The sequence below is a fragment of the Nuphar pumila genome, chromosome 3, assembly GCF_984573655.1.
Source record: "Nuphar pumila chromosome 3, dmNupPumi1.hap1.1, whole genome shotgun sequence".
Classification (NCBI taxonomy): Eukaryota; Viridiplantae; Streptophyta; class Magnoliopsida; order Nymphaeales; family Nymphaeaceae; genus Nuphar; species Nuphar pumila.
Genome location: NC_143251.1, coordinates 141,223,595 through 141,354,031, shown reverse-complemented (window position 1 = coordinate 141,354,031; position 130,437 = coordinate 141,223,595). Strand labels below are relative to the sequence as shown.

Sequence of the window (130,437 nt, the reverse complement as noted above, 5' to 3'; positions counted from 1 at the left end):
TTGATTTTAAAGTGTGTGAAATAAAAAAATAGCATTTTTTTGCTTTTGTGTTCAAGGCTATCCTAGTAGGAAGTGCAAGTGTATCTCCATTTTTATGTACCTCTAAGTGATACCAACTACAGTAAGTAATTAATTATTTTTACTAACAGGAAGGTACATTAGATTGCGACGTCGGCCACAACAAAGGATGAAAAGGCTTATGTCAGTCATATCCTTGGAATGGGCGTGGAGAGGAGGAAGCATGCCGTCGCAGATGTGGTGTTTGTGCCTGTCAACTCTACATCTGGTTGGCTGTAGGTTGAAGAAGTGATCTTGGATTGCTGGTTAGACATTCTTATGAATATCAAGCTTCAGGGGTATATGCAAATACCTCATGTTAGTCTCAATGGAATCTGAAAACTTTGAAGCATGCATTAGAACTAAGTTATATTCTTCTTTCAATTATTTCAAAAAAAAAATTTATTGCGTGAAAAAACCTGACTCGAAATCTTAAATCTAATCATGCTATCTTTAGCTTGTGTACCTACTGAAAGCTACTTTATCATAAAATGCAATAACAAGACTTTTCGATTGGTCACTCATCCCAATACTAATATCACCCAAGGACTCCAGATCCGGTGCATTAGTACTGATATGATTACACCCATTTGTGAAAGTCCTGATACAGTCTCCAAAAAGCCTCCTGTTTTGCCTTACGAAAGTGAACATCTCCACCAGCATTCAAACTTGGGGTGCAGGACGACCTCCCTATGCAAGAGCCCCAGAATGCATCTTCCCTTGATGTCTTTCGATTATTTCTTACCTGGTGGAATCTTATGTGGGATTCACAGATCTTGTTTAGCTAAAATATGGTGAGTTATGTTTCTTTCGTTGCATTAAATGTGTCACTTAGCCAAGTGCATGTATACAGTATGTTACGTGTCTCTATGCAGAGGGAAGATCAGGCGCTGTGATTGCACACTTTTGGCGTGCTCTCATCCACATCTACTGTTAGGCCCCACATCTGAGGTTGTATCCTAAAGATAGAAAGGTGATCAGGTGTCCTAGTGGGGGTGGTGAGCGCAGGGTAGGTGAGGGTGCCGAAGAAGGGGGTAATGGAGAGTTAATGACGTTGTTCGCATCCTTCAGGGGCCCAGATGGCCAGGGGTTTTCTGTGGTTGGCTAGGGCCATCCAGTGTCAAACATCCAGCGACCATTCGTCTCTCCCTCTGTTTCCGGCTCCATCCACAAATGTTCTTTTTGTTAAAGCCAAGAACTAAGATCCAAAAGTAGGATCCTGTGCACCAATGCAGTTGGCTACATAGAAAGGTCACTAGACTTTTTAGGGGCGTTTGTGGCACCTTTTTTCCCTAGACCCTACTTGCAAAACATTAATGGAACCTCTTTCCTCACCAAGGTGAGGAGGTCAGACTCCGTTTCTGCAAAAAGAGACTCCGCCGTGCAACCACTCCCTACGCATGACAAATGCATAAGGTTGCATTTCTTCGAGTGATTTCTTTCATACTAAGGTTGGCATGAGAAACTCATTCTCTAAGGGTGCATTGGAATGCCTCGGATATCAGATCCAAGGATTTGAAGTCTGACCTCACCCCCATCGGATTTCATTTCCATGGCACTAGATCTCCACCTTATGTCACAAAAGTGAGGATCTCAAATTCGAAGGTAGCCTCAGATTTGAGATCCAGCATTTGTAAAATCCAGGATTTTAGTGCAACACCAGCACCACATCAGCATGCCTGTACCATATCAGATCCTCTCGTCTGAGAACCGAGGCATTCAAACACACAGAGAAGAACTCTCGTAGAAAAAGAAAGTTTTGCCTATGAGAGTTTTTGATATGAGAAGTTTTTCAAAAAAAATAGTTTTTTGCTTGTTTGTTTGTGTAGCATGAGAAAAACAGAGTGAAAAAATGTGAAAAAATGAGAGAGAGGAGGAAGGTGGCGGTGAGATGGATGGTAGGTGGTTGGCGGTGGTGATGGTGGTGGGGAAATGGGTGGTGGAGAGTGTAAAAATTTTTTTTTTGATAGGAAACATTTTCTATCAAAAAGTATACTTTTTTAGAAAAAAACTTGTTTGAAAGAGTCAGAAAATTAATCTGTAGGAATTTTTATTTTGCATCATTTTTCTTTCATCTTTCTTGCTTCCAAACACATCCTAAGGATTGATAATCTTGATTAAGGTGTGGTTCGCTTGTCTGGCACGAGCCGTTAGTGCACATCACCTTGTGATGAGATTTTGCAGGGGTCTGCCTAACCTCAGCTTTCTCTCTAAGAAAAAGGATCGATGATCTTGACTATATATACCGCTATTTTGGCTTTCTAAGAGTTCTAAGCTGCATGTTTGGAAGCAAGAAAGATGTACGAAAAGTGATGCAAAATGAAACTAAAGAGACTTTTTATTTGAGAGAGCCTTTCATGGGGAGGTAGAGGAATGTTTCCTACTAAGAGAATTTATTTTAAAACTCCCCGCCACCCCATCTCACCATCACCACTACCACCCACCACACCTTCAGCAAATTTTTTAATATTTTTTCACTTTGTTTTTCTCATGCTACACAAACAAGCAAAACAATTTTTTTTGAAAAACTTCTTATTATAGGCAAAACTTTCTTTTTCTATAAAAGTTTTTCTGGCTTCCAAATGTGCCCTAAGGGGCATTTGATTCAGCCTCTTCTGAAAGAGGCCCTCTTTCTCAGAAAAGGTGAAGCCTCATAAGAGGTCGTGGAGTCCAGTCATTATACACTCTACACACAGGAAAGCACTTTCCCACTAAGGGGACATCTACATGGAAAGTGCTTTCCTATTGGGAGGGCAGTGGGAAAGGTGTCACGCTTTTCTGACAGTGTCATGCCCTAAGGGCAACCCTATGCTGCTGGGGAGCCTGCCCCCTTTGAAAAAAGATCAGGTGCAGTGCAATAAGGTGCAATGTGATTGCACACTTTTAGTGTGCCGCTGAACCTGATCACCCTTCATCTTGGATATAGGGTTTGTCAGTTGTGGGCTTAAGAAACGATGAAAGGCGATAGGGTCTGTCAGTTGTGGGGGGCTAAGAAATGATGAAGGGCTATCAGCGACAGCGGCACACTAAAAGTATGCAATCACATTGCACGTGATCCTCCCTCGACCCCTCCCGCGTCCAAATGCATGACACGGGGTATGCCGCCTCAATTCACATGATTGTATGATGAACTTGGAAATTTTCATTAACGCAGAGCTCAAGCATCAAGATTCGTAAGCAGTGCTTTTCCAACATTGAGTATAGATCATGATGGGAACAAGCAAAAGAATAGCAACAGCAGAAAACCAATTTGTGCTTGTGCTTATGATTTCAAAGGCAATTATAGGACTACCCCCTTCATCTCAGCAGCAGCAATGTTGACCAACTAACAGAAAATTTTTAGTGGACAGCCACAGATGCCCCTAATTATAGATCCAGGGTTTTCTCGATCACATCACAGAGAAAACTAAATAATACAAGAAATATCATCATATTATCTACCTGGTACAATATGTTATGCGTCTCTGCAAATGGGCTGTGTGATTGTTAATATACACTTACATGTTGCAAATATTTCCTAATTGTCCCCATCTAGTCCCTATGACCCTAACATGCACGTAGCATCCTGTCTACATACAACACATCGATTTTTTTCTTCAGTAATAGATAAAAAATTAGCCTTTACCTGTTAAATATTTGCCACTGCTCTGGCAAATATAACAACGACAAAACGATCTTAATTCTGCCGATTCCAATAAGAACTCAAGTCATGGATTGTTGGTTCCGAGTGAATGGTCCATGCTTGGAACTTCCACCATCTTATAGCATATGAGAGTAAACTAAAATTGACAGTAAGTTACCCAGTAATTTTGTTCATTTTTGGATAATCTCTCTCTCAAGGCTGGTAAATGAGCCAAACAAGGGGTTGTTCAGACTCAGCTTGATTACAGCCTCATGCTCGTCTGGCTCTGGCAAGCTGAGCCAAGCCTGAGCTAGCTCGTCTAAATAATTTTTTTTATAAGGTTCATATTGGGAATGAAACCCTTAAGCTATTGGATACAAGCATGTCATCCAACCAGTTGATCTAAAAGGTCATTTTAGAGGATGTATAAATATTAGTTATGCACATCTGAACAAGCCTAGACCAGTCAAGCCAAACCAAGCACAGCCAAACAGTCACTCTTCGTGCCTTCTAGCTCACTCGATGAGCTCAAATGTGCTCTAAGCAATCTAGACACGAGAAACACAGTCCTCTCTCTCTCTCTCTCCGTCTTTCTTTTTTTTGGAAAATGACCATACTGTCCTTTTGAAATGACGCTTTTTTGGAAATTCCTCAAAATTTGGCGAAATCCTCATGTCCAAAATTCTGATTCCAGACTTTTTTAGAATATTTTTATCCTTTGCGAACCTCCTTTGACATTCGTATATATATAGACTAATGTATTCCTTAGGCCCCCTTTTCAGTTAGGTCCCATCAAAAATCATAGTTTTAAGTATTTTTTATCACATCTAACACCGTAGATGTGATGTATAGGTTTTGTTTAGTGAGAACCTGTTTTTAGATCACTGAAATCTGACCTGTATACAGGTTTTTTCGGTGATCCAAAATCAATGGCTATGAAGGTACTTGTTTTTTTATAAAGTCAATTTTCACTGAATCAATTATGCTAAACACATCTAATGGTTCAGATCTATCATAAAACACTTAAAGCCTCTAGGGCAAAACGGGGCAGAATGAGAAATGGGGCCTAATACACACACACACACATATATATATGTGTGTGTGTGTGTGTGTGTGTGAGAGAGAGAGAGAGAGAGAGAGTAATGTGTTCTTTAGGGCCCATTTTTCTTTATGTCTCATTAGGACCCTTCAAAAATCATAGTTTTAAGTATTTTTTTTCTCACGTCTAACACCGTAGATGTGATCTATATAGGTTTTGTTTAGTAGGAACTGGCTTTTGGATCACGGAAATCTGACCTGTAGACAGGTTTTTTTGATGATCCAAAATCAATGGATATGAATAGGTACTAGGTTTTTATGTTTTTTCGTTGAAAAAAATGATCCAACAGTTGATTCCCATCAAATCTATCATGCTAAACATATCTACCGGTTCAGATCTATCATAAAACACTTAAAACCTATAGGGCAGACCGAGAAATGGGGCCTAATACGTTTAGTTCACACACACACACCTAATACGTTTAGTTCACACACACACACACACACACACACACACACATATATATATATATATATATATATATATGAGAGTAATGTGTTCCTTAGGACCCATTTTTTCATTAGGTCTCATTAGGCCCCTTTAAAAATCATAGTTTTAAGTATTTTTTCTCATATCTAACATAGTAGATGTGATATATAGGTTTTGTTTAGTGGGAACCGGCTTTTGGATCACCGGAATCTAACTTGTAGACAAGTTTTTTCAATGATCCAAAATCAATGGCAATAAGGTACTAGGTTTTTTCAGCTCAGAAAAATATGTTTTTTGGTCAAAAAAACATGATCCAAGAGTCGATTCCCACTAAATCGAGCATGCTAAATACATCTAACAGCTCAGATCTATCATAAAACACTTAAAACCTATGAGAGAGAATGGAAAATGGGGCCTAATATGTTCAATTCTATCTCTCTCTTTATATATATATATATATATAGGGAAATGAAAACCTACCCAATATAGAAACCTTTCAAACCTACCCAATAAGAAACATTTATCAGATTTTCGGTGGTTTTTTTTTTAATTCTGACCTTAAGGATGTGTTCAACATGATTGACTTACTAGAAACCGATACTTGGACCATGCATTTTGGATGAAAAATAGAATTTTGAGCCTCAAAAATTTATGAAATTGTAGGCAGTTGATTTTTGAAACCTTGTAAAAACATATCCATGCATCAGAATCAAATGCTCCGAGAACTGATTCTTATAAAAACAAGCACATAGATCACATCTGTAAGGTCAGAATTTTGAAAAAACACTGAAAATATGACAAATACTTCTTATTGAGTAGGTTTGGGAGGTTTTCTATTGGGTATATATATATATGAACATCCTAATATTTACATCCAAACTTCTTGACATTAGCATGCAAACCTCCAAAACTTTCTTAGAATGCTTAATGGTTAAGGAAATACATCTTAGCAGATTATCCAGCCGATTTGAATAGGACAGGGTAACATTTAACGGGTCATGGGAAGATTGAGATCTTGAATCACACACAGACCCGTGTGTACTGATTCCATGTACCTATATCCTGGTATCAAAGATGCAACCATGAAGGGGCTAATGTACCTGTTTAGATTGTGCCCAATTCCTAGATGTCGTTGTTCAATTTCATGCTATTTGGCCCTCTTGTTTTATTAAAGTTTTCTGTTGGAATTGTTAAACAGCTGCAGCATTGGTGAATAGGCAACATCAACATCTAATTATTTAAGCCAAGCACATCATCTAGGTCTTTATTTGCTTTTACATATGGTACCTTTCTTAATGAAAAGTGTGTTTTAATATTTTTTGGGGGGGTTTGTTTGATTTTTTGCAGGATTGGTTAGAGCAGTCAACCAAACGTTGCTCGTGATTTTGAAATTTAGACGCATCACAATGGGATAATTCGTCAAGATCCCTCATCCCATGGCATTTCTATCAGTTTTCAAGGTTAGTGCTAGAGTGTTTGCTTTACTTGCCTTCTAAGTTTTATCTACCACTAATGAATGTCTCCCCTGTATGCGTCTTCTCTACTTTGTATACTTGATGCTTGATGGATGGTTCATTGTTTGTGTATAGATGGGTGTTTTTTTTGGTACGTTGAAAATAGTTGTGTAAACATGATGAGTAAAGGGATTTTCTGTAATTGTTTAAATTTTTTATTGATTGCTGGGTGCTTGGTGGATCATTCATCCTTTCAATTTTAGAGCATGACAAAATCACCATAGAAAAATCCAACAGTGACAAAGGTGAATATTTTCCCAAATTATCAGATTTGGGTAAGAAAACACAAGTACCACACATTTCGTTGTATTACGTTGTACTCGATGGGAGGGCTATACGCATCTACGACTCTTGGGAGACAAGCTAACCACAAGTGTACAGATCATTTACCAGCTTTAAAGAAGTTGATAGTTGATTGCAAGAGTAGATGGCGAAGAGAAGGTAGGTGCAATAGAAAATGCAACAAGGAGACGTGCACCAAGGGGCGACTACACAATGTTCGAGGGAATGCTGCATTTTTTTGCTATTTTACTTTTTTTGGTTTTTTGCTTTTTTTCTAGCATTTTGATGTACTTGCATGCTAAATGTATGAGCAGATTCATTTTTTAATCTATAGAATGAATGATTTTATAAGCATGTTCTGTTTTTGAACTAATGAAATGAATAATTGCATGAGAAGGTTCATTTTCGAATAAATAGAATGAATGATTGTACAAACATATTTATTTTTTAATGACTAAAATAAATAAATATACTCTTTGAATCAACCGCACATCACCAAATGAGAAGCCTACCACACAACTCCATCTGCTTGAATATCCGTATAGTGATAATGCTTAATCACAGGGTATACATGTCTTGATTAGTTTCTCATACGAAGCTTCACACACTATTTTTCTTCTTTTTAGTATATACATGCCTTTACATTTTGTGCCTTGAAATTCTGCATGCACATGGCAACATGGTCTGAAGCTCAATGTCAGTTGACTTTTCTATGCTTGTTTTCTAAAGTATCTCATGCAGATAGTGAAATTCTTTCAGCATCTCATTTAGCCTCTGCAAATGTGTATGTGGTCAATGTCCAAGACTTTTTTCTATTTGTATTTTTGGTTACATAGTTGAGCTTAAAGTGGTTCACTTTTTCAGGTCTTGATTTTGTTAAACACCTTTTTCTGGATTCTGTCATTCTCTTTTCTTTGTGCACCTTCCTTTCTTTTTTGGGACCCCTGATGCCGGAGGAAGGAAGTTGGAGGGGTTCCTTAGTTTAAGGCCTAGGTTGTTGTTGAGAGTGGAGGAAAAAATATTGAGATTTCTGTGATGACAAGAGATAAGGGGGCTGCGACAACGGCAAGCAGAAAGGGCAGCTGCCAAGAAGGCACCTCTTGATTTTTTTCCCTTGTCTGGCCTACTGACATCTTTTAGAAATCATTTGAGCAAAGTGAGGTATTATAGATCCATGTACCATGTTTTACACATTCATCTGACATTTCTTCAACATTGCTATCGTGGAAAAATTTGCAACCATGAGAAGAAGCCACTCTTGCATGAGGGTGTATGTGGGCAAGCATTTATGACAGATGACCACATGTATTGCACAACCATTTACTATTGACACCTTCATTGGTGTTTTCATATTGACTGGAGAGCGAGCAGAAAAAAGTTGGGGTTGGTGGCCATCTGTGTCATTCAAAAAGCGTGGCTGACCTCTCATTTGGGGATGTGTGGTTGAGACAGAAGTCAAGCAGATGACTTGAGCAGGATCATATAACCATGTTAGGACCCACTGGTCGATCAGACTCTATCCGACCTTACCACTTCTACTCAAGGGCCTACTCTTGCCACTTTAACAACTTGAACAAATTCTTAAGGTGCACAAAAAGCAAAACCAATTAACAACTTATCAAAGAGACAAGCAATGAGCTCACAGAATAAAGGAAAAATTGGACGATTGCTACTAGACAATAAATTTAAGATGAACTAATGCTAAATAAGGAAATCACAGTCGGTTAAAGTGGGGATGCATAGATACATTCAGCAAAACAATAAGAAGCCATTTCATCGATGATGTCAGGAAAAATGCCCATCTTAAATCAAACAATAAGAAGCCATTTCATCGATGGATTGGATTTTAGCTGAAATTCATTCAAGTCCAGCCATTTCATTCAACTAACATAATGTTAGCATCCATGATCCAGGCCTTCCCGAGGTTCACGTTAGCATCCATTATAAGGTTCATCAATGGGTTTGATCTTCTGTCTCTTTCGGAGGTTTAGTAATTTTACAGGGACTATACCTGAAGAAAGAAAAAATGCACCTTATCATTCCTTTGAAGAGAAGAAAGTATCATAAAGACTGCAGAAGATGAAAATCAGAAAATACCGATTCTGCAAATAACACAAGAAAAACCAAATTTCACCATGACCACAATGACTTCAGAAAATCCATCTCCCGCACCAAACAGAGAAACCAACAAAACAAAATAAAAAATTTCCAAAGACCCAGAAACTCACACGTAGATCCATCATCAAAAAAAAAAAAAAATCAAACCACATGTACATCCATCCCCTCAGTTTGTGAGCCACGAGCAGGGTTTGGTTCCCTGCTCTAACCGCCCCTGCAGAAAATCAAATCCCCAACCCCCCACACCCCTAAAAAAAAACAGGCGAGGCTGAGGCTGGGTGCAACACCATCAGCCGGTAGTAGCCAAACCCTGGCTCGAGCCTGAGGTTGGTTCAAGCAAGGGTTCCCCTTAGGCTGCGAGCCATGAGCAGGGTTTGGTTCCCTGCTCTAACTGCCCCTGCAGAAAATCACCCCCCCCCCCGCCCCCCAAAGGAAAAAACCCAGGCAAGGCTGTGTACCACCATCGGCCGGTAGAAACCCTGCTCATGGCTCGAGCCTGAGGCTGGCTCAAGCAAGGGTTCACAGGCCTCACCTGGAGAGAGAGAGAGAGAGACTGGTGGACAGCGGGAGTGGGAGGAGATGTGGATGTGGTGCTCGACGTCTCAGGGGAGGCACCTCCGACGGTGCTCGACGAGAGTGACAAATAGGACGGGATCAAGGCGACGGAGTGGTGCTCGACAGAGCAGGAGAGGGTGGTTGTCTCCAGTGGTGCTTTTCGTCTGCTCAAGCTCGGGAAGGAGAGGGAAGGCGAGAAGGAGAATGAGAGAGAGAGAGAGAGAGAGGAGCAGCGAAAATGGGCAAAATTTCCTAACGACCGATATCTTTAGTAGGGCTATTGCTAGCAGTTGGGTCTTAATAAGATTCAACGGCTAGCAATCTTGCACTCTCATTGCGCTGCTAAGAGTTGCACAGCTATGCATTTCTCATATATATATATATATATATATATATATATATATATATATATATATATATATATATATATATATATATATATGTCAAGAGGTTTGCAAAGGGTAAAAATGTCGGGAACCAGAATTTTGGACATGGGGAGAATTTTGGCAAATTGTGAGGCATTTCCAAAAACATGGCATTTTACAATGACAGTATGGTCATTTTCTGTTCTTTTTTTCCATTTGTCAATGATAAAACTTATTTAACAGTAAATAAATTCACTAACCATTAGGCAACCTTTTTTGCACGTCCATGAGAAGCAGGGGCATCATCTTTCTTTGAATTGGAACTTTCAGGTTTCCGTGCCCAATCAGGTGCTCTGTCAGGTTCATAACGGTAATCATAGAACAACTCCTCGCCAACATCAATATGTTCCTTTGCAAAGATACCAACTCTATGATCTCCAGCAACCATCATCACCTGCACAAGCAAACATGAACTCAAAGCGGCAAGAAGATGCATGTGAACCATCAGAAATCAGCACACCTTTGCATAGCAATTTGGATTTGATGAATGATTGGCAAACTTTAGCTTGTCACCTTTACGATATGCATCAAGGACAAACTGCAGAAAAAACTCTGTTATGAGATCATGAGTTCATGCATGGGGAAATAAATATAGATGGATCTACATGGTAAGACAGAAAAAAGACAAGCCAAAAAGGAAGCAAATAATTTTAAGAGTTCAAAAAATAAAACTCCCAAAAAGATGCTGAAAGACCTTAAAAGGTGGTGCAAAACATGAAAGAAACTAGGAAGTAGCAAGACCCTACTAAAGAGAAGGCAACTCCCACATCCACCCACCCAAGAATCTAGAAAATTAAGTATAAACACTGAAAAGGGAAACTTAGAGAAAATGGATTAATTTGAACCATATTAATCTTACACATATGTGCGTGTGACAGAGGAATGGAAAGTCTAATATGGTCATGAACCACAGTAGCATATGGGTTGCACACTTTTTTTCTTGACTAGCCCTAGCCAATTAGTTGTAAGTGAAAAGAAGTCGTTATTGGGTCCTGGACCCAACTTGTGTATGTACAGGACTCGACCCGATCCATGTACTGAACCGGGTCAAGATCCAGTTATTATGTAATGTAATTTAAGATATTGCTAGAGGGTATTTTCGTACCCTAAAATTATGTACTCAATATATTATTAATACATTGATAGACGCAGACTGAGGCTCTGACGTCTTTTCTTCCTGCAGCCCCTTCTTCCGTTATTTTGTTCCTTCTTTTCCTACACAGCTGAAAAGAAGATGCCTAATGAGTGGAGGAAGAGTACTTTGGTGCCTTTATATAAGAATAAGGGTGATATACAAGATTGCACAAACTATCGTGGTATAAAACTCATGAGTCATACTATGAAACTTTGGGAGAGGGTGATTGAGTCTAGGTTGAGGAAGGTTGTCATGATATCGGAGAATCAATTTGGTTTTATGCCTGGAAGATCAACTATGGAAGCTATACATCTTCTTAGACAACTTATTGAAAGATATAGAGAGAGGAACAAAGATTTGCATATGGTTTTTATTGATTTAGAGAAGGCATACGATAGAGTACCTAGGGACGTTCTCTGGTGGACAATGATGAAGAAAGGTGTTTCTCTCAAGTACATTAGTATAATTAAAGATATGTTTGAAGGAGTAGTAACCAATGTCCGCACTTGTGGAGGGGTGACAACCAATTTCCCGATAACGGTTGGGTTACATCAAGGATCTGCTTTAAGCCCTTTCCTATTTGCAATAGTGATGGATGAGCTTACGAGATCAATTCAAGAAAATGTACCGTGGTGTATGTTGTTTGCTGATGATATTGTTTTGATTGATGAGTCTAGAGCTGGGGTTAATGCTAAGTTAGAATTATGGAGACAGACATTGGAAGCTAGAGGTTTTAAGTTGAGTAAGAGTAAGACTGAATATATGGAATGTCGGTTTAGTAAGTAACGAAGTAGTGATGGGAGTGTAGTGAAGCTTGGTGAGCAAGATATACCGGTGAATGATTATTTCAAATATTTGGGATCCATCATTCAAAAGTATGGAGAAATTGATGGAGATGTAAATCATAGGATAAAGGTTGGGTGGATGAAATGGAAAAGTGCTACTGGAGTGCTGTGCGATCGTAGAATGCCATTGCGGTTGAAGGGAAAGTTTTATAGGACGACTATTAGACCCGCTTTACTATATGGTACGGAATGTTGGGCTGCCAAGAGACATCATATTCAAAAAATGAGTGTAGCTGAGATGCGGATGCTTAGATGGATGTGTGGAAATACAATAAAAGATAAGATTCGGAACGAAGAGATACGTAAGAAGGTAGGTGTTGCACCCATTGAAAATAAGATGCGAGAGAATCGTTTACGGTGGTTTGGACATATTCGGCGAAGGCCTAATGATGCTCCAGTTAGAAGGTTGGAGAAATGGGAAAATATATTAGTTAAAAGAGGTCGGGGTAGGCCTAGGAAGACTTGGATGGAGATGATAGGAAAGGATATGAATGCTTTGAACCTCACCGAGGACATGGCGTTGGATAGAAATGATTGGAGGAAAAGGATTCATGTGGAAGACCCAAAATGAATTTCTTTTTTGGTTCATATCGCTGACCCCAATTGTTTTGGGATGAAGGCGTAGTTGTTGTTGTTGTTGTTGTTTGTTTTCCTACACAGCTGAACGTGAAGACTTCTTTTCTAATATGGTATCAGAGCAGCGTGACTTCTGGGTGTGAAGAGCTGTCTCGGCTTCACTCTATCAACGTGAAAAGTCGATTTTCTCTCCTCGTCGACAGGTTATTCTCGTTTCTCTTTTTCTGTCAAGTTATTCTTCATCTTCTCTATCTTCCATCGCAGATCTGAATCATATTCAGTCTGCTGTTACCTAGTGGATTCTGTTTCCAACTATCTTCCTTCCCTTTTTTTTGCAAAATCCAAAGTCGAGTCCTATCCTCTCATGCGATTTGCCTAATCACGTGAACCTGGCCCTTCTTCCCTTGTTTTACTTTCTAACTCTTCACGTGATTTGCTTAGGCATGTGAATCTGATTCCCTTTCTCCTGTATCTCGCAAAAGCCGAGCTTCCCTTTCTATTCCTTTTATTCCTTATACCTGCTGGTTATCTGTCCTTTCTCGTTTCTTCTGTCCACACGAGTTCTTCATTATTTGCCTCACATAACTGAATATTATTTCAGATCTACTGTGTGTCTTACACAGTTCTGAAATAGTATATACGATCATCTATTTATTTTTCTATCTGAATATTATCTCATTCTCTGTCAAACTTTTATTCTCTGTCATAACTTTCTTTCATATCTCTGTGCCGATTTCTGTCATAATTTACTTTCCTCTCAAATGGATTCCCCTCTTCCGCAGTCAGGTCTCTCCTCTAACTTTCTCGGTCAACTAGTCTCTGAAAAACTGAATAATTTCAACTTCTTAACCTGGAAAAGACAGATTGTTCCGTTCATAAGGAGTCAGGACCTCTCTGGTCATCTGGATAGATCGGTCCCACCTCCTCCAGAGTTCATTTCGCAGGAAAAGACGGACAATAAAGGGGCGCAATCTATTGTTCTTCTCAAGAATCTAGAATATGTTACTTGGTTGAAAAGGGATCAATCGTTAGTGGCATACATCACTTCAACTCTCTCACAAGAGGTTCTTGTAGCCATTCCTGATGATTGTTTGGCCAAAGAGCTGTGGGACAAGCTAGTTCAGACATATTCGCAGATCTCTGAGGCGAGAATCATGTTTCTCAAGCGAGAATTTCAAATGTTGAAGAAAGATTCCATGTCTATTATGGAATACCTGAACAAAATGAAAGGCATCACGGATCAACTGGCTATTGTGGGGTGCCTCGTCAGTGAAAAGGATAAGGTACAACAAACTTTGAGTGGGTTGGGGCCAGATTATCATGTTATGACGACGACTTATTATGTTTACTAGAACTTCCAAAATTTGAAGACCTTCGTGCCAAACTATTGCAATATGAAATGACTCTGAACGGATCTTCTGAAGACATTCATGGACATTCAAGAACCCAAGATGTGCTGGCCACTGGAATGACTTATGGTAGAGGTAGAGGAAATTTCTTTCGAGGAAAGGGAGGCCAAGGGAGAAATACTTTTGGAGGTCATGGTATACTTCCAACGCCCAATATACAAGGACAAAGGCCCATTCCCACATGTTTTTTATGTAATAAGAAAGGGCATATTAAAGCAAATTGTTGGTTCAACCCTCAAAACAAGGGAAAAGTTCCACAAGCAGAGGCTAGGAGGGATGGAGAAGTAAAAGAGTTGTTGTTGGCAGCCTTGGCAGACTTGAATATGAAGCAAAATGATAAAGGCACTTGGTACGTCGACTCCGGAGCAGCGACTCATGTCACGGGTGATGCGGGTAAACTCTTGAATCTCTCTCCTTATGTTGGTAAGAATAGCATAGTCACGGGAGACGGTTCTCATCAATCTATCTCACACATTGGAAATGCCATTATACCCATGTCTAAGTCCTCTCTTAATCTTCCAAATGTTATTCATGCTCCTAATATTCAGAAGAACAATCTTTCTGTTTCAAAACTTGTTGATGATGTTAATGCTTCAATTGAATTTACTCCCTCTTCTGTTTATGTTAAGGATCTTCGCACGAGGAAGACATTCGCTGAGGGAAAAAGATGGGGCAACACGTACATCTTTCAAGAAGATCCTTCCTCTGTTCATTCTGATTATTCATCCTTGAAGCCTCACCAACATCAATTTCTCGCTCCTGAGTTTGTGTTTGCCATTTCTGAATGTAATAAGCCAAGACTTTGGCATAGTCGTCTGGGTCATTGTAGTCGTCGTTTTATTGAAAAACTTGTCTCGAATAATCTCATTCCTAAGTCCAGTCTGAGTTCAGAAGTCATTGATATAAAGTGTTCTAGTTGTCATCTATGACACATGGGTGCGGGGATTCAGCACTTCCAAAAAACCCGGGTGCGAGGGTGCGGCAGGGGCAAAAATGTAATATATATAAGGGGGTCGGGGGGTTCCCCCGATGCGGGTTTTTTCAAATTTCATTTTATATACAGCTACACGCACCCATCTCGTCAGGAGAACAGTGAATACTAATAGCCAGCAATGCTACCACCATCATTATCATTTATTATGGAGAGAGGAAATCCTTTACGAAAAAGAAGGATTAGGAGCAGCAGCTGCTGTCAGCAGCTGTCTATCATTTATTATGGAGAGAGAAAATCCTTTACGAAAAAAAGGATTAGGATAAGCAATTGTCAGCATACTAAAAAGAAGGATTAGGAGCAGCAGCTGCTGTCAGCAGATTTTTTTTTAAAAAAAAATTTGCAACCCATTTCATAGGGCAAATTTTAAAAAAAAAAAATCCAAAAAAATGGACTTAAATGATCCTGGGTGCGGTCAACACACCCAGGATCGGGTTGACCGCACCCGGTGCCGCACCCGCGTCGAGTCGCGTCGACGCGGGTGCGGCACCCTGCTAGCCGAATCCCTGTGACATAGGTTATCATTTATGTAAGAGTCGTGTTTTGCCATTCAATTCCATTAATAAGAGAGCTTCAAGGCCCTTTGAGGTCATATGTTCTGATGTCTGGGGTCCTGCCCCAATTGCTTCTCTTTCTGACAGTAAATATTATCTCATTTTCGTTGATAGTTATTCACGTTATACTTGGATATTTTTCATGAAGCACAAATCAGAAGTTTTTGGATTGTTTCAGAAATTTCATTCCTTTGTTCAAAACCATTTCTCTACCAACATTCTCAATTTCCAATGTGATGGAAAAGGTGAATTCGCCTCTAGTGACTTTGTTAGTTTTCTTTAACATAATGGGATAAAGAGAAGAGTGTCTTGCCCACATACACCTCAACAAAATGGGATTGCTGAGAGGAAGCATCGACATATTGTTGAGGGTGCAATGAGCATGATGCACGGGAGCAATCTTCCTGTAGCACTATGAATTGAAGCCTTTCATTCCACAGTTCATGTGATAAATCGACTGCCCATGACCATTTTAGAAAATAAGTCACCATATTTTTCTCTATTTGGCATACAACCCGATTATCATGAATTACGTGTGTTTGGGTCTATTTGCTATGTTCACATTGACAGCTCATTGAGACATAAGTTTCAAGACAAAGCCTTAAAATGCAGGTTTATGGGATATGCTGAAGACTACAAAGGGTATAGGTGTTATGATCCATTGAGTAAGCGCGTCAAAATATCGAGAAATGTAGTTTTTGATGAAATGAATTTTGATGATAAGCCGCCTAATTCAAGTCTTCATGTTGTTAACTCAAGTCCCAGTGTTGAGGTATACTACCCATGGTTAAATTCAAAACTCTTCTCCAGTGCTAAGGAAGATTGCCCAGCAGACTGCAGTCAAAAGGAGATATATGAAGAATCAGCAAATACAACTCAAACAGAAGAGATTGTCACACAAAACTTGGAGCCAACAAGGTATAAGGGTGTTGTATACACCCGGCGAGAGAAAGAGCCCTCATCCATTCCTTGTACAGATACAGATCCTTCTGATCCTGCTCCACAGATGATGGATATCAGAAGATCCTCACGGATTCGACATCCGCTTGACAGGTGGGTAAGCTATAAAAAAATTTCATTGGATTTTCAACTATTCTTGACGTCCATAAATAAAGAGGATGAGCCTCTCATGTTCTATCAAGCTGCAAGTTCTAGAAGATGGGTCGAAGCAATGAATGAAGAAATGGAAGCCTTACATGAATGTGGGACATGGGAGATTGTGCCTAGACCACTAAATAGAAATGTCGTTTGGTCAAAATGGGTATACAAGATAAAGTATAAACCAGATGAAAGCATCGAAAGGTATAAAGCTAGACTTGTAGCCAAGAGATTCACACAAGAACAAGGACAAGACTTCGATGAAACTTTCAGTCCTGTGGTTAAGATGGGAACCATTCGTATTGTGTTGAGTCTATCCATTGAACATGGATGGACATTGAGCCAATTAGATGTAAAAAATGCATTTTTACACGAGGATTTAAAAGAGGAAGTCTACATGGAACAACCCACTGGGTATGCAGAACGAGACGCCAAGCAGTATGTATGCAAACTAAAGAGGGCACTCTATGGATTGAAACAAGCTTCTCGTTCCTGGTTCAAGAGTTTTTCACTAGAGATACAAAGGCATGGCTTTTCTCGGTCCTTTCTGGATCACTCGTTATTCATTCACAATGAATGAGATGTCACTACTCTTCTATTGATATATGTTGATGATATCATCATCACAGGGAATTGCAAAAGTCACATTGAGGAGGTAAAGAAGTTATTAAATCAGAGATTCAAAATGAAAGATTTAGGAGAGCTGCGGTATTTTCTTGGGGTGGAAGTTGATAAAAGATGTGATACACTCACACTTACTCAACACAAATACACGTTGGACATTCTCAGCAGGGCAGACATGACAGATTGTAAGCCATTAGCAACTCCAAGTGCCATTCATCAGAAATTGAATTCTAAAGAAGGGGATATATATGGAGATCCCACTAAGTATCGTAGCATAGTTGGCATGCTACAATACCTGACTTTTACTAGACCTGATATAGTGTATTCGGTTAATCGGGTGTCTCAGTTTATGCATGAACCTCATACGTCGCATATGGAGGCAGTCAAACGAATACTTCGTCATCTGAAGGGTACAATTGGTGATGGGCTGGTATACAAGAAAAGTGAATTAGATCCAGGCGGCGGCCATGAGATCATTATTTATGCTGATGCTGATAGGGCGGGTGATCCAGATGAACGACGATTAGTATCTGGTTATTGCAGCTTCATTGGATCGAACATGGTATCTTGGAGCAATAGAAAACAGAAGGCGGTTGCTAGGTCAAGTACTGAGGCTGAATACAGGTCGATGGCAGCTGGCACTGCTGAAGCCACATGGATAAGGCATCTCTTAACGGAAATGGGAGAACCAATTGCTCGATCACTGCTACTGTGTGACAATCAAAGTGCCATCGATATGTCTTTCAATCCCATTCATCATAGTCGAACAAAGCATATTGAGATAGATCAACATTTTGTTAGGAAAAAGGTTGAAAAAAAGGAGATTTAGCCCATGTTTGTGCGAACTGAAAAACAAGTTGCTGATATTTTCACCAAAGGGCTGACAAAGGATAGATTTTGGTTTCTGAAAGGCAAGTTGTTCATGGTCCAGGACCATGCACAACTTGAGGGAGGCTGAAAAGAAGTCGTTATTGGGTCCTGGACCCAACTTGTGTATGTACAGGAGCCGACCCGATCCATGTACTGAACCGGGTCAAGATCCAGTTATTATGTAATGTAATTTAAGATATTGCTAGAGGGTATTTTCGTACCCTAAAATTATGTACTCAATATATTATTAATACATTGATAGACGCAGACTGAGGCTCTAGCGTCTTTTCTTCCTGCAGCCCCTTCTTCCGTTATTTCGTTCCTTCTTTTCCTACACAGCTGAACGTGAAGACTCCTTTTCTAATAGTAAGATCCATTTTTTGAGGAGAGCAAACAATGGCATGCATTTCATGAAGATTTGTGTGGCTTAAGGATAGCCCGAATGATGGCGCTGGAGTCGGTTTTAGCATATCAAATACTAAATAGATCATGCCAACCGTCATCCAAAGGTTAGTTCTGCCTTCTGGTGATTTAACATGGAAAACAAGAGTGAAGCAACATGCCGCATAACAAGGCATCATGGTTTAGTACACAACTGGTAGAGTTTGATCTATTTGATTGTTTCAGGGCCAAATCTATGTTTTACATCTCATTATCCACTGCATCACAGCCTCAGAACCGTAACCCCAGTATCAGTATTATACACTAACTACTACGCTAGAGATACTATCAAGTATGTATCTCTATCCTTTCTTTATTCTTCCTTTTGGTAGTAGTTTACTTTTCACATACGTCTTTGTCAAAGAAACCTTTAGATAGATATTCCACTACAAGTCTCATATATTTCTTGGTGATTCAATGGTTTCATAACTCAATGTAGGTAGCACAATCAGCAACATGTAGACTACTAATTAAGGCTAAAACCTAGCTGTCTTAACATCAGAAATACATTGGCTACGATGTGTAGGTGATAGTGAGTGTAATTCAATCAGCTAATGTTTGGAGGTTCATTGGTGACAAAAGTACATACAAATTGAGTATATGGCTGGTCTGATTTCATCTTTCTCCTAGACGAATATGCAGTTGCTAAACCATTTTACCCGGTCTCATTCTTCTTCACATCCAAACTTTTGCTGTCCAAACCATGGTCTTACACAATGCATGTAGGCTTCAAGAGGGAGCACCAAATTACCTATTATTGTCAATGGACTAAAAAATACCGAAATATGTTTTGCACAGTACTCTCATATTTGTGTCATCCCCATGAACAACATTTTAAAATATGCAGTGAAGATAATTCTACATCATCATTAAGCCTTATCCCAACTAACATGGGGCCGGCTTTACGAGTCCTATGTTTCCATTCCGATCTATCTAGAGCTAAAACTTCGGTCACTTTACAACCTTTCATGTCACTTATAATTGCTTCCTTCCAAGTCTTCAGAAGTCTTCTTATTTTCCTAGCTCTTTCTACTTGTACCATGTCAACCTTTCTCATAGGTGTTGTGAGAGGTCTTCATGCATTCACATATTTTATCTTTTATTGGTCTAACTCTCAAGCACATTCTAATATATTCATTTCTAATTTTATCTTTTCTTGTAAACCCAGACATCCATCTTAGCATACATGTCTCTGCAACGTGCACTCTATCTTCTTGTCGCTTTTTAGTCGCCCAACATTCAGCTCTATATAATAATGCTGGTCTTATAGCAGCCTTGTAAAAATGTCTTTTCAGTCATAGAGGTACTTTTCTATCACATAACACATCACTAGTCTATCCTCACTTAACCCGATCGGCATTGATCATATTAGTAATATCTTCTTCAAATCCCCCATTTTGTTGTAATATAGACCCTAAATACTGAAACTTATGGCATTGTTGAATAGGCATATCTTGTATTCTTATGTCATTTATGTCGAAATAGTGAAGATAATTCATGCATGTAAATTTAGGACAGCAGCAATGTTGACCAAGAGGCAGAAAGGTTAGCCTTAAGTGCACAATCAAGCTTCCTACTCAACATGGCTAGGATGACTAAGATGCTTAGGAGAAAGTACCTAAAATGCTCAGGTTAGGAGTTAGGACCCCATGACTCTGAACTGATGAATCATGGCCAGGGCCTCTTGATTATGTGGTCTAATGACTCCACCTTGTCTATAGTATCTAAGAAAATGAGGGAATTTGCTAGCATTACCTAGTTGCCATCCTAAAAGACCTGAATAAAAGAACACACTTGATGAGAAGCATTCCTACTTGACATAGGTGGTGATTCTAGCATTTAATTTGACAAATTCAACTCAATGTTCTTGCAAGCTCCTAATGCAATCATCATGAACCTGCTAGGCTTGGTTCATATATAGACCTGGGATGAGTGCAAATAGTTGCATGAATCGCCTTGTGTATGATGACTATTAGCCATATTGGGGAAAAGCAGTTTAATTTGACAAATATAACTGAATGTTCTTGCAAGCTCCTAATGCAATCATCAAGAACCTGCTAGGCTTGGTTCATGGATGGACCTGGGATGAGTGCAAATAGTTGCATGAATCGCCTTGTGTATGATGACTATTAGCCATATTGGGGAAAAGCAGTTTAATTTGACCTTTCCCTTCATGAAGCTTAGATTTTTTTCAGAGCCTTCGTGTTTCTAAGTTAATAATAAGAAATTTTGAAAAAGAATCACAATGAAGTTAGAAAAAAGGAGGGAGAAAAGTAAAACTCATGCACAGTCAATATAAAAGAAAATAGAAGAGACCTAAAAGATCTGAACGTTCACTTGCCTGATCATTTAAGTCAAAAAGGAAAGACGAATTTGCACGATCATATATCTTGCCACGTTTATCTGCCTCTTTGTGGGATATCAACTCTCCTGTGTACTCTCCGAGATAATCATTTTTATTAACAGGATTCTGAAACCATAATGATGACAGCAGTTTTAAAAGATAGGCAAGCAAATGTAAAAAATAAGGTCTTGACCTAGTTCTCTGACCTTGAGAAAGGCTCCCCACCCAGCAACATCTGACTTTCCCAATAGGATCTGTTTGATGTACAACAAACTAAAATTAAAATTTCTGAATCACCAAAAACTAAAATTTTTCAAGACAATGGAAAAATATCTGCATGTCTCACCCTCTGTTGTTGCTTGAGTAACAGATTCATATTTCCACATTGATAGTTGTCTCCTCGTGTTGGTCGGCTACTCAGCGTGCCATCTCCACAGCTGCAGGAGTTATAATTCAAGTTGTCCAAAACATACTTTTAGAGGAAAATGATAACAAAGCAGCTTTTTGTACGCATTCTACAGAATTTTTATGGATAATTTAAAAAAAATCCACATTTATCACCTATAGATTAACAATGCATACCTTTTTATATGACAGGACACAATTTCTGAATTCATAAACAAGTTTTGTTTCTTTGTGATTTTCAACCACTTCCCTGTGTTCACTTGTCATACAGAGATAACTGTGTGTGTGTGTGTTGGGGGGGGGGGAGATGTCATATTTGACAAAACATAGAGTCAAAAATGGAAAGTTACCTTTTCATTAGGTATCAGATTGGCAGAATGGGTGAATCGATTAGATTTATCTTTTAATCATTTTGTAAAATAAGAAAAATGGGAAAATAAAAAAATTATTTCATATATGAATACATGAGAAGTAAGAAAAATGCAAGTAATAAAAAATATATATCATAAACCAAGAATAAGAGAGACGGAGGGGTTGGGGCTTTGGGCCAGCCTTCCCCAACCTATGGTTAATGAGTGATATTAACATTGTCTGATGATCATATCAATGTTGTCAAAATCATGACCATATCATATGACAAGTTGCAATATAAGCACTTTTTAAGGTCAAAACCTACATGATATACCCCTAAAGCTAGTTCGAAGAGTGTATAGTAGTATAATACATATCATGGGATAAAAATACAGAGTCTATTTATATGATCTAAAGCTGTTAGAATCGCGGTTTTTTGGCAGTCTTTTGTTTTCTTTTTAACAAGTTTGGACACTTGGCCAAAACTTTTAGAGACCTACTTAGATACATCAGGTCATCACAACGAACATGTATATGATATCTTGGACAGGAGAAACCATTACCTGACCCAACAATTTCGGCAAACATCTGGATCACATTCACGCCCCGCTGCAAAACATGGGCACTGCCTGCTTCTACAATGACTTTTGGCACAATGGCAACCTCTAAACCTATTCTTACAGCTTTTTGAGCACCTGCAAGTGTCAACATCAGAAATAGGAGTCAATGACTTACTCGGTACTATTATCGAACTGATATCTAAGTGCACACCTTGAACAATGAGAAAATTGCAAACTCGGTTAATTTACATGCTTCTAATCCCTTTTTATTTGGTGAATGCTTTTTATCCCCCATCTTATATTGCATTTCCAAACATAAAACATTTCAGTGAAACTTTTAGCATACCCACAGAATTTCTCACAACAGGTTCCATTATGTAAGCATGGACACTGCTTCCCACATATTGGCTGACACCCACAAGGAGTATACTGCTTGCAAGACTGTTGTTTCCCATCTGCCATTCTTTTTCGAATTAATGGATGGCCAGTGGATTTCCAAGTGTACTTCAGCTTACGTGAGCGGCCCCTTCTACGCCAAAATCTTGTTTTAGAAGGAATCTCTTGCTCCTAGCACAAGAAAATTAAACTAGCAACTTACTATTACATTAAAAAACTACAAAAGAAAAGGGACATGAATAAGATTACATGTAGATAAAGATAAACATATACTACAACATGAAATTTGAAAAGGAAAAAAATTGTTACTTTTCCCAATCCCAAGAAAGATCAAGAAAAGAAAAGAAAAGAAAAGAAGATATTGGACAGAATTTTCAGAGAGGAAGAATGATGAACACATCATTTATGATAAAATAATCAAATTAAAAAACAAAATTGATTGAGATTGGAAACACATTCCACGGCACTAAATGACATGTATTATTTGCATTATTTCTTAATTCTATTATTAACATATTTTGTACAGATTGAAAACTTCGATTCTTGTGATAAAAAATAAAAGCTTAAACTTGTCATTATTTGTATTTTGTATTTTTCTCACACCATGCTCAAGTCATTAACCAAAATTTTGAAAAAAACCATGCCCCTAAAAATAGAACAGTCTTGTCCTCACCATCCAGTCATTCTTTCCTCTAAAGTGTCCTTTCATGAAAGGTAAATATTATGCTAAAATGGCAAACCCTAAACCAAGAAAGGTCAAAGGTATATTACTCTTTCTCCTTATTGTCATCCAAACTCCAAAGTCAATTGACTCATTTGCTCTGTGAACTAAATCAAATCGAAACTTCAAATTTCTTTATTTTTTAATAAAATGAAGTTGTTTTTCATCTTCTTAACACCCAAAAGTTGTTCTTCAAAATCCTCCAATACCTAAGTTTTGAAGTTACCTCCTTCATCATTAATCTTACATTAAAGCCTTAGATAAATTAAATGTCATATGTTCAATTCTTTCCAAGATTTTACCTTCTCACTTTTTTTAATATCCTGGCTTCAAAATGAAATTGATTAGTGCCAAAATAGCACGCTTACATGTTTATCTGAGAGAGAGAGAGAGAGAGGTGAATAGGCATAAGGTTGCCTAACCATGTAATCAGCATCAACCTTCTCAACATCTTCCAAGCAAGAAACAGGCAACATAGCAGATGTTAGATGCACAGCACTTCCCTTATCAAACATGTACTTTGACACCTCTAAGCAAGTCTTCAACCCAGAAAGCAAGTTTCTTGCTATAAGGCAGCTGCAAAAGTGTAAGAGTCACATCATCTAGAAAGTGAGCACACCTGTTAAAACTTAGCATATCATCTTTTCAACTATTGTAAGAAAGGAACTTGGAGCATTTATAGTGCAAAAATTAGTTTCCTCCTAATTAACTTACAGAAACTAAAAAGAAATCATTTCAAGGAAAAAAAAAACTTTGACAAAATACCAAGAGCCAAGTGGCATAAATATGTTTTCCTATATCTAGATGAATAATGCACCATGGATAAAACGTAGTTCAGTCATGGATTTATATCAACATTGAATCAAGAGAGCTTGAACATATTACACTTACCGGATATAAGAAAAGCATTCACATAACTGACCATGGTTGTAAAGCATAATTCAATGAAAAATATGCTCTTGTCAAATAACTGGAGTCAGACTTATCTGAGTATAGTAATTTCTCATACTTCATTTTTTAACTTATTGTCTTTACATTTCACTTGTTCATAGCTTGTTAATTTTACGCTCATTCTGTTAAAATGTATATATATATATATTATAATTTTAAACTGTTTTTCTTTCCTTTGTAATAGGTAATACCCTTTTGGGGGTATTGTGGTAATTTTGTACATGTAATAGGCTCTGCTCATTAGAGGCAGAATGGTAATTCTGTACATGTAATAGGTTCTGCCCTTTAGGGGCAGAACTGACCTTTTTTTATTTTATTTTTATTTTGTCCTTTACACTTTTGTAAAGGACAGTTTTGTCTTTTAATCAATATAGCTGCTGGGAATCTCCAACAACTATATTCAGTTTTGTCTTTTAGTGAATATAGTTGTTGGAAATCTCCAACTGCATTATTTCTAGTTGTTGGAGCCTTTCCCAACATCTATATGGGTCCTCTTGGCCCTCTTGTTTGTGTATAGATAGGGACCTCTTGTCTCATTAGAAGTAATGCTTACCTAAGCATTCTATCTCAATAAAGATTATTAATTTTTTTTTATATTTTTTGTATTCTTTTGTGTATGCTCTTTGGTGTCTCTTATGATCTCATGAATTTGCCATTGATTGGTTTGTGTATTGTCCCTTTGTGTTTGTGCACATTTAGGCTCTTTGTAGCCATTGTATGCATTTAGGTGCTTTTGTATTGCCTTTGGCATTTGTATTGTCCCTTGTAGGACTTGTTCTTGTGCTTATGCACATTATGGTTTGCTTTCCACCTGATTTCATTACATGGTATTAGAGACAAAAAAAATTCTTGGTATTTTGCCTATTTGGGTCTTGGGCTATGTCACGTAGGTGCAGGTGCGGATGCGGATGCGGATGCGGCACTTTAAAAAAACTTGGGTGCGGGGGTGCGGGGAGTGTGTGTGTGTATATATATATATATATATAATTTTTAACAGTTTTAAGTTAACACTACATGTATTTGTGTGCATTTATGTATTTATATACAATATAGATAAAAATGGACTTGATTAGGATTAACTGAATCTATTTTTGGATAGAAATAGACCTCAGTGTGGTTGACTTCACCTAACACAAAGGAATATGTGTCCAAGTGTCGCACCCACCTGGATGCGGGTGCGACACGGTTGCGGTGCCCTATTAGAAGAGTCCGTGTGACATAGGTCTTGGGACTTTTTGGTTCAAGTTCGTGCTTCGTGAAAATCATTTCTCTTGTTATGACTTGTTGTATGTTGGATTTTTTAAATCTCTCAGTGTATTTCCTAATCTTTTTCATTGCCCATTTATCCTTGTATGAAAAATGGTTATTTCTTAAAAAATTTACATGTATTTTTTGTACATTCTCTCCTTAATAAAATTATTATTTTTATATGTCCTCTTGGTCCTTAGTGGCTTTTGTGCTCGAACCCATATTTGGGTTGTGTGAATGACTCTTTTGCCTCTTGTACATGAACCTTATTGGGTTATCATGCATTAAATATTATTTAATTGCATGTTGCATATATATGGCTTTGATATCATGTAATGAAATATCAAAAAATACAAAACAATGCCACTAAGGGATTTACAAGATTATGATCACAAAAGTGCATAGGCACAAACCAATGCCATTAAGGGCTTACAAGATCGCAATCACAATGTGTACAAGCACAAGTCCGCTATAGCACAAAACAATAGCCAACAAGGGGCAACAACACAAGCACTAAGTGCATATAAAACATTAAGAAACTAAATAAAAACTATTTATCATTTCATTCTCTTCCCCACAAAGAACAACCATGACTCTTTAATTTTCAAGCCACCATTTAGCCGCCAGCACCACCATTGTCATCAGCATTGGCCCTATTTACATAATGTCTGGTGCCATCCAGCCACCACCTATCTGGCAAAGAGGTTGTCAGCAAGCACTCTTAAAACCAAACTAGCAAATTTGAGTATGGGTTTTGAGGGTGGGGTTAATTGTTAAGCTGGTTTACACCTATGTCACAAGGACATGAGTATGTACGTGTCCGTGACTCATAAACGTGACACTGGTTCAGCAAAATTTTAAAAAGTATGATACGGCGACATGAATGAGTATATATATATATATATAACTGTGTAGTATTAACATAAACTAATTTTCATTTGTACTTAAAACGTTCTTTTGTATTTTGTTTTATAAAAGTATTTTATATTAAATATTAATATAATAATTAGCATAATTTATAATGTATTTTATATTGCTAATTATGAGGGTATTTTTGTAAAATTCAATAAATGAGATGAGAGTGCTTTGTCATCTTGAATAACATGTGATGGACCTCTCTCTATCAACTAATGGTGACATGATGGGTGAAAAGATGACTGATAACATGTAATGAGTGATGAAAAGATGGAGATGACATCTCTCTCTCTCTCATACCAACTAGTTTGAATTTAAATGGTCACATATAGTCAAAATATATGACACAAGTCATAGGCATGTCCTAACGCATATAGTGTCATACCGTATCACATGTTTTCACGTGTCACTGTGACATAGATTTACACTTTTAACCAAAGAGGATGACAATGCCACTGAGACTTAGTTGACCATACTAGACTAGATTTAACCTGATTAATGCCAACATGAAATGGGGTCTAATAGAGCAGACAGGCCATACATGCATTTACGTGGATACATGCATGCACACACAATGTACACAAACAAAATACTCCAACAAAACATATTGGCAGTTTCTTTTCCTAGATTATATGCTTTAATTTACTAATTTAGTCAATCAACAATACATTGTTCCCCCCATTTTCCTAACATAAAATTGCACGATGACATCAACTTTCAATTCACATTGAAAGGTAGAAAAACCAAATGAGTTCTAACACATGCATTCAGAAAGCTCAAAAATGAAATTACCTGTTTTTACCAAATATCTCCAGTCCTTTCAAGTAAAGCTCCTTTTCAATAAGTTTCCATCCATGGCTGCATTGTTCCACTTCATATGGTCTTTTGGTCAAACTGCATACTTGCTTAGCTACACAGTTCTCAGATAAAGATGTAATAGAAGCAACTGCTTCTAGATCATTACCATCCTTACTATCTGAAGCAAGTTTCAGAGAGTCATCATATCCAGCAGAGGTATCCCTGGTTTTCTCTTGTGATGTTTGATCTGCATTAAAGCCTTTTAATTGTGTGTCACATGAATCTTTCCAAGGTGACAAATTTATCATTGAAAGACATTTGCTTGTTGTCATACCATCAGAAACAACAATTCGCTTCTGTCTTTTACTAATGGAGTCATCCTCAGCAGCCAGGTCACATTTTCTTAAAGATTTTTTCCCTTGCTTTACCAGCTTCACTTCTTCTATGTTTTCACCCAAGTGTCATGTTAAAATCCATCAATCAGTATGAGATATTCTAAAAGCAATCATGCATCCCAGAATATCAGGATGACAGAGAAAAGGGAGTTCCCATACCTGTGGAGTCCTCAACAGACACTGACAGACTTAAGCCGCCATTAGTTTGAGACGAAAGAGAGGTATCATCATTGCTTCCCACATTCGTGTGTTTTTTCCCATTCAAAGAAGAGTCACACCCACCAACAGATGTGTCTTGAGCATTTTCCTTTCCCTAAGAAGCAGCACTAAACCATAAATTGGAAGCATGATGTAACACTGTACGAGAAATAAACTGAGTTAAATCAATCAATCAATGAAATGTAAGCCATGTATTAAAAAGAACAGAGAGAAAAAGGGAAATGCAACCCTCAACTGCAAGGCACTAAAAGTACAAGATGCTTGGAGAAAGATACCCGATGAGAAATACCCCATAACCCAAAGCATCCGTGGAAAATGCCTTTAAGCCAAGAAATCTCGAACTTGGCCAAAGCAAACAAATAGGAAAAAACATTGAAAAATGATTAGCATTAATGCCAGACCTGTCAAGAATCTCACAAGCCGTCTGAGACAAAAAAATAACCTCTATGAGAGTAAGCAACCTCAATACCCAAAAAACATGTCAAATACACTAAGTCTAACATTTCAAACCTTTCTTTTAGAGTGAATTTGATATTTTTTATTCCCTTAATATCACTGCATGTTATTAGCATATCATCAACATATAACAACAAAATTACAATTCTTGCATCAGACTTTTTGACAAAGAGAGCAGTGTCATTATAATAAGAATTAAATCCAGTTTCAACCATTACTTTATTAAATCGATTGTACCAAGCTTTTGGAGCTTGCTTTAAGCCGTACAAGGCCTTTCTAAGACGAAGAACTTTACCCTTTGGTATATCCATGCCAGGGGGGCCTCCATGTAAACTTCTTCGTTTAGGTCCCCATTCAAAAAGGCATTTTTAACATTCATTTGATATATATTCCACTTTTTAATAGATGCAGTAATGATCAAACATCTTACAGTGACCATTCTTGCTACAGGAGCAAAAGTTTCTTCATAATCAATATCATATTCCTGTATATAACCTTTAGTTACTAGCCGGACCTTATATCTTTTAAGAGTTCTATCACTCTTGGTCTTAACTTTAAAGACCCATCTACATCCTAGTGTCTTTTTTCCTTCAGGAAGATTTTGAAATTCCCAAGTCTTGGCTATGTTAAGGGCATAAAGTTCATTATCCATTGCAGTTCTCCATTCTAATCTTTATTTAGCTTCTTCGAAGTTTCTGGGTTCTTCGTATGAGTGAATGGCACTAAGGCAAGCCCTATGTTTTGCGGAAAATGATTCATAGGATATAAATCTGAGGTCTTTTAGTTCTTCGTAAGTTGCTATATTGAGATGGCTCACTAAAATCACTATATCTTTCTATCGCACTTCTAAACGTATTTTTATCTCTACGTCAGTATGTAATTGGTTCATTTACAACTTCTTCTACTGGTTGAACAAACAGATGAGCTTCGTTATCAACATTTTCATTATTTGTCTCGTCGTCACTGAAGAAATCTTCAGTCCTATTTACTAATTCAAATAAAAAGGAGTAATCAGCATTATCGGGGAGGGTTGAGTCCTCAAAACCACTTTCATTTTCCAAAAAGGTGATGTTCCTTGAGACGTACAGTTTATCATTCTGAAGGTCATAACACCTAAAACCTTTTTGTGTTTCTGAATAACCAAGAAAAGCACAGGGAATGACTTTAGGAGATAGCTTATCATTTTTATCAATGAACAAAACATTTGCAGCCAAAGATTCGTAATATGTTATAATCGGGTTCTTTTTTATATAAAACTTCAAAAGGAGATATTTGGCTTAAATTTTTAGAAGGAAGACAATTTATAAGATAGACAGACGTCAGGGCAGCTTTCGCCCAAATTATTTTGGGGATCTTTTGAGAAATAAGTGAAGTCCTTGTAGTTTCAATAATATATCTATGTTTTCGTTCGGCTAAGCCGTTTTGTTGAGGAGTTTTGGGACAAAATCTTTGATTATAGTCTTTAAATTCATTTGAGAGGAATTCACCCCCTGAATTTGTTCTAAAAATTTGTAACTTTCTATTGAATTGGGTTTCGATTATTACATGAAAATTCTTAAAAGTGGAAAAGACTTCATGTTTATGTTTTAGAAAGTATATCCAACTGTATCTTGAATAGTCATCAACATAGATAACATAATATGAAAACCCTCCCTTAGATACTACAAGAGCAGGTCCCTATACATCCGAATGCACAATTTCAAAAGGCTTAGTTGAAAACATAGATATTGAGCCAAAAGATAAGCTTCTCATTTTTCCCATAATATAATCATTACAACTGAAATTTTCTTTACATAATGTTTTAGCAAAATGAATATAAGAAAGCTTATCAATATTTGGATGCCCAAGGTGTTTATGCCAAACATTTATATCTTTATGTTGAGCAATGTTACAAAAAGATGTTTTTGGAACTTGAAGAGACTCCATAAAATAGAGCTCACCCTTCCTACAGCCTTCTCCAATCAACTTCCTGGACTGGCGATCCTGTATCCAACATTTATGTGATGAGAATTTTATATCATATCCAAGATCCGAAAGTTGAAAGACAAAAAGCAAGTTCAAATTTAATTTTGGAATAAATCTAACTTTGGGAACAAAAAATCTTGTTTTTCAAAATCTCCAATTCCTTTAATTTCAAGAGAAGCCCCATCCGCAGTAAAGACAAAGGATGGTGAGGGATTTTTAGAATAGTTGGTCAGTGTAAAAGCATTTGGAGTCATATGAAAGGATGTACCTGAGTCTAAAAGCCAAAGAATTTTACCTGGAGGAGAGAAAGAGGAGGCAGCGGCTCCAGAAATAGATCCCTTGAGGAGTGGTTGAAGAGCTTCAATAATTTGATTTATAGATAGATTGGCATTGTTAGAGGAAGACGACGTCTCCTCTCTGAAGGTTGTCGACATTGCCACCATCTTTTTCCACTTGGAACACATGGGTTTTATTTGCCCTAGTTTTTTACAAAAATGACACGATTTTACTATAGTCTCTTCTTCCATATTGTCTGTTGTTTTCTCTTCCTCCTTGAAGTGGGGAGGTTTATAAGGTTTAACATTGCTCCCCGGTCTAGATACAACGTAAGCTCCCTCATCCTCGTTTTTAGAGGGGACGACTAATACATTTTGATTGGTTTTGTTTATTCTCAATCTAGTGTCTTCTCCACTTAATTTGGTAAGAACATCTTCTAAAGGTGGAGAAAAAAAAAAGATAAAAGAGAGGACCTAGATTGTTCGAATTCGGGTCTAAGCCCATTTAGGAAATTAAAAAAGTGATCCTCTTCAAGTTGTTTTTGCCTTAGTTTGATTGCCTCTCCACTCCATTTAGGTTCGAGGATAGCAAGTTCATCCCATATAGCGGATAATTTGGCAAAATACTCTCTAACCGACATCTCTCCTTGTTGTAGAGTCAAAGCCTTCTTTTGAAGGTAATACTTAAGGGACAAATCTCTTGACGTATACATTCGTTTAAGATACTCCCATACTTGATATGATTTCTTGAATTTCAATATATTGTCATTAATCTTTGTTTCTACCGAAGAGAAAAACCATGAAAGGATTTTGTAGTTTTTCATCTCCCACTCTTCATGCCTTTTATTGTATTCTTCAAACGCCTTTTCTCTTTCTTCATCGTCAAGGACTTTAATCTCTCCTCTCTCAATGATAGTAATCTTAGGTTTGGGTTCGAAAATAGTTCCTTGAACATATCCCCAAAGACCCTTACCTTTGATATGAGCCTCCATATTTTCGGACCATACATGATAATTAGATCCATTCAATTTGAAGCCAAGAGAGAAGTGGGAGTCCTTTTCGCCCATTAGAGAGAAGAAAAAGAGAAAGAGATGCGTACCACAATGAGATATAAGGTCCTACTTGAGGTAGGATGCTTCTAAAATATTGAATGAAGAGACGAGTCTTCACCCCAATCACCCAAACTTGATGGCATGCTTTTCGAGGAACCCAATAGAGAGAATAAAACACACAATTTTCTTTTCTCCCAACCAAGCTCTGATACCATGTAAAAATATCTTCAAAGATGTGCACTACAAGCACAAGCTCCACGAAGGGATACGTGTACAAAGACACACCAAGAACAATTGAATAAAAAGTGCACAAAGGTACAAAGAGAACTCTTAAAATACAAAAAATTGAATCTATTGAGCAAAGGTGAGCACAAAGGCTCCCAAATGAACGAATACAATTAGAGGGGACACCCCCTTATTTATAATACAAAGGAGACCAAAAGGAGGGGCTCCTACTAGACGTTGAAGCCCCTCCAATGGTTAGAAATCTAACCGTTGGAGGGGGGTCCAACGTCTTCCCCTCCTTTGACTTTTAGACAAAAAGATGAAAAAGAAAAGAAAGAAAAGAGAAAAAAGAAAAAGGAAAGAGAGAAAAGAAGAAAATAAAGAAAAATTACATGCACATTCACAAGGGTGAACATGCGTAAAACGAGAAATGACAAAAATGCCCTCGGGGCATATATATATATATATATATATATATATATACACATGATATAATTTAACACTCGTATGATCACAGTAAGGACTTTAGTTGTTGTAGTGTTCATTAAAAATTGGCCTATATATCAATTAAATGTTAAGAATGTCTTTTTGAATGCAAATTTAAATGAAAAAGTCTACATGGATCCTCTTCCTAGTCTAAATATTGAAACAGGCAAGGTTCTCTGCCTTCATAAAGAGCTTAAACAAGCCCCTAAAGCATTGTATGATCAGTTCAGAAAGACTATGTTAAATTTTGGATTTAAATAATGTTATATTCAGTGTTGTTAAAAGCGTTGAGGCGTAGCGAGGCGCTCCACCAAAATCCGAGGCGAGGCGCAAAGCGTAAGCCTCAAAAAAAAAATTTAAACTTAAAAAAAACTATAAAAATGATCTAAAATTATAAATAAATAAGAAATGCTTTATTGATGAAGCGCCAACAACACGAAATAAAAAATCTCAAATAAATACGAAAAAAATATGAGATTAACATGTAAAAGTAGCATTAATGCAACAACTTGATCTATATAAGTATCTAATTGCATAAATATGAGCATTCATTCAATAAAAAACTAACATTAACAACAAAATGCATATTAGCACTAACAACATCATGTCATAATTAAAAAATGCATGTTAACATTAACAACCAAATGTTAATGTATTTGTCCAGAATTCTTCAAAATGAGAGTGTTAACATTCACAATTACAACTGAAAGTCCCCAAAAACAGTAAAACAAAGCAAAAAGCTAAGCAGATGAAAAATCGACTTAACTTCAAATCCCCTAAGGCCCTAATATTATCTGTCACCTGGAAGTTCAGAGACATCCAATTCATAACAAGAAGTATGGCAGAAGTATATTGCTTGTCATACAATAATCAAAGAAACAAACTTCTAAATTTTTAGCTACAAACTGAAAATTCATATCATGAAGAGAGAATTCAGACTTATACTAATTCACAGACAAAAACATACACAGATTCTTTTTTTCTTTAACATCCAAAAAGCCGATGGCATCGGCCTGCTCGTGGTTTCATCATTCTGAGGCCTTCATGGCATCAGCCTGCTCGTGGCTAGGCTATAACAACACACTTTCAATCCCTCTTTTCCTCCATTTAGTGAAGCAAGCATAGTGTTTTGCATGGCACCCATAACCACATTTAGGTTCCAGTCATCCATATCGCCATTCCTGTCATTAGGACCTCACTGATGCAAGTTGTTTTCATCAAATTGGACCCTGTGTATGTGATCTACATCATCCATTTAGTGAAGATCGGCATTTGAATAGACAGAATCCGACTTATGTGCAAGACTTTTTTGCTGATTCAAAAATCAATAACCATTAATAAAAACATGGTTTTTTTGTTAAAGAACACTGTCAAAATAAATTGAAAATCATGTTTTTTTTTGTTAAAGAACACTATCAAAAGATTGATTTCTATTAAATCAACTGTGTTGAACCCATCGATAGGGCCAGATTGATCAAAATAACTTAGTACCAATGAGATCCCAGAGGGAGTTATGACCACAGAGGATGATATAGGGATGAGTGGAGCCGGGTTCCCCATAAACGTAAGTTACACGGTTTCACAAAGAACAAATGACAAAAGAAGAAGCTGGGGAAAAACACACAGATCTTACCTGTCATCGGAATGCGCAGAGGTCGCCGGAATGGACGGCGGTGGCGGTGAGTCGCTGGCCGATGGCGAGTGGTGGCCGGCGGCGAGTGATGGCCGGCGGGTCGCCGATGGATTCTCAGCAGAGGAAAGAAGAAGGTGGAAGAGTGGTGGCCGGCGGCAAGTGGTGGCCGGCGGGTCGCCGATGGCTTCTCAGCAAAGGAAAGAAGAAGGTGGAAGAGTGGTGGCCGGCGGCGAGCGGTGGCCGGCGGCGAGCGGTGGCCGGCGGCGAGCAGTGGCGGGGGACGAGAGGGGACGGAGTGGAGAGAGAAGGGGCGAGGGCTTTCCCTCGCCCCAAAGCGTCTGTCTTTTTTAAAGACAGGTTCTCGATCTTTCGAGAATACGGGCCCGTATCCGGGTCGATCTCGGGTCCGGGCCATCCGATTTCTTAATGTGCGCCTCAGTTTGAGGCGCGCCTCGCCTCAAGGCGCATGAGGCGTACGCCTTGAGGCTGTTGCGCTTTTTAAGTGCGCCTCAAGGCGAAAAGGGCCTCGCCTCGAGGCGAGGCGCGCTTTTTGCGCCTTGAGGCGCGTTTTTAACAACACTGGTTATATTGATTGATCTTTTTATAAAATCTATAGGTTCTGCAATTGTCATTTTGCTCATACATATTGATGATAAGATCATCACCGGAAAAGATAAGGAGTTGAAGAAATTAAAATTATGCTTAAAAAATCTTTTGATATGACTACCTTGGTTTCTTAAGATATTTCTTAGGTATTGAAGTAGCTTCTTCGCTAAGAGGATATAACTTGTCTCAAATCAAGTTTGCAGTTGATATTGTTGTGCGCTCGAAGATGACAGATGAGAAATTTGCTACTACTCCTGAAGTGATTAATGTCAAAATAAGAGTTGAAGATGGAGTCTTATTGGATGATCCAACTCCTTATAGGCAGATTATTGGATCACTGATGTATGCCTATTACTAGACTGAATATTGAGCATCCACTGCATACTATAAGTCAATTTCAGCATGCGCCTAATTCGGTTCACATGAGTATTGTGTTGAGAATAGTTCGATACATTAAAAATACTATATCTAAATGGTTTTTCTTATCTTCTTCCTCTTTTTTAAATTTTGTTGCATATATTGATTCTGACTGGGGAGGAGATCCCAACAATCAATACTCAACTATAGGTTTTTTTGTGTTTTTAGGTAATTATCTTATATCATGGAGGTGTAAAAAGCAGTAGAAGGTTATTTGTCCAACACGAAAGCTGAATACAGAGCAATGACTACAACAATAACAAAGGTTGTGTGGTTGTGGTTCTCAATGATATAAAAATTGATGTTTTGGAACCTTCAAAGTTATGTTGTGATAACAAGAGTGTCATATATATATATATATATATGTGTGTGTGTGTGTGTGTGTGTGTGTGTATTTATTTTTGTCTATGTAAATTGAAATACCCTTAGGGGTATTTCAATAATTTCACACTGTGATAGGGGTCAGCCCATAGGGTTGTTCTTTTCTTTCTTTTTCTTTTAACTTTATTTTTTGTTTTTTATTTTTGTTGTTTGTGGCTGTTGGGGCAGCCCAACGGCCATTCTCCCTTTTGTTTGGTTGGTTATAAATAAGGGTTTTCCCATTGTATTTAACAATGCTTTTCTAAGCATTTTTATGATCCAATCTATGTCACAGGGATTCGGCTAGCAGGGTGCCGCACCCGTGTCGACGTGACTCAACGCGGGAGCGGGTGCGGTCAACCCGATCCTGGGTGCGTTGACCACACCCAAGATTATTTAGGTCTATTTTTTTTTTATTTTTAAAAAAAAAAAATTGCCCTATGAAATGGGCTGCGGAATTTTTTTTTAAAAAAAATCTGCTGACAGCTGCTGCTGCTCCTGCCTTTTCAAAATCCTTCTTTTTCATAAAGGATTTTCTCTCTCCATAATAAATGATAATGATGGCGGTAGCCTTGCTCTCTCTCCATAATAAATGATAATGATGGTGGTAGCCTTTTCTTTTTCGTAAAGGATTTTCTCTCTCCATAATAAATGATAATATGATGGTGGTAGCCTTGCTGGACGAGGAACCCCCTGACGAGATGGGTGCGCTATCTTCAACGTCGACGCGGGTGCGGGTGCTAGTTGGTTATGTTTTTATGGGGACAGAGTGTATAACGTAATCAAAGGTCCAAAATATGGCGTACAAAATGCACCAGTAAGAGCCCTCAAAAGGGTCCCAACTAATCGTGGCCATTTACTAAAGGCCCTGAACATGCCCAAAGAAAGATGATAGAAGTAAGAACCAGTGAACTGATGGGCCGGTAGTTGGGATACTCCATTTGGTTGTGCCACTGTTTTAGAGTCTAATCCCTCCAAACAAACGCTTACATATTTTTACATTTCCTACGTCTTCAACGATATATATATATATATATATATATATATATATATATATATATATATATATATATATATATATATATTACATTTTTGCCCCTGCCGCACCCCCGCACCCGGGTTTTTTGGAAGTGCCGAATCCCCGCACCCGCACCCATGTGACATAGGATCCAATATAATTTATATTTTTACATTGTGTTGGTTGTGATTTATTTTTGGTGATTATCTCTTTTGTGAAATTGTAATTGGTCCATTAGAGGTCCTCTCGTGTATGTGCACTTTTGTAGCCCTTTGTTGGCATTGTGTTTGTGCACATCTTGTTTCATTACAGGAAACACTATAAAATCTAATTAGCATGCATACGACTTCGTCAAGTTTGCTTCCGCTACACAGAAACAGCACATCCAGTATTAATAAATTGCAATTTCTTATTTCCATAAATAGGGAATACTAATTCACCCATTCTAATTGAGTAGTCTTGTGCAGATAAACTCACATATTTTTTTATAAATTTGAAACATAAAAAGAGTGTGTCAATCTTTTAAAAACTTAGGGACCTTTGAAGGAATTGATTTCCATGAAAGAAAAAAGACAGTCAACATTTTCTCCAACCCTAAGAATAATATGGATAGCATAAATACATAAATCTCTCCAGTATTTCAAAAAATATTGAAATATTAGCATGCGGTTTTTTTGTCAAAAAAATATCGTAGGTACAAGCCTATCGTCTAGGAGGACCTAAGCGCCTAGGTGGGGGAGGACCAAGGTTGATATTTTGTATTTGTTTCTTATAATCATGTCTTGGTAGTGTCTTTTCAAATTTTTCTTGTTTTTATGATTTTTAAAATTTTATTTAAATAATTATTATTTCTTTTGTGGGTCTCTAGGTGACACCTAGCACTTTTGACTACTAAGGTTCAGCCTTAAATAATAACTGCTCTTTCTGCTGCATATCATGGTTTATTCATGTACTTTATGTACAACACATCCACCAGTGCATCAGTGCAAGAATATGCAGGATATGAAGATCAGCTGCTCTAAACAGGAATGAAGTTCCTGTCCACTGCTTTTTGTCATTGCTTCTACTCTGATAGAAGTACTCAACCCTCTACCATTCTTAAAGTATTATGAAATTGTGTACGAGTATATATCTCCTATTAATAGGTGCCCACAAACATTTTTTGCCCCCACCCTCCTTGTTTCTGCGCGGATATGTGACCCAAAGAATTAAATACTGATGAATTTGAAAAATATCTAAGTGAATTCCAGGTGCTCTTGTATGAATAACAGTTACTTCACTCTGTTAGAGGTTCTTTAGCTCCTCTCAGGTTGGTATCTGATGGATCCAATATTCTATCATAATCTTTTTGCAACTGTTTATTCCTTGCATAAGGTCTAAACTACATGAAAGAAAGTTAACATTCTCACCTAAAGACATAAACTGATATAGCATTAAGATAGCATGAAACATTCTCCTGAAGAAAAAATTATTACAGGACCATACAGTCACCATATTGATGGAAATTTCCCTACATTCGACTCAACCGTTTTGATTCATGAAAATTTTTACTTACACATCAAGTGTTTAAGCCAACGTGGTTTTTACTCGAGAAATTATTTATTCAAGGATCAAATCCATGAACCTCGCCAATAATGAAAATAAACAAAAGTATAGGTAGATAATGAAACATGTGTTTGAAAAGTTTGAAATAACCAACAAAAAACTTAGGTACATTATGAAGTTTACCAGAAGATAGCACTGATTGCTGCAAGGTGTTCCAGCCTCTTCAAGTTCACCAGAAAATGGCAATTTTTCACACTGTTATAAACATCAGATATAATAACATGTCCTCAAAGTTCATGTGGATAACAGAAATAACAAGCAATCCAAGAACATACGGGAATAATAAGTCCTTGGGAACACCCATGCAAGCGACAGTCGAAAACCTGTATCAATATACAGTTATTGTTAAGCTATCTAACTATAACAAACGAGCAACTGACATGAAATCATAAAGCCTTTTTCACAACAAAAAATTTGTTTCGAAGGGCAAATATGTAAGTGCAGGACTACCAAGCAGCGGCGACAGAAAAGATTGTCAAAAGAATCCAATGCAGAACTAAGGCTCTTGTTCAACATTATGCTCCTCTCTACATCCATGACGTTACTTTTAACATGTTGCTCCTCATATTTCTCCTTCAATGAGTCATATCTTGCCTGTACCACTTACACAAAAAGAATGTATAAGATCCCAATAAAGCAGAAAAAAGTTCCCCAACTCACTGATGTAATCATGGGTAAAGGTTCTACAGATCCAAACCACAACCAAACAATGAATGGGTCCTAACATATAAAACCTTCCTTTTTAAGAAAGAGGCAACATGCCAAGCATCCAACCTGCTATCAACTCAAGATGACAAGTCATAAAATACAAAATGATGTTACCTTTATTTCAGAATCTGTTGCCTTTATGCACTTTCTCAGAGCATTCAGCACCATCTGCATTTGTCCATGCTCCTGCAGAATCTTCCTATGCATCGTAAAAGCAGCAAAACAAGAATCATGTCACCTAATGCACAGACGAGACATGAAACACTCCTGTATGAGAACAAGCAACCATCATTCATGTCAGTGCATTAATAAACTACTGTGTATGATATACGCTTTCAAAACAGTAAATCTATGTCACCTGGGTACATGTACGAGTGTGGGTACAGGTATGGATACGGAGGGTGCGACACGGCAATTCCAAAAAATGTGGGTATGGGGATACAGCTAAATATATACTAAAAATATATATATTATATATCTAAAATATATATTATATATTGAAAATATATAATATACCCGTGTTGACACGGGTACGGCACCCTAAGTGCCGTGTCCCTGTTACATAGCAGTAAATGATATTAACAAGGAATCGTTTTCTTCTTCTTGTACCAATGTCCAAAGCAGATGTTTGGGCAATAAGAAATGGTCAATGTTCTAAACGGAAAATGTTTGGACGAGCAATTACAATTTAACCTCTATCAAAATTTGACAATTTGCAATTGAGTTTTGTTGAGCAGAGTGGGGGCGGACTATATCGACTTCTATCATCTGAATGGAAGAACTTTGAGATCTTCTCATCTTCCGGGTTCTCATGCATCTTATTATCTTCATCTGATTTGATGGTTAGCTCGGAATAGGCTGATACAATTCATACATGGCAATGACGGATAATTTCTTCAACTCCAGGACATGTATGCAAGACTCATCACATGGCTTTGCTCTGAATGTCCAGGAGCACAGATGATATAGAACTAATCAAATATAACACGCCTCACCAGCTTCCCAACTGATTAAACACAATAAATAAATGGCTTTTGTGAAGTTGGTGATGATGTTAATGATGACTGCAATAAGTGGCAATCATAAGAAGTAGCACGGGCCCTCTCTCAAAGGAACATGTTTAAAGACTGAATAGGTGGGTAAGGCCATTTCTCGAACATGATTAAACTGCATATTTGCAAAAAACTTCAGATACAAACTCAAAAACTACACTGTCAGATTGAACTGAACCAATTTCAAATTTTCAATTGAATGAAGACTATGAACATGAGGTAAGCCATTAACACCATACAAGAAACTGCCACAGGAAATACCCATATGGTCTTGAATCCATTCCCATCAGATGGTAACTGTTGGGAAGAGGATGGAACCACCTGAGTTCACTACTTTTTTTTGTTAATTTTCAGAATATAAGTACCACAAATTTTCTTGTTATTTGGAACTTTGATAGAAAGAGAGATTAGAGGAAGAGAATGACAGCACACACATGCACATGCACACACACAGTAGGGTTTGGATAAAAAGAGGTAAAATTGGCATTTTTCTTAGTTAACTAGGAGTAGTTAAACAACAGTTGCAGGTAACTTGATAGAGGTAAATAGAAGTGTCTGAGCTGGTTTCAGATAAATTATGCAGTATTTGATGCTTTTGATACATTGAGCATATAAATGTAAAATAGGCACAAGTCAGGCAGCTATATTTAAATTTCTCCAGACTTAAACCCATTATGCAGCATTGACTAACAATTGTTGTACAATTTAATTAGACACAGTTGTTTATCGAAAATATTTTCTTGGATATCAAAAGCATTGGAAGTAAATGCAAATATTCATGTAATCACGGCCCTTGTTAGAGGGATACCATAAAATACGATCTTCACTTTCAGTGAAATCATGCCTCTCTACTTCAGGTTCTGCTACCTCTTCCTCACTATCACTACATATCAATGCTTCACTACCATATTGATCATAGTAAATGCGTCTCCTCCTGACAACTGATTGGTCTTCAGCCATTCTTTGGTTTCTGCACTGGGTGAATTGAAATTAAGAAAATGAATCAAAGAGGAAAGATTCTCAATAAATTGCCGCAATGCAGAGAAAAACTAAATAAGATTGCAATGAGGCATAGATTGTTACAGAGGCAACAGAAAACCACATAAGTTTCAATTCTTTTGAAACTTATGATAGTAGTGAGTGCAAAAACCATTCTTCTGACCCTCGAAAACAACCAAATATCGTCCTCTGAAACATATGACATCAATGTTATGAGGTCATGCAATGTGAATTACATGGTCGTAGTATAGCATTCTTACATGTAGTTTGTGACATTATCCTATAACTTAAACATCCCAGAGTAAGAACTAACAGAATCCAATGTTCTCCTTTATTCAAAAGCATTTAGCAATTCTAAGACAGCATTAACATTAGCATATTTCATGGAATCTTGTGCTTTTCTTGTATATACCTAATACAACTTGACCTTTGAATCTGAAATTAGTTAATCAGCATATAAACAAAGTTGTGTGTGGATACCAAGAACACAGAAACATGTTTACTGTCACGATGTCAAAATCAACCTGAACCACCAATTCAACCAAAACTGACAAAAGGTATCAAGAACATAATTGTTTGAATTAACTTACAAAATAGACAAAAGACAGCCTAGAATAAGGCTATCAAACTTGCAAACAAAGTAAAGAACTTCATGTTACCTGTCTAAAAATATCCATGATGTATATGGTGGAATCTTCTCGATGAAAGGAAGTTTTGTGGGGTGAATAAGACTCTTTACCTCACTACCGTTTCCAAATATTATAGTTGAAGATGAAGCTTCCTGACTATTTACATCTGTTCCAGAATCTGAACTAATTAACTTACAAAGTGCACCTTCCATCCTAATTGAAAGCATGTTCTTAGTCTCTTTCCACTCAATTGAACAAAGATCTTTTCTTGATGCTGCCAGAGCAATAAGTTTGGATGTTTGGGCTGTCAAAGTTTCTGTATTGGATGCAATCTTCTCCTACAAACAAATGGTTTCATAAGGTTAAGAATACCTTCAGCCACAGCAAAGAAGCAAAAGTATGAAAAAGAAATCAAGAAAGCTATCAGAAATTTGAACAAAGAGAATACAGTACACATGCTACCTGTCCATCTCTAGGTACTCTCACCACGAATAAAACATGAGTGGTGACAAAACATCCTTCACTCATGAAAATGCATAAAATACAAGAAGCAAGTAAAAGAGAGAAGACAAAATGACTTATGGGCACATAGACTGGTATCAATATGCTGGATAAGGGCATGAATTACAGCCCCTCACATGTAATTCTGAATGAGAACATAGAATAACAGCATTTCAAATAAATCCCAAGCAACAAACTAAAATTCTAAAACAGACATGATTAGGACAGTGCCTTATGCATGGATGCCTATAGCAATAAAGAGAAAAGCAGCATGTAAGAAGACCAGGAAACTTTGAAAAGTTAGAAAAAACATTCAGTATTTGCATGCCTTTAATTAATATAAAATATCTTACTTTTAAATGTGTACCATGTTTATATCTTTATTAATTTATTCTTTGTCATAATAAGCCTGGATATATGGACAGGTGGCTGCACTATGCTAGTAAAATTTTAAAACAAGAAAACAATACCTATGTGCTCCACAACTTTTTTAAAGATTTCATTTACATACAGGAATTGAAAATGCATGCTAACCTGACTAACTTAAGTACATATTAAAGTAGAAGATGACAGTTATAAGAGGTCCATGCCTACAAAGCAACAAGCACAATGGTAACCATCCAAATGCATGCACAGGACATGAAACATAAGTGCAAAACTTAATGGCTTAAAACATTTAAAGAAAACACATAAAATAACCTACTTTTATAGAAACAGTCCTGCAAGCTTCGATCTGCCTTTTCATTTGTTCTATTTCAGATGACAAGGCCATAAAAGCATCACTGACCCTTTCTTCCTGCTTTACAAAAATGTCAGAAGAATGACATCAATCCATGCATTTTCTTAATCCTTCTATGAAAAGATATAGATCGTGAGAAAAAGGAGAACAGAGATAATACTAGCCAGATGTGTTCCCCTCCTCCTTACCCCCTCCCACCCCGCTCTCTTTTTTCTCTCTCTCCTCCCCCAAGAACCCTCAACTCCCTAACTCCTCCTTTTCCCTTCTTTTTTTTACAAGTCACTCAAGTTGAGCACTCTTATTCATTTGCAGAAGACGAAAAGGTTGAAGATGCTGAATCCCATGGTTATTGACCACACCGACTACAAGTTCCATTCCGACAAATCAGAGAATATTTTCCATCAAATTGCATGTAATAGAACACTGTTGTTTTCTTTAAATGAATTGCACAAAATCAACCAGAAAGGCAATCAATCGACAAAATACATCTTCACCATTCCACTTTTACTGCAAAAGGAATCCTTGTGGCAGATCACAAATGAACGAAGAGCAAAGGCTGGTAAATGCTATTTTTAAATATCCGACTAACCAAAGAATAATGTAGAAGCAGATAAAAAGTTACGTAGTTAGCAACTGTATTCTCAGAACCAAGAATAGTTATCAATAAAAAAGAAGAAACTATACAAGAGATCCAGAAACACTGTGGAAGAATTTCTGTAATTAGGAAAGTAAAACAAAATATTATGATTCAAAACTCCAGCACTCAACCGCCCAGTTCTCAGGCCACGCTAGAACATAAAAAAAATTGCATAGGTCCTCAGATTCCTGAGACTTAAAGGTCCAAGAGAACACTTGAAGCATCAATGACCTAAATGGCCTTTAGAATGTGGAAGAGAAGAGGAGGAGCTAAGCTAGAATAAAACCAAATCAACCAAATCAACCAAACCATCCACTTTCAGCGTTTGGACACCCCCCCCCAATGTGGGAAATATTCCAGACTAGGTCAGAATTAGATGGCATAAGCCCAAGGGTTACAAGGTTGCCAAACTAGGAAGTGAAAGCAGGAAACGGGAAGCGGAAGCGAGAAGCGAAGCATTTTAAAATTTATAGGAAGCGGGAAGTGAAGTATCAATTTAAAAGCAAAATATTAAAAAAAATGAAGCAATATGGTAATTGAATAGGAATCGAACAAGAAACAAATAAAAACTAAAATAAAATTGATGATTCTTATATTTCGTGATTTTTCAGTAAAAGAGTTAAATTTTTGTTAAAATCTAGCAATGATGGTTACTAATTTAAAGAAAGTACATGGAAAGTAAGTGAAAGCATGAGAGAAAATACATGAAAAGAAACGTGAAAAAAGCATATAGGAAGCATAGACCATGTGTGTGGGAAGCATAGAATAAGCATGGGGGAATCAAGATTCCCATGAAGTTTCGGAAGAGAGGAGTATCACGCTTCCGAAGTGAGTTTCCGGGAAGTGAGCTTCCCACCTACCTAAGAAGCTTCAGGTAACTCTGGGTTATACCTAAGTAGGCTTCTCTGCTTAACATTTCAGTGCATATGAGAGATCATGTATGAAGGTAACCCAGTGGCAAGTGGCAACCAACTTATTGAGAAGTTCTGCCTCGGGAATTTCTTGTGGAAATCATAGAAGAAAGCGTGAATATAAGTTAAAAGTTACAACACCAACAAAAAAAAAAAGGAACCTGAGAAACTTATAGAAACAACCATTAAAGGAAAATGGTCACACACACTCTCATCAGCAACATGCTTCAAGCGTTCCTACAATCTACTGAAAAGCACGGTTTATAGTGCCAGAGCTTCAAGAAATGCAACCTCATCTCCAGCGAATCTACTTAAAAAATAAAGAACCACTTTCTGTGGCTACCGTCAAATGGGACTTTGACAATTTTTGCAATCAACAACCTATGGAATCATAAGATACTATATAGCATTTCCGCTTGCATCCACTGTTTAAAACTGTAATTACAATCCACTCTTAAGCTTAACACGTCCATGATTGCCGTAATTGAATCGTGAATTTATAAACAAAACCATCAAACATCAGGCATAACCATACAAATCCACGAACTATACCACAGTTGATAACCCAATTATCAAAACTATAATGGCCTCTGAAAGCCCCAATTCCTTCAATCGGTCAACGAATTCAGGTTTACCGACCGTCCCACTAAAATGTCTTGCAAGTCGCAGCGGGAATTAATTCCATCTTTAAGCAAACGACGAACTTTTCGATCGACAACACAAGGAACAAAAAGAATAAACTTCCATAATTAACACAAAAAAAAGAGAAAAAATTTGTGGGGAAATCTTACAAGCGAATCGGAAGATTTGGACGCCATGGTTTCCTCGCGCCTTCGAATCCGAGAAGCGTCTCTCATTTGAGAGAGATTCAAGAGACGGAGACGGAGAGCAAGATTGCTTTTGTTTCTCGAACTTTGCAGGTTTCCAATCCCTAAAGATATCGCTTTATTATGACACTGTACTACAAGCCAACAATGATGGAAGGACTCGGAGGAGATCTGAGAGATGTTAGTGGGGAATTTCGTAAATGACTGCTACGCTCGGTACTCGAACAAACTACGAGTCTTTTACATGGCACGGATGTGAATGCTTTTCATGAGAAAGCTTTCATAGGAATAGGAAGGTATGTAAACGGATCGGACTCGGGTCGGGTTTAGGCATTACCAAGTCCGACTTAATCTGATATGACCTAATTGGGTTCGGTTTCAGATTTGGGTTAGGATGGAATACGAAAAACCAAACCCGAAACCCACTAGCTTAAAAACCGACATTTACACTTAATCAGGTTTCGGGTTTTATCGGATTCGTATTCGGATTTGAATGCAAAACTCAAAACCAAACCTACATCTAATTATTAATCGGTCCTTAAGTTTCCTACCAAACTCGAGTAAACGGGTTCGGTTGGGTTGGGTACCTGACCCAAACTCATTCTATTTATATCCCTAGGTTTGAATGGATTAATATATAAAAAGTGGTAGGTAGTAGAAAAAATTGGGGATTACACCTTTTCATTCTGATGATTGGATGTTTGTTTAGTCAGTGGTAGGAAAGAATTGCAGTTCATGGAGGGAAAGGACTGCATCAGGGTTGTCAACTTAACACTTTCTCATGTAAGTTGAATGAAACAAACAAGGCCTAAAAGAAAGGATTTATGTGAAAAGTGAACAAAATAATGAGAGTTTCATTAAGGGATGAGCCTTTGTGGTGATCTTCTAAAACCTAACACTTTGGAAGCTGGCTCGAACGTGGACTTTGTTTGCCCCCAAGTCGGATATGGAATCGATTTGGTCAATTGGTAAGGCTTGTGTTTTGGTTCACTAGCCCAACTTATTCATGTTTGTCTGTCACTTGACTGTGTCGTCTTTTATTTTGGAGTAGAGCAATAGAGATGTCTTTTCTTTGACGACAAAAAACTCTCACCAAGAAGTAAGTCACTTAATGGGTTCGCCTCCCTGCGATGTAAAACTCCATGTTGACGACACAACCATCCAACCTTTGTGTGCCCCAACTGTGATAAAGCAACGACAGCCTCCATGTAGGGATGCACACGAGCTAGGCCTCGCATGTACAAGCTTAGCTCGCTCAAAAATTCAGATGTACAAGCTCTGCTCAAGCTCAACTTCGTTCTAAGCTACGGGCTGAACCTAAGTCAGTGTTTCGCCGAAAGACCTAGAGCCTTCTTTCTTTGATGCCCACTTTCACGTTCAGACCGTTGAAGCCCGAGTCAATATCTTGCCATCCAAAACCAAAGGCTTGTGCCGGAGAGATCGTCGAACAGCGAACAACAATGTTTCAGGGCAGAGAGAGAGAGAGAGAGAGAGAGAGAGAGAACCTCAATGTATTGTGCGCCTGCAAAAATGGATTTACCATTTAGGGTTTAGTATGTTTAGGATTTTTTTGGTAGATATATATATTTAATTGTGTTGTAGATAATTATGTTTGTTTATTTATCCTTTAGTTAATATTCATTGTTTTTTTGTTTGTATAATATCATCGATGGGTTCAATATGCACAAACATTGAATAAGAGAGTTGGTTTTCAGAGTGATTGTTGCAGGTAGTTTTGTTAATTGAATGTATTAAGTGTATATGAATGACATTTTCTCACATGCTAGTTTCTGAAAATAAATAATATATTGTGTAGTTGGTATAAGCAGTTAATGATAACTTTTGAAAGAGTTAAAGTATACTACCGTATCACTGATCACTCTACTTGGAGATTTATAGTTGTCAAGAAAAATAACAGTTATAAAGAATTTGTAAGTATGATGTCTCATAAAATCAGATATGCAGAAGAGTTATTGAGCTTCTGGTATAGTTATTCTCCTAAAGTATATAGCCAATATATATATATATATATATAGAGAGAGAGAGAGATAGATACATGTTTTAGATGATAATGATGTAGAGCCAATGTTATTTAGCAGTGACATTTACTTATTTGCTTGCAAAGTTGAAGAAAATGTTATGACTTTGGGAGTGAAATAAGAAACAGTTGATTAATCGAATGATGAAAATTCTTTGGAGATCATTCAATTGTCCCAAACAGTGAATGATAATGACGCCTCAAACATTGAGCTCAAGCATGCAGTTACCCAAATCGATTAAGGATATAAATGTTCGACATGCAGGCAATGAAGTGCGAATAATTAATGTTGCACATGATCAAATGATCATTGCAGAGGATGTGGATCTGTGTGGACAAAACCAACGTCAATGATATTTATCACAACAATTTGAATGACATCCAGCCTTTTTAAGCAGATGATAAAGCTAGGTATAAGTTATAAATTATGCTTGAAATATAAGTGTAATGATGAATGTGAAGTATTTATGCTTAATCTTGAATATTGAAAATGTATGAGTGTTTAATGCATGGATGAGTTGAAAGCGATAGATAATAAATCTTTATTTAGTTTATACAACCAAATAGTCAATTAGTAGTAGCAGTGGAGAAATAGATGCTATCGATGATGATGATTATACTGTATCAATGGGGGAAGATGAAGTCAATGATGACATACGATAAATAATGGCGGGTAAAAGCGATGCACAAACGACATTTGAAAAATCGAAACCTTTCTATATTGTATAAGTTATATGAACATTTATTGGGCAGAAGAACTGGTTTATGTTTTTACACTAATGAGACATGGTTGAATAGGTTCTTGTTCAATGGATTATCATACAATGAAGAATGATTGAAAGTCATTAAAGCTGAGATAACTCATTTGTATAACCAATTGTATAATGAAAAGCTTAATGATTGTGAACAATTCTAGTGGCTAACAACAAGCTCAGACGATTGAAAATGTATTATCGGCAAAAGATTTAATGATCTCCAACATTGTCACGAGGTTTAAAAAAATTGTATAATTAGGAATAACTATAAACAAAATTCCTAAAGAGTTGCAACAATAGAGACATTGTCATATACATGAGAAAAAACTTATAAACTATGGTTGTTTACCCATGGAAGATATATTATACATAGTTAACGAAGCAGGATTCTTTCAAGTAAAGAAGTATCAAAGCGAGCATACACGCGGTGGATCATTAAGCAACTTTGTAGTGAAAAAGTGTCTTTGAAGTAGATTTCAAATGTTATTCACAAATGCATGTACGATAACTCGAAGATAACTCAAAGATAAATTATGAATGTTATAAGTCGCGAGGAATAAGTGGTGGTCACTTACGAACAAACATGGCGTGGATACGAACAAACTAAGAAGGTGTGATATGGTTCATTCGAAGAATCCTTCAAGATGCTTCTGCCTTTTCGGATCATTTAATTAAGGCTAACTAAGAATCGTCAGGGTATATTTAGACTGATTGAAAAGATCAATTTCAGTACCTGTTATTATCCTTTCTTTCAAGTATCAATGATATTTTTAAAGGATGTCCTCCAGCTCTTATGGTAGACAATACGTTCATAAAAGAAATATATACATGTATATTGTTCTTGACCCATAATATTGATTCTTGTAGGAAGATGTTTCTGATAACACTTACAATTGTTGATAATAAGTTGATGAATTCATAGTCATAGTTTTGAAGCATCTAAAGGAAGAACTCGTAGTCTTTGACGAATACAAATAGAGATTAGAGCTTACAGTTATCTCAGATAAGTATAAAGGTCTAAAGCATGTTATCCCCCCCATGGCTTACATGTTATATTGGATATTTCATGAAGCAATTAACATGGAACTTTTCTAAGAAATTTGGTTCACCACTCAATGCACTTTGGTGGAGTGCAGCTCAAGCAACCATGAAATGACAATGCAATTATTTTATTTAAAAATTTTAAGAGCAAGATAAAGTCACATATGATTATGTTGTCACTTATATGAAACCAAAAAATTAGGCTAACAATCACTTTCAAGCGAGAAAATATATGTGCTTAATGTCTAATATATTAGAGAACTTTAATTCATAATTTTTTGTCATATGTGATAAATCCCTAATTCTTCTTATTGAAAAGCTTCGTCTCACACTGATAAAACATTTTGAGAAAAGAAACAATACCAGGCAACATATGCATGGCGTTATGGTGTTGAAGGTAAAAGCAAAGCTAGAGGAACTGCAGAGAAATGCACAACAACTACATGTCATAGTGGTGCATTGCAATCGATATTACAATTACAATATTGATATTCAGAAGCACTTGTACTCTTATGAAGAGTTACACAACGAGATTCCTTACGAACATGCATTTTGTATGAAAGCAACCTACCATAGGATTATTGAGACAAGTTCTTCGTAGTTGAATCATATTGAGTTATGTATCATGAATATCTATTATTTTCAATGTCAGATATTGTTTTGCATATCGCTCTATCGACTCTTATACCTATATAGCCACTTGAAGTAGTTCGCAAAGCAGAGTGACATAAGGTGAAGAGACAGAGACAAATGTAGTGTATGTGGTGAGGTTGGCCACAACATGCGAAAGCACGAATAACATGCAAAATGATTTGTTGAATAAATTGGTTCTTTGTATTTATCTAGTATGTTAGAGTATATATATTTTGCAAAATATATGATTCGTTAAGAGTTGTTTAATGAATTGCTTATTTATATTTATCTAATGTTTTTTTTAAGTATGCATGCTTTGCAAAATGTAAGATTTGTTTAATGAATTGCTTATTTATATTTATCTAGTAATTTTTAATGAATTGCTCCAATGTCATATGTCTTTTATGTATATGTTAGGTACTGTGTATAAACATAAAAGGAAATGTGGTAGAAAAAAAACTAAACCTCCATCTCCACCTTAAGCAATGAACCAATTATGGTGCTTAAGAAAGGAGAAGACATGTAGCAGAAGATAAAAGAGCATAAAGAGCATGAATTTAGCGAAGAAACTTTACTAGCAAGTTATGTAAGTGTTAGGTTTGCTCATTTCCACATTTATTCATTTTTTTACATTTATATGCAAACTCATTTGAATTTAACATGAATGTACCATATATTTTGACTATGTAGCATGTAACAAGATTCAAAAAAGAGTACAAACACCCTGCGACGAGGACATGAAAAAATGAGCGAAACTGCCAAGGACCCTTTACTTTACCCTGTATTTTTTTGTGAGTTTGAATTGTGACGTTTCTGTTATTTTTCTACCAACTAAAAAAAGTAACTAGTAAACCTTTTTTGTTCACAACAAATGCTCGCAATCGAAGGGTAGCGAGATGAAGCAACTAGGTGCTTGGAGAGCAGCGAGTTGTCGTATCAATTGTTTGGAGCTGACAAGGTATCTGTTGGACAACTTTTTATACTTACAAAACTTAAATTTTCACGTGCACAATGACCTTAAACTTGATTTATGTTGCCACTCATAATTTCAGTCAAAATTTACATCCAAAATTTAAACTCATATCATAATTTACAATGAATCTCATCCAACATTGAATTCATACAAATTTAGAATTATAATTTTATATTAATAATTAAAACTAAACTCTATAGAATTGTCCATATCTAAGTTATTGAGATCTCGTTAGCCAACACCTCACGTTCTTAATTTCTATCAATTCAGACAATTATCACTGGGTTCTTTGAGAAATGGACATGAAGGAGAAAGTGTTCAAGTTGTATAATTTCACGGTGTCTACAAATTATGCATATAAGAACACCAAACAATTAGTACGATAACATTACTTATTCAATACTGTACTCATTTTTTTGAATTCATTTGTTAATACCTTCTTTGCATTTATATTTTTTAACTCATTTTTTTTTGTAGGCAAATTTTTTTCCGGTGTGGTTTGGCTACAACTATTATAACTATTGGTCAATTAAGACCATTGAAGGTATTCCTCAACAGAAAAATGAATAATTTTTTTGCATATGTCTGTTAACTCAATTCATACATGTACATGTTTTTGATGACTTGGTGTATGATTGCGGCATATTTGTCCTCACATACATGCAGTATTTTAACTGAAACTGAGATTTGAACTGCACGCAGGTACATGTTTATATGTCATGTTCAGGTATTTGGAATGTAAGTTATAGCTAGTTGTTTGCTAATAAACATTTTTTTCAGAAACATATCACAGATTATAGGAGGTGTATGATTAAATTCTATGAACACATGAAGGTCACAAAGAAGAAGGCTTTGGAGTATGCAAAAAAGAAAGCTGACGGGGAAGCAAAGAAAAAAAATGAACCGCAATAGAACACAGATGGTACGAAGGCCATCAGAAAGCTGGAGGTTGAGGAGACATTAGACAATGAGGTGTCGACTGATGAGGTCTCGATAGCTGAGATGTAGACAATTTTAGGGAGTTTGGTTTGAATTGTCAATGTAAAATTTTAATTCTAAATTTGTATGAATTCGATGTTGGATGCGATTCATTATAAATTGTGATATGTTTAATTTTTTGATGTTTAGTATGAATTTGAATTGTGAATGAATTTAAGTTGCTATGTTCTGTAACTGATATGTTTTGTATGGATTCTGTAAATGATATGTTTTGTAAATAATGCATTTTGTATGAATTATGTAAATGATAAGTTTATATGTTTGTAACAGTTTAAAAATAAAATTTTGAGAAAGTTTGCATAGAATATTGGTGAAGATGAAGAAGTTCACATATAATACAAGGATAAGAAAGTCAGCATATATATAATATAAGCAAAGATGAGGATGTCCACATATAATGAGAAAGTCCGCATACAATATAGGCGACGTTGAAAGTTAATGTTCGCCTATAGGTTTGAGGATGTCTGCATCGATTTTTATGCAAAGTTCTTATATATAAGTGCACTTAGACAAGTATTTGTGAGGTTACGAGGTTTGAGTTTCGATGTTCGCATATATTTTTATGTTAACTTCTGAGATATATGCACACTTAGTCTGATATTTGCGAACTTTCAAATGTTCATACGGTCATTTTCCAAAATAATTTTCCAAAATATTAACCCTTTAGGTATAATCCTTGATCCAAAGATGGGCAGCTCATTAAGGTTTTGCGAACAAACATAATTAGTGTCTTTGTACTGGTATATTGTTATAATTTATGATGATAATGCCATCTTTGTTTCAAATCTAGGATTTCAAATATACTATTGTTCCTGAAAAAGAAGGTGAATGAGTTGAAAGATGTTTAACATGTGGACCAAAACTTTTGTAATAAGCTAGATAACCTGCCTTAAGGAGTTTTGTGCAGTGGAGGGGGGGGGGGGGCTTGGCCACTAGACGGGTGGTCAAGGTTACATTCTATAAGTGTTAAGCCCCTTGCATTAATAAGGGTCAAGCCCTTGCTCAGTCAAAGTTGGGTGACTCCCTAAGGGTAAGGGGGTGCACCATGAGTTTACACAGTCAGGAAAGCAACCCTAAGTGCCATAGACATAGCCCCAACTAGGTCTCTGATGGTGTTTTTTTCGTCCTTCATAAAAAAAAAAGCTAAATAACCAATGCAAGTGCACATGAGAACAGACTCGTACTCTGGTTTTTTTCTTTTACAACAACAACAACAACTACGCCTTCATCCCAAAACAATTGGGGTCGGCGATATGAACCAACAAAGAAAATCATTATGGGTCTTCCACATGAATCCTTCTCCTCCATTCATTTCTATCCAATGCCATGTCCTCGGTGAGGTTCAAAGCATTCATATCCTTTCTTATCACCTCCATCCATGTCTTCCTAGGCCTACCCCGACCTCTTTTAACTAATATATTTTTCCATTTCTCCATCCTTCTAACTGGAGCATCATTAGGCCTTCGTCGAATATGTCCAAACCACCGTAAACGATTCTCTCTCATCTTAAGCCAGAAAAACCCACCTCACTCTACTGTATTCAAGCTCATTGGTGTAAAACCTGAGGTCCCCCTTGCCGGAGCAAACCCAGTTTTGACTTTGTGGGACAGATGTATATGTCGTAGGTGTCAAATCCATGATGTCCCTTTACCTTGGTGATGTTCATGGTCCGCACCTACCCGATGAGCACAAATTTGTGGGCTCAGCAACCACACAGATAAGCTTCCAATTGGTAAAACATTTTAGGTCTCTACTGCCACTAGAGAATACCCCGGTTTCCAGTTTTGATCTTACATGCAACAAAAAGGATACTCTCCATGGGTTTTGGACCATAGTTGTCCCATGTAGAACTGTCAACGGGTCCAGTTTGTATCAGGTACCTGACTTGACTTGAATTCGAATTTCCGGGTATGGGCATAAAAAGTGCCACCCCGAACTTGACCCGAGCAATGTGCAGGCCAGGTTGGGGTCTTGGTTTTTGCTGGGTACACGACCCGACCTGACTTTTTTGCTACTTACCGACCCAACTCGAGTATATATATATATATATATATATATATATATATATATATATATATATATATATATATATATATATATATATGTTTATATATGTTTCTAAATTATGCAGGTCCATGTTTGTGATTCTATTTTAGTGACCTGACAAAACTCAAGCCTGGCTATTGGTTATATGGGCATGTCCGAGTCAACCTTGACTTGAACCATTGATAGTCGTAGTTCTATGTCGTTGCCCCTAAACAAGAAAGTGAGCCCTTATGGGATGTACTTGACCCTTGGTGTTGCTTGGATGAGCAAAACCATATGAAAGGGAAATGTACGACCTCATAGGTAGGGGTGGGCATTGGTCCGGCCTGACCTGGGCTCGTTTAGAGCTCGGCCCAACCCAGAGATGGCTCGGCTTGAAGGTGACCCAGTTCTTAACGGGCTTGGGTTTGAAGAGCAGCCCATAGCCAGGCGCATTGGCCCAACAGGACAATGTGAAGCACACTGAGTTTGGCCCGATCCTACCCAAACCCATTTACAAATAGTAATAATTAACAAGTTTCCAACTTCTCGTACACCCAATTAATTATCTTTCTAGTTTTTAATAAAATTAATGGAACTGATTAGGTAAATAGTAATAGTTACCAAGTTACTATGCAATAGTTAATTTTTAAAATTTTTATATCATTAAAAAATTAACAAATAATTCATGCCCATTGGGCTAGCCCAGACCCAGTCCACTTATATAATGGGCCGGGTTTCAGCTTGGTACCTAACGAGCCCGAGCCTAAAACTTTGACTCAAACCTGACGCATGGCAGGCCGGGTCAGCTTGGCCCATTTGGCGGCCGGACCTGTTGCCCATTCCTACTCTTAGGTGACTATAATAACCTCTCATAAGATTTAGAATCTCATGCAAACCAGAGAATGTTTCTCATTTGCACAATTAATTAATTAGGAGAAAATGAAAATAAGAAATTTGGAGTGAATCTCTTATGATTCCAAAACACAAGGTGAAATATGTGATTTAAAATCACATGAGTAGGGGTGGGCAAGAGGTCGGGCGGTTCAATGGGCCAAGCCGACCTGATCGGCCATGGGCCAGGTTTGGGCCAAGGTTTTAGGTTCAGGCCAATTAGGTAACGGTTCAAAACCCAGCCCATTATAAACATGGGCTGGCCCGCGGGCTACCAAGCCGATCCAAGGCTTGAGTTATTTATTAATTTTTTAATAATATAAAAATTTTAAAAATTAACTTAACTTGGTAACTATTACTATTTACTTAATTAGTTACATTAATTTTATAGAAAGTAAAAAAATAATTAATTGAGTGCATTAGAAGTTGAAAACTTATTGATTATTACTATTTACAAATGAATTTGGGTTGGGTCTGGCAGCACTTAAAACCCCTCGGGCCGAGCTCTAAACTAGGCCCGACCCTATGCCCACCCCTACACATGAGATTCTAAATCACCAGAGATGACACCAAACATGCCCTAAATATTATTTTCCAAAGAAACAACATGGCATTACACAAGAATTAAGTATTCGCTGGATATTTGTCCGAAGATTCGGTGAAAAATCCGAGCAGACCAAAACGTAGCGACCGAATCGGTTTCAAATCCGTCTCGACACCGACTTGTTTCATAAGATCATTTCCCGATTCTCACAATTCCCCAAGCGAAAAGCCGTCTAATTTTTTTTCTCGCTTATATACCCTTAAAACGGAATTATTTTACAATACATCCTTCCAAAAAAAGCTAGTAATTATTTGTACAAATAAGGGTAATAAAAGTCCACAACGAGGTTTCCCACTAACATCTCACCGCCACTGGATCTCTTCTCCGCATGAAAAGAGCATTCATTGACGCCTCTCTCTCTCGATCTTCGAATTTCCTGATTTTCCCAATCCTTTCTCTCATTCTCTTCTCTTCCACGCCGAATAGTTCCTTGCAGATCGTGTTTTCGGGGGTAAATATCACGAATTTAGGAATTCGAGGGCCTTACGTTCTTTGAAGGGAGAAGAGAGAGATGGCGGAGGAGAAGTACAATCTGAAGAACCCGGCGGTGAAGAGGATTCTTCAGGAATTGAAGGAGATGGAATCGAATCCTTCCGACGACTACATGGCTCTTCCCTTAGAGGTATGAAGGTCAAGGAAAACCCCTAGATTTTGCGCCCCCCTTTCCCAATTCGATCTCTAGGGTTTCATCCTTAACCCTAGGGGCCACCGTTTGGATCTCTCAGATTCGTAAATTTGTGTTTGTTTGATGCGCTTCCAAGACATCTTACGGTGTTTGGATCATCGGAAGGGATCATGAATTTTGTCATCTTTTATTTCCCAACGGCTGTTGAGCACCATCATGTCCAGAAGAGTGGGATATTGCAATATCCAGCACGAAACGAACTCCCGTCTTATCCCAACTTATCCCGTTTTGTGGGTAGGTGGGTCCATCCAAAGTTTCCGCTCACCTAGGACCTGCCGCTTGGGTGCGCCCATATATACGGAGAAGGGTGATAATTTGGGAAATTGCATGATGAGCCACAATGCAATTTCCTAATTTATCTCGCTTTTCTGGATAAGTCGATTCATCCTTACTTTTTTTTAACGTTCAGAGTTACTTTTTAGCGCTAATTTTCATTTAATTATCTGTATTGGTCGATACTTCTATTGGGTAGGTCTCATGAAATGAATTCTATTTTCTGAATTGGTTTCTTGGTGTTTGTTATCGTGTCCTGGGTCATGGTTTAGTTTTTTGCATTGTGAAGAAAATTAACTTGCCACCGCGTGTGATCTTTTGCTGGAACTTCTTTCTTGGTGGTATGAGAAATGATGCAGATTTTATATTTGGTTACCGAATCTGAATCCTTTTCAAGTATCCTACTTCTGAAAACTAACGTCGCCCGCCAATTATAATGACTAAAATGTAGGTGAAGTTAGAGAGAAGCATAACTTCTCGTCCGTTTCTAATAGTAATTTAACAATTCATCATTATGTTTTGGCAAGCTTGGTCCTCTTTTGATGTTGTAGAAGTCTGAACAGATTCAGAATAATTTAATGATTCATTATTTGCCTAAGCTTACCACCGCGGTAGTTACCCATGTGGTCAGCGGTGTCCTGTGTCAAGCTGAAAGCCCAGGCACATGGGGGCTGCAGTTGCTTTATCATGGTTGGGGCCCATAAGTCTGGGTGGTCGTGTCCTCGTCAACCCTGAGTTTTACCTCCCAGGGAGGCAGGCGGCCCATTAAGTGACCCGGTTCTCGGTGAGGATTTTTCTTGATCATAAAAAAAAAATTGCCTAAGCTTTGCTTTTTGACGTTAGAATGATGTAACATTGTGAACTGATGAATAAATGTTGGTTAATGTTGCTTTGCCTTACGTCTGAGTTGTCCTTTTGCAAAACATCGGCTGATTATGTTTTCTTTCTTTTATTAGGAAAACATATTTGAATGGCAGTTTGCAATTAGAGGACCTCGCGATAGTGAGTTTGAAGGAGGCATCTACCATGGTCGAATCCAGTTACCAGCTGATTATCCCTTTCAGCCACCTGCATTTATGATGTTAACTGTAATGCGCTAGTCTTTGTGAATAGTTCAATAATTTTGGTTCTTGTTTTATAAGTATATTTACACTTGATATGGCCCATACTTGTTGCCTTTTGCTCGCCTTGCAGCCAAATGGACGTTTTGAGACACAAACAAAGATATGCCTTAGTATATCAAATCATCACCCTGAACATTGGCAGCCATCTTGGGGCGGTAAGTGATATTCTACGAGATCATTTTTTTCTCTGTTTGGGGGGGGGGTGTCGCAGAAATATGCATATGAGAAATTAGGGAAATTTTGGTGTGGTACTGCATTATGGTATTGGATGATTCATCATTTAGGTTGTTATTTACTTTAGGGCAACCTTGCAGTTACCCGTGGTGTGTCCTCAAATGTTGCAATTTAAAATTGAAACCAGTTGATATTTATTCATTTAACATTAGGAAAATATGTTCTAAGTATTGATCTATAAAAGGTTTACTATCTAGAAGTCCTGTTCTAATTTGTTATACTGTTATGAGTATTCTGATGAGAAAGATTTAGAAATTAATATAGTGGATTCACATGAAGAAAAATTCTACCAAGAATAAAATAGAAATACTGATGTATAGTACTTAGTCTATTATGCTCATCCTTGACTCATACGTGGACATTGTAAAGACAGCTTGTCTTGAACAACATTACGCCATTTCTTGGGCCACAATGAGAAAATATTTTATTTGTACTTAGTAAATATAGATTTTCTTCAACTCAGATAAAAGTTTATATCCATGTGCATTTAATGTACAAAATTTATTTGTACAATCATATGCACTGGACCTAATGCATTCTTTTATTTTCTTTTTCATGGCCAAGTCACTGGTTCTGCTTTCTGGATAAGCAGATCTCTACTCTCTGGCACACTAGTTATCAGCATGATCACCCACTCACTCCCATAATACTAGCGGCCATGGTTTATATCTTGAATTTTCTGTATTTTTGGTTTTCCTTTCTTGCCTTGCACTGATCATTTTATTTAAAAGTCATCCTCCCAAGTACAGAAGTGCATATTCCGTCATCAGCTTTTCGTTTGCAGGCTATATGAGCACGGTGGAACACCAATGACTTTTTCCTTGTACCTGTTAAATGCTTTAAGAGCAGCACATTTCAAATGACAAGACATAAGAAAATGACAATTAACCACTAAAGTGTTGGGGTTTTAAGACATGGACAACTATCACCATTGCATGCAGAAAACTCCTTACAACAATGCAAACTTAATCTTATTCAAGATCATAATTCTGTGACCTGTAATTCAGTTACAATTTCCATTTGCCTCCTTTTTTTTTTTTGCACTTGTGAACGTGAGAGTTGGTTAATAAGAATTTAAACAATTCTTTATTTAGGTTAGGTTGGTACCAGAACCGCTATTCAACATTTTATGAAATACCATGTCATTTTTTTTTCATGTACCTGAAACTTGTGTGGTTATTAATTTATGGTTTACACAAAGCATGGCACAATCAGCTAGCATAAAAAAAATTTGTTCTCTGCGCTGCTAAATCTTTGTAGTGAGTGGTCCATGTCAAAAGTCCTTAAAGGCTTCTGTCTATACCTTTTCGGATGTTTTAAAACTTTGTTTGGAGCAAGTATATCACCTGCCTCCGTTTCTTTCTTTGCAAACATGCTGTCTTTTTGATAATTAGAAAAAATATTAAAATATGCTTAGCTTCTAGCACATGCATCTATGCCAATAAATTACGTTGTTTTTTATTGAGCCATATCTTTTCTACACATTCCTCCACTCGTCTGGTTGCTGCTAGTCTTCTGCTTTTCTTAATATTGTATTTTCATTTGAATCATCATGACTATTTGACACAACTTGGAAATCTCCGGATTTATTTCTAGAGAACTCACAGAACTTACTGCCATTTACACAGTGCGTACTGCCTTGGTTGCGTTGATTGCATTTATGCCCACTAAGGCTGATGGTGCTCTGGGTTCACTAGAATATACCAAAGAAGAAAGGCATGCCCTCGCCATAAAATCACGGGAAGCTCTGCCAAAGTTTGGAAACGCCGATCGCCAGAAACTGATTGATGAGGTTATTTTCACTAAAAGAATTTAAAAGAACAAATGAACATCTGATCTCAAACTGAGTTTCTGTTGCTTGCTGAAATTTTTGTTCCCTTGGTAACATTCTGATTTCTTGTGACTTTAGATTCACCAATATATGCTGAGCAAGGTGTCTCCTGGACCCCCTCTCTGCCCCAGGCATGAGACGACTGCTGAACAGCCCAATGGTGCTGAGGAAGAACCGACACATCCTGAACAAGCTGTTGTGACAGCTCCAGCAGTGGAAGAACCAAACACAGAAGAACCTAGAGTTGCGGATGGACACCGGGTAGTCGAAGATGTGAGAGAGGTACACATGGATGCAAATGCTGGCCCTTTGCGTGTGAGCTTCACTGCTGGTCTGAGGGTGTCAAGAAGAGTTCCAGCATCTGCAGAGACGAGTGAGCCACAACATATGCCCGAGGTGGGAGCGCGAATCGTTGTTGAGGATCGGTGGTTAACATGGTTGGCTATTGGTTTGGCAATTGCTATCATGGTGCTGATACTGAAGAAGTACATGAGATCTACTGGGTTAGCTGATCATCCGGATGAATTGTAGATAGCATGATGATGCAGCTTCACAGCTTCTGGTGCAGGTAAACTTCTACACAATGTCTTCCAGTGAAGGTTGGGTAGTAGTTGGACATATCTTTGTTGGCATCATGGGGGCGTCTTGGGAGAACAGTTAGTGTTCTTCATTTTGTAGAAAGCATTTTCATGATATACAGCCATACAGGTGGTGAAGAGGCTTTTATCTCCATCAACTATATTAAAATTTCACAATTATTAACATGTATTGAATGCTCTCTCTCTCTCTCGGGTTGACCCATGCCAACTCCACACCCTGGTTCAGGGGGAGCCCTACTCTTAAAACCTCCACTCCTTAGATTTGAACTACAAAATGTCTCGACGGATCCCTCGGCTTCAAGATGAAGGGACCTAAACTCCAAAAGATGTGTCTCTCATGGTCCTCTCTCAAGAGGTCTCCACCAACACCTCCCTATCTTGGTGTCTGTCTTCTTGCGTGTGTATGAGTTGAGGGGGTAAACACGGAGTAATTTCCTTGTTATTTATCTGTCTTCATTGTATGGCTAGTCCATAACTCCTATTATTATGCATTATTAACTATCAAATTGTCATTGCATGCATCACCAAGATATGCCTCCATATATATATATATATATATATATATATATATAGAGAGAGAGAGAGAGAGAGAGAGAGAGAGAGAGAGAGAGAGAGGTCATCAAGATCACGACCATCATGTCCATACAGTAGATGACGTCTCCTTTCTCTAAAGAAAGCATGCTAGATTAGACACCTAAGGTGGGTAAGTTTCTTATTAGCAAATCTTGGCATCATCATCATCGTCCTGTCTTCTAACTGCGGGCAGCTCAAGTCTTTTGAAATCTGACCGGCTTAAGTATGAACTAGTTGTGAACAGAATATTTTATATTTTATATTGTTTTAAATCTGACCATATAAATGTGATTTACATGCTTGATCTTATAAAAATTAGCTCTTGGATCAGGTGATTGGGAATATATGGCCTATTTTTTCTGCTTGAAAATTAATGGCTTAAAATTTTGGTAAATATTCAAATTTCAAAAATCATGCTTTTCATCAAAAGAAAAAAATCCAACCATCCATTCCTAACAAAAAAAATGAACTATGATGAATACACCTATAATGTAGGATTTGTAAAAGGCACTTCTTATCTACCTACTCCCAATCTCTGCTTAACAATATAAGCAAATTTGGGTTCATCTAATTTCTGTAGATGGTAGCTTCCTCAGCACTCATTTGGCATGGTAGCCGCTCAAGTAACATGTATTTTAATTAAAAAAGAAACACTTTTATTTGTGGCCCTAACATTGCACAGTGGAAGCTGACCTTTTTTCCATAGTTAGAATAAAGATATTGGATAATTCACTAAATTGGTTACCTTCTTTACATAAGATATAGAATAATTCACTAAATTGCCTACCTTCTTTGTACTTTAGTGTTGTTCTTATGTGTCTATATCCTCCTATTTATATTGAACAAGTTGCAGATATGAGACTCCCTGGGGGCAAGGGGTAAGCCCAGGGAGTTTTACACTGTCAGACAGTGTTCGTAACTACGGCAGGCAGAGTCAGCGTGGCTAGGTCTTTGATCCGAGGGTGCTTTATCCGTGTAAATATTAAAAAAAGTTGCAGATATGAGTGGTGGCTAAAGGTACACACCACCATGATTCAAAACTAAGAGAGGAAGATTCTCTTCTTCCATTCTGCCTTAACAGGAACTTTTAATAACTAAAATTGAAAAAAAAAAACTCCCTAAAGATTTTGAGGAATTTTGAAAGCAGTGTTGATATTGTCTTTGCTTTCACTAACCTCAAAAAACTCGTTTGCCCTTCTTTTAATATAGAACCCTCCTATTTATATTAGTGAGTATTGCGTTGTTTAATTAAAAAATATTTTTTTTTCTCAATTAAGACTAAGATCTTTTTTTTTGAAAGGAAAGCTGGGGTTAGTCAGTCCCTACCAGTTATACAACTATACCATTGGGTTTTGAACCTGCAACGTCCCAAAGTGGCGTGCACTAGCTGCTCCTACCAGACAACCTGAGCTTCCGTTGGTAATTAAGATAAGATCCTACTACCAGTTAAAAGGAGGAATACTTTATTAGATAAGTTATATAACACAAATTGTAAGGTTAATATTTGTTGCAATCGACATAGCAAAGCCCAGTTTTTTTTTTCATCCAACATTATAAATGTGATTTACATGTTTTTTTCAGTAAGAACCAGCTTTTGGATCATCGGAATCCAACCTTTGTACAGGTTCTTTCTATGATACATAGATCAACATATATGAATGCACCGGTTTTTCTCAACTGAAAAAAAAAACATGATCTAAGAGTCAATTACCACTAAACCCACTATAGCAAACTTTATTGCATGCAACAACTTTAACCTATTAATTGAACTCATATGACCTTCAAAATGGTGAAAATGAATTCCATTGATTTCTCAACCCTCAAAATAAGCTTTCCATCCACCTCTTTTGAATTTATAACTGGAAGAAACCACACCCGGCAGGAAGACCTGGTCGCTCTGGCTCAGCCTGCCATACCTATGGTTGTCGTGCCGGCAGCAGTGTAAAACTCTGAGGCTAGGATCCCTTTCCCCGGGGCCTATGCTACGCGTTGGCTTGTGCATAGGGACAACACCCATGAGAATTAAACCTTGACTGCCCGTCAAGCAGCCAAGGCCCCACCCCAGTACGCCAACCCCTAGCTTCTATGTGTTTATGTTAGTAGATTTTGTAAGGGGGCACTGGTCTTTTTTGCCAAGGTACATCTCACATGAAGAGAGCCAGAAATGGATGTAAATATGACCATAAACATGGTTCCCGGTCATGGTGAAGGGGTTGCGTGTGCATCATGCTAAAAAAACAACAGGCGACTGCAAGTACAACAGTCAGATCCAGCGCGGCTAGGTCTCTGATCTTGGGGGCAGTTTCTCCGTGTGTGTGTGTGTGTGTGTGTGTGTGTGTGTATATATATATATATATAATCACCTTAAAAACCTTTTGTTGTCTTCAGCAGCGGCTCTGCCCGCCGCTAAAGTCCCTTTTTCAGTGGAAAAAGAGGCTGGACACACGGCGTTAGCGCACCCATCAGCCCGGTCGTTCACCCACCAAGGGGTAGGCAGCTACCCCTGGTGCGTGTGTGTAAAACTGTTTTATTACATTAATATCACCATAAAACTGAAACATTTTTAACCAGCAATGTTTTTAAAATATAGTATTTTTTGGTATAATATCAGCCTTTGAAAATATCACAATATAATCACGATATTTTCAAAATATCAGCAATATTTGCAACTATGACCTAAACCGCCCAAATTAAACATGTCATGTCACATATATAAAAGTGAGATTTATCTAAAATACTTGGCCGATTTGAGTCAGGAATGCCTTGTCCTGGTCCAGGTCCAGGTCCAGATCCAAATCCAGTCAGATCTAAACCATCTCTTTAGCGTACATTTGGCTCCAACTAATTTGAACCCAATTAAAAGAATCCAACTCGTGGACTTACTCATTCTGTATGGCTTTGGGTAAGAACTAGAGGTGACCTATAAATTAGGTCCAAGCTCTGCCCGAACATGGGCTGACACGGGCCCAGTTTGGGCCTAATTTATGAGCCCAAGCCCGGCCCATTGCCCACCTCTAGCCAGCACCATGTTCCCATCTCATGAAGATATCTGTTTAGTGGACCCGTGCTGCATAAATGAGTCAATGAGGTGGACCAACTTCGTAGACTTTTAAAGGCACACCCATATGCTAGCTAGCCCACAAGGGCTCCACACGCCTAGCTAGGTGGGTTGGCTTAAGATGTTCAAACTAAAGAACTTCAAGAATTTGATACAGGGGGTGTGCCTCCTTTACCAAAAGGCCAGTACAGCAGGCAACCTATTGATTTTTTTTTTTTGATAGGCAAGCTGTGGTTAGGCATACTCCTACCAGTTATTTATACAACGATACCATTGGGATTCGAACTTGCAATGTCCCAACACAAGGTGACGTGCACTAGCTGCTCCTGTCAGACAAGCGGAGCCCCCTTTGGTAGCAGGCAACCTATTGATGCGAGAGGGGCAATCTTGAGGTTTTACGCTGTTGGGCATGGTGACCATAGCTCAATAGGACTTTCCAGCATGACGGGTCTCCAAACCCAGTACCGGTTATGAAGCAACCTCGGATCTTGAAATTGCAGAGAATAGCTAAATTATGCCTACTCTTTATGAAACCAAACTAAGAAAGCAAAGAATAATTAAAAATAACAATTAAATTACAGAAAATTAAAGAAAATAATAAGAATCAATCATCCATCAATGTAAAGTCCGCAAATTTTGTTGTGTTTTTCAAAAATAATATAAGATTATTCCCAATACTTTTCTTAGAAACTCATCGACAGTGATTGGATTCGATGAACTTTTGGACGTTTGCCAGGTTTCTTCGCTTAAACAACACCATTGGGATCTAGATCTCGATGGGAGATCCAATTGAGGCCCAAAATGGGTCTCACATAAGATAACTAGGGGTTTGAGTTCATTCCCAACCAAGAACTCAACCTAATTGCATTAAGACTAGATTTGGATCCAATCCAATCTTAATCCCTTGCAACCTACCTTAAAATAAGGTTTTTTGTGAGAATTTGGACCTTTAAAATCCAAATCCAAACCCGCATTCATGCACTATATATATAGTAATATAGATTGAGTTGGATCCAACCCAATCCAAAAACAATATAAATAATGACAATATATATATATGGATAGAGTTGGGCCCAAATGGACCCAACCCAATACCCCGTTACCCAAATTAATTGGGTCGGATCCAGGTTGGATCCAACCCGGATCTAAACAGGGATGTCAACACCCCCCTATAGACATCCCCTATCTTCTCCCTATTTAAACCCCCCACCGGGCGTTTTCTTTTCAAAAACAACGCAAACCCCCCCTCACCTCTCTAGTCTCTCCTTGCTAACCCCCGTCTCTCTCTCTTTCGGTGGTCCCCTCCTCCTTCCCCATCTGAGCTCCCTCTTCCTCTCCATTGGGAACCAGTTGGAGGCCCCCACGGTGACCCCTCTCACCGACTCTCTCCTCTCTCCCTGCCCACCTTCCGATGAGCCATATCGGAGCTCCCACGTTAGCGTTATGATCTCAAGTGAGTCTTCGCCCTCTTCTTGCTCCTTCTTCCCTGTTAGCTTTGGCTTGCCAGGTGAGAGGGTGCCTAGCATTCTCTCGTTTCAGCAGCAGCCACCCACTTTTGGAGGGGCGGCCTAAAGGGGGTGGCTGCGACTATTCCCCTATCGTCACCTCCTTTTTCTCTCTTTTCGATGGGATCGAGCTTGGCTCGGTTGGGTCCAACCAAGCCTGGCTCTGCCGAGGGTTGGCCACTGCCTTGGCAGTGGCCCAACCACCTACTTGCCCTTTTTATGACTCAATCGAGTTGAGCTCAATCAAAACCGAGCCCAGAATGGTTTCTTTCATTTTGTGGGGACCGAGCCTGGCTCGGTTGGGTCCAACCGAGCCCAGCTCGGCCAGACACTTGCGCAGCCACCCACCGCACCACTAGGGGCGCGACAGGGCCAGGCTCCATTGCGATGCCTCTTGCACCACCGTGCCTCCCCTTCTTTTGGCCGCTGGCCCTCGCGCGCAGCAGCAACAACGATTGCTGCTATCTTGGGCTCAATCAGAACTGAGTTGAGCTCAGGCCCAACCAAGTTCAGCTCGGTCCCTAGTCGATTAGGGATCGAGTCCCACTGGATAGTGGACCGGGCTTGGCTCGATCTAGGTGCCCCCTTTTTAACCAAGTCAAAACCTAGCTCGATCTGGTTGGCTCAAACTGGGTTCGAGTTCGATCCCTGTGACACAATTGTCACTTATTTTGTTAATATAAGATTGTTACATCATTCTTTATACAACAGAAAAAAAATCCTTTTAGTGCATCACATTGGTGCAATACACGAGACACACTTATGGAGGCACAAGCTTTTAAGAACTTATGCTCAAAATTGTAAGAGTTTTGGACCATCTTCCAGGTGAGAAAAGTTGCATAGTACTACTAATATAAATGTATATATATATATATATATATATATATATACACACGCTTTTAACTCAAGGATACAGTTTTGCGTATTCTTGTTTCATTTAAATTACGTTATTTATTTTATCGTTGTGCTATACACAAGCTCTTACTTTACGCAATTTTACTTAGCCTGATGTATGGTTTTATACACCGGGCCTTGCTTACACAATTTACTTAGCCCAATGTATGATTTCTTGCACTGGGCCTTGCTTACACAATTTACTTAGCCCAATGTATGGTTTCCTACACCGGGCCTTGCTGATGCAATTTACTTAGCCCGATGTATGGTTTTATACAGCAGGCCTTGCTTATGCAATTTATTTAGCCCGATGCGTGGTTTCACACACTAAGCCCTGCTTTGTACTATTTACTTTGCCGTTGCGCTGTAATGTGCAAAAGCTTCTACTTTAATATTTATGTATCCTATATACATGGAGAAATTGATGGAGATGTAAATCATAGGATAAAGGTTGGGTGGATGAAATGGAAAAGTGCAACTGGAGTATTGTGCGATCGTAGAATGCCATTGCGGTTGAAGGAAAAGTTTTATAGGACGACTATTAGGCCCGCTTTACTATATGGTACGGAATGTTGGGCTGCCAAGAGACATCATATTCAAAAAATGAGTGTAGCTGAGATGTGTATGCTGAGATGAATGTGTGGAAATACAATAAAAGATAAGATTCGGAACGAGGAGATACGTAAGAAGGTAGGCGTTGCACCCATTGAAAATAAGATAAGAGAGAATCGTTTACGGTGGTTTGAACATATTCGACGAAGGCCTAATGATGCTCCAGTTAGAAGGATGGAGAAATGGGAAATATATTAGTTAAAAGAGGTCGGGGTAGGCCTAGGAAGACATTGATGGAGGTGATAGGAAAGGATATGAATGCTTTGAACCTCATCGAGGACATGACATTGGATAGAAATGATTGGAGGAGAAAGATTCATGTGGAAGACCCATAATGATTTTCTTTTTTGGTTCATATCGCCGACCCCAATTGTTTTGGGATGAAGGCGTAGTTGTTGTTGTTTGTTGTATATACATATATAATTATATAGGGTACGTAATTTTGTGTACTCTTGTTCTATTTTCAAATTACGTGCGCATTTATTTTTAGTACGCAATATTGCCAACTCTTGCTTACTTTAAATTACGTCAATATATATTTAAAGACACAAATTTGTACATCCTTGTTGTAACTCAATTTCATAAGAATCTTCATATGATATTTCAAGTTCGCATGCTCCGATGTATTAAAAAATAAAACAAGTGTTTTACACATGTATATTTACGATATTTAGCATTCACATGTACCACTTATCCTATGAATAAATTAAGTTGAGATTGACATAACTTAAGCATTCACAACTAAGTTTTTTCTTCAAACCAATATAATGAAAATGTTTCGACTATGTAGCCTTCAGTGGTACGTATGTTAGGTCTTTCTTTTCTGTATCCAGAATGACTCATATATTCTCTAGCTAAAGGCACGGGATATCATAATTTTCAATATTATGTTTGTGTTTCTTTCTGAAAAACCAATATCATTCTCATCATTTTAGTACTATCAGACATGCATGACATGCTAATATGACGATAAATAGACTAGAGGTTTATGATAACTTCGTAGTGCGACAATGCACCATGTTGAAGGAAATAACATAAACAAAGATAATCATATTCACAAGCAAAATGCTCAATTTAGTTCAAAAGACCAGAACATATTGAATAAGTTGTCAGATAAAATAAGACCTGGCATACCTATTTATCCTTTGGTTCTGTCAAGAGAGATGATAAGAAATACAAATTTCGATGGACAAATTGTTAGCAACTATGCTCCTCAAGTGACAATGGTTCAACATCCTCAGTCATCGGAGTTAGGGGACTGAACTACCAAATATTATTCTAGGTGATAGATCTCATTGACTTCTGCAGAAGTCTGGTTACAAGTTGCTTCTCAGAAATGATCGCTCGATCATTAGACCGTCTCCTATAAAATAAATTTAGCTAGTCGTTCGGAGTATCAAAATACATGAAATAATAAACCTCTTAACGGTCTCAGTTATTTCTATATATTATCCTGTGAGTACTCGCAGGTCGTAATTATTGAAACAAGATTATCATATTCAGTTTGCTTCTCTTGAAACTGAATAGTGTGAAATGTGATAATACATATGTTCGTTTTGTTCTAGGGTTTGACATCGATGCACCTATCAAGCTTTCGTGAGTCTGACTCGTTTTATGGGATATAGATGACAATTAGGATGATGTTGCAGGCGATGATGCGTGATGAAATCAAGAATCCACTTTCTCTGTTGTTCACTCCTCAACATGTTTTATAATTTTGTATGATAACTTTTGCATAAACATTGTTCATTTAAAACCTTGTTTTAAATCTACATGGTTTCAAATGAATATATGAAAATACAAACCTAAATTGTTGAAATGAAGGTTTGCCTATAATCCACCCAAGGTCCGTTGACTTGTTCTTTTTAAACATTGTGTTTTGTTGAACTATCATTTTCAACTCTGAAAAATGATTGATTATAAAGTTTTAGTTTTTTTTCTAAAATTTACCAAGTTCAGAATTTTGAAGCGTTATAATTAACCTCCTTATAATAATAATAATCCCTATAATGAGTATTTACAAGAAACAAAGAAACCTTAATTCTAAATTGGACATGATTACATAAGAAAAATCCAATTAAAAATAAAAATCTTAAATTAAAAACTAGACCCGAATTCCAAGTTTCTTTGTTCTTGCACCAGGTTTCTCCGTGTAAGCACGTGTGTATGTGTAGGGATGCACATGAGCCGGGCTCGAGTCGAGCTTGGCCTAGCTCGTGAAGAAAAATTGGTTGTTTAAGCTTGGATCGTGAGGCGAGCTCAAGCACTGTTCGGCTCGGCTGAAGCTAAAAACTTTTATTTTAAAAATGTTTTTAATTTTTTTTGAAAATTGTGTAAAATGTTGTTTTAAAAGAGATGTAAGCAATGAGATTTAAACCCAGGTCACTTTCAAGGATGACCAAAGACTTATCAATTACGGTAAGACCCTTCTTTGAGTTAACATTATGAACAAAATATATACATATACAAATCTATTTTTTTTTATAACTATGTAAGCCAAGCTTGATTGGGCTTACCGAGCTTATTCGAGGTAAACTGTGTTCAAGGTCAGCTCGTTTTTGTGTACTGAACCTGAACCCTTGTTCAATCTCAGCTCATTTATTTTTTCGAACGAGTTTGAGCTGAGCTTAAATGAGTCAAGCCCGAGCCAAGCTCGAGCTAGCTCTGCTCTTTGTGCATCCCTATGTATGTGTGTCACCATGTGCAATGCATGATAATATTGGGGTACCCAGTAATGTTGAATATCCTTCAAATAACTCATGGACAAAGGTGTACAGGGGTTTGCCTTTTGAGAATCAAATAAGTAAAAGTTGTGGCAGCACAAGGGAAGTAAAAAGAAAGAACTGGCTTTGGCTTTGTGCCGGGGCCACCTAAAAAGTTCTCACTTTAGAAGGATCATGGGCTCTTTCAAACTTTGAATTTATCCAAACTAGCTTGGAATGTAGAGCTTGTAGATTGTTTCTTGTGTTTAGATCCTCTGCAAGTGGGCATGGTTGCTTTCCAGTGGAATCATGTGCTATTTAATGCAAAGTTAAAGGCCATACCCCTAGGGGTGTCAACGGGTCAGGTTTACCCGGACCTGACCTGTACCAAACCTATAGAGTCTGGGTATGGTGATAAATAAGAAGATCCAATTAAGACCTGGGTCCGAACCCAAATTTCTGATTAATACATGGAGCCAGGTATAGTTTGTGAAATTTTATACCAGACCCGGGTCTGACACGAATTCCAATTATGACCCACAAATTTTCAATCTAAAATTGATAAAAAATATTATTTTACCGGGCATGGCCCGGGTTTGGTTCATGCAGTTCTTATCGGGTCCGAGTATGGTTTCTCTTATGGTGAGTTTGATTAGACCCAGGTCCGGACCCGATACCATACCCGAAAATTGAGAACAGGTCTGGTTCCACCTGGGTCCGAACCAAACCCGACTCATTGACACCCCTACATACCAGTCATCTGTTTATAGGGTAGTATCGGCAGTGAACCCTAGTTTACCATCCCTGCATCACCCTCCTTCATTATTGGATTTGTAGGAGTATGCTGGTCCTTATTTATTAAGGTCGATCTGGAAATGATATAAATACATGAGGTCTAATTGTAGTCAAGAATGCATACAGAAACCAAAGTGACTGCTTCTCATTTCCAAAATGGTAACAAAAGTTTTTAATTTTGAGCCTTATTCATTCACATATCCAAAACTCAAGTAGCTTGAAATTTACATGTGAACCAAGAGCATTTCTATCCATCCATCTATCTTCATTTTAGAATAGTTGTAGTCTCATAATTGAATTTTATTTTGTTTCTCAGAAATCGATATCCAAAAATACCATAGAGATAATAAATCCTTTTACATAATTTTAAAATTCAATGGGACTGTATTAATTGATACTGATGATAATGAATCAAAATATAATATCATACACAAGAATATCTAATTTATCAAGTCAATTTTCCATTTAAATCAGATTAGTATAACATAGGTAAATATTTTATCCATACTGAATTAAAAAGTTTCAATCTTGATACCCAACCAAGAATCTCTTTGAATTTCTCATATTCATATGTTCTTTTCTTACCCCCACACTCCTCATTCTTTGTAAAATGATATCATATGAATGAGGTTCAACCAGCATTCCATTCATGATGATAGGGATGGCAGTGGACCTGGGCAGGGACGGGGGACAAGGTCTCTACCCCCGCCCCGTCTCAAAATTCTGCCCTCCATCCCTGGCTCCATCCCCGTACGAATTTTGATTTTAACCTTCATCCCCGTTTCATGTCCTCCATCCCGGGTCCAAACGGGGGTGAGGCGAGGCGGGGGCTGTTTCCCTTCGGTCTACTGTCATCTCTAAAGAAGGAGAGGAAGGTTTACTAATGGGTTCATTCCCGCTTTTATTCTCGCACGGGTTTTGATTTTAACCTCCATCCTCGTTTCATGTCCTCCATCCCCAGTCCAAACGGACCGAGAGAGAGCGGCTAAGTGCCGTGGCTATTCAGCACACATAGTCACATGATAGCCTTTCATGTGGGGGCATGCACTATGTAGTTGTGAGCCCCATGCAATGCTGTCATGTGATTGGCCAGTGTCACATAGCCATGACACTTAGCCGCTGCTTTGATCTCAACTCATCAGCAGATGGTGGGTGATTAGGTGCAGCTGCACATAGAAGTGCAAAACAAGAAAGTTGAAGACACATGCATTAAAGTTGGTTTCACTAATCAAGTCTTTAATACTGTACTGCCACGTGTGCATAACAAGATAGATTATTAAGGGTATGTTAGGGTGCCTCGACTCAACGGGATTTAGAATCAGAATGATTTGAAATCAATCATTCTGATTCCCGTCAGATTTCAAATCTCATGGGTTGCCATGATTTTGAATCATTCATATATATTCAAAATCATGGGTTGCCTGAAATCTCATGTTCAGGCTATTAGAATCGCTTTCTCAGGTTCTCCTGAGAAAGCGATTCTGAATGATCCAACCGAACGTCCCCTTGTCCTTATATATGGAGCACTATATATTATCCCTTGCATTCACAGCATTATAATTCTAAAGATTGACCCTCTGATCCTTAGAGTTGTAGCTAACTTCCAAAAATGTACTAGAAAAAGGCCCAAGAACCACCATTGGTCAAAGCCATTCTTTTGACAAATCAAAGTTTGATCAGATAGATCAGATCGTATCATAGATTAAACACTTACCGGGTCAACCCAGCGACTCGGCCCGCTCGAGTCAGAAAACAGGTTGAACTTGTTTTTTACAAAACTCGGCCGAGTCATGCATATATATACATATATAACATATTTTATATATAACTACATGTATATGATATGAAATATAATATAAATATAATATATATTATATATAAAAATATAATTATATATGTATTAATAAAATTATACATTAAATATATTATAAAAATATCATATAAAACATATGATATATAATATATTGGTAAAACACTATAAAATATAGATAGTTTATATATATATATAGATATATATATATTATAAAATATAAAATTAACATGACCCGGCATAATCACCGAGTTGACCCGGCCAGATCACAAGTCAATCAAGGAAGAAAAGAGTAACTACTGGGTTTTAAAACCATGGATCAGATAACATGAGGGCACATTTTTTTTTTCCACTTTTTGCATTTAGAATTAGAAGTACTAGGGTGGTACTATTATTTGAGTGAAAGTGGTATTCTTATGCAAATTTCTATAATTTAATCTAATTAAATTTTTTAAATTTTTTTTGGCTCTCAATGTGCTTGTGATCATGCACGTGTGATACCGCACGCGTGACTGAATTATTGATCTCCCAATTATGGGTAGGTTTGTCACCTTTTAATAATGTCAAGTAGTATCTCCAAGTGGATAAGTAGCACAAGTGGTTACTTATATAAAAAAACAAGAAAACATGCCTAAGCTGTGGCCCCTTTGATTAATGTAACAAGTAAAGATATTGGCTGCATTCATTGGTGTGGTTGGCAAAGTCCTGACGTTCAAATTCACATGGTTTTTGATATTTATGCCGAGAAAAACCCCTCAAGATCAGAGACCTAGTCGCGCTGGCTCTGCCTGCCATACTTACAATCGTTGCCGTGACAGCATAAAACTCCGTGGGCTTACCCTTTGCCGGCGGGGAGTCACTCTAATTCACGTTGTTCTCACCTCCGGTTGCCATTAATCCAATAACCAAACACAAAATTTGAAGCCAAAATTTTCAAAACATGTTCAGGAGATGAGGTGCTGTCTCCATTACCTACAAATAGGGGTGGCAAAACCTGACACGACCCGCCAACCCGCCTCTTAGGCGGGTTCGGGTTTGGAAAAAATGAACCCGTTTAATAAATGGGTCGACCCGCCTAACCCGCTTATTAAACGGGTCGGGTTCGTGTTAGGGGTATGCCAACCCGACCCGTCAACCCGACCCGCCAACCCGACCCCTCAACCCCTCAACCCGACCCGCCAACCCGACCCGCCAACCTGAGAACCCATTTACCCGACCCAATCCATTTATTAAATGGGTTGGCAGGTCATGTCGGGTTACCCGTTTATTAAACGGGCCGGGTTCGTGTTTGCCACAACCAACCCGTTTAATAAACGGGTCAGCTTCGGGTTGAGGTATGCTGATCCGCCAACCCGCCAACCCGACACGATTGCCACCCCTACCTACAAAGGCCATTGTGTTCTCACTTCTTTTATTTTTTATTTTTTGTTTTTCATGAAATTAAACTTAATACAAATGTGCTATACATGTTTCACTCAGTGGTGGGAATGGGCTTTTGAATCATCTGATTACAACATGCAGGTATGATTTTATAAGGCTTCAAACATCAGCAGCATACAATGAGTGATACTTTCCTGGGTCATAAAATCATGTTTTTTTTATTATTATCGAAATAACATGATCCAAAAGCTGGTTCTCACTATTTTTAACATGTTGAATCCATCTATAAGGTCGGTCTGAATCAAAACAACTTGTGCATTGGAGATCCAAACTAGTTTGTATGTAATGACGCCATTACTAAAAGATTACCCATAGTTGAACTTCTATTATATGTTTTTTTTTACCACATTTAGCTTTCCTTGAATAAAAGTGCAAGCTTTGTTATTTTAGTATAACATGCCATTGTAGAGTAGGGATGGCAAGAGCAGTTAGTGCACGTCACCTTGTGTTGGGACGTTGCAAGTTCGAAGCCCAATGATATGGTTGTATAACGGATAGGGGTATTCCTAACCCCAGCTTTCTCTGCTGAAAAAAAGAAGATTAATGATTTGAAGCATATTTAGGGGTGGACATATCAGACCGGCCTAGCCCGGCCTGACCCGGTTATAATCAGGCTTGAGCGAGACTCAGGCAGGGGACCGTTTAAGCTTGACCCAGTTAACTGACCAGGTCTGTCGGCTGCTATTGATTTAGCCCGGCCAAACTTTATTTGGGCCCCGGTAATAAAGCTTAGTCACAAATCTCAGTATTGGGATTTTATCAGCAAGTGAAAATCACATGATAACTTCAAAAAATTTGTTTATTTGGGAAAACATGGGAAATTTCTCAGCAAATTAAAAATAAGCAATAAAAATTCATAAATTTAAAATTAAAACAAGCATGAAAATATAAGAAAAAAATATTAGAATTGATATATATTAAAATAAGCAACATTTTGAAGTTATCATAAATTTATTTGTATTTTATTTACATGTTAATTTGTCAATATAAATTCAACACATTGTTGGTATTTTTTTTTCATTTATGACCCCAAGAAACCACACCTGGTTGAGTGGCATAAAACTCCGAGGCTAGAACCCCTGCCCCTAGGGCCTATGCTCGGCACCGGCTTACGCAAGGGGTCGCACCGGCGGGAATTGAACCCCAACTGCTCTTATGACAGCTGAGACCCTCTCCAATTGGTATTTGCTACATAGGATTCAAAAGGTTTCTTCCTGTTACAAATAAAAAGAAGAAAAAAAAAATTATAATGATAATTATCATGACAGGTGATTTGGTATTGTTTCTTTGCCAATCGACAAATTAATAATTATAACAATGTGACTGATAACACTGCCGAGGTGGTATCCCATCTGGTAAGTGGGGTCCTGTGTCAAGCTGAAGGCCCAGGATTGAATCCCTCTGCCACATGGGGGTGGCTGTTCTTCTGGTAGGATTCTGCCTAACCCCAGCTTGCCTTTAAAAAAAAAACAATATGGCTAGTAATAAGGATTACGTCATGCTCGTATTATCAAATATCAATGTAGGTCTATACGGGCCCAAGCAAATGAAAGTGATGTCATGCTAAATGGGTCGGGTTTGACACGGATCCAACCTATACCATACCCTATAGGGTCAAGGTTTGGTGATAAATAAGAAGGTTTGACACGGATCCAACCTATACCAAACCCTATAGGATCAAGGTTTGGTGATAAATAAGAATGTCCGACCTGAAGGGTCCGATTAATATATGGAGTCAGGTATGGTTTGTGAAATTTCATACCTACCAGACCTGGTCACGACCCAAGTTCCAATTAAGATAAAAAAAAATTCAATGTAAAAATGCTAAAAAAATATTATTTTACTGAGTATGGACCAGGTCTGGTTCATGGTTCATGTAATCCTTATAAGATACGGGTATGGTTTCGCTTATGGTGGGTCCGATTAGACTCGTGTCTGGACCCGATACCATCATCTCAAATCAGGTTTGGGTCTGGTTCCACCTGGGTCCAACCCAAACCCTAACTCTACTCTTTATCCTAGAAATTAAAGCCTTCACTGACAGCAACATCTTAATATGAACAACATAATTTAAGGCTTAAAATCATTTCAAGGTACTGCCAAGCATTCTGGGACCCTTAACTTAGACATGGCCCTGGATATCTTGTCCAGATTCGGTACTCACAATAATTTCAATACTAATAGTTGTCTAAGAAGTTACAAGAAAATAAATAAATAAAAAGTTGCAGGCTATGTCACAGGGACGTGCCATTTTGGGTCTAGTGTCCAAGGGACTATATACAACACAATGGACATGCCACATGACATGTTAGGACAATAATCTATTATTTTTAATAAATTTTTATTATTTTTTGCAATTTTTACACTAATAAATAAATTTAATATATTAGAATATCAAAAATAAGTTTTAATCAATCAAAGAATTACAAAATCCATGTCTTTGTGTCCTATTTTTTTTAAAAAATTGTGACTTACATCTCATGCATATTGATTCATGGTTTGTGTATGTATCTTTGTAACATAGATTCCAAATTTTCAAGTAAAACCTTGAGATGAGATAGCCAAGTTACATGGTAAGACTAGGCTTGAATGCTAAATGATGCAGGAGCAGAGACAGATTTAGAAGGAAGAAGAAAGACAAGAAGAAGCTCGAGGAGTATTAGTTGCAGAATCCCATTTGAATCTAGATAAGCTTATTTGAATTTTGGATTTATCCAAAAATCATCACAGTTTAGGGTTTTCTCTTCCAAGTATAAATATATTGTGATGGGATTTGCAATTAGCTTGATTGATTAATTACTTATAACATTAATTTTCTTGTCTTTTCTCTTTTTAAACCTTATTCATTGTTTTGTATGTAGTTTAGTTTGATGCAAATCTGTTACCGGATTCACAAGAAAACAAGGAATAAGGTTTAGAAAGATAGAAGGAAAAACAAATTCGGAGTAATTAAACAACAAAGCTAATTACAAATCTCATACCAATGTATTTATACTTTAAAGAGAAAACCCTAACCATATGATGTATTTCAAATAAATCCAAAATCCAAAAAAATTCATGTAAGCTTATCTATATCTAAATCAAATCTTGAGAGTAATACTGTCATAGCTTCTTCTTGCCTTTCTTCTTCTCTATTCCTTCTTTGAAGGTTCGGTGGATAGTTTAATCCATGTACCAATTTAAACTATAGGAAGGTATGCAAGATAATGATTGTTGGAAGAAGAAAAACTAAAATATAACAAGCTGAGGCGGCGTCCCTTTCATATTAAGCAAGTCCTTGCTGAGGATTTTCAACCATGCACATAAAATTTAGGGTTTCCTAAGCGAGTGAGGTTGAAAAAATCACAAGCAAAATAGTTGCACTCTTGTATAGCGGCAGTTTTTTACGGCCATAAGGTCCCATCGAAAAATGAGACTTTTAATAACAACAAAAAACTGCCTCTAAAGAGTCTAAAATGCACAAAAAGTGCATTTTAGCATTTTCTTTTATGTTTTTTGCACTGGCCATCCATCAAGCACTGGGATGGATGGCCAGGGTGATCCCGCATGAAGCTGCACACCTAAGGGTTACACAACTACCACTTTTTCTCTATATATATATATATATACTTCAACCAACTAGAGATTGGTGTTTGGAGGTAGGTAGGGTGGAGAAGACCAAGAACTGATCTTCGATAGCTATCTTTAGCTATAACATATCTATCTAAACGTGATCTAATTCAGAAATTTCGACTGAATCGCCGACAATCTTTTGCTTGATTTAAAAAATTCATGTACCCAACTTTTGAAAATAAAGACCGTTAAAATTCATACAAAATACCATTTTAATCTTGGGTTGGAAAAGGCGTGTTTTGCTTATTTTCACTAAAATTTGTTTTAGTGATTTTTATATGTGTAACTCACGGCTAATTTGAGTTACTCCTACTAAGGTCTTTATTTAACAGTTTAAATTGAAAGTTGGGCATGTTAAAACGTGGGACTCTTTTTGAAATATCAGGCCTTTTTTTTCTGGTTCTGTCCCATTAGGCCTCATAGTTTGAAGTGTTTTATGATAGATCTAAACTGTTAATTTAGTGAGAATTGACTCTTGATCATGTTTTATTGATGAAAAAATATATTTTTATGTGCCAAAAAAATTCGATGCCTTCATAACCATTGCTTTTTTATCACCGAAAAAACCTGTATATGTACAGGTCTGATTCCGGCGATCCAAAAGCAGATTCCCACTAAACAAAACCTATAGATCACATCTATGGTGTTAGATGTAAGAAAAAATATCAAAAACTATGATTTTTGAAAGGGCCGAGTCATCAGCCAATGGAATGTACTAACCATTTTCAAAATCAATTTCAAAAATGTTTTTTGGCAAATATGATCATACGGATGTGATTTTCATAGTAAAAAACCTAAAAACCTGCTCTTGCAGCAAATGTTTTTGATGTGGACATAGGATTTTATAATGTGCTAAAAAAATCTACAGTTTGAAAATTTTGAAGTTTTGTAGATCATAAAAATCTAATCTATGCATAAAAAAAAGTTCTCAATTCAGTTCTTATATATATTTTATCATGAATATTACATCCATGTTGTCGATTTAGCAAAAGATGCTTTTAAATATGATTTTTAAAAGTAGTTTGGATGGTTTGCATTTTTTTCGTTGGATGGTCCCCTCTCTCTTTCTTTATATATATATATATATATACACACATGAGTAATGTGTTCTTTAGGTCCTCTTTTTTGTTAGGTCTTGTTAGGCTCTTTCAAAAATCATAGTTTTAAGTTTTTTTTTCACATCTAACAGTGTAGATGTGATTTGTAGGTTTTGTTTAGTAGGAACCGACTTTTGAATTGCCGAAATCTAACCTGTATACAGGTTTTCCGGTGATCCAAAATCAATGGCTACGAAGGTACCAGCTTTTTTTGGCTCATAAAATATGTTTTTTTGTCAAAAAAAAACATGATCCAATAGTCGATTTCACCAAAATCGGGCATGATAAACACATGTAACGGTTCAGTTCTGTCATAAAAACACTTAAAACCTATGAGGCAGAACGAGAAATAGAGCCTAATATGTTCAGTTCTCTCTCTCTCTCTATATATATATTTGTGTGTGTTGGGGAGCGTGAAACGAACCTTACGAACGGTTTATATAAGCATGCAATATGCATGAATCATATCACCTCACCAATTCTCAAGAAATTAACAATCGACCAAGCAGACCAAGTCACTAAAAACAGTGCAAAAATTAGTCATGTAGTGGCATATTGTTATATTTATATATTTTTCTTTATATTATTGGTGACACATGAAGATGCTTAAACGGCAGGTTAAATGATAAACCACGCCATCCCTCAAGAATAGTTCATCTCTCAATGAGTCTTCTTTCAAAATACCAACACCAAAAACATTAATTTAATCAATATTGATAATAGCTCCAAAGGGTTTGGCCGCTTTGGCCTGGTGGGATGAGGCTAAGGCCGCTAGACAGGTGGTCTAGATTCAAATTTCTTTGGGGTCACTCCTTGTGCAAGCCTAAGAATGGCGATTCTTTGGGAGGTGAGGGGTAAGCTCATGGAGTTTTACGCTGCCAGTGACCGTAAGTATGACAGACAAAGCAAGCGTGGCTAGGTCTCTGATCCTGAGAGGGGTTTCTTCGTGTAAAAAAAAAAAAATCACTACTGATAATATGCTTAAGAAAAAAAGAAGGAAATTTAAAATAAAACTAGGGATAGAGAAACAACAAAAGTAGGCAAGCACGAAAGAAGACTAGTAGACACGATGAGGGGGAAGATATTTGGTAAGCTGGCGTGTAGTTTCTGAAGTTCAACATTTATTGTCTTCAACTACACTGTTTTTATCTACCTTTTATTAATGAGAGGGGAAGGGGGGAAAGTAGGAAAGCAACCTATCCTGTCTTCTTTCACTCTCACTTCTTAATCGAAGCTCTCTTTTTTTTCCATGCTCATTTCTCAGTGCTGATACTCTGAACCTTCTTTTTTTCCCCCTCCTCCTTTTCATGGTCATCAAGAAAAGCAGGAGACCATTAAGATAAAAAGAAAGATTGGCATTCATGTGGGGAGCTAGTTGAAAACAAGAAAAAAAGAGTGCTGAGAATAGGCCATGGAAGTTGCTCTTCCCTGTACTCAGAATGACTTGAATGATTCATTACAGATCAGAGCCGATAAACATTCATCAAAAAGAAGGTTGGTATTGGGAAATCAGCTTCTTCTCTCTTTCCTCCTTTTAATTTTTGAGGACATTTTTTTTGGTTCCTTGTTGAGATCTAGAAAGGATGGTTCCTTTTTATATGAGTTTTTTAGGACTTCTTCCTCTTATATTTGTTTCATGAATAGTTGAGTACCCATCTAACAGAAAGAGATGGATCTTTTTGTTTTTTAAAGGAAAGGGAAAAAGTTGGATCATCGTGGTTGGTGATTATGTTCTCACTCTTTTGAGTCTTTTTTTTTTTAACTTGTCAGAAAGGTAGTTCCAAAGACTGTTGTTACTGTACGGATTGAATATCCGGCTGGGAGGCAGAAGAGCGAAGGCCCTCCTTCAGATTCGTGGTCTTGGAGGAAATATGGACAGAAGCCTATCAAAGGATCACCTTATCCTAGGTACTTCATTCTTTGATGTCTTTCTTTTTTCCCCCCTCAACAATACTTTAAATAGGCTATCAGATTCATAATTTCTAGTGTCAAACTTGCAAGTTTCATGAGCTTCTTTATGTGATCAAGTGAGACTACACTTACTAGAGTGATTTTGTACTTCATACCACACCATGCAGGTGTTTGTTTCTTTGCTGAAATTTAGCAATGATAACATCCTCTGTTGTCGATGATTTTGTCCCTTATTTCTTTTTCTGCCAGTGAAATAGTTGGAATTTGTTAACATAGTGATACCTTTCATGTCATTATCTCATCAGGAACTATTTCTCCTGTTGGGGGGTCAAAAGATCAATCTACCAAAATTGCTGATTTCATTTAAAATTACCAAGTTAATCTCCTAAATTAATGGTTATTTATTTATTTATTTTTGTTTAGGGGATATTACAGATGCAGCACATCAAAGGGTTGTTCAGCAAAGAAACAAGTAGAGAGGTGCAAGACAGATGCCTCAGTGCTCATTATCACTTACACCTCCTCCCATAACCACCCTGGTCCTGACCCATCCAAACTCCAGCCAAACCCCTCAACTACGGAATCTACACCCCCTCATCCAATTTGCACCCAAACTCTAAAAGAAGAACCCAACTTCACAGAACCTCCACCAGAACCCCTTTTGCTGGCACCCAGCAGCAGCAAAGAGAAATCTAAAGAAGAAGACATGCAACAATATGCAGAAGAGGTTGACAACCCTGAACCACTGAATGCACTCTTTGATGACATCATGACCTTCTCAGCACCCAAAAATGATGAAGAGAATGATTTCTTTGATGAGCTTGAGGAGCTCCCAATCTCCTCCTCATTTACAGGAATGATGAGGAGCAACTTCTTTGATGAGAGGATCCTTCTTCATCCTTCGTACAGTAACTGAAATTTAAAGATAGCAGAGAAATCAATGGGTCATCTGAATATGTATGTATATAAATGTTTCCCTTTTCTACTACGTCTTTCACCTCTTTCTTTTTTATTGTCTTCTTCTCTTGAGAAAGTGAGATTAGTGACTTTTGGCAGACATAGCATTCCATTTCTGATTGTTCTTTTTGGTCTTTAAGGAGTTCTAAACGGACGACATTCAAGAAGACGAGATGGTTTCATGGAAACCATGCAAAAAGATGCTCTTTTAGGAGATCAATGACACCAACTATAGAAAACGAAGAAAGTTAAGAAACTATTTAGGGTCTTTGCTATATATATGATGTACAGTCGACTGTTCATACTATTCAGTAACAAATTATTTTTTATCTTGCCACTGTAGATGTGATCTACATGGTTTATTTAGTAGAAAACATGTTTTGGGTCATAAGATGGTGATGTGTATGCGGGTTAGTTGAGAGTTTCATAAATCAATAGGTTACATTATACCAAGATTTTTTTTTATGATTCAAAAATCATATTTTCATGTTGAAAAAACACGTTCCATAGTGTGATCCCTAGCAAACATGCCACAAATTTTTTTTATAGTTACAAGGAGAAATCACCCCCAGGATCAGAGACCTAACTGCGCTGGCTTTGCCTGCCGTACATACAGTCGCTGTCATGGCAGCGTAAAACATGCCACGTTAACATATTTATGTGGTCAGATTGAATCAATACGGCTTGCATCTATCATTTTTTTTTCAATTAGATAGTACAGATAGTCGTCTGTACGGAATATATATCAGAGGAGCTTATTTGTGGCCACATAAACTCACTTGGTAACATTATCTATATTTGGGGTATAAGTTGATTGTGCGTGAGCAAATTCATTTAGTCCTTGCAATGCATTAGAGTCCAATTTTGAAAGAGCATTTCAACCCCTTACTGAATTTTGTTTTTGGGTAGTACAGTACCAACCTGCTCATATTTATTAAATGCTATTTACTGAGAGAGAGAGAGAGAGAGAGAGAGAGAGAGAGTAGCTCTGTTTGTATTTACTCTTGGGATTAAAGATCGCACAAGGTAGATGGGAGTTGCTTTAATGATATTAATGCAGCTAGAGTGAAACCAAAGGGCTCGGCTTGTCTGGTAGGAGCAGCTACTGCACGTCACTCTGTGTTGGGATGTTGCAGGTTCAAAACCCAATGGTAAAGGGGTATGCCTAACCCCAGCTTGCCTTAAAAAAAAAATGCAGCTGGTGTTAAGTTATTGTTTGTTTTCTATTTAGCGTACTTCAATTCTTTTTTCTGCAGAATCTTCTATGTCAGATAAAGGTGGTTGCCTTTTTTTAACTTTGGGGTTGTCCACTATAGTTGTTGGATGGAAACGGTTCGGATCTGAAACAGCTAAAAACTTGGAGATTCGGAAAGGAATCTCATCCTAAACAGCAGAAAAATTGCAAAACCTGCATCCTAGATCTGACCCATTTGCATCTCTGTGTACTGTTTTTGTTTGTTTTTGCACTAGACATATCTATATCTGAAGTCAAAGACAGCACTGTTCTATTTTTTTCTTGTTAAATAAAAATGATCCTTAAATTAGAGGAACCAATAAATTTTATTAATTTTGCCTCTTTAATTGCATGGTACCCTTGACTCTCTCTCTCACCTTTGATTTCAACATTTGGTGAAATTTTTGTTTAAAATATGGCAACCCGTTTCAGTTTAATCTTTTGATTTACTTTTATAAGCACTCTTATTTTTATTATTCTCACCAAATTACGTGCGTAAAAGAAATTTACTTTGCGCAACGATATACAATTTTTTCAGCTTGAGCTTGTGAAATTTACTAGTACCAGTAAAAGAGTTTTTTTCTTGCTATGTCAAAATGATTTGGGGACTCGTGGATGCGGGATTCGAATTCAACTTGAAAGTTAAAAAAAATGACACGATGACAGAATTTTTAAAATTTTTCAACCAATAAAAAATAATTTTAAAAGTTTTTAACTTTAAAAACAGCCTTTTGATTGAAATAAAATTAAAATATAATAATTTTTTTAAATATTACAATACTGTTATATAATGATTTGGGCATGTCTGAGCATGTCACCAGGGACATGCTGCCAAAATGATGTGTCCCTGTAACATAGGCCATTTCCCGATAAATAGGAGCAAATTCTTTTGGAAGCACCCATTTTTCCAGATTGTTGAGAAAAAGATGGGAATTTTCAGCTGTATCCTGTTTTTTTTTTATTAGTGGATTATCCAATAAAATAAAAAGAAGTAATGGTAAGGAGCCCGATATATTAACCTAAGATGAGTGTGGAGAATATTCAAACCAATGTCACAAATCAAAAAAATGATCTTACTGTACGGCAAATATGATGTATTTTTTGAAATGCTCTGTAATTTTTGCTAGTTTTTCTCATCTTCAAAATCGCAAATATCTGGTTTTCAAAGACCTTTTTACCATTTGCGTATGTGATTTCTTAAATATATGCGAATTTTATTTAAAAAACGTGACTATTTTTTACATAACAGTCTCTATTCTCAGATCTATATCTCTTTGATCCAACTTTGAAAACTTATTTTTCTCTGTTGTTGAAAAGTTGAGAGATAGGTTTATGTAACAATTGTGAAAATGTAAGTTTTTGATATCAGATTAGAGAGATACAAATATGAAAATAGAGATTGTTCTACAAAAAATAGTCACATATTTGAAAGAAAATTCATATATATTTATGAAATTACATGTGCAAAGGGTAAACAAGTCTTTTCAAATCCATACATTTGCAATTTTGGATACGAGAAAAATATAAAAAATTATAAGGCATTTTGGAAAACATGTCAAATTAGCTGTACAAATCATTTTCCGAATCTTGTTCTCATGTGTTTGTTGAGAAAACATTAACATGGAAAAATATATATGTATGAATAGCACCAACGGGGTTGTATAACTGGTGGAGCTCTGCCTAAAAAAAAGATTATGAATATTAGGGAGTATGTAAAAATGCTTTTGTCATGTTGATATCAGATTAAACAAACGGTATTTTCCAAAAATATATGATCTAGTGATTTTCTTGGCATTATATACCGTGATAAAATCATGATATTTTCAAAATTAGCCGATATTTGTGACATAGGTTCAAACAAGAGAATCTAATATATATATATATATATATATATATATATATATATATATATATATATATATATATATATATATATATATATATATATATATATATATATATATATATATATATATATGAGAACTGAACATACTAGGCCCCATTTTCGGTTTGCTCCATAGTTTTGAAGTGTTTTGTGATAGATCTGAACTGTTAGATGTATTTAGCATGCTCAATTTAGTAGGAATCAGACTCTTGGATTATGTTTTTTTTAAGAAAAAAACATGTTTTTATGAGCCGAGAAAAATGTGTACCTTTATAGCCATTGATTTTGGATCACTGGAAAAACCTGTATAAACTCAGATTTGGGTGATCCAAAATGCTGGTTCCCACTAAACAAAACCTATAGATCACATCTATGGTGTTAGAAGTGAAAAAAAAAAACCAAAAAATTCAATTTTGAGGGCACCGAATTGGGCAGAATGAAAAAGCGGGCAGAACCAGCGAATTACCAGCAACATCCCACCACAAAGAGACGTGCACTGACAGCTCCTACCAACCACACAGAGACCCATTGATTACCCGAATGCATATATGATCATCAAGAGGATGTAACAATTAACACAAAAATAAGTAATGTAGTGACAATTCTATAAATGCTGGACATTGCCAAAGATAGATGTTCATCAAGAGGATGTAACAAGGTACAATTAGCCTCCCTAAAAAAATTAGGCCAAATTAAACCATACATCAGGAAGTGTATGTGTAGGGATGGCAGTGGGGCGGGGCGGGGCGGGGCGGGGGACAAGGTCTCCACCCCCTCCTCGCCTCAAGATTTTATCCTCCACCCCCGCCCCGTCTCCTCGGCGGGGATGGATTTTATCCTCCACCCCCGCCTTCATCCCCGTTTCATGTCCTCCATCCCCGGTTCAAACGGGGATGAGGCGGGGCGGGGCGGGGAAAAGTGCACTTCCATCCCCGCCTTCACCCCCGACGGGGATGGATTTTAACCTTCGTCCCCGCCTCCATCCCCGGTCCAAACGGGGTGAGGCGGGGCCCTGCTTTCCCCCGGTCCACTGCCATCCCTAGTATTTGATGCCTGAAGTGGGAGTGAGGAAGCTAGTGTTAAAAAGTAGCTTGAAGCCTAATTCATTTTGGAAGCTATTATGAAAGCATGTGCCAGAAAAGAAACATGAAGGAAAGGACGAGGAAAAGAACACAAAATAAATATTAACATCAAAAATACAAAAAATAAGAGAGAAGCAAGACCAAAACAAAAGAGAAGCAAGAGGGAAACACACTTCACATTGCATGGGAAGCAAGTTTCCCACTTCTTCTGAGGAAGTGTGACTCTTCCCACTTAGAAAGCATGCTTCCCCACCCCTAAGGCCGAACACTAGATCACACCTCTAAATCTCTAGCACCAATTACAAGACTTTGATATTACTCTAGTAACTTGGATTCTTTGAAACTGAAAGAGAACCTGAAGAAGCTCGTCCTAAATCAATCTTGGTCGTCCACCACGGTTTGTGAATGATATTTTATTTTTTCGAAAGAGAAAGCTGGGGTTCCTGCCAGACAAGCAGATTCCCACCAGTTATACAACCATACCATTGAGATTCGAACTTGCAACATCCCAACACTAGGTGACGTGAACCAACTGTTCCTGCCAGACAAGCAGAGCCCCCCCTCCCGATGGTTGTGAATGCATCCTTGGTAAAGGTGAAATACTGAACGCATACTTTTTTTTTTTTGAAAGGCAAGCTGGGGTTAGGCAGACCCCTACCAGAACAATGTAGCAGAAGGATTCGATCCTGGGCCTTCAGCTTGACACAGGGCCCCGCTTACCACATGGGATACCACCTCGGTGGTAATACTGAACGCATACTTGATAAAGAAGGAATGACTAGGTAGGCAACCATCAGCACTTACCAGCAAAATCAATGCTGCAGTAGGATGCTCTACACATGCATAACCACTCCTACCTGTGGGTTATATAGGGCTATCAACGGATCTAGTATCCAACCCATCAGGGTCCACTTGAACCGATCCGAGTAAAAAGTGCTGGAAATTGGTTTCAGGTCACATCGGGTCGAGAAAATGAAATCCCAAAACCAACATGATTTAGTATGTTTAGAATATATCTATTGATACAATCAGAGAAGAAAACACTAAGGTTTAAGGTCACCAACGGGGGGGGGGGGGTAGGAGTAGCTAGTGCACAGCACCTTAACTAGTGGGGGTCTGCCCTAACCTAGCTTGCCTATCAAAAAAAGAAAACACTCAGGTCAGCCAAGTTAAGTCAGATATCCACAGAAATCATAGCCCAACCCGACTCACATGTTCTCTGGCCGGGGTTAAGGTTGGCCCCAATAACATTCAGGTTAGCATTTATTATACCCATACCTGGAAATCTGGGTCCAGGTCAGGCCGGGTACCCAAGACAAATCTGGCCCATTGACGGCCCTGATTATGAAAAAGACTCTTTTGATGTATACATTGGGTTATATTAAGATCAAACTATCATAACCAAGGGGTATCCGGTTCTAATCTCAAGGGCTATCCCCCACTTTTATGAGGCCCACCAGTTAATTAAGTTAGATTATGGTCAAGTATAATTTAGGTTACATTGTGGTCTAAGTATAGTTAGATTTAAATTCTGTAAGAGTCCGCCTTTGTTCGCTTGTGACTTACATTGTAAAGTTGCGTCTAGAGTCTGTTTTGCTTTCGTTGAGCCTGATGTAAGTTGTTCAGTTCATGTTAATCAATATCTCGAATGGACAACCCGTATACTTGAATTGTACGAGGCCTACGGGCTAAATTGTAAATGAATCAAATGCGTTGAGCTTTCTTTTGTTCACCCTCATTGTGATTGCAATTCTTCTTCCTATATTTTCTCTTGCTCTCTGATTATAAGCTTTTGCAACAGGCAAGCGAACGATAAGTAGGCTTGCAGTGGTAAGGAAGGACCGTCGCATCGTGCTGGCCTATTGAAAGAAATAAGCCCGTGATAAGTGATATCAGAGTCCGTTCTCGTGCTTGGGAAAGGACTCCAGAGTCATTGTCGACAAACATGCCGACATGCTACGATTTATGAGCAAGACATCGCAGTGCCCTATCAAAACTTGCGTAACACCAAAGGCAAGATAGTTGTGGAAGCTAAGAAGATGAGTTCACCTCGGGGCCAAAAGCATATGGCTGCAACTGTCAACAGGCTGGTGGAAGATATGGCTTCACACGAAGAAGTGATTTTACTCGCAGTTGAATAATTCGGTTGACTGGATGATGTGGTTGTGAGTCTACAAGAGCAGATGATCTTACTGGTAAAACAGGTTACTTCATTGACAACAATAGTGGCTAACTTGCAGACTAAAGTAGGAAAGCTTCAGTTGAAGAATCACACATTTCAGCGGACAGTGACCCTAAATGAGAGAAATGGTGAGAGACCATCAATGATTGATGTGCCAAGACCAACAAAGTTCAATGGTTCCCGCGACAGCAAGGCCATTGAAAACTTCTTGTTCAAAGTAGAAGACCACTTGGATATTCAGAATGTGACACTTGAAGATCTCGGGATCAAGGTTGCAATAGCCTTACTGGATAAAGATGCTATCGCTTATGGAGGCAGAAGCGCAGTGACATGGAGAGGGGTCAATGCATGATAGACACCTTTGACGATTTCAAAATTAAATTGCACAACTACTTCATGCCGATGAATGCGTAAAGATAAGCTTATAGAATGATGTCAGATCTTAAACATACTGGTTCGTTGCAAGACTATGTCAGAACATTCCAGAAGCTTATGCTTGAGGCACCTAACATGCTAGATGAGGATAAACTCAACTGGTTTATTGTGGAACTTCAGCCATGAACACAGTTCGAAGTGAAAATGAGTAACCCCAGTACTTTAGAAGATGCATACGTGTCGACCGAGCGCTTAGCTGAAACTCAGTGCAAGCCCTTCACCCCATCAACCAAGGTCGAGAAGAAGCCTGACTACGAAGGCAAGAAGGATGAGCGACGCAACAACAAAGGTGAGGCATCGACATCCCACCAGTTTGATAATAAGCAAAACTTCAAGAAATATAACAACAATGAGGGAGCAATTGTTACTTGTTGTTTCTATGGAGATAGACATATCGCATGGCAATGCCTAAAGTGCCTCGTGAAGGACAACAGACAAGCTAATACAGCACAGGTCAAGAGCAACGAAACTAAGACTATGCAACCATGGATGAGAGCCATGCGTTCGATCAACGCAACTAGAAGTTGCACAGTTGAGAACATGTAGGTTAACAAAGAACTAATGTATCTCGAAGTTATTACGAATGAAAAGTCTACTTCAGCAATGATAGACTCCGGGGACACACACAACTTCGTTTTGCGGGAAGAGGCAAAGCGGTTGGGCTTGAAGCCCAGGCCAAAGCAGAGGACCATCAAAACAGTGAACACTAAAGCCAAGCCCATCATTAGTGAAGCAAGAGATATGACTATCCAAGTGGAAAGTTAGACCGACAAAGTTAACTTTTCTGTGATGCCCTTGGATGATATTAAGATGATTCTAGGTATGGAGTTTATGTGAAGCCAAAATGTTATGATGTTGCCAAAGTTTAACACATTGACGATTATGGGGCCAAACTAGTCACACACAATTCAGTGCCTTACTCAGAAAGGCAAGACTTCAATGTTGTCGGCAATGCAGTTAAAGAAAGGTGTCAAGCGTGAGGAACAAACATTTTTAGTTGTCATGCACGAAGGAGAAGAGAAGGTGCAAGCAGCAATGCCACCGACCATTGCTCCACTGTTGGAGGAGTTTCGGGGGGTGATGCCTCCAAAATTACCCAAGCGTCTACCACCAAGATGCGAGGTCGACCATAAGATTGAGTTGACCCCAAGAGCGAAGCCTCTCATAATGGTTTTATACCGCATGGGGCCAGCTGAGCTGAAAGAGTTGCGCAGGCAGCTAGACGAGATGTTGGATGCATGCATCGTTCGTCCATCCAAAGCTCTGATCCTATTTCAGATGAAACATGACGACTCCAAAAGGTTATGTGTGGATTACCGTGCTTTGAATAAGGTTACGGTAAAGAACAAGTACCCGTTGTCACTGACAATGGACTTGTTCGATCAGCTAGGCATTGCCCATATCTTTTCCAAGCTAGATCTGTGATCGGGTTACTGGCAGGTGAGGATTGATGAAGATGATGAGCCGAAGACAACTTGCGTTATCCGCTATGGTGCTTACAATTTTTTAGTAATGCCATTCAGGTTGACGAATGCTCCAGCCACGTTCACGACTTTAATGAACTAGATCTTCTAACCTTACTTAGATAAGTTTGTAGTAGTCTACCTGGATGATATCGTGATCTATAATAGCAATATGAAAGAACATGTCAGGCACTTGCGAACAGTATTTTAGGTGCTGAAGGAGAATGACCTCTGTGTCAAACAAGAGAAGTGTCTCTTCGGGTAGGAGGAGATCATTCCTTGGCCACGTTGTGGGGCGTGATGTGCTGCGTATGAATGAGCAAAAGATAAGGGTCATCCAGGAATGGGTTCCGCCAAGTAAAGTGTTAAAGTTGTGATCATTCTTTGGTTTGGCAAACTACTATCGACATTTCATCAAAAGTTATTACCTCATTGCTGCTCTCCTTATATATTTGTTAAAGAAAATTCGAGTATGGCTCTGGACAGGAGTGTGCCAAGATACCTTCGATGACTTGAAGAAAACCTTAGTGAGGGAGCCAGTGCTACGACTGCCTGATCACTTAAAACCCTTTGAGGTTCACACAGACGCCTCAGACTTTGCTATCTGCAGAGTTATTATGCAGGATGGTCATCCAATTTCATATGAGAGACGAAAGTTGAAAGATGCAGAGAGGCGCTATACAATACATGAGCATGAGATGACAGTCATCGTATGTTGCCTCAGAACCTGACGACACTATCTTCTGGGTATTGAGTTCGTCGTTAAGACGAACAATGTTGCAACGAGCTATTTTTTGACGTAGAAGAAGCTGGCACCAAAGCAAGCTCAACGATAAATGTTTTTGGCCGAGTTCAACTTTTCCTTCGAGTACAAGGTTGGAAAGACCAATGTTGTGGAGGATGCCTTGAGTCATAGGGTTAAACTGGCAGCTGTGCATGAGGAGCCTTCTGAAGTGCATTTGGAGGGTGCATTGTTGAGCCGCATCCACGAAGGTACGTAGCAGGATCCGACAACACAATACCTTGTTTCTCTGATGCAGACAAGAAAGACTCGACGATTTTGGCTACAGGACGACCTTCTCGTGACAAAAGAGGAATGCGTCTTCGTGCCGCGATGGAAAAGCCTCCGCCGAGAACTGTTTAAGGAGTGTCATGATACACTATGGGTCGGCCATCCTATTCAAGAGCGAACCTTAGCACTCTTTGAGCGTGGCTACTATTGGCCGCAAATTATAGATGATGTGGAGGGGTATATGTGAACATGCCTCATCTGCTAGCAAGATAAGGGGACAAACCAGAAGACTATCGATCTCCTTGAGCCTCTACCAATTTCAGAACATCCTTGGGATAACATCTCTATGAACTTAATTGTTAGTCTGTCAAAGGTAGAGGACCTTAGTTCTATCTTGGTTGTGGTGGATCGTTTATCAAAGTATGTCACCTTCATCTCAGCTTCAAAAGACTGCCCTATAGAGAAGACTGCAGAGTTGTTTGTAAGATATGTGGTGAAGCACTAGGGCATACCAAAGAGCATTGTGAGTGATCACGATGCTCGCTTCATGGGCAAGTTCTGGCGTGAAGTATTTTGACTATTTGGCTCTGATTTATTATTTTCAATAAGCTTCAATCTATAAAAAAATGGGCAAACAGAGCGCATCAACAAGATATTTGAGTAGTACCTTAGACACTTTGTTAGTGCCAATCAAAAAAGCTCCTTGACGTAACACAATTTTGTTACAATCTGCATAAGAGCGAGTCTTCAGGCCACAACCCGTTCGAGATCGCCACGGGGCAATAGTCACTGATCCCGCACACTCGTGTCACACAAGAAAAGGGAAGGCCATCCTTCACATATCAGTTTGTTCGCGACTCGCACAAGCAGAATGAGTTGACAAAGGTGTTCCTACACAAAGCAACAAAAAGAATGAAGAAGTGGACGGATAAGCATCATCGGCCCACTGAGTTTCAAGTTGAGGACCAAGTGTTGGTGAAGTTATATTCAGGTCACACAGGCATCTTTCGTGGGCGACATCGCAGATTGCTCAGAAAGTATGAAGGACCCTTCTCCATCACACAGAAGGTGGGCAAGCTGGCGTACACGATGGAGTTGCCCCCAGACTTCAAGTACACCCGGTGTTTCACGTGTGCAACCTCAAACAGTTTCATACAGATGACGGAGATTTAGAATGTAGCGTGTCACAACGCACTCCCATCATGCAGAGAGCACCGACAACACAACGAGCCGAGAAGCACCTCAATCAGATCCTTCACCACAAGGTCAACTACTTGGGCGAAGCAAATAAATACTTAGTGCAGTGGGAGAAAACATCATAACCTACGTGGGAGCCAACTATTCGGATAAACAGCCGCTACTCGACTGAAGTCAGGGCTTAACATGAAACAAATGGCATCGAGGACGACACATGATTTGAAAGGGGAGAGAATGTTCCCTTGTGACTTACATTGTAAAGTTGCGTCTAGAGTCTATTTTACTTTCGTTGAGTACGATATAAGTTGCCCAGTTCAGGTTAATCAATACCCTGAAGGAGCAACCCGTATACTTAAACTGTAATAGGCCTACGGGCTAAATTGTGAATGAATCAAATGCGTTGAGTTTTCTTTTGTTCACCCTCGTGATTGCAATTCTTTTCCCTTCATTCTCTCTTACACTCTAATTACAAGCTTTCGCGACTGGCAAACAAGCGATAAGTAAGCTTGCGACGGTAAAGAAGTATCGCCGCACTGCGCTGGCCTATTGAAGAAAATAGAGTCGTGACCGCCTTGGCCCTGTTGGTTAACATGCCATGGTTGACCATGTTAACACATGGGTTCATGCGTTGAGGAGAGAGGTGGGCTCACTCTCTCTCCAACGCATGAACCGCCCAACAGTGGGCCTATCCAAATGAGGCACATTCAAATGTGCTTCATTTGGATAGACATGGAGTGATTCAGGAACAGATTTCTTCTTCTCTCCTTAGAGAGAAAATTGGTAGCTCGCCTATTATGCTGGGTAACAGCTACACGGGGTGGAGTTCTACCAGAAACTCTCTTTTATTAAAGAGAGGTTCTCACTCAAGGTTTAATCATCAAATATTACAAGTGAGAGATCCCTCTAAAGGAGGCCTTACTTGATGAATAAATTCAACATTTTGGCCCATTCCATAACCTACAGCTGCATTCTGGTAACAGAGACAATAATAATTTGTTTAACAGATCTTCAAGAGGTTACAAGTTCCACTTGAAAATCTTCACTCAGATGCCTAATTACATGCAATCCCAATCAAAACTGGAAATAAAGAAAAAAATCAGAAGCCTAAAACCGCCAAATTCCAGTTGAAAATATTCATTCAGATGCCTAATTACACGCAATCCCAATCAAAACTGGAAATAAAGAAAAAGGAAAACCGAAAGCCGGAAACCAACAGAATTCACGAATACTCAAGCAAGGAGATTCGCTTAAAAAAGGTCTCCATATGTTTCAACTGTTTTCATTTTCTTAGGATTGTACAAGGTCATACCATGGGAATCATGTAGCGTGCTTTCCAGATCAGTCAGTATGCAAACTGCCAACCTATAAGCCAAAATATGCAACTTGTGGTTCCAACGTTCCAGTCTACATCGAGGAATGCAATGAACAAAAGGAACCGAGAAATCCACTATGGTTCTTACTGATTCTGGGTATTTAGCTCTGTAGCTCATGCTGCAGGGGACACCGGCAATGGTTGCAAGGCTTTTAGAGGATTCATGATAACACCATCGATCAGTCCATACTCTTTAGCTTCTTTTGCACTCATGAAAAAGTCGCGATCAGTGTCCTGGTTGATCTTCTCAAGGCTTTGACCCGTATGGTAAGAAAGATAGCCGTTCAGATTAGCCTTGTGATGCAGCATCTCATTTGCCTATAGGGATGACAAAGTTAGACCATGCAAACACTGCCAAGGATTTAACTAAACAGTAGTAACTCTGGAAGGCATCCCTAGAAAATCATACATCCAACTAGAACAATATTTTCGAGAAAGGATGATTTTTAAATGCTTCCATCTACTTAAAAGATCACCGTAGCCTGTGTGCGTCTGTGTGTGTATATGCAGTGCCTTTGTAGAGATGAAAAGAGAGGAACCTGGATATCTATGTCAGTCTGCCCACCCTGAGCCCCACCAAGGGGTTGATGAATCATTATCCTGGAGTTTGGCAAGCTGTACCGTTTCCCTTCATTAATTTAAGAAGAAACTTTTCAGAAAGTCACAGCAGCTCTACAGTTTGAATTTCAAAAAGAGAGCTGGCCTAGTTGATGCAATAATGAACGCTAAACAACGACAATTAAATACCTTTGGTGCCCGAGCTAAGGATGAAGGCTCCCATGCTGATCACAAAGAAAGAAGAAATTAAACCAGCAAATCACAATAACTTCCTTCCAAATTAAAGGTAAAAGATCACAGCTTACATCAAACACTTCTATGAATTAAAAGTTTCATCAAATAGCACCATATATTCCATCTAGACGGACCTATTGTTATTTTAATAAACAGTGATATGCATAAACACAAAAATAAAGAAAACGAAAAAGGATAAAAGAAAAGACAAGAAAAGCAAAAGAGCAACTCACCTAGCTGCCAGTCCCACACAAACAGTCGAAACATCAGGCCTTATATGTCTCATGGTATCAAATATGGCCATGCCTAACATGGAGGAAGTTACGGAATCTAATATGAGCCATACATAGTATATGATATAAAAAGGAAAAATCTCATTTAGAACTGTGACATTACCAGCAGTAACCGATCCTCCAGGAGAGTTCACATACATGACAATATCCTGAGTGCATAATTAAGAAATTCATCATTGGGACACAATTCAAATAAGAGATCACAGCACCTGTGTTTATCTCTATAGCAGTTTGACAGGCATCAAACTAAAGAAAATCAAAATGAAGGCAAATAAAAACCATAGACTTGGCATAGCATTAGAATCACATCAAGCCTGATGAATGAAGAAAACATGCAGACAGCCAAAGCGCTAGGCACCAATCTTGAAATTCTTGATCGAGAGAATAAATAAAAATCTTCAAAAAGAATCAAAGAATTCAAGTCAACAGGGGAAGGTGGGTAAACAGCAGAAGAAAAAAAAAGTCTTAGAAGCCATATCCTCTGTTGGTCAATCAATTAATAGCATGGTTTTTTTATATGATCGTCCTGTTTCTTGATTCTGAATACCACAACTTGGGAGCAGACTGTCCAGAATATGCCCCTACCAAATGGGAAAATGCTCCCATAATGCTAGACATAAGCATGTGTTTGTTCATGAAACTGTCTGTGTTGATTAGCAAAGTTAAAATTGAGTTCAGTATGCTTTCTCGTTAAAAAATTTGAAGTATGCATTAGAAAAGCTAAAGGCTAGTTCAGTATGCTTTCCTATTGGACCTTCAACTTACAAACAAATATGAAATTATATGCACACAGCTAATATGTGTTTGTATATATGGAATTGTGGCTCATCAGATTTGAACTAGTTGTCTGGCTACTCATGATCTAAGATGTCATGTCATGTTCAGTAGCTCAGTGACAAAATGTAAAAAATAATTGTTGTATTGCATGCAGTATTTTCTACTTGATGTACCACCTGCTAGATAAAAGCCTCAGTTAGGTATACACACAAATAATGTATATTGAAATATCCCCACATAATTCATGTATTTATTACAAAAGCATTTAAATAAAAGCATACAAGTAGGCTATTGGCCAAAGGTCCTCCCTTGAACCATGGGTCGGATACACAAAGTCTCGTTATTATAGTATCAAATAAAGAACCACAAAGGAGGCAAGAACAACTCCAGTCCACAAGGTTTGCGAAAAAATGCTCGAGTCGAGAACCCCATGTTTACAGCCCAACAGATATAAGAAGCTAGGCATAGAAGTTTGAAAAATAACCTGCATTACCGGCTTCTCAAGTTCAATCCCAATGTTCAAGAAATGGCACAAGACTAATATCTACAAGGTTCACCCTAGGTCATATGCTAAAATGGTTCTGGTTCTTTCACCCCACTTGGATAGCCGTATGGAAATAAAAAGTGCACAAGCATGGCCGCACAAGATGCCATACTGTCCTTTACAAGTAGATCAAGTAGAAACTTAAAGAATTCATATGAGAGAAAACCATGCCTCTCAAACGTAACCCAGAACGACAGAAAACAAGCAGTGATATTGATACAAGCTATTGCTTGACCACTTGCCTCCCTTAAGCAACAGAAACGCCAAGGCCCAAAATCTCAAAATTTGCAAAATAAGGAAATGGGCAATAAATTCACAACACATTGATCAAACCAGTGTTGTTAAAAACGCACCTCAAGGCGCAAAAAGCGTGCCTCGCCTCGAGGCGAGGCCATTTTCGCCTTGAGGCGAGGCCATTTTCGCCTTGAGGCGCACTTAAAAAGCGCAACAGCCTCAAGGCGTATGCCTCATGCGCCTTGAGACGTACGCCTTGAGGCGCGCGCATTAAGAAATCGGATGGCTTGGACCCGAGTTCAACCCGGATCCGGGCCCGTATTCTCGAAAGATCAAGAACCTGTCTTTTAAAAAGACAGGTGCTTCGGGGCGAGGGAAAGCCCTTGCCCCTTCTCTCTCCACTCCGTCCCCTCTCGTCCCCCACCACTGCTCGCCGCCGGCCACCACTCGCCATCGGCCAGCGACTCACCGCCACCGCCGTCCATTCCGGCGACCTCTGCGTTTTCCGGTGATAAGTAAACTTCTTTGCTTCTTCTTCTCTGTGATGGGTCGACGAAGATCTGTGTGTTTTTCCCCAGCTTCTTTTGTCATTTGTTCTTTGTGAAACCGTGTAACCTACGTTTATGGGGAACCCGACTCCACTCATCCCTATATCATCCTCTGTGGTCATAACTCCCCCTGGGATCTCATTGGTACTAAGTTATTTTGATCAATTTGGCCCTATCGATGGGTTCAGCACGGTTGATTTAATAGAAATCAATCTTTTGATAGTGTTCTTTAACAAAAAAAAAACATGATTTTCAATTTATTTTGACAGTGTTCTTTAACAAAAAAATCATGTTTTTATTAATGGTTATTGATTTTTGAATCAGCAAAAAGTCTTGCATATAAGTCGGATTCTGTCTATTCAAATGCCGATCTTCACTAAATGGATGATGTAGATCACATACACAAGGTCCAATTTGATGAAAACAACTTGCATCAGTGAGGTCCTAATGACAGGAATGACGATATGGATGACTGGAACCTAAATGTGGTTATGGGTGCCATGCAAAACACTATGCTTGCTTCACTAAATGGAGGAAAAGAGGGATTGAAAGTGTGTTGTTATAGCCTGGCCACGAGCAGGCTGATGCCATGAAGGCCCTCAGAATGATGAAACCACGAGCAGGCCAATGCCATCGGCTTTTTGGATGTTAAGGAAAAAAAAATTTGTGTATGTTTTTGTCTGTGAATTAGTATAAGTCTGAATTCTCTCTTCATGATATGAATTTTCAGTTTGTAGCTAAAAATTTAGAAGTTTGTTTCTTTGATTATTGTATGACAAGCAATATACTTCTGCCATACTTCTTGTTATGAATTGGATGTCTCTGAACTTCCAGGTGACAGATAATATTAGGGCCTTAGGGGATTTGAAAGTGTGTTGTTATAGCCTGGCCACGAGCAGGCTGATGCCATGAAGGCCCTCAGAATGATGAAACCACGAGCAGGCCGATGCCATCGGCTTTTTGGATGTTAAAGAAAAAAAAATTGTGTATGTTTTTGTCTGTGAATTAGTATAAGTCTGAATTCTCTCTTCATGATATGAATTTTCAGTTTGTAGCTAAAAATTTAGAAGTTTGTTTATTTGATTATTGTATGACAAGCAATATACTTCTGCCATACTTCTTGTTATGAATTGGATGTCTCTGAACTTCCAGGTGACAGATAATATTAGGGCCTTAGGGGATTTGAAGTTAAGTCGATTTTTCATCTGCTTAGCTTTTTGCTTTGTTTTACTGTTCCCATCTTCTTCTTTTTTCTTTTTTTCTTGAGAGATTATTTTACTCTTCCCATCACTCTTTGGTTCTCTACTATGAAAGGTTATCATGTCAACTATTTAGACCACTAGACGCACTCGGCCTAATTTAAATTAAAAAGTAGGTTCATTATATGAATATTTTATTGTTGGCTTCTGTTCCTGTTGTCTTATTAATGACATTTTTGCCATGCTGTCACTCGTGTTTTTCTTGTCACCTTTTAGCCTTGTTTGTATTTATGTATTAGTTTAGTAACTACGGATTCAAAATATTTTGGATGTTATTCCTTGCCTCTTCAAATATAGAAATACTCTAGTCTCTGGACATGCACAAGTAGCCATCTTTTCGCTTTCTTTCAACTAAAAGAACTAAAGAGATCACAATCATGGGTTTGGTTTACAAAACCTGCAACGGACCAAACCTGGTTAAGATGGACAAAATACTTAAAGAACCTTTCAACTCACATTATATTTTGATAGATTTGCAACTTCCTGACTACTATGCCTTCAGTTAGCATGTTATATATTAGTCTGTTACATTACAGAAGAGTTATGTATGCCGTCATTGTTTTGTTGCTATTACTTTGGCACACATGAGCCACGTAGCTCCTGTTGCTCAATTATGTTTTCTTCTAGGATTCATATATAGCTTATACACCAAGATTGTCTATTTTGCATTTGTTTTCATGTAATGTGGTTAGCAGAATGCATGATGTTAATATATATTTTGTGTTATGTATTTTTGCAGTTGAACAATGGCAAAAGATGTAGGATGGGATCATGGAGTTAAAGTTCCAAATCCTACTAAAGATCCCAAACTCGTAGGACATGTAATTTGCAATTACAGACTACAAGAGGCATTTATAGGCTAAAACATCACTTAGCTGGCACAAAGCATGGTGTAAGCATGTGCGAAGCGGTTCCACCTGACGTGAAAAGATTTTTTCAGAATCATCTAAAGGATCAGAGGCTAAAGAAAGAAGAGTTAGAACAAACCAAGTTGGATATCGGGAGAAGTGTTTATTTTGGATCATCAACCGACGATAATGTGAATAAAGAAGCTAGTGGATCAGGTAGTGATGCAAAAACAAGTGCAGCTGGTCCTATGTACCTTTTTGTGAACAAAGAAGCACGACAAACCACAATAAACACTGCTTTCAAAAGGGATGAAAGAAAAAATGTATGTCGTGCCATTGGTAAAATTTTTTATGCAAATGCCTTATCATTTAATCTTTGCAACAGTCCATATTTTGGTGCAATGGTAGAAGCTATTGCAAATTATGGGCGAGGGTTCAAACCACCTTCTTAGCATGAGATCAGAACGTGGATTTTGAAGAACGAGGTAGATTATACTCATGAAATTTTGAAAGAGTTCAAAAAAGAGTGGTCAAAGGTTGGTTGCAGTATTATGGCAGATGGTTGAACATATGGGAAAGGAAGAAACTTAATTAATTTTCTTGTGAACAGCTCATCTGGGACAATATTTTTGAAGTTCGTTGACATCAGCGACATGAAAAAAACTGGTGCAAATTTGTGTCAGTTGTTTGAAGAAGTTGTTAAAGAAGTTGATGAAAGTAATGTGGTGCAATTCATTACAGATAATGCACCAAATTATGTGGCAGCTGGAAATATGTTAACAGCAGAAAAAACATGTTTTTGGACACCATGTGCAGCCCACTGCTTGGATCTTATGTTAGAAGATATTGGAAAGATATCAATTTTTAAAGATACAGTGGAAAAGGCAAAAAAAAATACAAGATACATTTATAGTCATGCATGAGTATTAAATTTAATGAGAAAATTCACAAAGAAGAAAGAACTTCTGCGTCCAGCCGTCACTCGTTTTGCCACAACATATCTTACACTTCATAGTATTGGATGTTATAAGAAAGAGTTAAAGTCGATGTTCTTATCTTCAAATTTTAGAACATCTAATTACTATAAGAAATCTGATGCTAAGAACATTTCTTGTATTGTTCTTAATGATCATAAGTTTTGGGCTGCCATATCATATGCAATTAAAGCTACACTACCTCTCGTCAAAGTGTTGAGACTCGTTGATGCAAACGAACCTGCTATGGGATTTTTGTATGAGGCAATGGATAGAGCGAAGGAGAAAATTGCTTCAAACCTTGACAATGTCCAAAGAAAATATAAACCTATATGGGATATCATTGATAGACGATGAGACTTGCAACTTCATAAGCCTTTGCATGCAGCTGCCTATTATTTAAATCCACATTTTCATTATGCTGACAACTTCAACCCTGATGGAGAAGTTATGGGTAGCTTTTATGATTGTGTTGAAAAAATAGTTTCTGATGCAAATATTCGGTTGAAAATTACAACACAAATCAATGCATTTAAAAAGGCAAAGGGCTTGTTTGGCAGAGAGGCAGCTGTTACAACAAGAAAATTAAAAAGTCCTGGTAAGTTTGCAATTATGTTGTTATTTGTCAATATTTTTTTATGTTTTTGTTAATTATGACATTCTTAATGTTTTTATCAATTTTTTATTATTTTATTTGAATGCAGCTGATTGGTGGAGTTCATTTGGGCACGAAAATCCTGAGTTGATGAATTTTGCAATTCGAATTTTAAGTTTGACATGCAGTGCATCGGGCTGTGAGAGGAATTGTAGTACTTTCTCATTGGTTTATGACTTTGTATTTTATTTTTGAAATACATTTTTATATGTTTAATTATCTTATATTTGATTATCAATGATTTGAAATTATAGGTGCATACAAAACGAAGGAATAGACTTGAACAAGAGAAGATGAATGCATTGGTTTTTGTAATGTACAATATGAAATTAAGAGAGAGAAATATGAAGAGGAGGGCTACCAAAGACCCTATATGTCTAGATCATATAGACTCAGACGATGAGTGGATTGTGGAGAAGGAAGATCCAGTGTTGACAAGTGATCCCAATTGGTTGGAGGATTCATGGTTGGATCCGAACTTCGACATAAATGCCATTGAGCATGTGTCTATTGAAAAAGTCACTTCACCTCATGTTTCACAAAGTAGTTCTAGGCAAGACATGTCTTCAAGAGATCGATGTAAAGTTATATTCCTTTTACCTAGCTATGAATATAAATGTATTTTTTTAATTACATAACATAAATATTTAATACATGTTTTTTTATTGAAGAAAAAAGAAAAGCAAAAGAAGTAATTGAGGACGTGGATGAAGAAAGTGTAGATGATGAAGAGTCAGAGAATGAAGATGAAGAAGAACCTATTTATATGGATTCTTCAGATGATGATATTGAAGACTTAAATATTGATGATGACGAGACACAACAAGAGCCTAGGCCCTAATTCATATCATAGAGCTATTGGCCATTTATATGTTTTTTGGGACTTTCAGTTGTAATTGTGAATGTTAACACTCTCATTTTGAAGAATTCTGGACAAATACATTAACATTTGGTTGTTAATGTTAACATGCATTTTTTAATTATGACATGATGTTGTTAGTGCTAATATGCATTTTGTTGTTAATGTTAGTTTTTTATTGAATGAATGCTCATATTTATGCAATTAGATACTTATATAGATCAAGTTGTTGCATTAATGTTACTTTTACATGTTAATCTCATATTTTTTTCGTATTTATTTGAGATTTTTTATTTTGTGTTGGTTGGCGCTTCATCAATAAAGCAGTTCTTATTTATTTATAATTTTAGATAATTTTTATAATTTTTTTTAAGTTTAAATTTTTTTTTTGAGGCTTACGCTTTGCGCCTCGAGGCTTACGCCTCGCCTCAGATTTTGGTGGAGCGCCTCGCTACGCCTCAACGCTTTTAACAACACTGGATCAAACAATTCAACTTGAAAATTTAATTCTAAGACACATAACAAATCTTCCTACTCAGACTACATACACCACAAAACTCAGAAAGATGAAAGCTGCAAGGGGAGGATAGAGATCCAAAATATCATCCCATACAAAAGGGAACCCTAGGCTAGTATGAAGTTTTGACCTCAATTAACCCCTTCTTTTTCTTCCAAATCTTTCAGCTAATTTATTTTAATTTGATTTAACTATCTATAGCTCTGTGAACAATCAACTAAAGATTCAATGTTCACTCATTGTTTGGCTGTAAACCTCAGTGTTTCTATTTGTTATGAAGTATACATTACCATCCGACATGGATAGTCAAAGACTGATAAGGAAATTATTATTTTAAAAAAAAGTCAAAAACCTCTTCAAAGCATTAAGGGGACTAAAAGAGAAATTTTTAAAAAATGTGCTTTTAACTAAGAGAACAACCATAAAACTGTCATCATACAAGTGTGAACTAAATTCGTTTAGTAGAATAAACCTTGTTAGGATCAACTGCATCAAGGTATAGAAGTTGAGCAACAATAACATTTGCCATATCGTCATCTACAGCTCCACCACATCGTATGATCCTCTGAAGAAAAAGTATGAAAGCCTCATCAAGACACCACTTATGCCTCATAAGCCAAACAAATTCATCAAACATGAACTGTAAAAAAAAAGAAAACAAAATCATTTTGATAATCCTTTTCCAATGAAAACTTACATGCTGAAAAAGTTGACTGATAACACTTTGGAAACGTTCTTGCACCATGGGAGGAGGTCCTTGACCACCCTGTGCAGTAGGGAAGTATGGGGATGAAGGAATTTGCAAGTCATCCCTGAAACCAAATTTACATTGTAATGATTTTTTTTTCATATTAATATCGTAAGATTTCAATCAAGCAATAGGAAGGACACCACCTTATAGACCAGATCGCTTTCCTAGAGCTAGGCTCAGGAGTCCAGTATCCACCAGAATATATAGCTTTCGGAATATGTGAACTTTTTCTTGCATAAGATATGGATTGGCATGTTCTAGAAAAGAAAAGAAGGGTGGATCATTAGCAAAGATCATCTTCAGGCTCAGTAGGATTAATAATAATAATAATAATAATAAGAGATGTAAGAAGTACATTATTCACTAAACATACAAGGTAACATTAAACTCAAGGAATTGTTAAAAAAAACCCAGCAAACCTGCTTCAGGTTGAACAAGGATGAATTGGGAGCTAGCCCTTTCTCTTGTGTGGAAAGAGAATAGAGAGCAGAGTTAAACCAGAGGTTTATCCAAACAAATGACACCCGCATGATATGAACATGCTTCCGTAGGCAACTCTGGAATCTAGAAATCCTGTTATCCAGATGCAGCCTAGAATTAAAATTTCTTGAGCAACTGAACCGATTTTTTCCTTTTACAAGCGAACCTAATGCAATATAGAACCGTCTTTTTCTTAAGACGGAATGCAATGGCGGAAACATTCCAATATCAACTGTCTCCCGAGCATTCACATGTTACAAGGGATTCAATGAAACGTATTTCTCAATATAGAAGACAAAAATGGGCTACCGACGGATAATGGAACTAACCATCTATCCATCTAACAATTTGCACCAACTCCGCATCATCACATACTCCATCCTGATACTAGAAGATGATGGAGTAGGCTTCAGGCTCATACCTTAACAGCTTGTTTGGATGTACCCAACTATCTAGATAAATGGGGATAAACCGGGAGGAATGCAAGTTCCTACACCATCTCAATTGTTCACATAATTGGTCACATCTAAATGCAATTGTAACGGAAAAAAGATACAGGAAAAACACAGCAAGAGCATAATGAAGATCACCGCATTAATCAAATTAAAAGCAAAAACCAAGAAACTATCATGGAAAATACACATCAATCATGGCAATTAGAACAAAAAAATGTTAACCTCGATACAATCAAAGAGTCAAAGACTAATTCAACAAGCACCAATGAATCGTATCAAGAAAACGAAGGGACATAGAAAGCTCCGAGGAGTCGATAACAGAACCCGAGTAGACGGCCCAATTCATCACAACCAACATCCGACAACAAGCTAATATCATAAAGGACGAGCAAGACCCAAAACCCTAAAACCTAAAACCCAAAGCCCTATTGCCAACAGAACTTACAAAGGAGTGGAGGAGGGGAAGAGTTAGGATACCTAGAGGAAGAAGGGAAGGACGAGAGCGGTATCGACGGAGAGACGTTGGACTTGAAGGAGATCCCCGTCGCAGCAAAGCAAGAGTGAGTCATCTCTCTCTCTCTCTCTCTCTCTCTCTCTTATCCACCCAATGGCTCTCCACAGAGGGAGGAAGAATGAACCAGCAAGCAAGCAAGCAAGAGCAACCAGTCAAGAATAGGAGAGATTGACGCTAGGCCTGTAAACGGGTCGGACATCACCCGTAGGGAGCTGGAAAATGCAGCTCAGACCCGATTAAACTTGGATCAAGCCGGGTCCGATTAAGTAATCGGTACAGAAATGGGCCAGGCTCATGTGTAAAACACATAGGACCCGATAGGTCCGGCCTGTTAACTAGGTCTCTCAAAGAGCTCGGCCTAGGGATGTAAACAAGTTTGGATTTGGATCGGATTTAGCCATTACTAAGTCCGACCTAATCAGATTTGACATAATCATATTCGGATTAGGATTTGGAATCGGATAGGACCAGACAAAGCTGAATCCAGATCCAACTAGCTTAAAATCTGATATTTATTCATAAGCGGATTCGGACTCAGATGCAAAACTAAATACCAAATCCGAATCTGATTATTAATTGGATCCAAATTTTGCTACCGAATCCAACTAATCGGGTTCGGGTTGGATGCTGGATTATATCCGACTCACTGCCATCCCTAGCTCGGCCTTAGCTGGTTCCTGTTGGGCCCTTATCGCCCCTAATCGAGCCAGCCCAATGCCCACCCCTAATCATCCGGACTCATTTGGTCCGGATCTAAATCCAAATTTGAGGTGCCTGACAAACTACAACAGGACCCAGCAGCTAAATAATTGGATATTTAGCTTAAAATCTGATATCTATTCATAATCGGATTTGGACTCGGATGCAAAACCCCATACCGAATCTGGATCTGATTACTAATTGGATCCAAATTTTGATACCAAATCCAACTAATTGGGTTCGGGTTCAGGTTCAGGTCCTACTCATTGACATCCCTAACTAGCTCGGCCTTAGCTGGTGCCTGCTGGGCCCTAATCGAGCCAGCCCAATGCCCACCCCTAATTATCCGGACTCATTTGGTCCAGATCTAAGTCCGAATTTGAGGTGCCTGACCAAGTCCAACAGGAGCCAGCAGCTAAATAAGGGCCATGCCTAGTGCACGCTCGTGTTCCACGGCCATCTGCCTTTTGAAAAAAAAGTGATCGCACCAACATTCGAACCCCTGATCTCTCACTCACAAGTACTAGGGGTGTCAATGGATCAGGCATGACCCATTCCCAACCTGTACCGGATCCTATAGCCTATAGGGTCAGGGTTTAGTTTCAAAGAAGGTGGTCCCATTAACTATCCAGGCCGGACCCATGAGGTCCGATTATTAAATGGGTTGAGTATGGTTTATGAAATTTTTATTTCAAAACCGGATCCAACCCAAATTCTGATTAAGATCAGCAATTTTTCAATGTAAAAAACTTAAAAAAATATTATTTTACCGGGTATAGACAGGGTCTGGTTTATGTAATTCTTATCAGATTCAGGTATGATTTTTCTTATGACGAATTCATTCAAACCCGAATCCGGATCCCATACCCAAATCATTTAGTCGGATCTGAGTTTAGACCCATCCATTTTTATGAGGGTCCCACCCATTGACACCCTTACTCAGAACTAGGGGTGTGAACGGGTTGGGTTTACCCGGACCAAACCCTATAGGGTCAGGGTATGGTGACAAATAAGAAAACCCGATTAAGATCCGGATCTGGACCTGAAGGTCCTATTAATACATGGACCTGCGTATAGTTTGTGAAATTTTATACCAGACCTGGGCCCATCCCAAGTTTCGATTAAGATCCACAAATTTTCAATGTAAAAATGATTAAAAATATTACTTTATCGGGTATGGTCCGGGTCTGATTCATATAGTCCTTATCGGGTCCGAGTATGGTTTCTCTTATAGTAGACCCGAATAGACTCAGGTCGAGATCTGATACCATACCCAAAAATCTGGTTTCACTTGGATCGGAACCAAACCGGACCCGTTGACACCCCTACTCACAACCTAGGTATGATGGAATCAGATTTGAGTTGAGAGCAGTTACCTCATATTGTATGTCGCACTGCACTCATAGTAACAAATCTTTCTAGAAATTACCTGAAAGTTAACAACGGTAATTTCTTGAGAGTTTTTCATCAAAGACATAAATATCACATTTTAAACACATATTTATGTTTTTATCGGCTATTTATCACGAACATGTAGTTTTTAATTTTCATTTTTTATTTATATTTCATTATATTTTTTTATATTTTTAATTGGGTTTTTGTTGTTGAGATTTTGCTGAATAAAAAATGCGAGATTTAAAATAAAAAAAATCAAATTCTCGTGAGTTTTGGCTGCCGATATTTTGCCATTTTTAACTTTTGTCGGCTACACTCAATCACCATTGCACATCTCACTTGATGGAAGTGTGCATGGGGACCACTCTCACATATCTCATGGTTCCCAAGTGAGATACGCGGTGGGGATTGAATATAGTAGACAATCAGTTATATACCATATGACCATAATTACTCTCAAGTTGGATCAGGGTAGGCCCAAAAACCTCGACTCAATGACACCTGTCCGGCCTAGATGATTCTCATCCCTACAAGCTTAAAGTTGGATCCGGTCCAGTTTGTTGGATCTTCCTTTTTTGGATTGCTGACCGGGTCTCTGTTATCCTCAAACCCTTATCCGGAATATTTGGGATCCAGGTTCAACCTGCAGCATGGTTCTAGGTCCAGCCCGTCCATAGCCATAACTGATAGAGATTATTAGGGATGTAAGCTGATCAAATTCGGTTCAGATTAGGCATTTACTGAATCCGACATAATTTGATCTTGCCTATCAACTTGAAATCGAGTCAGATTCAAGAGTGGAAAAAAAAAACTATTATCCATTGTGGAATTGGAGTAAGATGACAAATGGGTTTTGAGTCAGATTCAAATACAAATGTAAAATTCCAAAACCTATAAAGCAAATAAGCTTGGATTCAACTGAATACCCAACCCAAACCAAAGCCTTAATTAAACATTCTAGTTGTTGGAAGATGAAAGGAGGATGGCAATTGGAACTAGATCTCATGCGATAGAGTTGAATATGGATCTGAATTTTAAACGATAATACTGGCGCAATAAAAAAAAGTTGAAAACAAAGGTCTTAAATAGCTGTTCATTGGATATATATATATATATATATATATATATATATATATATATATATATATATATATATATATATATATATATATAGAGAGAGAGAGAGAGAGAGAGAGAGAGAGATGTTTACCAAGCTTGTATGAATTGACATTTTAATAGTTTTTTTGCAAATCTAACCCTGCAGGTAAATTCATTGTGGTCCATTTACTATATATATATATATATAGAGAGAGAGAGAGAGAGACGAACTATAACCATCAACATTATGAAACAGGTTCAACCAACATTGAACCTACCAGATAACCCACCAGGCCCAAGACATGCCAATGGGCCCCAAAACAAAGAAAAAAGAAGAAAAAGAAATGAAAAAAAGATAACAGAAAAACACGAAACAACTCCAGATTGTCGGCGAGCATCACCCTGGATCATGAATGGTCCTTGTGGGCAGATTGTGTTGAAGATCATGGAATATGCCTAAAGATAGTGTTGTTGTGAGTCATCCATACAACCCACCATGACGAGAGAAGCCAGGTACGCCAAATAATCCGCCAATAGTTGCAATGACGAACTTGCCTAGGACCCCACAGCAAATCGCTGGCGAATGATTCCTGGCGCACGCTGACCCCCGGCTTATTCCAAGTCACCTTGAAAATGTTTTGAAAGACAGAGCACTCCCAAAAAAGGTGAAACGCAGATGAGAGAGAGAGATGTTTACCAAGCTTGTATGAATTGATATTTTAATAGTTTTTTTTGCAAATCTAACCCTGCAGATAAATTCATCGTGGTCCATTTACTAGGAATCGATTGTTGGATCATCGTAATTGGATAAAAAAATGTAATTTTTTATGCTTAAATATTTATAAAAATTCTAAGCAGTTGATTTTCAACCCTTAAAAAGGTCTTTCTTATACATCATAATGGATGATCCAAGAGTTTATATCTATAAAACGAATCGTCTAGATCAACATCCATAAGGTAAATTTTTCAAAAATAAGTATAAAAAACTTATGAAAATCTTGGTTCATAATAAGTATATGTGGTTGGTAAACATATTTTTCCCTCTTTTTCTCTCTTGATATATAAAAAAGTGCGTAAGTGCATGATCTCTTTAGTTTACCAGCCCAGATACAAAGCTCCAATGCTATCACACCACATAGTAGGAGTTCTTTGTATTTTGACTCATAATTCCTTCTATAAAAATCAAAGTCGTGTAATTTCTGTTGTATCATTAGCAAGAGCTCTGTAATCTGCTTCATCACTTGACCTTGACACTTGACACGGTTGGTTGTTAGCCAGACCCATAGTGACAAATATCGCAAGATTTATGAAAAATTTCATAAATCTTGCTCTAATATAGCGAGAAATTGCCTGAAAGTTTAAAACTACAATTTCTTGCGAGATTTTCAAAATATCGTGAGATTTATAAAAAAACATAAATACTGTGATTTAAACCTGATATTTACGTTTTAAACGGTTATTTATTGTGAAAAAAACCATGTATTTTTATTTTTAAATAATTTTATTAAAATGTTCTTATAAAAAATAATTGTTATATTTTTAAAATTATTTTTTTATTGCCGAGATTTTGCCAAAAAAATGCAAGATTTATGAAATTTTTTCAATTTCTCATGAGTTTTTGAGAAAACAAGAAATTGCCGATAAAAGGTTTGTCACTATATATGGGGGCCCAGACCCAACCTGAAGACACCCCTAATCCAACTACCTGGAGAAGGAGCTTTATTGCTTTTCACTTCATTTAATTACCCCTTAACATATTTATACAGCCTTATGATCCAAATATCGAAATAAATCCAATTAACAAATTCTACAATATATAAAAGGACAGGATAGTGATAAATCTTGCAATGAATTTTGCTTCAAATCCTTACATATCCATGTTTTACATGAATTATTGTACTAGCGTCCGTACCAGAAGTGTGTAAAATATGAGTGTGAGAAATTGGACATAAGTATTAGTGATCAGTGAAAACCGGCAAAATCTAATTTTTCAAAAACTGACGAGAATTTGGAAATTTTTAATAAATCTCTCAATTTTTTTAGCAAAATCTTGGCAATAAAAAAAGTAATAAAAAAAATTTATAATAAAATATTAATAAAAATCATTTAAAACTAAAATACACGGTTTTTCATGATAAATAGCCATTTAAAACATAAAAATATTGTGTTTAAATTGTGGTATTTATGTTTTTTCATAAATCTCACAATATTTTGAAAATCTCGTGATAAATTATCATTTTAAACTTTCAAGCAATTTCTTGTGATATTATCGCAAGATTTTAATAAATCTCGTGATATTTGTCCCTATGGTGAAAACCCCAACTGAACCTTATCTACTAATATCTAACGCAATGTTGTCAGTATCGGTATGGACCCTGTATCGTTTGGCCAACAATTCAGGTGAATCGGCTGATACAGATTCTCAAGTGAATTGTTCTGAATCTGTTAAAAAAATATTTTGTGTCAATCAGAACACGACATGTGTTAAAACTACTGAAATAATATTAAAAATTTCATTTTAAGCATTTTTTTACATTTATTAGAAAATAACCGATTCAATTTAGTATCATATCGATTTTCTGCCGATACAATAAGTACCGATACTGACAACATTGGTCTAACTTCAATTTTTGATATTTTAGGACCTATGTTTTAGGTCATTTGACAGCGACCATAAGTAGGGCAGACTAAGACCAATGCTACCAGGTTTCTGACCCAGAAAAAATGTTGGCATGCACTATATATATGGTCTGCCCATGAATTGGCCTGGCTGGATATAGATGTGGATTCAGACCAACATTATATCCATTCATATCCATCCCATTTCCAGCCCTAATTAGGTCATTTTCAAATTTGATTTACATTTCTAATAAGAACCATTTTTTGGATTGCTGAAATCTGATTTGGGTATAGGTTTTTCTGATGATGTAAAAATTGATGGCCATAAATGTGTTTTTTTAATATTAAAAATCACCTTTTTTTTTATTGATGCATCATGATCCAAAGGTTAGATTCCTAGTAATTTGACCATGTTTAACACTTTTACAGAGTTATATTGGGTCAAAATAACTTGCATCATGAAATCTTAAGTAGATTGCAGATACAATGGATAGGAAAATGACGAGGTGTTCTAAGACCACCTGCATCCTCATGCTAGATACCATAAATTTTCATAATCTTTTAGTTTTTTTTTTGTTAATCATATCATAGGACTCTAATTTATATAATGAAAGCTATTTTCTCTCACACATACACTCACCTGTATATAAAGAAAACTATTTCCATGGGATCCTACGAGAGAGACTAGGGATGGCAGTGGGGCGGGGCGGGGGACAAGGTCTCCACCCCCGCCCCGCCTCAAGATTTTATCCTCCACCCCGCCTCCATCCCCGGCGGGGAATGTATTTTATCCTCCATCCCCGGTTCAAACGGGGATGAGGCGGGGCGGGGCGGGGCGATGATATTGCGGGGAAAAGTGGTCGGGGCGGGGATGAGGCGGGGATCGGGGTGGGGACGGGGCAGGGCGGGGAAAAGTGCACGGCCATCCCCGCCTCCACCCCCAACGGGGATGGATTTTAACCTTCGTCCCCGTCTCCATCCCCGTTTCATACCCTTCATCCCCGGTCCAAACGGGGCGAGGCGGGGCCCCGCTTTCCCCCGGTCCACTGCCATCCCTAAGAGAGACACATTAAGGGTGCGTTTGTGTGTCATGGAAAACTGTGGCTTTTTGCAGAAATGCACCAGCGGGGCTCACCGCAGCAACACAAATATCAGGTTCCTTTTGTGTGAAAAAAGAGAGCACAGAATCAATGCTGGACCTTCCTTTCTGCGAAAACGTTTCCATTGGGGGTATCCGATTCATTTACTGCAGAAGGAGATTCCATGCATATCCTCCTTTGGTGATGTGAAAATGCCCCCTTAAGGGTTCATTTAAATGTCTCACGAAATGACACATTCTGCGGAATAGAAATCAGACCACCCCCACTAGAACTGAATCTTTGGAAAAGGGGTTCCCACGTATAACGGAAAGCAACTCTCATGTTTGTGTTTCATTGTTGGGGCTCACAGAAATGGCACGGGTGTCTATGCATTTTCGAGAAAATCCTTATATGCAAACAAACCCTAAAAAAGCTACTCATGGGAAGATTTTATAAGGATTTGTTGTACCCTCCTCAAGATCTCAGAATCGGAATCCGATTATCTGTTTCCATCAAACTCTAGCTTCCAATCAGAATCAGATTAGGTCAAATCCAGTAATACCTAAATCCAACCCGAGAGTCCAACCCATTGGCATCCCTGCCCTCGGCGCCATACCGCCAAATATCGTGAGATTTATGAAAATCTCACTATAATATCGCGAGAAATTGCCTGAAAGTTTAAAATGGCAATTTCTCGTGAAAATTTTCAAAATATTGCAGGATGTACGACAACAACATAAATAGATCGATTTAAACGCGATATTTACATTTTAAACGGCTATTTATCATAAAGAAAACAGTGTATTTTTATTTTTAAATAATTTTTATTAATATTTTCGTATACAGAATAATTTTTATATTTTTTAATTTATTTTTTTATTCCAAAAAAATGCGAGATTTATGAAATTTTTTCAATTTCTCGCGAGTTTTTGAAAAACTAGATTTTGACGAAAAAAACGTTTGTCACTGTGCTCGGCGCACCATTAGCGTTTATTCTGGAAGTCACCGACTCAGCCGTCCTACTTGATGAGTCACTATTTTGAACTTCCTGATTCCAAAACCCGAACCGACGTTTGGATTGCGAGGTGGGCACTCTCGAGAGTAGACGACAACGCCCTCCCTCGACCAACGTCCATTCTCCGTTCGAGACTCCACCGGGCTCCCGGCGGAAGCGGCTCGTTGTGTTCTTCCTTGAGCTTTTGTTGGCTGGGCATCGCCGATTCGAAGATATTTTCTCGCATACGTGAAGAACTGAAGCAAAAAAATAGCACCACTCTTCGATTTCTCACGGCCCTCTTTGGTTGTTCTGATTACCACAATGTTTTTGTTTCCTTATTAGCACAAGATGGAGATTGCATGAAATGGGTTTCTTTTGTTTGGATTGAATCTCCATCACATGCTCTTCAAATTTTGGCTTGAAATTCATATTTTTACAGTACAGCATGTCTGGGAGCATTTCTTTTTCGTTTTCCTTGAGACACTTGAGACTCTGTTTCTTGCTGCGCATTTGTTTCGAAGAATCTTCCCCGTTTCCTGTTTGTGAACTTTTAGGAGTATGGTTTTCTGCTATGGAAAGAGATTTTTGGAAGATTGATTGCTTGTTATTTTGTTGATTTAAATACAGGAAGGAAGGTATGGCTGCACATAAGATTGCTCATGCAACCTTTAAAGTACCAAGTGTCGTCAAGGAAATCGTTTATGGTATCTCGCTCGGTCTGGTCGCCGGCGGGCTCTGGAAGATGCATCACTGGAAAGAACAGAGGAAAACCAGAATGTTTTATGACATGCTAGAGAAAGGCATCATCAGCGTTGTGGTAGAGGACCAAGAGGGGTAAGTGAGTCGCAATCAGAGCCTTGATGATCTTCTGCAAAACCACTGCTGTTTTTCAGTTGCACTGTTTCTGACAAATGCATGTATATTTTCTTTTAAGGCATCACAAAGTAGTGAACTTTTGAGTTATTCGTCTGTCCTTGCATCCTTTGCATCTACTCGTCCTTTCTCTTGTGTTCATATCAATTTTGAATAGGCTGTTTAATTTAGTTTAGTGTTATGGGTATCCAAACAAGAAGAATCGTTCAGTTCTTAGTAGCCTTATCGGAAGCTTTTGTGCGGATTAGTTTAGTTCAATTTTGATCCCACCATCGCGTATCCCCCAAGCAGTCGTCGATCAGAAGATCAGACAATTCTCTCTCCTTTAACGCAGCTCTCTTCTCTCTCAACATGCGCCTCACGCCCAACTCTAGCTGCACAGATTCTGCAAGACTGACATCCTCTGAGCTTGGGTACTGAGAAAATGTGACAGTTAATGATGTGTTATGTCATAGGATCGATCTTCAAAATGTAGTTTCCTTGCCAAGACTGCATTTTCCGATCTATCTTATCCTCCAACTCGGCCCTAATGAAAACAGGTATTGTGCTGTTCAAAATGTTAAAACCCAGGTAGCCTCATGTCAGGTAAACCCATTTAGTCACATCCTTAGGTCCGATCCTTCTCATTCTTACCTTTTTCTTTAAGGGGCAAATAATAGCTTTAACACGTTTTTGGTGGATCCAGTACCACGGAGGCTTAAATCAGATATGGATCCTACACTACACGATGAGATGTGAGGTGGATACAGATCGAGAGGCAGATTTGTTTTTTTTTATAAAAGTAGGATCCAGTAATTGGTGAAGCATGGTTCGGCCCATACCAGACTTGATTGCATCCCCTTCTAACATGATGGAATCTGATCATACCCTAATCAGGCCTGGACCCGGTAAGGGGCATTTAATTCCAGACCAAACCCAAGAACACAAAATTCCATCTCCATGTTGTTCACATCGATTAGCTATTCGTTGGAACTGGACCTTTGCATGGCCCAATCACATAGGGTTTGATCTTTGGGACCGAACCACAACTAGGGATGTCAATGGCTTGGATATGGGTTGGCTTTATGGTGAATCCAGAACTGAATCTGAATATAACAGATATCCGATCCATTTACATGTAAATCACATATCCAATTGGCTATTTAGCCTTGTCATCTCTGGATTAGTATTAGAATTTTCAAAATTAAATCCAATTAACCAGGATCAGGTTAGGTTAGATCAAGGTTGTCAGGAAATTAATGGAAAGGAAAACATGAGTGTTTTATGATAGATCTGAACATATTAAGCTCACTTTTCTCGTTCTGCCCCGTTAAGCCCCTATAGTTTGAAGTGTTTTATGACAGATCTGAACTGTTAGATGTGTAGCATGCTCGATTTAGTAGGAATCAATTCTTTGATCATGTTTTTTTGACGAAATATATCTTTATGAGTAAAAAAAATTTGATGTTTGCATAGCCATTGATTTTGGATCACCTGACCTGTATAGATCCAAAAGTCAGTTCTCACTAAACAGAACCTATGAGAAAAAATAAAAATAAAACTATGGTTTTTGAATGGGCCTACCACATAATGAGAAAAAAGGGCCAGAATGATCACATTACTCATATATATATATAGCTTATTTAAATGAAATGAATAAAAACACCTAGGAAATGTGTTTTCAGTACAAAGTAAATACGTTAATCAAGTGATGAGAAATGGGTTTCTCGCACAATGAGAAACATGCTTCCCATGAGTTTCTCGCAAGTTTCTGAAATGTGGGTTTCACGTTTAGTTTCCTACGTGCAAGTGGAGTTCCTTGTAACCCAAAATTTTGTCGGCATATGCAAAGCGAGTTTCTCAAAAAATACTTTTCGATTGGTAAGACAAACCAATATTGAAAAGCCATCATCAGTTTTTCACAAATTTAAGGAGAAATGTTTTATGAGACGTGGGAGAGGATGAAAGATCTTTTCCGAAAGTGTTCCCACCACCAGGTGCCCCGTTGGCAATTGGTGCAATATTTTTATAATGGCTTAACTGAGAAGAAACGTCAAATGGTTGATGCTGTCTGTGAGGGCACTTTCATGCTGAAGAGTGAGGATGAGGCATGAGCCCTGTATGAGACCCTGAGTAAGAATTCGATACACCACACTTCTGCCTCATGATTTGAGATGGCTATATCTGCCCCTATTGGAGCCAAGAAGGCTGGTATCTTCGAGTTAGGGACGAACCTTGAGTTGCATAACAAGGTCGACCTGTTGACCCAGAAATTGGATCAGCTATTGTCGAATCCCTCCCCAACCATACAGGTGTGTGGTAGCCCAATATACCATGTCTTTGACTATCCCTTGGAGCCACAGTACCCTGAGTTTATCTATGAGTAAGCTCAGATGACACAAGGTTTCATCAAGCTCGCACTAAACCCATTTTCCAACACCTATAACCCGGGTTGGCGTAACCATCCAAATTTATCGTGGAGAAATCCACAAGTACAACCCACCATCCCTTCCCAGAACCAACTCAGGCAAGACGGTTATGCACCTGGTTTTCAGAGATCTAGCTATGTAAAACCTGCCAAATTTTAATAATTATCAAAACAAATAAATATTAAAATTCTTTAAAATAAATACGGTAACATGATATGAATTTGATCCAAATGGATCTTGAATCCAAACAGGATCAAATAGATCCAGTATTTGGATTCAGATATGATGACTGGATTCAGATCCTGGATAGATCCAAAACCCAATTGAAATTCAATTGGATCCAAATATGGTCAAATCTAAATCAAGATCCAAAAATCTAGTTAGAAAGTTTAGAAGATCTAAAATATATTTTTGATCCAACTCGTATTTGAGATTCGTAAAAAAACTAATTCATATATAAATGATTAATAAAGACCAATAAGGCAACAAGAGGTGAAGTGGTGTTATGGCAAGAGGTATTGCCTAGTTATGAGGCAACCTAAGTTCAAATCTCATTAACCACATACATAGATTTTAGCAAGAGGACGTGGCCTTTTGTCAAAAATGCCTAACATCTATAAGGGTTTAAGTAAATTAAGTAAGATATAAATTACAACGAAATAAAAAGTAGTGCATTGGTGGGGTTTGTTGCTTCTTTGTGAGGAGAACTCAAGTTCAAATCCTCCTATGCACCAGGTTTTTTGTGAAAATACTTTATAACCAACGAAATTTTTTGTAACTCCTCATAAATATAAAATTTATGGCAACACACATTTTCAGGGAAAGAGGCTGGCCGAATTCCCAAATGGGAAACCCAATAAGGATATTAAGAAACAAATTTGAAAGAAAAATAAGAAGAAGGGTTTTAAAAATATTTTTATTTAATAAACCATCTCATAAATGTTAAGGAAAAGCACAAAGAGAAGGAATGGAAAAATGTGTTAACATGTTTCTTTCTTTGGAAGGATGATCCAACCCCCTACGATACCCATGAATTCGAAAATGGGAGTTACAAAGAATAATGGCAAGGGGGGGGGGGTGTAGGGGGTCAATAGTATTAGTCATTTTTCTTGATTTATGTGCCAATAGATAATCATTTTTTAGTTGTTAATCTTGTTTCACGATAGTTGTTGATGTTTTCTTAGATTTAGTTAGTTTAGTTTCAGAAATTAGTTTATTTAAATTTAGATTAGATTTAATAATATTAGTTGATTAGGGTTTTATTTTTGTTAATTTATGAATTGTAATAAGTAGATTTAATCATTTCTTGCATATTTTCTTACATAAACTCATTTATTTATGTCTTTAATTATGTTTTTCATTATTTTTAGCATGATAGATTAGTTAGTTTAGCCTTAATTAATTTTTAATTCATTATTTCATTATATTAGAAATCAATAGATAGAGTAGATAGTTCATTTAAATTTTTTATTTCACCAAATTAGAGTAGAATTAATCATTGTTATCATCAATTAGTTGAGTTTATTTACAATTCAAGAATTTATATTTTTTGTATTTAGATCATAATTTAGTTCTTAATTAATTATCCTTTTTTAGGTAGAAATCCTCTTAGCCGATTTAGGTAGTTTTAATTTTTTTTTGTTAATTAGTTGGTTTTTAATTCAATATTAAATCTATTTTTCTTAGTAATTAAATTTATTTAGGTCCAGTTTTATGTCATTAGAATTATTGGATTTTAATTATTTGATTTAATTACATTTGCCAATTTTATTTTCTTGCAATTATATTATCGATTTTTGTTAGATAGATCAATTTGTTATTTACTTGATTAATTAGTTAATTATTTTTTTAAAATTTAATTAGTATAACTTTCATGTTGGATTAGTTATTTTACGCTAAATATTGTTCACGTTTTATTGTTAGTTTAGTTTAGTCTATTTATTGTTATTTGTTCTTAGTTTATTCAATAACTTGTTTCGTGTTAGCTAGTTAATTAGTTTTGCTAATTTATCTTTTAGTTAATTAGTTTCATAACTTAGTTCATGTTAGTTATAGAATTAGTTATACAATTCTGTCTTGTAGTGTAATGTTATTTCATAGTTTATTTAGTGTTTTGTGATTTTTCTCAAAACTGACCTATGATTTTCTCGTAGTTTTCTTTTTCTATTTTGTGTTTCTTCTGTTTGTTCTTGCAGAAAAGTGTTTAGATGTGTGGTGAACCCTTGAAAATATCTCTGAAGAGCCCTATGTAGCCCCTAAAAGGTCCTCTTAAAAGGCCCTTCAGGCGCTCAGAAAACCCTTAGAGAGCTCTCAATCAAACATATACAAAAGTGAACAAACAAGGAAGGACTAGAAGCCCAAGCACTAAAGACTCTTTTCTTTTCTTTTTAGATTAGATTTTTATTTTATTTAATTTAATTCAATTTGGGGATTGTAATAAAGCACTTATTATTTTTATTTGTTTAAGCCCTCTGCAGGGGCATCACTCTTAGTTTATTTATCCAATTAATTCTTTTATTTTTTGCAATAAAGAGTAGTTAATTGTTTATGGAATACAAAGTATTTTTCTCGTTCCCTGAGTTTGACTCGGAATCCACCACTCGTGCGAGCCGGTTTTTATTATTTGATGCACGAGTGGTGGTTGTGAAGAACTTGGGCTGCAGACATCTCTCCCAAGGATGGAGGGGCTGAGCCCTCATTGTCTGACAAGTTTTGTAATTAATTTTTTTGTACTGGTTAGGGTTTTATGCCCTTTCATATGGATGGCTGCCTCCTTTGAGAATGTATGAAGTATATTGAGAATTAGAGATCGTTGAAGTAACTAATTCCTGAAAATATGGGGCGTTGAGAACAATTTTTTTTTGCTGAAGTTATCATTTCTATCTAAGAAAGAGAAAAGACCTCGTGCAGAAAGGCTGGCTAGAGATTTCTGCTAAAAACACCAGCCCCTGTCAGTTCATAAGGAGAATATTTCAATCTTTTTTTCCCCTTATTACTATGTTACGAAGGAAGGAGTCGTATGAGATGAAAATCTCACTTATGGTTCTGGAACGAAGATCCTTGGAATGGAATGAACCATCGTAACCGATGTCAGCTCAATCTAAAGAAAATTTTGCAAAAGCTTTATATAATTATTATGTAGCTATGTGACCAGAAATTTATTGAGAATTAGAGTTTTGAAAGCTCTAAATCTCAATTGTATTCCATCATATCTTGCTAGTAGACTTTTGCTCCTCCTTTGCCTTTAGATGTAGGCCTGAGTAAGAAAGCGCATAAATATCATATTTCACTTGTTTTTCTTTTGTCTCTTTATCTTATATTTTGCTTCATTCTGGTTGTGTTTTGCATAACAAAATTTGTGAAAATATTTGCCTAATTGGCTATTATAGTTTTATTATAAATAACTCCTTTATTTTAGCTTGCATCCATATGACCATTATGATACTCAATAAATACAATCAAATATATAGGCAAAGTTCCTAGTCTTTATTTTCAAATGGTCTAGATCAAGGCCTAGCTAAAGCATGACTCAGTCAGCTCGAGAGCAGATTCATGGATTGGGTAAGAGGAGCCCATGGGTTTGGCCCGATCACACAACAAGGCCTCAATCAGTTCTGGGTCCATTTGGATACAACCTTTTTTTCTTATACAATAAGATATTGGTTCTAGATCCGATACAAATATTCAAATCTTGTAGGTTCCGAACCCAGATCTCATTGGCCTAAAAATTTCAAATTTTGTTCATGAGCACACACACATACATGTGCAAGCACACATATGGAACTATCAATCCCATTAAACTTTCCAGTTCACGTCTAACATCATATTGTACGGCAATCCTCGCCTTCTTAGTTACGGGTGATCATGGTTTGTCACTTGACATTGGACGACCACAGTTTAAAATCCCCCATAAGGGGAGGGCATCCCTTGCCGTAAGTTTGAAGCTTGGTATACTTCTCGGTCGGCATGGGGGACCTCAAGGGTTTCACTAATCAAAGGCCTGCCTAGTGATGAAGGAGTTTTCTCTTGGCCTAACGAAAAAAAATGTAAACAAGATAACCAATTTTCAGACCAATGGGGGCTCCGCTTGTCTGCTAGGAGCAGCTAGGAGTGTCAACGGGTCGGGTTTGACCCGGACCCAACCCATACCAAACCTTATAGGGTTAGGGTTTGGTGATAAAAAAGAAGACCCGATTAGAATCCAAATCAAACCCAAAGGGTTTGATTAGTACATGGAGCTAGGTATGGTTTGTGAAATTTTATACTAGACTTGGGCCAGATCCGAGCTCCAATTAAGATCCATAATTTTTCAATATAAAAATGATAAAAAATTATTATTTTACCAGGTATGGTTTATGTAGTCCTTATAAGATTATGGTATGGTGTCTTCAATGGTGAGTTTGATTATACCTGGGTTTGGACTCAGTACCATCATCTTAAATCTGGTTTGTTTGGTTTCACTTGAGTCCAAACCAAATACATCACCTAAGAGCAGCTAGTGCACGTCACCTTGTGTTGGGATGTTGCTAGTTTGAATCCCAATGGTATCATTGTATAACTGGTAGGGGTCTATCTAACCCCAGCTTGCCGTTCAAACAAAATAATTCAGACATGGCTTTGTTTGTGCAACTTTATTGTGAAAGGAGTTCTTGGCTCTCTCGAGATTTTCATAAATCTTGCAAGGTTTATGAAAAAGCATAAATACCGCAATTTAAATGCAATATTTACGTTTTAAACAGACATGAAAAAATCATGTATTTTTGTCTTTAAATAGTTTTTATTAATATTTTCTTATAAAAATATTTCTAATATTTTAATTTATTTTTATATTATTGAGATTTTGTAATATCGCGTATTTTTACACTTAGTCATTTTGAGACTTTTCAAAAATTTGGCTAAGTATAGAAGAAAAATCATTTGAACCTCGATATTAGACCAATGTTTTTGAGTCTGGGCTTGACCCAAGTCTCATTGACAAGGTCGAGATGAGCCAATTGAAGTGTGAGAAAAAGTTTTATTTTTGACCTTTAAATTCAAGCAAAATTCAAGATATTTTTAGGCAAAATTTAAAATTTAATATTCATGTTATATATCGTTGGATGTGTCTCGGAGCGTCGAGCACAACAATATGTTACTTTTCAGAATTCGAGTTTTGGTTGACCCAAAAATCACATTAAAAAAGAGAGCAGTTTATCAGTTTGGATCCGAATTTGGATTAGACTAGATCCAATGGATTTGATCCAAACTATTATGAATATGGACTCTATCCAAGACCCATAATAATTTGGATTTGGTCCAGTCCAAAATCTTTTTAGATTTTTTAAAATGGATTTGGATCTTGAATCCGAGTCTAGATCCAAATCTATGCTCAATAATTTTATAGCTTTAAATTCATTTAGGCGCTTTAAATTTGAGTTAATTAAGGTTAAAAGGCCTCCCTAGTTTGGCTATTTTTGAAATCTTTTAAATAATTATTAGTTATTTAATACTAAATAATTAATTAAATAATTAATAAATTATACTTAATTATATATATATTTTATGGTTGTTTGGAGTCCTTAAACATACCTAAGAAAACTAAGGAAAGTTAGAGAAGAGACTTTTAAAATTTAAAAACTTTAAAAAAGACAATTTTTAAAAGAGTTTTAGAAAATTTTGGAAAGTGAGAGAGAGTTTCGTTTAGAGATTAGCTGCAACCCTCTCTAGAAGAGCTGGATGGATAAGAGGGGGTGTCACCCTCCTTTTCTTTATAAATAACCTCAAACAAAGAGCAAAGAAAGAAAAGAGAAGAAAGAGAGAGGAAAGAAAGGAAGAGGAAAGAGAAATGAGAGGAAAAGGGAGGAAGAAGAGGAGGAGAAGAAGCCATTTTCTCCAAAACCACCTACATTTTTCACATCAATTCATATTTTTCTTTCAATTTACGAAAAAGTACAAGTCTCTTCTCTTGAAAGTAAGTGAGAAACTGAATATAGACGAGTTTCCATGCATGATTTTGATGAAAATTCATGAAAAAAATGGCAGATCTTTATGTCTACTTTAAATCACATGGAGGAGGATTTATGGACCCTCTTTCATGGATTTGTTTTTTTTATTTTTATTTCACCTCTTCAAAAATAATTTTTTGTGTATGTTTCTTTTTATGAAAAACAGAATTTCATTTCATGTTAAAACAACCTAATGAGTGCTTGTTTTATGTTAGACTTGATTCTCCATTGAATGAACCATTGGATGTGTTCTTGATCCTTTTTATCCTTTAAAAAAAAAAATTTCTGTACATAATTATTTTTATGCTAAAATAGAATTTATTTAATGATAAAAGAATGGTTCGTTAAGTGGTTTCAGTAGGATATTATCGATTTTCATGGATGACCTATGTTAGGGATTGTGTAGGGGCATGTAAATATGTGAGAAAACAATATTGAATACATGCATTAGCATGCTTAATTGACCATGAATCTGTGCATACGTGAGTGTATGTTTACCTAACCATGCATTTTGAAACATGAATTCATAAATCCTTGTATTTCTAATCTAAGAGCCTTATAACCATGCACACTTATGTAAAAAAGGTTTGTATATGTTTTGAAGGTAGATTTAGATATATATACATCTATGTGAAATTTAATTTTTAGTAGGCGTGTAGTCCTGGATGTGGCCTCTTTTAATACGTACATATTTGGTGAAATCGAGATTCTGGTCAGGCACCCTATTAAAAAAATTAGGATTTTATTGGGTTGCACCCTAGTTGGTTGGACAGACCTGGTAGTGCCTTGACAGGCCCAACTAAAATAGTCCAGTTGGCCTGGCATGGCTTGCTAGGCCTATCTAGCCAGATCCTTAAAAAAAATGGTTTGTTTGGGTTTTTAGCCAACTTAGTTGGTTGGACTGAACTGATATAGTTCAGTCGCAGCCAACCGGGTTTGGCTGGTCCCTGTTCAACAGGACACAGACCCAGCAATGTCGGTTGGGCCATGTTTAATATATATATATATATATATATATATATATATAAAATATTCAATCATATATGCAAATTTCTAGATTTGGTTCAGTGTATGTAATTTGGTTTCAATACATGCTAAGAGTGGAACTTTTCACATGATTTGGCTGGTTACGATATGCATACACAATATCTCATTCCAAGTATGTTTCTAGTGCAGGTGCATACATAATATGGATGTGTGCAGCTATGTGATTAAAATTCAGATTTTTGTTAGAACTTGGCTTATGTATGCAAAAGGGTGTAAGATTCTTATATTGGCACTTAAGTTTCCAAAAGTCACTCATGGAAATGGACTTAGTTAAGCATGCTAAAATAATGAGTTTTCCCTCATGCTTCATGCAAGTATTATATGCATAGTCTGCTCCTTGTGAACATGAATTGTGAAGACACACTATTTCGTGAACTTACTTGCATAAGTATTCACATGTTATGTGAAGTGAATTATAAATGAAGGCATGCATTTAACATGATTATGTGAACTCATGCGCAATCATTTGAATATTATTGTTTCATGCACGTGGATTAAATCGACATATATGAATGTGCATTTAGAAGTATATTGACATCATTGCATAGGTTGCATGCTGTTAAGATTTTTTTATATGAATGCATAGATGATCAAGATGGATCATCATAGGTTATGAAAGCCTTGAGCCGATGTGCTTCTTACTTTACTTGTTTATGCATTACAAAAATCTCATTTGATATTGTGATTCTAATTACACTGTTCTATTGATGCCACGGGTGGACCATGAAGAGCTTCACATGTGGATACGCAAACTTATTAATTTTGCATGGTGAATTACAAATAATGAAAATTGCTATTAATAACAAGATAAATAAAGAAAATAATGTAATTTACTTTTCCTTGATATTCCTTCTGCAAAAAAAATAATCTTGAGCTTAGCAGTTTGGGGACCGTGATGATACAAAAACTCTGTGTGCATTGTATGCGTTGTTGTACCTCTGAGCCCGATATTGAGGTTCTTCTTCTAGCCACAATTTTAGAGAGGTTTTGCCACTTTGCCTGGGAGTGGTGTGTAGACAGAACTGTTATTTTGGTATACCAAGAAAAGTGGCACTTGTGGGTAGGTGGTCTCTGGTGTCCCAACATTAGATGGGTGGTCTAATGTTCCGAAGGCTGTTTTGGTCGATGGCTAAGTTTGAAACCAAGTAATAAAATACAACTTATGTGCTAAGTTATCCTGAGAACCCTACTTGACCTCAAAAATTCTTACCCATTTGGTATATCCGCAGACAACTGTAATAAAAAAATGAACTTAAATTGTGTGCATCTTAATAAGAACACGCATATAGTAAAAGAACTTGATAAAAATAATAATTTATTCATGCATATGCACTGACATCATGCATTTTTCTGTTATACATTAGATCATGCATATTTATTTGTGTTCCTTACTTATGATGCATGATTGAATTTTATGATATTGCATCTTGTTGCATGATGAATGTTTTTACTGCTTATAAAATTATGAAAAGTGTTCTAGTAACATTCCTTTAAATTATTGCATGAATCCTATCTGTATTCTTTATACTTATTTGTTTTATTAGAGAGATTCATACACAGAATTTTTTAGATTCCGACATCCTACTTTTAGTGTTTTTCGCAGCCTCAGATGCCTAGTGAGGCGACTTGCTCATGAGAGGAGTTACGAGGGAACGACATGACTGCTTGACAAATTCTATGGATAGCGTGACTCTTTCTTTTTATTTTCTTTTATGCACTCTATATTCTTATTTAATTATCTCATGACTTTATCATTTCTTAATTAATATAATTGATTCAGTTTGAGTTTGGTTTGAAAAATGGGGTGTACGACCTCTTATGGTTTTGTGGATGTGAAATGGAATGGTAAAGGATCGGGCTCTGGAAAGATTTTCGCAATTGATTTAAAAAAAAGTTACACTTTTTCTTGGGTATGAGTTGGGGTCATTACAAATTTTGCTGAAAAAATGCAAGATTTATGATTTTTTTTTTAATTTCTTGCAAGTTTTTGAAAAATGAGATTTTGCTGAAAAAACGTTTGTCACTATGCTTGGCTCCATTCAAGCCATCCATTAGAGAGATTACATTGTCCATATTCACCAAAAAATGTGGGACCTGCAACCATGTCTATGGCGGTCCCACGCATCTCAGCCCCCCATCTGAAACAATGGTTTCACAAGCAGGAACAAAGATTTATTCAAAGATCCATGTATGCACTGTGCTCAGTACAAAAGGTGTTCGGGATGTAAACGGTTCAGATTCGGATCGAATGTAGTCAACACTATATCTGATTAATCGAATATTGGCTAAACAGATTCGGATTCATATTCAAAAGCAGATGGTGAAAATCTCGTACCAAATTCAGTTTTTTTTTTACATGTAATCAAATTCAGATATTTGTCGGATATTTGGTAGCAAAAAAATCAAAACCATATTTGCATCTAATTATAATCTGTTATGATTTTGGCTAAATGGGTCAGATTCGGTCAGATATTGGATAAAATCTAATCGGTTGACATCCCTAAAAGTTCTATGTATTTCTAAAATATAGCAAGAGCTTGGCTCAATTGGTCTAGAGTTTAAATCCTATTACTTCCAAATCTAAACAATGTATGCTATGTGCACGCGCCAGCTCAAACTCTGTTCGTTTAGCTCAACTTATCATGAACTTGCTCACGAAAATAAACCAAGCTTGAACACCTTATGTTCAGTTCATTGGGCTCATTTACAGCTCTACTGAAGTTTCTTAGAAATACCCACCCCTCCAGATCCAAGGGGGATGGTGTAGTGGGATGGGGTCAGACTGTTTGATGGGCAGCCTAGGTTCCAATCCCATGGGCATCACTCCCTGCATAAGCCGAAGCTTGGCAACTCTCTAGGATCGAGGGGGTAAGCCCTCGGAGTTTTACTCATACAGGATAACGACCTTACATACGGCAGGCTGAGCCAGCACGACTAGATTTCTGTGTCGGGGGCGGTTTCTCCGAGCGAAAACAGGTTTAAATTTGACAAAGCACAAAATGAGATACTTCACACAAGAAACTGAAAACATAGAGGTTTACAATGCCATCAGAGACTAGAATACTACTTCCTGTTCTGGTGCTTCCTTATTGGGCCACCTTCCCCACTGGATCAAAGGGAATTCCTTTTATTTTTTTCTGATGAAGATGAAAAAACATTCTCTTTTTACTTTTCTTTTTTTTTGGCTGAAGATGAAAGAGCATTCCCTTGATAATCATTTAGGACGTGTTTGACAAATCAGTTTCGCTCATACCCTATGTCATCTCTATCTTCATACCCCGCCTCAGGATTTCATTGATGCAAGTTGTTTTGATCTTCTCAAAAAACAAAACAGTTGTTTTGATCAAATCCATCTCTACAGATGTGATCTATATCATTCATTTAGTGAAGATCGGCATTTAAATAGTTGAATTCTGACTTGTGTGCATAATTTTTTAGCGATTCAAAAAATCAATGGTTGACAAAAATATGAAATTTTATAATTTAAAAAATCATAATTTTCATTGACACAGTACGATCCAAGGGTCTATTCTTATTAAATTGATAACACTGAATCTATCTGTAGGTCAGATTAGATTAACACAACTTGCATCATAAGATTTAAGAAGGATATGAAGATAAGGATGACATAGTGAATGAGTGGAACCGAACTGCATGTTTGATGAACTCTCGGATCTCAGATCCAAAGATCTGGTGGCAGGTGTTAACAAATGTGGTACAGGCCCACAAAAATCCAAGGTACCATACACAATGCTAAGCGTCTTCTATTATCATACCCTCTGAAGGACAAATGCAAAAACACTTAAAAAACTACCCAATTGGGCATGATATTCATCAAGAACATAATCGAAACCATGTCTTAACCAATGCAATTTTTTTCATCAAAATCAGACTCAAATCAGATGCATCAGGAACAAAACCACACAATGCACAGGAAGAAGAAATTAGGAAATCCGAGAGACCAAGAAAACAAGAACACACATCCAAACAGAAACTCAAGCACTGGATACAATTAATTAAAGGAATTAATGGACCAATTAACTTAATCAAATCAATCGATCGAATTATTAAAAAAAAAAAACAAGAAAATAAAAAAGTTAAGAAGTTATCCTCATCAAGCCTCTGTTTCCTAATTTCCGTGCAATGGTTGTTTGTCATTTTTGAACAAGATAGGAATAAATCCGTCAAGTCATAGGACATCCACATCCTTCCCAGCTAAGGATGGCAGTGGAACGGGGGACAACGGGGCTCCGACTCGCCCCGTTTGGACAGGGGATGGAGGGCATAAAACGGGGATGGAGCTGGGGATGAATGGTTAAAATCTATCTCATGGACTTATGCTTTTTCCCATCCCGCCCTGTCCCCGTCCTAATCCCCACCCCGTTCCGCCCTGTCCCCATCCTAATCCCCACCCCGTCCCGCCTCATTTCCAATCCTTTAAGGGATAACTATAGACTAAGGGAAAACGGAGCCCCGCCTCGCCCCCATTTGGACCAGGGGTGGAGGTTAAAATCCATTCCCTTGCGAAGATAGAAGCAGGGATGAAGGTTCGGATTTTAAAACGGAGCGGGGTGGAGACCTTGTCCCCCGCCCTCGCCCCGGTCCACTGCCATCCCTAATAGACCGGATCCGGGAACAAGGTTTTCACCTCTGCCCTTTCTCAAAATCCTGCCCTCCATCCCCGTTTCATGTCCTCAATCTCCGGTGTAAATAGAAGAGGTGGGGGGAGTGAAGACAAGAACGGAGCGGGGCAGGGAAAAGGTAAGTCCAACCCGGCATCCATCCTCGCATGGGTTTTGATTTTAACCTCCATCTCCGCATTATGTTCTCGATCTCCGGTTCAAACAGGGCGAGGCGGTGTGGGGGTGGAGCCCGTTTTCGCGCGGTCCACTGTCATACCTATTACGACTTACGACCTCATAAGACCAACGAACTCAGCGAGGACATTTCCATAATTTCACTCGACGTAAACCCTTCTACATCCCAAAACCCTGACACCACCGTAGAAAGAAAAAAGAGAAAATTTACTGAAATTTAAGGGAAAAAAATGGTGGAAAAGGGTTGTGGATCAATGGCGATCACAGTGTCATGGTTGCAGAAGCACCATGACTCGTTTGTGAAGGCAACCATGCACCCCTTTATCCTCAGCATCAAGCAAGGCACCATAAACCCCTCCTCCTTCAAGATTTGGCTTGTATGTCAAAAAGAAACCCTAACCCTAATTTTGTGTTCATCTCCTTATTTGTCCTCTAGACCAAAACCCTAATTTTAGTTTTTTTGACTTTGTCATCTCAATTTCAAGCCTTAATTCTATCTTCAGTTTCAATTTCATGATGATGGTCATCTTTTTCTTAACATTGGTCATTTGCATTTGACCCTAACCTTACATTTTCTTTTGCAATTTTTGGCTGTTTATCTATCTTCTAGTCCTAATCCTGCCTTTGGATGCAGTTTCTTCTTGATGGTCATCTTGTTTATGGTTATTCTCCCTGTCAGTGGTTGCTTAAACCTAAGTCTTAGCCTTGATTCTCAATTTCAGGCTTAATTATGTATTTAGTTTAATTTCTTGATGATGGTCATCTTCTTCTGAACATTTGTCATTTGTGTTTGACCCTAACCCTAATTTTGCTTCTCATTTTGGGCTGTCTGTCTATGTTTAGCCCTAATCCTACCCTTGAATGCAATTTCCTGATAGTGGTCTTCCTGTTTATGTTTAATTTGCTTAAACGTCTGTCTGGGTCTTGATTCTATCTTCAGTTTCAATCTCTTGATAATGTCATCTTCTTTTTTGACATTGGTCATTTGTGCTTGGCGCTAACCCTATTTTTTTTCTTCAAAATTTTGGCTGTTTCTCTATCTTCTAGCCCTAAATCCCACCTTTTGATGCAATTTCTTGATAATGATCATCTTGTATGCTTATTCTCCTTGTTACCGGTTTTGCTTAAACCTCGGTCTTAGCTTTGATTCTTGATGGGTGGTACCGTGCAGGCACAGGACTACATTTTTGTTAGGGAATTCGTGCCTTTTGTAGCCAGTGTGCTTCTGAAAGCATGCAATGGTGGGAATGGTTCTGACATAGAGATCATACTGGGGGGTTTGGCCTCCCTCCATGATGAGATTTCGTGGTTTAAGAAGGAAGCGTCGAAATGGGATGTGCCAATCTCCGGGGTTGTTCCTCAAGAGCCAAACCGAGAGTATTGCAGGTATTTCACCTCTAATTACTTGAAATGTAGCACATCAAAATTTGCTTTCAGTGGCAACATCTGTATGCGCAAATGATAATGCTTGCTGTGCAAAGGAGGCAGTTTCTTTGCAGGTAGAGAAGGAGATACAGTATGGTTGAAATTACTTAGACTGGTTCGTTATATCTTGACATCTTTCATCTCCTTCTGTATGGTATATGTTTTTTTATGACAGGAACGAGAATCGGGTCACTTAATGGCCTGCTCCCCTGCAAGGTAAACCCCGGGTGGGGTCACCTACACCCAAGCTCATACGGAGTCCACCAGTTAAAGGCACTCGGACAGCCGGTGGGAGTCGAACCTGGGACGAGGCACTTTGTTAGTTTGATGGTATTAGGTGTCTCGTAATATGATTGACAATGCCAAGATGTAAACGATCTTTCAGGCTAATTCATCTCTCTGTAACATATACATGTAAAACCGAGGATGTGCATTGCTCTTACAGTCCTATAACTTCATTGAATTCTAGTTAGAATGATGCCACCTTTGACATTCACCTAGCGATTGGTTGCCACCATTTGCTGCATCTTCTACCTCTACTTCCATGTGGTCATCCAATTAGCCTTCATCATCACATCTTCTGGTCCATCTTGAGAACACCAAAATTGGCATCAAAAGGAAAGCTCTTTGTTGTATGTAGAAAATAATTGAAATTTCATGTTTATTAGGAATCTGTTTAAGCCTTATGTTGGTATCCACTAGGCTGATTCAGCATTTGGTCTTATCATGTGTATTGCTTATAGAGCAATAGTTTTTATTAGAATCCCTATATTGCAACTTTCAGTAAGAATTCAATAAAGCTTAGCATAATTTGTTGATTTAGCATTTCTTAATGATCTTTCATGTTTAGGAAAATCTGTTTGAGCAATTAAATAAGTTGATTTGTCATTTGGTTTCACAGTGTGTATTGCTGATAGAACAACAATTCTTATTAAGAAATCTTACATTCTGACGTTCAACAAGAGGTTTAGGGTTTAGAGTCTTAGACACAAGAAGTGCAGTTCATTGTCTTCCTGGTGCACTATGCATTGACGTTAATGAAGCTGAACCAACTAACTTCCTTTTGTGTTTTTTTTTTTGTGAATGTCTGTGTTATTAGATCCCATACCTGTGTTAGCAAATGAGCGCTTCATGTTTAATCCTTGCACTCATTAGCGTCGACTTCCAACTTCCTTCTGTTGTTGTGCAGTAAAATAGGGAGATTGTCTGAACGACTCTTCATTGCTGACCCATAAAGACCATAAATCTCAAAGTGTTACAAGCTAATCTTTCCTGCCTTTTTGTAAATAAAAACAAAAAGACTTCATTCTATTAGGGCCATTTTTCCAGGTAGGCTATTCTTGATTTATCTGCATATTGGAACCATAACATCACAAAAGCCTATTGGCATTTTTGTTTATGCTTTCATTTAGAAAGGTGTAGGTGTTTCTATTAGAAAATCAAGATATATAGATATATATAGCGTAACAGTCTTATCTCCTAACCATCTTAAACAGTTTCAAAAAGCATAGTTTTAGGTGTTTGCTTAATCTGTATAAATGTATTCTATATAGCTTAGTTAGAAAACATGCATTCGATGCGGTATTTTTCAGGTTCAGATGTGTTTCTTTGAGTGATTAAAAATCAACAGCCCATATTCCACTAAAACTTGATAACTAAAAGTCAAATTTTTAGTTAAACTGATTCCATCCAAAATGTAGTTTTTGGTAGATAATCAATGAAAACACATCTAGACGTTCATATGAATCATAAGGGACCTTCAACTATGTTTTTTCTGAAGTGGTTAGGATGGTTAAGAGATAAGACTGGTTAGTCTCTCTCTCTCTCATGTTAGTGCCTTAGTTTGATTTATCTGCATGAACAGGAGTGCATTTAATTTGCCGGCTTTTCACTGACGATGTTTACTTCCTGTTTTGTTGTTAGATTTTTAGAAAGATTAATGCATTCTGAGGTTGATTATGCCATAAGTATTACGGCATTTTGGGCCATTGAGATGGTGTATCAAGCAAGTTTTGAACTGTGCCTGGGACCTGATTCAAAGACTCCAGCTGAGTTACTTGAAACATGTCATCGGTGGGGGAACAGCAACTTCAAGCAGTATTGCAGTTGCCTTCAATCTATCACTGATCAGTGTCTAGTGAAGGCAGAGGATGACGTTTTGAGGAAAGCTGAGGAAGCATTTGTCAGGGTTCTTCATAATGAAGTTGGGTTTTGGAACATGAGCTATGTTGATGCTCAAACATCTTGATGATGATAATAATGATGATGTCAATGAAGTCATCTATGCTGGTTTTGTTTCTATGATCATTACTTATATTTCTTATGGGGTTTATATTTGGTACTAATGAAGGTATAAAATCATTGAACTGCAAACTATGTCACATGGATACGGCTGAGGATACAGCCATTTTTATGAAGTTTCCAGTATGTATATAAAAGGGTACAGAATGGCTGTCAAAATGGAGTACTGTGAGATGGGCTGGAAATCGTAGGTTCAAGTTGTATAGACTTAATCTGACCACATACACATGTTCAGCATGGTTTGTTTGCTAAGGATGAAACTTTGGTTTATGTTTTTTTGTTTCAATTTAGTTCATCTCTGTCTAATGGTTTGTTATTGCTGAAATATTATTATAGGTATGTTATGTTATTTGTAGTTTATATGATATTTTAAAGGAAAATGTTTTAGTCAGATCCCATTTTAGTTAGGTTCCAAGTTAGGTCTGGGCAAAAAACATGGCTGTAGGTGTTTTTTGTGGAATCTGAACCTGTAGATGTTTGTATAATTGTTTATTTACCAAAGAACATGTTATGGATCGGATCAATTTACCAAAAAAATTAGAATCTTCTATCATCAAACTTTAGCACAATATGAGCCATTGATTTTTCACCCCTCTAAAAAAATACGTGCA

The 130,437-nt window shown here is 37.6% G+C and overlaps 6 protein-coding genes and 1 long non-coding RNA gene across 8 annotated transcripts; 5 read left to right on the top strand and 2 right to left on the bottom strand.

Annotated features, from left to right (window-relative positions):
- Positions 1–8,669: 8,669 nt before the first annotated feature.
- SWN (SET domain-containing protein) lies at positions 8,670–45,134 on the bottom strand. The gene is made up of 20 exons (XM_090000341.1): positions 45,013–45,134; positions 42,638–42,730; positions 41,464–41,771; positions 40,614–40,775; positions 38,868–38,952; positions 38,496–38,639; positions 38,321–38,368; positions 38,169–38,240; positions 27,888–28,041; positions 27,668–27,775; positions 27,328–27,580; positions 23,844–23,997; positions 22,651–22,871; positions 22,308–22,439; positions 21,335–21,425; positions 21,195–21,242; positions 20,986–21,114; positions 10,562–10,639; positions 10,302–10,495; positions 8,670–9,014 (listed from the first exon to the last, which is right to left on the bottom strand). The coding sequence occupies exons 1-19, from the start codon at positions 45,076–45,078 to the stop codon at positions 10,304–10,306; spliced, it is 2,538 nt and encodes an 845-aa protein (XP_089856467.1). The 5' UTR covers positions 45,079–45,134; the 3' UTR covers positions 8,670–9,014; positions 10,302–10,303.
- Positions 45,135–55,325: 10,191 nt separating this feature from the next.
- On the top strand, positions 55,326–59,921 carry LOC149844142 (ubiquitin-conjugating enzyme E2 32-like). Its single transcript, XM_090002077.1, has 5 exons — positions 55,326–55,632; positions 56,925–57,056; positions 57,163–57,247; positions 58,955–59,118; positions 59,236–59,921. Exons 1-5 carry the CDS (start codon positions 55,522–55,524, stop codon positions 59,686–59,688), a joined length of 945 nt encoding a protein of 314 aa, XP_089858203.1. The 5' UTR covers positions 55,326–55,521; the 3' UTR covers positions 59,689–59,921.
- A 19,204-nt stretch (positions 59,922–79,125) lies between these two features.
- On the top strand, positions 79,126–80,889 carry LOC149844141 (WRKY transcription factor 22-like). Of its 2 annotated transcripts, XM_090002076.1 has the most exons (4): positions 79,126–79,348; positions 79,625–79,762; positions 80,189–80,722; positions 80,863–80,889. In XM_090002076.1, the coding sequence occupies exons 1-3, from the start codon at positions 79,266–79,268 to the stop codon at positions 80,679–80,681; spliced, it is 714 nt and encodes a 237-aa protein (XP_089858202.1). In that variant the 5' UTR covers positions 79,126–79,265; the 3' UTR covers positions 80,682–80,722; positions 80,863–80,889. The 2 variants fall into 2 exon arrangements, with proteins under 2 accessions (XP_089858202.1, XP_089858201.1); XM_090002075.1 differs by having other exon boundaries at positions 80,189–80,889.
- An 11,441-nt stretch (positions 80,890–92,330) lies between these two features.
- On the bottom strand, positions 92,331–103,238 carry LOC149844139 (ATP-dependent Clp protease proteolytic subunit 5, chloroplastic-like). Its single transcript, XM_090000340.1, has 9 exons — positions 103,048–103,238; positions 101,779–101,892; positions 101,582–101,696; positions 101,357–101,449; positions 93,773–93,818; positions 93,610–93,682; positions 93,332–93,366; positions 93,124–93,212; positions 92,331–92,902 (listed from the first exon to the last, which is right to left on the bottom strand). Exons 1-9 carry the CDS (start codon positions 103,137–103,139, stop codon positions 92,699–92,701), a joined length of 861 nt encoding a protein of 286 aa, XP_089856466.1. The 5' UTR covers positions 103,140–103,238; the 3' UTR covers positions 92,331–92,698.
- LOC149844140 (uncharacterized) lies at positions 99,219–100,511 on the top strand. The gene is made up of 2 exons (XR_016431183.1): positions 99,219–99,676; positions 99,763–100,511. It is a non-coding gene; the product is annotated as an uncharacterized LOC149844140 (long non-coding RNA).
- Positions 103,239–111,608: 8,370 nt separating the features above from the next.
- On the top strand, positions 111,609–111,809 carry LOC149844138 (cytochrome c oxidase subunit 5C-like). The gene has a single exon (XM_090001039.1). It carries the CDS (start codon positions 111,609–111,611, stop codon positions 111,807–111,809), a length of 201 nt encoding a protein of 66 aa, XP_089857165.1.
- A 14,508-nt stretch (positions 111,810–126,317) lies between these two features.
- Positions 126,318–130,096, top strand: LOC149844137 (heme oxygenase-like, multi-helical). Its single transcript, XM_090000336.1, has 3 exons — positions 126,318–126,477; positions 127,272–127,486; positions 129,449–130,096. Exons 1-3 carry the CDS (start codon positions 126,331–126,333, stop codon positions 129,771–129,773), a joined length of 687 nt encoding a protein of 228 aa, XP_089856462.1. The 5' UTR covers positions 126,318–126,330; the 3' UTR covers positions 129,774–130,096.
- The last annotated feature ends 341 nt before the right edge of the window (positions 130,097–130,437 follow it).

What these genes read in the sequence shown, in the direction of transcription:
- SWN (XM_090000341.1), bottom strand. Translation starts at nt 45,078, where the DNA reads ATGAGAGACGCTTCTCGGATTCGAAGGCGCGAGGAAACCATGGCGTCC. An exon ending in GCGAATTGTTGTTTCTGATG is followed by an intron (nt 27,581 to 27,667) that starts GTATGACAACAA and finishes GCTTTAATGCAG; the next exon opens with ATCAAACATCACAAGAGAAA. An exon ending in GGTGGGGAGCCTTTCTCAAG is followed by an intron (nt 21,115 to 21,194) that starts GTCAGAGAACTA and finishes TTATGGTTTCAG; the next exon opens with AATCCTGTTAATAAAAATGA.
- LOC149844142 (XM_090002077.1), top strand. Translation starts at nt 55,522, where the DNA reads ATGGCGGAGGAGAAGTACAATCTGAAGAACCCGGCGGTGAAGAGGATT. An exon ending in ACATGGCTCTTCCCTTAGAG is followed by an intron (nt 55,633 to 56,924) that starts GTATGAAGGTCA and finishes TTCTTTTATTAG; the next exon opens with GAAAACATATTTGAATGGCA. An exon ending in CTGCATTTATGATGTTAACT is followed by an intron (nt 57,057 to 57,162) that starts GTAATGCGCTAG and finishes CTCGCCTTGCAG; the next exon opens with CCAAATGGACGTTTTGAGAC.
- LOC149844141 (XM_090002076.1), top strand. Translation starts at nt 79,266, where the DNA reads ATGGAAGTTGCTCTTCCCTGTACTCAGAATGACTTGAATGATTCATTA. An exon ending in AAACATTCATCAAAAAGAAG is followed by an intron (nt 79,349 to 79,624) that starts GTTGGTATTGGG and finishes TTAACTTGTCAG; the next exon opens with AAAGGTAGTTCCAAAGACTG. An exon ending in AAAGGATCACCTTATCCTAG is followed by an intron (nt 79,763 to 80,188) that starts GTACTTCATTCT and finishes ATTTTTGTTTAG; the next exon opens with GGGATATTACAGATGCAGCA.
- LOC149844139 (XM_090000340.1), bottom strand. Translation starts at nt 103,139, where the DNA reads ATGACTCACTCTTGCTTTGCTGCGACGGGGATCTCCTTCAAGTCCAAC. An exon ending in TCAGTCAACTTTTTCAGCAT is followed by an intron (nt 101,450 to 101,581) that starts GTAAGTTTTCAT and finishes CTTTTTCTTCAG; the next exon opens with AGGATCATACGATGTGGTGG. An exon ending in ATGCAGTTGATCCTAACAAG is followed by an intron (nt 93,819 to 101,356) that starts GTTTATTCTACT and finishes TTATGCACTCAG; the next exon opens with GATATTGTCATGTATGTGAA.
- LOC149844138 (XM_090001039.1), top strand. Translation starts at nt 111,609, where the DNA reads ATGGCTGCACATAAGATTGCTCATGCAACCTTTAAAGTACCAAGTGTC.
- LOC149844137 (XM_090000336.1), top strand. Translation starts at nt 126,331, where the DNA reads ATGGTGGAAAAGGGTTGTGGATCAATGGCGATCACAGTGTCATGGTTG. An exon ending in CCTCCTTCAAGATTTGGCTT is followed by an intron (nt 126,478 to 127,271) that starts GTATGTCAAAAA and finishes GGTACCGTGCAG; the next exon opens with GCACAGGACTACATTTTTGT. An exon ending in CCAAACCGAGAGTATTGCAG is followed by an intron (nt 127,487 to 129,448) that starts GTATTTCACCTC and finishes TTTTGTTGTTAG; the next exon opens with ATTTTTAGAAAGATTAATGC.